Source organism: Schistocerca serialis, chromosome 2 (genome assembly GCF_023864345.2).
Source record: "Schistocerca serialis cubense isolate TAMUIC-IGC-003099 chromosome 2, iqSchSeri2.2, whole genome shotgun sequence".
Classification (NCBI taxonomy): Eukaryota; Metazoa; Arthropoda; class Insecta; order Orthoptera; family Acrididae; genus Schistocerca; species Schistocerca serialis.
The window spans coordinates 881,655,167-881,799,345 of NC_064639.1; the positions used below are offsets into that span (position 1 = coordinate 881,655,167).

The following is a 144,179-nucleotide window of genomic DNA, read 5'->3' on the forward strand; positions in this document are numbered from 1 at the left end:
AAGCCTAGGGAACGACCGTTTGGCAACCATGTGCATATTGGTGAAGTTTTTGCTTTATTATTTTATTAGTCCTTAATATCTATTTTCTGTGTACATGTCGGTGAATGTCGGCATTAAAAGATTCCTCTGACCCTTCCATAATTAATAACTAATGAGAAGTCATGCTGGGCTCTCCAAAGCGCAGTTGTCAATGCAATTTTGTAGCTCAGTGTTATGAAGAATAGCAACCATTTATTAATTGGTTAGCTAATTAGATTGTTCAGCTGTTCTTGAAAAAAGTGATACTCTTACTACAGCACATGCTTACGTATTCCCTTGCAAATTTCACTTTTACGTCCTACTGCTATTCGTTGTGCAACAGATAAATATTACTAAGCTAATTATTTAATATTTATTCAACTATCATGAATGTGGAGATCCAGCAACTCAGTTGATCTAAACGTCAAAGGTTTTTCTTTCATGTGCAACAAGCTATCGTCTTCGCACCCTCCATGTTGATAGATACCTGATTTTTATGAACACGTTCATCACGAGCACCGATCCCCCAACCAGATCTTTCACCATAGATACCTTTCAATACCATACCAGATCCTGCACTTTGCCTGTCACTGACATTTTTATAACTAATTACGCCAACCGTGCTCAAATCCAAAACCAGCCAAATCATTCAATGTCTGTACGCAACATCAAGAGGCTCTCCAACAAGATATGTTAGGTGGAGTGTGGACAACCGTGACCTACATGGCCTTATGATCAGTTCTGGCTGCCTGCTGGAATCGACTCACAGTGGTTAAGGAGGCGGCTCAGACTCAGCAGCAGATGCCAGCTCAAATCCCTCTCTCGCTCTCACACACACACACACACACACACACACACACACACACACTCTCTCTCTCTCTCTCTCTCACACACACACACACACACACACACACGCAAGCGCGCGTGCGCGCGCGCGCGCTTCCCCCTGTCAAGACTCAGCTGTGTCACAATACGGATAAATCGATTGGTCACCACAGCTCATGTAGCCTACCTAACGGCACACACCGTTGGGTGGCTTGCGGAGTATAAATGTAGATGTAGATGTAGATTCAATGGCAACGAAAGTTCTGTGTTCGGTATTTAATAAAAAGACTGACCGAGTTCAAAAATTTAAATTTCTGTCATAATCTGCTAATCAAGAGATGCTATCTTACCTGAAATGTTTGTCACAATAAGTCACAACGCGAAAATACCCACACGATATTTAATTAATGAAAAGGCTCCTCCAGTTCCTCTGTAGTTCTCTGTTCAGTCCATTACCGATTTTGTCTTTTATATTAAGTCATTGTCAGGCCGTTCTGAAACTTCCGTATATATGATAGGTAAGTACATTTATATAAATAATGATACAGAAACAAGACTTACACGTGTATATGCACACACGGATTATAAGATTTATGGCAGAGGAGTAATGTTCAAGAATATAGCTACCCACCTTCTGTAGATTTAAAATATTGTTTGTTTGATGATATCGTGAGAACATGGTCATCTCAAGACTGTATAATTCGTTACATTACAACTAGTCTCTGCTTATGAAGATTTATGTATTGACATGTTCGAAAATTCTGATTAGTATATCTTACAACTAACTGGTGATTTTTTTAACAAAAGCGTAACATAGTAACAGTGGCCTGGACATCCACGGCAAGAATAGAATTATTGTATTTTAATGTGCAAAAGTTAGAGCAGAAAAAACTGCAGAGGTTCTTAGAGGAGATTGGATGTTTTCATAGTTTTGATGCGTCTAGAACTGCTTATAGAGAATATTTGCAAACTTCTAGACACCACTTACACACATATACGATTTTGGAGAATAACTTTAAGGAAATTATCAATAACAGGGTGGAAAACATCCAAGAAACTGGTGCCTTTAGGCGATCATTTCGCATTAAGCGAGTTTTCTTTTTCTTTTTTTAGTTGGACATAATGCTCTATTTCTTTAAAAATATCCACAAAGTATCCTTTACTTATTGTATGAAGGATTATGAAGTAGTTTTGGATATTGTGCACTACGTGATTCCCTTGTATGAGGTAAACTGCGAAGGAGAATTTATTTTTTATCGTTTTGTTGCTATTTATTTAACTTTTTAGTATTTGCGAATGAGAACACTTAGCGATTACACCAAAATTTCCAGATAATTTCCAATCTTCTCGAACCTCTTTCTCGCTGTCCCACCTTAAAACATAGCGGAAGGAGAAAAATCTATCGCTAACTGCAGTAAAACTTCAGCCTAATGTACGACGTTCTCATTTACTACTTCTTTACGAACTCTATTCACAGCACATTTCGCAGACTTATATATATATATATATATATATATATATATATATATATATATATATATATATATATATATATATATCACAAGGGATAATTGTGTTACCAAGCACGACATATTCTACTATACAGTCGGAGTTTAAAATATGAGCCCTTTTCCATGTTCTATTTCTAAATGGCCTGTGGGAGAATGATTGTCGGTAAGCCTATGTATTAGCTACACTCTTTCGAATTTCGTCAGCGTGGTCGCTTCGCCAGACGTGCGTGGGAGGAAGTAATATGTAGTCCGACTCTTCGCGGAAAGTACTCCCTCGACATTTCAGTAGTAAACCTCTCCGTGATGCACAATGCCTCTCTTGTAGCGTATGCTAGTGGAGTTTGTTGATCATCTCTGCAAGAGTGTAACGCCGACTAAAAGATTCCGGACGAAACACGCGGCTCTTGGTAGGATCTTCTCTGTCTCTTCTATCACTGCTACCTAGTAATGGTCCTAGATTGAACAATACCGAAGAACCGGTCGAACAAGCGGCCAGTAAACGATTTCTTTCGCGGATGAATTTCATTTCCTTCAGAGTCTTCCTATAATCTCAGTCTAGCATCTGCAGCTGCAATAGAAAGTGTGAAGTCTTCCACATGAGTACCAAAAAGGTTACGTTAAATTTCTGATACACGATGAGTGACACAAATCTAAATGGAGACAGTTCAACTAAATACGTTGGGACTACAATTACAAATACCTTACATTGGAATGATGACTTAGTTAATGTTGTAGGGAAGGAAAACCAAAGGCTGCGTTTTTATTGGCAGGAGACTTAGAAGATCCAACAAATCTGCTACAGAGATTACCAACCCTATGCTTGTACAGGCTCCCTCTTCTGCAGTACTGCTGCACTATTTCGGAACCTTACGAGATAGGATAGTCGGAGAACATCTAAAGAATCACGAAAGGGAGCCAGTTTGTATGAACGCCATATTGGGTCGAGAGTGTCACGGATATTAAATGAAGGTTCGGGTAGCAGTCATTAAAGCATAGCGCCTCTTTGCACGAAATTTTAATCACCTACTTGCTGCTCAGCATGTGAAATGTTTTCGTTTACTGCCTTCTGCATGGGAGTAAATGAGCATCATAGTAAAATAAAAGAAATCAGAGCTCGAAAGGAAAGATTTGGTTTTTCACTTTCCAAGATGTGTTTGAGAGAGGACCGCTAGAAAATTGTCGAGTAATCACGCAAATTTAAATGAAATCCCTAGAACTGCAGCACTAAGGTCTTACCGCTGCACCACCTCACTTAGTAGCTACTAACGTAAGTAAAAGTGACCCAGAAATAATTAGCTACCTACACACAGACCTGAGGCTTTCTCCTCCACGTTATAAATGACGCTCACAGATAGCAAGAAGGTGTTTACACAACGACTGTGTTGGCCCTCTGCAGCCACGCTGATGGAACCGCTCGCCGCTCATGTTTACCCATTGCCATCAGCGACTTGATAAAGCACTGTCGTCTGCATCGACGTTGATCTATGTGTTTGCGAAATACGACATAGAAGACTTCCACATCTCTTTATTCTTCCCAGAAACCCTTAACTCGTCTCACAATTAATCAAACTTATCGACAAGTTTTAAAATTTTTCATTTTGCCCGCATGCCATTAATCAGTGTAGTCTTTGGTTCTCTCTCTTATAAGAATCCAACGGATATCAGTTTTTATGGATCTGGCATAGCCTGAATAACAATGTGAGATATTGGCTCTGAGCACTATGGGACTCAACTGCTGTGGTCATAAGTCCCCTAGAACTCAGAACGACTTAAACCTAACTAATCTAAGGACAGCACACAACACCCAGCCATCACGAGGCAGAGAAAATCCCTGACCCCGCCGGGAATCGAACCCGGGAACCCGGGCGTGGGAAGCGAGAACGCTACCGCACGACCACGAGATGCGGGCTGTGAGATATTCACATACGGGAGAGAAAGGGTATAAAATATTGAGACAGATGATAAATTTCTTGTCTCTTTACATTCTGAATGGGAGTAAAGTACTGCCGTAAACCAAGAAACACAGCTCGGTCTTACGAAGGTTTAAAGTATTTTGCTAATATTTCTTTAATTTTTATATCGAAGAAACTACGAAATAACAAAGTTTTGAAAAGAGAGTAAAACAAAAAAAGGAGCAAACAGAAGCTCCTGGGTGGCAGGCTAGTAAACAGGCTAGCAACGAACAGACAGCGGACCATTTCGACGGAATAGACAGTTAACATAGCACTGAATTTTCGTGACAGATAAACGAAGCAAATAAGATGGTTGTGAAGAGTAGCAGATAAGAGAGTAGCTACATATTACTTTAGAAAGATACAAGAGGAGAGGCGAGAGAATTACTCTGTGCTGGAATCACGAATACCGATGGCGAACAATATGAAAGCTGTAGCAGAAACACAACGACACAAATGAAGAAGAACGCTATTGGTTTGAGATACGTACATGAAACAATGAAAAGTGTTCTTCAGACTGTACATTTGGAGCACAACATTGTAGGCATGACATGCATTGAGAAAAGTAAGAGAAGAACTGCATTAGTTTAGTTTAGGATCGTGTGCCATTTCCCATTTATCCAATCTTTGCCGAGGTACCCACGCATAAGATTTTTATTGACATATGTTAACAACTTGTAGTTTGCTTAATCTCTGGATGCTTGGAATCGAACTGACCCTGTAATAATTTGTTGTTCATGTACATCGTCATAGAAAATTCCGGGATTAATGTGGACCACTGTTTCAGTCCACTGCTGTTACTTTGCTTGAGGTGCAGCATCCATGTCTCATGTTTGCTAGGGCCACCCCTGTCCTATTAGTTATCTGTCGCGTGACACCTCTTCTGTTTTTAAAGTTTTAGACCTGGCTGCGCAGTCAGCGACCGTTTACAAATTAAACTTAAAGCAGATACAGCCCTCGGTCAAAAAATGTAAGTCTTTTGACTTTTTTTGTGACGGAGGGCTGTACTTGCTTTAACTTTAACCTTTTTTGTTAACAGCATATGAATCTATGGCGAGCGATCCCATTTTCAGGGAGTCCAACCGATGTGGATGATTCTGACAAAGACAGGGGTATGTCTAAGGCTCCGTCTAAACATCACACAACATCTTACTATCGAATTGGAATCGTTTTTCATGTATGTATGTGAAAAAATGCTTCACGACTGCTGTGCCAGGAATTATAGAAACTACAATGGACGGCGAGAAAGAGTTAAATTAAAACTATTTTTACAACCGTAAGTGAAAATAATCTACTAACACTATTCCTCTCATCTTCGGACTAACTGAAGATGAAGGAAACTGAATCTAACTGAATCGCTGTAGGTATTTTTTTAAATAGATTGAGGGTGATGGTAGGTATAGGTGTCAGTGTAATTTGCTTATGTACCTCCACACTGCAATGGAGTGATACCTTGTATATGAGATGGAGGTAGAGGTATCAGTGTAATTTGCTTACGTACCTCCACACTGCAATGGAGTGATACCTTGTATGTGAGATGGAGAGTGTTTTAACATAAAACTGCTGCATACATGCCTGGAGGGGCCCAGCAAACTTTCTGCACAAACACTCCGTAATATATCAGTTGGGCTTTTGTAATTTGTCGCCACTTTTACATGCCCACTGAAATACAGTGTCCCTCTTCGTGGGCAACCATGTCTGATAATGACGACCTACTGAGTCATAAACTATACGAGGGGCGTTGAATAATTAATGCAACATATTTTTTTCTCGGTATCCGTTTAAAAAATGTGAACTTTGTTGTTAGACATCGTGGAATATTACCACTACAGTCCATGTAGATTCATGAAGTTAAGGTAGCTGGCGTTCCAAGCGGAGAGCTTTCATTGAGTTTCCTGAGGTAGGAAAACAGAGCGTCACAGATATCCACAGGCACTTGCAGAATGTTCACGGAGATCTGGCAGCCGACAAAAGCGCGGTGAGCCATTGGGCTAGGCATCTCTGATCATCTGTCTGGTATAGTGCGTGTCGCCCCTCCTCACAGCTGACTCCCGCAATGTTGATACCTGAGGACGCTCTCATTCGAGGTGATAGACGGATCTCCGTCAAACACCTCGTTGCTCAACTGGACGTCTCTGTTGGTAGTACTGAAATATTCGTCCACCTGCTGGGGTCCTCAAAGCTGTGTGCCCGCTCGTTAATCGCCGCCCAACATAAGACCCTAAAGAGTAACGAAGGATCATCTGTGCCTAATTGCTTGAGCGTTACGAGGCTAATCGTCACAACCTTTGGTAGATTATCGTCACAGGTTATGAAACAAGGATTCATCACTTCGAATCGAAAACAAAACGGCAATCAATGGAGTGGCGGGTTTTTGTGGCGGCAAGCACGCTGAAGTAGTTTTCGTAATTTTATGAGTGTAGTACAATGCACTTCAGAGTTGATCCGTATACCAAGATGGAGGACATCAAACAGAGTAACCCCTTCAGGGAGAGCGTCACCATGACTGCCGTTAAGGGTGCGGCTTTGAACTTTTTCTTGGGAGGAGAACTTCTCGTTCACCTTGAAAAAGCAAGGCCTGGCACAAATCTGCGCACACGAGAGGAGCTCAGAAATGATCACTGGACTGTTCTCTCTCATCCACCCAACAGCCAGGATCTCACCCCATCCGACTTCCATCTGTTTGGCTCAATCAATGATGTACTCTGCGGGAAGCACCACGCCGCTGATGGGGAAGTTATTGATGCAGCAAGACGTTGCCTCAGTTGTCGACCAGCAGAATGTTATGAAGGCGTATAGACTCTCCCAGCAAGGTGGCGTAAGGCCGTCGCATTGAGTGGAGATTGTGTGAAAAATTGGGTTTTGTAGAAAGAGACGGGGGTAATAATATCGTGGTTTGGAATCTCGAATAAAACCAAACCTCTTTCAGAGAAAAATTTATTTCACTAATTATTGTACAGTCCTCGTACTAATTGAAATGAGGATATTTTGAAACATGAAACCACAGCGATGTTTTATCATAACAATAAAGGTAAAGGTAACATAAATACAGAGTCGGCGATCATAAATTATAGCGCTAAGAATCCTAAATATGGATGGGAAATCTATTAACCATGCAGGCTCTGCCACAGTGCCTCAGGCTATAGGACTTCATGGAAGTTTTCCTACCCTTGTTACGTACCCTGATATTAAAAAATTATTATAATTCAGATGGTACGGTTGAAGAGGGCATTGAAATAAAGTATTTCTATTTTCAGGGTAAGTTTATTACAGACCCAACACGTGCATTCCCAGAACTAGTATATTGATCAAATAACAGAAAAACAAACATGAAACAAAACACACGATGAGAGATTATGTTGACGGCTGCCAAAGATATTGAAGGGGAAGAGGAAAAAAGCTAAAACGATACCTCCATCAGGATAACAGCAACAATGCTTTCTGATTATATGTGAGGTACTGACCGAAATGGTGAACCGCTAGCTGAACGTAAATACGACACAGATTTGTTGAAATATAAGGCTGCAGGTCATATGGACTCGCTGCAGTGAAGACTAAGTCCTCAGACAGGGGCTCCTGATTGGACGGGGCTGCCGACATGAACTGCACTTTACAACGGATGATTTGGGGACTGACCGTATATGTGCCGTACCCTGGCGCCCAGATGTGCAGAGAATCACGGCTGGCGCACGGAAAGAACGGAGACTGTCCTCTGTGGCAGCTCTCCGCCAGTTAGCCGAGCTTACAACGCACCTCGGCCGAAATGCCCAGACCGTGCTCTTACTCTCCTCTCTTACCTCCTCGATACCAAATCCTCATGGAGTCGCCAAAAATTGTCCCCTCCCAATGGTCAAGCTGCCCGCGCGAATAGCATCAAAGGCGTACTTATAGCACCGTGTCAGAGCTCCCGTTTACACCTGACAAAGCAGTATTCCTCCAGTGGGAAAGTTTGGAGCCGAAATCTATGTTCTTGCCCACTAAATGTAGCGCCAGACAAACGCACGGGCATTCCACAACTGCGGTGGATAACGCTCTCCTTCCCAGAGCGAATCACAAATCTGTGGAAGTCTTACGCCTGAGGTGGTCAGTACGCCTCCGAAATGCGGGCCGCTGGCCACCGGCCTGCTGAAGACGGGGCCGCCGTCGTGGGCTGACTTACTTTATTGCGAGATGCCACCGCCGGCGCTCACCCTTTTGTAGAAGCCCGGATGCTTTCCTGGAAGAGCCTACAGCTGCTTCTTTCACTTCTGCCGCCCTGGCCAAGTCTCCTGGCCATCCTTATCGACGGAGAAAATCTGTACCCATAGTTATTATTGCTAGCGGCAAACTAACTCTGTCATTCCCTGTCATACCTATAATGACTAGTCATGATGACTCGCTATATAGCTGCGATGACTGCAGTGGCTTTGCAGGGAGTACGTAGTTAAGAAGGGGTGAAAGATGGCGTGCCCAAACGATCACCATCTTTCAGACAACTTGTCTCCGATTTTTTAGTTTCCTGGCATTTATATGTAAGGCAGTTGGCATAAAAGGAAGGTGGATGAGCGAGGGGGTAGGTGGAGGGGAGAGGAGATTAGGTAACAGTCTAGGCTGTGCTCAAAACTGCTTGGCCTCAATACTCTCAGGACGACTTAAATATTATAATAAAGTAATATTTTTGCTGTTGTCAAAGATATGCATTTTTCCGAGAGTTTTGGTGGGTTTTCACATACATCTTCCGACGAGTTGCCTTTGTCATAAATCGAAATGATGAAGCAACGTTTCGGTCACTATTGAAGGACAGTGTACTACACAGTCTCTTGAATCCCAGTATCAGTATTCAACGAAATCTTGTTTCGTCATTTTATAATAAGTTACAAGCCACTACCCTCAAGTATTTTAAGGAAACTGATTCTGGCCACCAAATCCTATGAAGATTTACTCCTGCAGAATGTAGAATAGTCGTGATTTATCATAGCGCCCAAGCCTACAACAATTTTCCAGTCGAAGAACAAGCTGACAAAGCGTTTTCCTCATTCAAATTGCGATGGTGAAAGCTGAGTGTGACATTTACCTGTTTGAAATTCTGTTCCTGTACTGTACTTGCAGTTGCAGTTTCTGCAACCTGTGGAATTCTGCAGTCCGCGATATGATTTGCAGTGCTCAAGCACAACTGTCCCCAACCTATTCTTTCACCTGTGTGCCCTGTCATACAACAGATACACCCAATACTCTAAATACAGCATGTGCTACAACATCAGCAAGAATTCGTAAAATGTCAAGATCTCTACTGGGCCCCAAACCTGAAATAAACGAGGCTAACTTGGAATAAGACTGTATTTCATTACAATAGCCACTTTCTGCAATTACTTGTCTTGCTTTTAGGAAAGACTAACTGAATCGTATACCAGCTATTTATTTTGAAACAGTTAGTCCATGATCCATCCCTAGATAGGGAAAACCAACACCTAAGGAGAAAGGTAGTGGATGTACAACAACTAAGACTATATTCCGAATCACTGCAGTAAAGTCTACCCATCAGCTCATGAGTGTCGATGCAGAAATCTTGTGCATCTTCCTCTGAAGAAGGGCCATAAAGAAGTGTCGTTTTCACCATGTATAGCCTTCATAATGGCACACACAATAAACGTTTGTGCTAGCCAATCATGGGCTGGTACCTCTCTCCATACTACTACTTCAGTTTTTAATATGTTTTTAAAGGAACTGCAGTTTCTGCCCAGATGACTTGATGTGAGACAGAGATCCTTTGCCGATATGTCTTCAAAATTTCCATTATTGTTTATGATAGATAGGACATACACAGTTTAAATTAAGAGCTTTGAACTTTGCCTCCATTTCTGCGGTATTTTGGGTACCTTTGACACAGTAGGAGTCCTAGATGAGTATAGTTCGTGGAGTTTCGCTGTGTCACGTACCTCCCACCTGTATGGAAAAGGCTAGTGTGTTTCCCCAAGCCGTAATCAATTCTGGAGTGCCCCTTTGTAACGGCATCCATGCACACACCAGTTTTCAATGTTCCAATAACACTTGGTATTAAACTGTCTGCCTCCTTATTTATTTACACCATTCCATTACAAGATACGATGTGGAAAAGATATCCCCAACGCAAACCGGTCAAGGTGAATGTCACGATAGTTCTTAGGAAAAGAACAGTATAGCGTTTCATCACGATCCTTTTGTAGTCAAAGCTTGTCCTCAGTTTTCAGTTGCCGTGGACTGCGCGAGATACAGCGCTATGACACTGGACTCGTCTCTAAATCTTTACCTACAGCTATACTCTGTAAAACCACCGTGAAGTGTAAGGGAGAGGGTACGTCTCATGGAACCAGTACTGGTATTCTGAAGGAGGGAAATTCAAACCTCGTCCGGTTATCAGTATTTAGGTTTTCCGTGTTTCTGTAAATCGCTTCCGGCAAATGACAGGATGGTTTATTAGAAAAGACTCGCCACGTTCATTCCCCAAACTGAATTTGAGTTCCATGTCTAATAGTCTAGTCCGCGTTACGCTTATATCTTCTTTCCTTGCTAATGAACATGTAATCGACGAGACGTTAAACACTTATTTTCCTTTTTCTTGCTTTTCTAGTCTACAGAATGACAGAAGGTAAGCAGCCTCTTTTTGGTTTTCCGTCACAAGTCTTTCAACTCTTTTTATGCGGAGTGCCGCGAATTCCTTTACGTCAACGTATTCCTCCCAGGATAGCACTTCCACGCTACGTCGTCAGATATTTGCTGGAAGTTTTCCACACTCTGTCTTCTCCTACAGTTTTCACCCTTTACAGCTCACTATAGTACCGCGCAAGTTATTCCATGATATTATAAATCATACTGTTCCCTTCATCATTTCATCATTTTCGACGTGTTCCTTTCTTCCCAGATTCAGCGCAGAAGCTCCTCATTCCTTACCAGTCTACCTAATTTTCCACATACTCTTATAGAACAGCGTCTCAAGTGCTCCGATTCTCTTTTCTTTCGGTTTTTCCAGAGTACACGATTCAACGTTTCACTAAGACACAGTGCTGTGCTCCAGACATACATTCTCAGAAATTTCTTCCAAAAATTAAGGCATATGTTTTACCAGTAGACTTCTCTTGGCCAGAAATGCCCTTTTTGTCAGTGCTGGTCTGCTTTTTATGTCCTCCTTGCACCGTCCGTCGTGACTTATTTCAATGCACAGGTAGCAGAGTTCCTTAAGTTCATCTACCTCATGATAACAAATACTGATGGAAGTTGCTCGCTGCTCTGATTTATGCTACTTCTCTTCACTTCCGCCTTTCTTCGACTTCCTTTCAATCCATACTGTACACTCATTAGACTTCATTGTACTCAACACAGCTTATAATTCTTATTCACTATACCAGAATTTTTCTTTTACTTGCGCCGTTGCTTCCCCGATATATAAGTTGAGAGTGGAGCGAAAGACTGCATGCCTCTCATGCAATATTTTTAATTTGAGCACTTCGAACTTGGTCTTACAATCTTGTTTTTCAGTCTTTGTCCCTGTTACCTATGGTATGTTACCGTTCTATCTCTATACTTGCTCCTTTTATTTCTCAGAATGTCGGAGGTCCTGCTCCATTTGACACTGTTCGATATTTGATTACCCCAGGTCGACATATCCGGTTAGCAGGTCCTATTGTTCAGTCTTCCTTCCATTATCAAGCGCCAAGTAAAAACTGGGTCTCTAGTGTCTGTATCATCCTTAAAGCCAAATTGATCATCCTCTAAAAAATCGTCGATTTTCTTTTCTGTTTTTGCACATTGTTCTTATCACCAGTTTGGACGCATTAGTTGTTAAGCTGCGTGTGCGATAGTTCTCGCACTAAATCTCTTCTGAAATTGGAAAAGCCAATGTACCCAACACTAGTTGTCAAGAGGTCAGTCAGTAAATTTCATTTTCCTAGAGAAAGCCGGAGAGGGGCATGATTTAGATCTGAATATACAGGGTGGTCCATTGATAGTGACCGGGCCAAATATCTCACGAAATAAACGTCAAACGAAAAAACTACAAAGAGCGAAACTCGTCTAGCTTGAAGGGGGAAACCAGATAGCTCTATGGTTGGCCCGCTAGATGGCGCTGTCATAGGTCAAAAGGACATCAACTGCGTTTTTTTAAATAGGAAACCCCATTTTTATTATTCGCGTAGTACGTAAAGAAATATGAATGTTTTAGTTCGCCCACTTTTTTCGCTTTGCGATAGATGGCGCTGTAATAGTCACAAACGTGTAACTACGTGGTATCACGTAACATTCCGCCAGTGCGGACTGTATTTGCTTCGTGATACATTACCCGTATTAAAACGGACCGTTTACCAATTGCGGAAAAGGTCGATATCATGTTGATGTATGGCTATTGTGATCAAAATGCCCAACGGAAGTGTGCTATGTATGCTGCTCGGTATCCTGGATGACATCATCCAAGTGTCCGGACCGTTCGCCGGATAGTTACGTTATTTAAGGATACAGGAAGTGTTCAGCCACATGTGAAACGTCAACCACGACCTGCAACAAATGAAGATGCCCAGGTAGGTGTTTTAGCTGCTGTCGCGGCTAATATCAGTAGCAGACAAATTGCGGAGAATCGGGAATCTCAAAAACGTCGGTGTTGAGAATGCTACATCAACATCGACTGCACCCGTACCATATTAATATGCGCCAGGAATTGCATGGCGACGACTTTGAACGTCGTGTACAGTTCTGCCACTGGGCACAAGAGAAATTACGGGACGATGACAGATTTTTTGCACGCGTTCTATTTAGCGATGAAGCGTCATTCACCAACAGCGGTAACGTAAACCGGCTTAAGATGCACTATTGGGCAACGGAAAATCCACGATGACTGCGACAAGTGGAACATCACTGACCTTCGCGGGTTAATGTACGACGCGGCAATATGGGAGGAAGGATAATTGGCACCCATTTTATCGATGGCAATCTAAATAGTGCAATGTATGCTGATTTCCTGCGTAATGTTCTACCGATGTTACTACAAGAAGTTTCACTGCATGACAGAATGGCGATGTACTTCCAACATGATGGATGTCTGGCACATGGCTCGCGTGCGGTTGAAGCGATATTGAATAGCATATTTCACGACAGGTGGATTGGTCGTCGAAGCACCATACCATGGCCGCACGTTCACCGGATCTGACGTCCCCGGATTTCTTTCTGTGAGGAAAGTTGAAGCATATTTGCCATCGTGATCTAGCGACAACGCCTGACAACATGCGTCAGCGCATTGCCAATGCATGTGAGAACATTACGGAAGGCTAAATACTCGCTGTTGACAGTAATGTCGTTACACGTATTGCCAAATGCATTGAGGTTAACGGACATCATTTTGAGCATTTATTGCATTAATGTGGTATTTACAGGTAATCACGCTGTAACAGCATGCGTTCTCAGAAATAATAAGTTCACAAAGGTACATGTATCACATTGGAACAACTGAAATAAAATGTTCAAACGTACCTGCGTTCTGTATTTTAATTTAAAAAACCTTCCTGTTACCAACTGTTCGTCTAAAATTGAGAGCAATATGTTTGTGATTGTTACAGTGCCATCTATCAAAAAGCGAAAAAAGTGGTTCAACTACAACATTCATATTTCTTTACGTGCTACACGAATATGTAATAAAAATGGTGGTTCCTATTTTTAAAAAAACGCAGTTGATATCCGTTTGACCTATGGCAGCGCCATCTAGCGGGCCAAACATAGCTCCATCTGTTTTGCCCCTTCAGTCTAGACAAGTTAGTTCTTTGTAGTTTTTTCGTTTGACGCCTATTTCGTTAGATATTTGGCCCGGTCACGATCAATGGACCATCCTGTATAAGACAAGTGATCGCCGACTCTGGGTATAATTGTTCCTTTGAGGTGGAGGAGTTGGCGCAGGATGGTAAGTTGCAGCAGATCAAGTCAAACCAGTCTGAAGGCTGCCGACAGCAAACTCCCCCCACCCTCAGGGATGTTAAGAAAGGAAGATCCGATCAATCGCGAAATGGAAACCACTGTGAAAATCAAAAATATTTCATTTGCCAAGGTTAGCTATACCTTCCAGCTATTTTCCCACACCACTCCGAACATACCTTCCAGCTACTGCACTACACAGTCGCTGCTCCGACATAGACATTTGTTGTAGCATGTTCCGTTTTTAGAACAACCTCGTCACAGAAGGCAGCCGCCTGTGCTTTCCATCAATTCTCCACGCTAGTCTACAGTTCATTGTCTGTGCCAAAATGCTGTATTCATAGCCAGTGGTTCATGTGAGCAGATACGAAACTCAGATGGAGCCACTTACGGGCTGCATAGTGGGTTATCAAAAGCTTCTTATCGAAAACGCTGCTGTAGCATACTCATTGCCCTTACATAGTGTGGCTGAGAACAGTCATGAACAAGGAAACGTATGAAAGTTACGTTATGTGGGCTGGATGATGTCAGGCGAAATCTCTCACCAGACCCTCATACAGTACTTGTCAGGAGACACTATTGTCTAGGCATTTTTACCTAACCATTGAGCGTTCAGGGACGTGACGCGGTCGACGGGCATACTAGAGACACTATCCACCACATCTGTGCAAAGCTTCATTGGATCCTCACCACCATATGGGACCTTACTTCCCGAATAACCGTAACATCCATTCAGGTGAAAAGCACTGCTAAAAAGATGACGGGTTGAGGAGTCTGAATATCTGATATCCTAACGGAATGCAGCGCCTTTACCCAGAGGTCGAGTGCCATACATTCCATCGGAGCGAGGCGTGCTGTTTACTAACAGCGAAGAGAATGGGGACTAATTGTGTTAGAGGGTACAACGCAGGCGCTGGCGGGAACGCAACAGCAGCAGCCACGCACCCGGAGGCTCGCAAGGACGGAACAATTGGATCACAGCGCGAGCAGCACAAAAGCAGGGTGGGTGCACAGGTGGCCCGGCTGTTTACGAGCAGCACGGTGGTGACGAGGATTGGGGGGTTGGGGGGGGGGGGGGGTTGGGCGCTGCTGAACACCGCGGACAGAAGACAGCCGCCGGAAGCCGGGTAGAGCCGGGCATCGATCCGGAAACTCACCTGCCAAACCTACCGTCCTGCTCAAGCCACAGCTGAAGCTGCTGCCGTCTGTGGCAGTTTGTCTCGCGAGACTGAACTAGGAGGCACAGCCTAACGAATAATCGAAAATCTGTATCTACATCAACATCTGTTGCCGGCAGTGGCAAAAAATAGAAGAGCAAATTCAGTGTGACAGGAAATAGAGGGAATTGAAGTATTCGAGTGGTGGTGGTGTTGCAAAATGATGCTCAAAATTAACTAAACTGATACTATAGTTAGATTCACAACATGTAGGTAGGTAATAGAGTAGAAACCGTAGAGGAAGATACAGAATGTTGTATATTAAACAGATGATTGAAGGCTTTCAGTGTAAGTGCTGCCCTGTAACCTCCCTTCTGCTGATCGTCACTGATTCTGAGCTGAAATAGTTTTCTTTGAGACAATCTGACGTAGATAAGGGATGGTTAACAGAAAAAATACGCTTCTTACGAAAATTGGACGCGTTGCCTAAATCAAAAACTTGTGCCGTTTGTTTATGATTACTAAATTTCTGAAATTTTGAGTGAAAGAGTTTTCTTTGAAATGAAAACACGTCATGCAGTTTACTTCATTTATTGAGTTCATAAGTAACACACTTTCTGACAATTGCTAGGCCCAACTTTGCTGATATAGGCACTTAAATTTAGTTCCACTTTTGCACTGAAGTTTGCCATTGACATGTTGCTTTTCTAAATGAAAGTGTCACTCTAGCAGAGTTCACGGTAACCTTAAGAGAACTGATGGGAAATATTCTAAGTAGGAATAGAAATCGTTTTCCAGAAAGAGAAATATTTTTTGAGAATGAATAACAGGTAATATAGCTTTCCAAATGGATGTCCCTAAGGTTGACAATACTCACGTGTCTACTGTTTTCCTGGGTTATTATGTACACCCTGCGCAAACAAATTGATTAATCACTCACTGTTGCCCTATAATATTCATCAACCTCTGTAAATAGTTCACATAGTTTTTGCGCGACAGGACTGCATGCGACCATTCCACATGAAAGCTGAACAGCTACTGTCGTAGAGTTGAAAGAAGTGAAACGAATAAAGGACGCGTTGTTTAGTATTCATAGTTAATTTTTGTGGAACTCTATTGAGGAAGTTTACAGAAGCGACATTTGAAGCTGACTGCGGAACGATTCTTCTGCCGCCAACATACATGTGAGGACCATGAAGATAAGGTACGTGAAATTAGGTCTCATACGGAAGCACATAGACAGACGTTTTTCGATTGCTCTGTTTGAGAGCGGAACAAGAAACGAAATGACTAGTAATGGTACAACGTATCCTCCACCGTGCGCCATACTGTGGCTTCCAGATTATGTAGGAAGATGTAGAACCTGTTATTACTATCACGCGGTTATTTCAGTAACTGCCAATATCGTACGTCATCGGTTTCTCAATGCGCGTAAGTCGCTACTTTACTACTTCACCATCGGTCTTGCTCTGTCTTACCTCAAATAATGAATACAGTGAACATGTTATGTTCGTACTACCACGGAAATAACTGGTGAGTAACTGGTGATACTGTGTGCCATCTGTTTACCAGTGATTCTACTTACAGTTTGGTTTCGCTCTATGTGGCTGTGGATAAATCACAGTGATCATACGGTGATACTCGTACTGTCATGGGAATAACTGATGCAGTAACCGGTGATTTCCACCGATACAGAAAGACTGGAGGTTAACAATACCAGAAATACTGTAAACTGCAATCCATTCGTGTTTCGTTTTCGATGTTGCTCTTAGGTTACTTTTCGTTGCTTGGCTACCGACAGTAGTATTTTTACTGGATAGTTCTGTAGAGCAAATGCTTTTGTTTCGTTACTTGCATCGTCCAAGCACCACTTGGCATTATTAACTGAGAGTATGCAAAGCATGCAAGTAATTCTGTTTGTAGGTGAACACTATCAGATTTCTAATGCCTCAAGAAAACTGACGCTCTCGGCAACAGTAGGTCTCAGACAGAAATCTACTACGTCGTCAGCTGAGACAGTATAGCGAGCACTTTTTGAAATCTTGTTCAAACCGTTCTCACTATGCTCTTAGAGTTTCTCAGACGTAAGCCCTAAACAGGAAAAAGTAATCTTACTATTTCATCAAAATATTGCAGGGAGACTTGATGCCCTGTGCATAACTGCTAGCAGCGATGGTCGCTGTAAGGTGGCAGTATTTCGGCATCTTTCGAATATTCCGTCTCACTCCTGTACATGCGATTATATATTGATTAGACGTCTACTGATAGGCCTGGAACCTTTTATTAAAGGTAAAGAATATGACTTACGTAGTCATGTACATCTATGTACTAATATAATTTATTTATTGGTTGGGTGATGAGTTTTTACATAGAATGACTGGGTAAGTTTCTTGGAGCCATGGGCAAAGGACCCAGCGGGCTGACTCAGCGCAGCAGCAGCTGGTTCTTGGAGGGACGCTCGCCTTGGACGGTCGCTGGTACGGGGTACAGTGTATGAATGGGGTCAGCGACCTGGCTGAGGGCCGAGGCAACGAATTTTACGAGGAGTGCAAGCGTTGTGTGAACGGCGAAAGCTGTTCAACGATGGCCGGTGCGGGCTGACCAGCTCCGTGTAGTCGCGGACGCAAATTATTTCAAAGAATACTGTGGCGAATTGGAAGCGGCCAAGAGACAGACTGGCGCCTCGAGCCGTTAGATGGTTGGTTGGTTGGTTGGTTGGTTGGGGAAGGAGACCAGACAGCGTGGTCATCGGTCTCATCGGATTAGGGAAGGAAGTCGGCCGTGCCCTTTCAGAGGAACCATCCCGGCATTTGCCTGGAGTGATTTAGGAAAATCACGGAAAACCTAAATCAGGATGGGCGGACGCGGGATTGAACCGTCGTCCTCCCGAATGCGAGTCCAGTGTCTAACCACCGCGCCACCTCGCTCGGTAACCGTTAGATGTTTTGGCACGTACACCGGACTTGTCCCCACGAAATTTTCGTTCCGGATTGGCAAATTTCCTTAAAGCATTGCTTCTGCAAAATTCGGAAAACTTGAGTTTGATTGAGTGTGGCTCACCAGCGGCGAGAAGGAGAGAAGGCGTATGCACTGTGGTTTCCAAGCTACGATTCGGTCACCCGTATCTGGGGGGAGGTAAAGAGAAGCCAGCAGTTTTGGCTGGCGCTTTCCTGTTTGATCTCTGCAAGGAGCAGGAGCCCCTGTCTCAGCTCTCGGAAGAGAAGGAACATTTTCTTGTGTTTGCTCCCAAGCGCACAGAGGAATTGTGTTTTAGCGTCATTTCGACCTAGATATTCTGTCTTAGAAATCAGTTAGGCCACTGTATTTTGATGAACTTTTAAAGATGATACTGTTCGGCCCGTATGTTGGGAGTACTGGTCTTGTGTCTGGCATACAGTTCTTGGGAGCGCTTTGTTGTTACTCACTTGCGCCTAAGACGTTGCTGAATTCCGCCTTGTGCAGCACAGTGACAAGACTCAGCTTTGTTTCAGCAGTCATAGGCAGTAATATGTTGTCTATGGTCTTAGGTTTCAGCTCACACTACATCTACGGGTCTGCAGCTTTGTCGCTAGCGGCAGTTACATCGAGTGTCATCACTGCATTCAACCAGCACGCTTTTGCTACGGTGATATCGTCAACGGCACCGGCTTCTTAAGGGACACAGAGATTTAATTGCTGTGATTACGTATAAGGGTTACTATTCCACTGAGGTTACACGCCAATCGATCGATTCGAGCAGCTTCTTCAAGTTTTTGGTACGACAGATGAAGTCAGTCATATCGTTTAGTATTTCTCTGATTGCGTTATCCACTTTGGGTAGAAGCAGGCAAATGTTTCCCAATATTAGTTAAGTCCATTTATTTCACAATGGTCTGAGTCCACAAGACGTGTATTGTTTTTTTTCATTTGTGTCTCTAAATTCCTGGGTTTTTATTTTTTTAAAAATACACTAGTATTTGTTCTTCCAGTAACATTATAGTTTATCCTTGATCCTTCTTTTACTGACATGATTATTGTTTTAATTTGTGCTCCAAAATTAGCCACAGGGTGGGGGGTATTTATGGGTGATAGGCAAGATTTCCTGATAGCATCAGTTTTAAGTTTCCGAGTCGCACATTAACACTGATAGGTCTCCCTACCCACCTACCTCGAATTTCAACGGCTGAGAGGTAGAAAACGACTCGCAAATATCACGCTTGTACTCAAAACACACAACAAACGAGCAGGGGCGCGTTACAACGTGAAGGTACTGCTGCAAGAAGACTGGACTCCAGACAGTCACGTGGCTCTGCCGAGAGGGTGTTTGTCGTTTGGCTTTGACGCATCGTACAGCATCTGCAGAAGCAATCTGAGCAGCAGTTAGCATCACGGTGACTCGCTGACTTGTTACGATAGCCTCTTAAAGGATAGTTCTGAACCAGACGCCTGAAGCGTGCACCAAACTAACACAAAACCACCGCCATTTGGGACTTCGGCGACATCAAGTGAGAGCTCAGTGGAGGGTGGAGTGGGTGTCTGTTGTGTTTTATGATGCCAGTGTTTTATGGTGCCAGTGACAGTCGTGTGTTGGTTCGAAGGAGGTCACGTGACCACTTGCAACCAACTAGTCTGTTGCCTAGACACACTGGACCTAGACTTGGAGTTACGGTCTCGGGTCCGATTTCGTATGACAGCAGCAGCACTCTCTTGGTTATGCCACGTACGCTGACTGCAAATCTGTACGTCAGTTTGGTGATTCGCCCTGTTGTGCCGCCGTTCATGAACAGCATTATAACGGATGTTTTCCAACGTGATAATGCTCCCCCATACATCGCTTTTGTAACTCAACGTGCTCTGCAGTGTGTCGACACGTCAATTGGCCGGCACGACTAGAGATCTGTCTTCAGTCGAGCACATCATCGGTCGACAACTCCAGCTTCGTTCACAAACAGCATTAACAGCCCCTTTATTGACCAGCCACAGGCAACAGGCATGGAAACCCATCCTAAAAAGTAACATACAGCATTTGCACGACACACTGCATGCACGTTTGCGTATCTGTATTCAACATTCTGGAGGTAGCACAGCTTGTTAATATACCAGTATTTCACATTTCCAGTAGCTATTCTCGCGCTTACGTTAATCTGTGAACTTGGAACTTTAATCATAACTTACCTAGACATATGTATTCCTGATATTTCATTACTGTACATTTCCTAGTGTTGGGTTTCTTCCCGTCAGTCAATTCAGTATGAGAGTATGACACAATTCAACAGATACTGCTGCCAGTTACTAATGACCACAGCAATGCCTACGTGCTCTATGACAGCTTCAACGACGAATAACTGCATCAGCAACAGCTTGTACCAGATGTGATGGAATACTGTTGGTGAACAGGTTATTCTTGGAAATAAATTATGACACTTATGAACATCCGTTACCGAAAATTAACTTAACCGCTAACTGATATCGGAAATTAACTGTTAAGCCCATTCTCACTGCGCCCACCTCTCAGAAATGACAATCAGTGGTAGTGCTCGTGTGTTGTTGAGTGAAGCAGCAAGACATAGCCTCCGGAGAAGTAGTGCTCAGGTGCGAAAGTTCCAGACAACCAGCGACGAGTAAAATGCCCCTTGCACACACTTAGTACTGCTGCCACAGCAAAACTGTGTCAATATTCTGCGCAAGAGCAGTACAATAATACTGCGCGGTATTTCTGACTTCACAGCGAACATGTCAGTTCTCGGTGATCTGGAATTCACATGTACAATATTGCGGCTTATTTACTCACCTTGTAAAGTACATGCGGAATTTGTGCGGAATGGACGAGACAAGTCAGAAAAACTACCAGCATACGTACATTTGTGTGAACCCAGGACTCATTTACTGCAGCATATGATTCGTAAACGAATCAAGTAATTATAAATTGTACATACGCAGACTGAAGCGACGAATGAGAATTTGTGCCAAGGCTGGGATTGGAAACCAAGTCTGCTGCTCACTAGGCAGATGCGTTAACCTCTACGCCACCCTGGCACGGTGGCTTTGCACAACTGCACACACTACCGTAGCACACCTCCTACCTCAGTACAAATTCCCTTTCACGCCTGAGCGCAATTAATATTCCCCCTAAACTCGAATAATATGGCATAACTCTCCAACTGTATTGGAATAGCACCCCAGCATCGAAGAAACAGAGGACACTGCCTGAAACCCACGCAGAGATGCTGTAGTCAAGTGAAACTATATGGTTCCAGATGCCTTTCCGAGTCTCAAACATCTATTATGTATACATACGTGCAAAGTGAAGTGACGAATGAAAATTTGTACCAAGGCTACTATAGCCCGTGCATTTGTGCAAAGTCACTGTGCCAGAATAGCATAGTGGTTAATGCATCTAACAAATGGGCAGAAGACTTAGGTTCGAATCACAGCCTTGCTACCAATTTTTATTCTCATTTCAGTCTGTCCACAATCATCATAAAAGTCTGAGACTTGAAAAGATCTCTGGAACAATAGAGTCTCATATGTTTAGTCAAAAATTAAAAAAGTAGACTGTATAAGTTATCGTGCACTTGTGCTGTTTTCTATGGATTGCTCTACAGTTAGAACTGATGAAAAATAAATAAAACAATTATCTACTGATTACTGACTGAAATATTACAATATGTTATGTTCGAGCTGTGACAAATGTTGTATGAAAAATACACATTTATGCTAATCGAACAGCTGTCCTGAACAGATATGTGAATTCTGAGAACTGCTACAAATATCATAAATATTTGTGCTTACTGTCATGGCACCACAATATTTAGATTACCCTGCTATTGTGGACCAACGAGGTATCTGGCGTATTCTGATCAATGCGGAATTTCATTTCTCATATCACCGTTTGGCCCTTTCATATACATTTCCCGGTCCTCCTCCTGATCGTTTCTCATTTTCTTTTTTCAGTACATCTCGTGAAGTCGCTGTGGGTGAACTGAATTTCTTTCGTTCTCAGGGCAATCTTACGAGGTACAATATATGGCACGATATATTGAGTGAGCGTCAGTATTCTTAAAGCTCTGCCATTGTCTTCAGTATGTTGTCGAACACTCAATTCCGTCTCAGACCATCAATATTACTGCCCATTGCTTAGAACAACAAAAAATTTGAGCGAATGAGGCTTCTTAAGGCGTACGACAGAGTACATCATACCATTCTCGATAGTAGTATCTCTTAAAACTATGAGACGAACAGGTTGGGACTAGCTGAATAGTCACGGCGAGCCAACTCAAACCAAGAGGGCCGATGAAAAATATCCTAGCCGGAAATATAAATTCCTTTCCAGAAAGAGAAACACTTGCGAGACTGAAACAGAACACATATCCTTTTCCTAACACTTCTCCTACCATCCAGTCCCTTCAAGTCCGTGTTTTCCGTATGTTCTTTTCTTCCCTGATTCTGCGGAGAACCTCCTCATTACCTATCGGTCCATATAATTTTCCTGTTGTAGCACAACATCCCTAACGCTTCGATTCTCTCCTGTTCCGGCTTTCCCACAGCCCATAGTTCACTACCAGACAATGCAGTGTTCAAAACGTAGATTATCAGAAATTTCTACCTCAAGTTAAGGCCTATGTTTGATACGAGTAGATTTCTTTGGCCAGTTTTCTGTTAGTGCTAGGCGCTTTTGATGTCCTCCTTACTCCGTCCGTCATTGATTATTTTGCTGCCTAGGTAGCAGAATTCCTTAATCTCGTCTACTTCGTGACTATTAATCCTGACCTTAAGTTTGTCGCTGTTATCATGTCTGCTACTTCTCATTTATTTCGTCTTTCTTCCGTTTACTACCAGTCCACATTCTGTACTCATGAGACTGTTCATTCCATTCAGCAAAACCTCTAATTCTTCTTCACTGTCATTCAGGATAGCAATGTCATCAGCGAATTTTATCATTTATATCTTTTCACCTTCATTTTAATGCCACCCTTGAATCTTCCTCAAAAAAGCAGATAAAAATTCACTTGACGCCTTCCTGAGAGAAAATCTCCACTCATTCCAAATTAATGATGTAAGTGTAGACCAGATGTGGCTTAAATTCAAAGAAATAGTAGTATCGGCACAATTGAGAGGTTTATACCAAATAAACTAACAAACGACGGAGCTGATCCTCCTTGGTACACAAAACGGGTTAGAACATTGTTGCAGAAACAACGAAACCAACATGCCAAATTTAAACAGACGCGAAATCTCCAAGATTGGCGATCCTTTACAGAAGCTAGAAACTTAGCGCGGAGTTCAATGCGAGACGCCTATAACAGTTTCCACAACGAAACTTTGTCTCGTAACCTGGCAGAAAATCCAAAGAGATTCTGGCCGTATGTGAATTATGTTAGCGGCAAGAAACTTTCAATGCCTTCTCTGCGCGATAACAATGGAGACACTATCGACGACAGTGCAGCCAAAGCATATTTAGTAAACACAGCCTTCCAAAATGCCTTCACAAAAGGAGACGAAGTAAATATTCCAGAATTCGAATTGAGAACAGCTGCCAACATGAGTAACATAGAAGTAAATATCCTCGGAGTAGTGAAGCAACTCAAATCACATCATAAAAGCAAGTCTTCTGGTCCAGACTGTACACCAATTAGGTTCCTTTCGGATTATGCTGATGCATTAGCTCCATACTTAACAATCGTATGCAACCGTTCGCTCGAAGAAAGATCCGTACCAAAAGACTGGAAAGTTGCACAGGTCACACCAATATTCAAGAAAGGTAGTAGGAGTAATCCACTAAACTACAGGCTCATATCGTTAACGTCGATATGTAGCAGGATTTTAGAACGTATATTGTGTTCGAACATTATGAATTACCTCGAAGGACACACAGTCAACATGGGTTTGGAAAACATCGTTCCTGTGAAACACAACTAGCTCTTTATTCACATGAAGTATTGAGTGCTGTTGACAAGGGATTTCAGATCCATTCCGTATTCATGGATTTCCGGAAGGCTTTTGACACTGTACCACACAAGCGGGTCGTAGTAAAATTGCGTGCTTATGGAATATCGTCCCAGTTATGTGACTGGATTTGTGATTTCCTGTCAGAGAGGTCACAGTTCGTAGTAACTGACGGAAAGTCATCGAGTGAAACGGAAGTGATTTCAGGCGTTCCCCAAGGTAGTGTTATAGGCCCTTTGCTGTTCCTTATCTATATAAACGATTTGGGAGACAATCTGAGAAGTCGTCATCGGTTGTTTGCAGATGACGCTGTCGTTTATCGTCTAATAAAGTCATCAGAAGATCAAAACAAACTACAAAACGGTTTAGAAAAAATATCTGAATTGCGCGAAAAGTGGCAGTTGACCCTCAATAACGAAAAGTGTGAGGTCATCCACATGAGTGCTAAAACGATCTCGTATAACTTCGGTTACACGATAAATCAGTCTAATTAAAAGCCGTACATTCAACTAAATACCTAGGTATTACAATTACCAACAATTTAAATTGGAAAGAACACATAGAAAATGTTGTGGAGAAGGCTAACCAAAGGCTGCGTTTTGTTGGCAGGACACATAGAAAATGTAACAGACCTACTAAGGAGACTGCTTACACTACTCTTGTCCGTCCTCTTTTAGAATACTGTTGCGCGCGGTGTGGCATCCTTACCAGATAGAACTGCCGGAGTACGTCGAAAATGCTCAAAGAAAGGCAGCACGTTTTGTATTATCGCGAAATATGGAAGGGAGTGTCACAGAAATAATACAGGATTTGGACTGGACATCATTAAAAGAAAGGCGTTTTTCGTTGCGACGAAATCTTCTCACGAAATTCCAATTACCAACTTTCTCCTCCGAAAGCGAAAATATTTTGTTGACACCGACCTACATAGGGCGGAACGATCACCACGATAAAATAAGTCAAATCAGAGCTCGTACTGAAAGATATAGGTGTTCATTCTTTCCGCGCGGTATACGAGATTGGAATAATAGAGAATTATGGAGGTGGTTCGATGAACCCTTTGCCAGGCACTTAAATGTGATTTGCATAGTATCAATGTAGATGTAGATGCAAATGTAGTCTTGTCAATTTATCATATTATATACTGGTTATGGAATATGAGTCACGTTGTAAGAATATGCAGGGTGACCGAAAAGTCTTTCCCTGATTACATAAATTGATAACTCAGGCTAGAAGTAAGATACAAATATGAAACTAGTGTCTACATGTTTACAAACTATCAGTTTGCTAACACTCAGTAATCTTACACATGAGCACCCTTGGTAGCACGTAGCACGTTTAAGCGATATTCAATTTCCGTCCACATTAGCCGACATCACTGGAGGGATCGATTCAACGACTGTGGTTATCCGTTGCCGTAGTGTTTCAAGTTCTGGTATACGTGTTCGATAGACCTCGTCCTTGACATAACCCCATAAAAAGAAGTCTAATGGGATTATGTCAGGAGAGTGTGGAGGCCAAACTGTTGGCCCATCACGACCAATCCATCGCCCAGGAAAGGTCATGTCGAGAAAGGCAAGGACGTCCAAACCCCAATGAGGTGGTGAACCGTCTTGCTGAAACAAGACATCGGGGTGATACTGAAGCAGCTGAGGAACAGCGTACAGTTGCAACATCTCCAGATACACTGCAGATGTGATAGTAGCCTCAGCGAAGAAGAATGGCCCGATAATTCGATCGTGCAATATCGTGCACCAAGCATTCACCTTTGGACTGCCTCTGGTGCACTCCATGACCTCGTCAGGAGGTTGTGAACCCCAAATGCGCACATTATGGCGATTCACTACTCCACTGACAAAGAAGGTCGTTTCGTCGGAAAAGGCAATTCCTCTGAGAGAACCTTCATCGTCCTCAGTAAGTGACAGCATTTGGAGCGCAAAGTCATATTGACGTGTACTGTCATTGGGCAACAAGGCCTGAACAATTTGCACTTTGTATGTACGAAACAATAAACGTTTGTGTAAAATGTCATGGAGAGAGCTTTCTGGCATCTGTAATTCACGTGAGGCCGTGCGCACGGATTTCTTCGGACTTCGCAGAAAAGACAGCCTTACAGCTTCCACCCTGTCTGCTGAGGTTCTTCGTCGACCAGACCTCGGAAGGTCAGCAACCGATCCTGTGTTCCTGAACCTCTCATACCAGGCTTTACTGCTCTTGACATCAGGTGGATTCCTTCCAAATGTTGTCTGGAAGTGTCTCTGCACTGTGATAGGTGATCGTGTCTCATGGTACCACAGGACACACTGTCCCTTCTCCTGATTGGTTAACATGGCTTCTTGGGCACTGCACCTTATCCGCTACTTACGTACTGCGAACCTAAATCAGAAAAAAACTTGGATAGTTGTAAACAATTCGACACAAGTTTCATATTTGTATCTTACTTCTAGCCTGAGTTATCAATTTATGTAATCAGGGAAAGACTTTTAGAACACCCTGTGTTATTGTAGCAAGTAAATATCATGCATGGTGAGAGCAGGTGAGATCCCGCATAGACATCTCACAGAAATGAATAGAACAAATAAACAGGTGTGAACTATGTTACAACAAAGAAACTAAAGAGTCAAAACTTCCAAAACGGAACCAAGAGTCATAACATGTGGTACTTGTGTAGAACAAATAGGAGGTACGTACGTCTGGAGGTCCTTTCCGTACACCTTGCTCTTACAAACCGACTTTACACCACGCCAGAAACACAAATTTGAATATAGGAAACAGACGAGTCAGTGGCCGGACGGACAGTTCATTGTTTTGTGAAAATGACTACACGGGACAGAAGGGAGATTTGAACGCGGATCTCACGCTTCGGCGTCCTACACCGTAACCACAAAACCACGACGCCAGAGCTAGGCAAATATGCTGGCTGTACTCACAAAACTTCTTGAACTTAGACCGTTCACTGTTTCTATTTTGCTCCTTTTTTCACAGATCAGTAAACCTTCTTCCTGGTTTCATGCTTGATCTGTGTTCAGTTTTTGACGGGCTATCCTCTGGGCCAGTTTATCACTAAATCTGTGGTTGGTGCGATGGGGAGTTCCCCATGCAAGGAAAATCCCCATTAAGTGTAATGAAGTCTCATAAGGGTCGGAAGCGTTCTGCCATTTGTTCAGTTCTCGACGACAGAAATCTCCACCTTGACAGATGTGTAAGTCTGATGTGGCATTGTTGGTTGGTGTAACTGAGGTAGCCGTTTCAGCAACATATCGAGAAGCGTGTACTTCCTATGTGCACAGACGCCCCATTCTTTGCGGAAATGTAGGAGAGTTACGGTAAGTGTGGATGTGTATACAGTGCAATGTTTCAGTTGGATGGTAGAAAAGCGAGGTTGAAACCCGGCGCCGAAACATAGTGCACTCCCATCGAACAGCACCAACAGGTACGCCGAGATTAACGTCCCAGTCCGGTGGACGGATGACTGCTAACACTGTCACATATCCTCACTTCACAAGAGACTCCTTCATGAGACACTACCCCTTGCCGGCCAAACACTGACCGTGAAAATTCCATCAAAAATCAGGGTTCAAATCGGTTTATCTCCGAGTCAGGCATCACTGGAAAACCCACCGGCTACTTGGGCTACGTAGCCACTTAAGAACCATTTTATGAGAGTCCGCTTCTTCTGCGTTTTGCTTGTGCCCTTGTCACGTGTCGGCATGCCTATTTTACGGATTTGGTATGTTTAGTTTAAGGGGAGGCCTTATGCCTATCCTGTCGACACCGCGTTAACCCTCTGGTTGGAATATGCGAACTCCAACTGTCGGCGTCTAGTGTTACTCATATGGAAGTGAGCGAAAGTTTTCTGAACGTTGGTGAATCGTATAAATGAGCACGGACATGGGTAGCAGCCCGGTATTCACCTGGTGACGCAGCAGCGACTTTCGTCGTCCACCCGCTGGACGTATTTGAACCGAGGCTGCACAGTTCCCTATCCAGGAAACGGCGCTTTAACAAACATGGCTGTCTGGACGACTACTACGTGAACGCCCTCACCGTTAAAAAATATCTTGACACCCCCCCGCCCCCTCCAAAGATGCTCCTTCGGCTTCCCAGTATGGTGGAAATTGCACGGTGCGTCTGGATTCCCTGAGCAGTATCACCAAAATCTGTGTAGCCTTGATCAAGTAGTAGGCACCATTTCACTTCGGTTGGACGCTACGATGTATTTGGTCCCTATACCGCCAGCATTTCGCGGTTGATGTGTGCGTAATTTACAAATTTTTCCCACAGTAATAAATTTGAAGTACGTTTCCAGTCGGCACACCATTTCAATCGCACACTGGGAGACACCGGTTATCCTTACCGCAAGAGAACAGAGCATGTATAAACTAGGGACATGTACTTCCTTCTGACATAAAGCGTCACTCATGTTGCACAATGGTATTAGCGTGGGGTGACGCCCCAATCAGAGTGACACACTACCATAGAGAGGTAGCACCATTACCAGAGTGAAGCAAAGTGAACAACCATCCGCCATGTTTTGTGTGGTAAAAGAAAGAGGACGTTGTTAATAACAGTGTGTAAGGATTTAATGAAATAACTTTCAACTGTTAGCATTGGGCAGTTACAATAAGAAACAACATTACCTCCGATTTTGGAGCACTAACACTTTACGTACAAAGCCCGTATTCAGAAGAATGTCTTACTTGCTCACACCGGACATTGTGGCCAGTGAGTTCCTGCTTAGTACATGCCGGCACGATAGCTCACCGTGATCGGTCAGAGGGTTAGCTGCCCTCTGTAATTGAAAAAAAATAACTGAATGAATGGATCAACCACGTACTTGAACGGGGGGTCATGGGACGTCCGTCCCGAGCAAATTCTACAAAAAATAACGAACAAAATTAGATCGACACAAAAAAGTACATGGCCGGCGAGCGGGCAGGATAGTCGCGTTTTGTTATCAGTCTCCGCTGCGTGAACAATCCTATTGGGTCACTGAGGTGATAGCTGGGGCTATCAATACGGATTCAGATGAGAAAACACAAAGTTCTAGTGCAAACTGCGTGCAACAAGAATCCCAAGGGGAACTGCAGTGGCTTCTCTATGCACACTAGAGAAAGTGCTGCATGTTTACTAGGTCTACATTCTGTTATACCAAAAATAAATAAATAAAATTAAATATAACGTTGAGTGACACTACAAGTCCAAACATTGTGACGTGTGTAACAGTGTTCAGGAAGAAGAGCTTGTTTAATTAACTGCAAAGTTAAAGGAGTCATTCGGCAATGAGGTTAGCTCGCTTATTTCAGTTAATCTTACATAAAATATTAATATTATTCAAGTTATATTGTAACTGGATTTACCCGACGCTTTTATTTCAAGGAATCTGAAGCTAGAAATGAAGGTGCAGTGAGCTTTAGGATCGCCCATTTAATCGCTCGGAAACTTCGACCATTCTTCATTGGGCCGTTTGTGAAAGAAAGCCTGGACGTCGCTAGTGAATGCGCATGACCTCTAGGTCCAGCACAATTTCATGCAATTTTTCTATCTTGACACACAATTGGACGCCTTACAAAGGACCTTAGCGCAGATGTTGAACGACGTCTAAGGGTGAGGGGGCAACAATTCTGTGCAATATTATCTATACCTTGATGAAAGTACCGGCAGTACAATTGGCTATATTCGTCCGAGGAGTGGATATAGATTTAAATAGCATAGAAAGGTTTCTTGATTTAGTCCCTATGACAGATGCATGTACCGGCAAAGATATATTTATTTCTATAGGTTTGTTTATAAATAAATAAATCTTCTGCTACCAGTCACGATTTTCTTTATTTTACTATTTGCACGACGCGTTTCGAGAAATAATTCCCATTTTCAAGTGCGTTTTTATGATGTGTGTTAAGCCATTTCTTTTGATGTTGTCAGTGTGTGTGAGTCTGCTTCATTTTGTTGACTTTTACTGTAATACATAAGAAACGAGATTTTTAGTTGGGTATCAATATTTTCTGTGAGGTTAGTGGCTAAGGTTTGAGACATACATATGAAACAACATATGCCATAAAAAACAGCATGATTCTAGCCAAAGAACTAAGAGCCAGAAAGCTCCCCCAAGATGCACAGTTTATATCACTTGACATCACCAACCTTTATTCAAACATACCCATACAAGAAGCTCTAACAGTAATACAAAAGAACCTTATGCAACACAAGAAACTTTCATACACAGAGATTGTCGAATTTATGGAACTCCTTCAGCTAACCCTAAGTTACAACTACTTTACCTTTAATGACAACATTTATAAGCAACCAGATGGCCTAGCAATGGGATCATGTATATCCGGTACCATAGCTGACATATACATAAATCACTTAGAACAAAAATTATTTGACAGGCAGGAACCCTGCCTAAGGAAAATAGAATTTTATAGGAGATATGTAGATGACACACTACTGTTAGTGAAAGGAGATACCAAAGACATCACAGACATTCTTAATGATTTCAATAATCTAAATGAGAAAATCAAATTTACAGTGGAACATGAGCAAAATAAAAGTATCAACTTTCTGGACCTAAATATTACAAGACACAACAACACATGCACATTCAAAATTTATAGGAAAAACACAATGACTGACACCACAATCCCTGCAACCTCATGTCACCCAAATATTCATAAACAGGCAGCTTACAGGTCAATGCTGCATAGGGCAACAAAAATACCATTGAACCAAGAAAATATACAACAAGAAATAAACACAGTGAAGAAGATTGCAGTTGCCAATGGTTACAATGCTTCCATGGTTGACACAATCTTAGACAAAATGAAGAGAAACCCAGATACAAACTGCACCACAGAAGAAAAAGAGAAAAACAAATATATATCTAGCATTCCATACATAGGCAATGTATCACAGAAGATTGCAAATATTTTCAAAAATCACAGAGTAAAAATTGGGTTTTCTACATCCAATAAACTACACCAAAAACTAATACATAATATAAAGTGTAATCATGATCCATATTCAGACTCTGGAATATACAAGGTAACATGCCAGGAATGCTCCAAGTTCTACATAGGACAAACAGGCCGAAATATCAACACCAGGTACACAGAGCACATTAGAGCATACACCCACAACAAACACGCTACATCAGCAATAGCAACACACATACATAATACAGGACACCCATTTGGAAAAATAGAGCAAAATGTCAAAGTACTCCACCGACTAGATAAAGGACATAAAATGGATTTGCTTGAAGAACTGGAGATATATTCACATTACAGAAAATATGAAGATAAAATATTAAATGAAAAACTTGAAAGTGAATCAGTGAATTTCTTCAGATGTTTCGATAATATACTTAAATAAAAATAGTAAAACATAGAAATAAGCACAATTGTAAAATCAGTATAAGTAATTCATGAGCCAAATTGTAAAGATAAATTAACCTCTGTACAAAAGCATATCATAATCTGTGGAAGACCTATAATGTTATCTCTGTGAACTACCTATAAGAAGATCTTTGTAACTGTTTTGTTTATATAAGATATTTTCGATGTGTAAAATGTACAAGTTGTGTGTGATGTTAAGTGTGTGTGACTCTCTACACAAATGGACCATTAGAAAATTGTAAGTACAAATTGTTCTCAAACCTTAGCCACTAACCTCACAGAAAATATTGATACCCAACTAAAAATCGCGTTTCTTATGTATTACAGTAAAAGTCAACAAAATGAAGCAGACTCACACACACTGACAAAACGCACTTGAAAGTGGGAATTATTTCTCGAAACGCGTCGTGCAAATAGTAAAATAAAGAAAATCGTGACTAGTAGCAGAAGATTTATTTATTTATAAACAAACCTATTGTATCTACAGTCGCAGGCTTTCAAAAACCATTTATAATGGATCAAATCAGATATTTATTGCTGTTAATGAGCTGTTACAAAACTGAATCTGTCCTGGAATAAGCTCGGCTGCAAATATGGCTGGATGTAAACTAAGCTGGGTCCAGGACAGCAGTTTCACTCAATGAATTCTGTAATTCATAAAGAGGCAATTTCTGCGAAGCCTATGCAATTTGACAATGTTATGAATGTCCTTGTTAGAACTGTAAACCTCAAACGGTCTTCAGGATTGAAACACATACAGTTTCCAGAGTTAATGGATTCACTGGAATCTGAATTAAATGACATATCCTACTACTGTCATATAAGATGACTGAGTAGAGGTAACACACTTGAACGGTTCCTCTTTTTGCTTGGACAGGTAAATATTTTTATGGGCATGAAAGGAAGGTCGGTTTCTGAGCTTTCTTCCCCCAGATGGGTTTTTAACGTAGCATCTGTTACAGATATAACGAGTCATTTTAATCGTCTCAATACTTCGTTGCAGAAAAGACGTCAGTTAATTGTACCTCTGGTTTCTAAAATTTCAATGCAAATGAAGTTGGAGACAGGAGGATATCACGTCCAGAGCCACAATCTGCGAATTTTCCGAGTGTGACGCGATTCGCAACTACCGTTAATAATGACTTTGCTGCGTCATTTCTTCAGTCTCTAGACAATCTGGATGCAGTGTTTGCAAAACTATTCTAGGATTTCAGGTCACTTGGGGCACATTTTGATATCTTCATGTCACCATACACGGTGGACGACAGAACTGCGTCCGCAAAGGTGTAATTGGAGTTGATAGATCTGCAATGTGACCGCTTGATTAAGGAGAAGTTTAGAATGGTCAATGACATCATTCAGTGCTATTCCTGCCTTTCCTGAACTACGTGTAAAAGCAGCAGCTATAATGTGCATGTTTGCTTCCATTAATTTATGTAAACAAATTATTTTCAGCGTTAAGGCTTCGCGAATCGAAACATACACTGAAGAGCTGTACAGCTGCCTTATATCGTGTAAGGCCCCCGCGAGCACGCAGAAGTGTCGAAACACTACATGGCACGGACTCGACTAATGTCTGCAGTAGTGCTGGAGGGAACTGACACCATGAATCCTGCAGGGCTGTCCTTAAATCCTTAAGAGTACGAGGGGATGGATGTCTCTTTTGGTCAGCACGCTGCAAGCCGTCCCAGATATGTTCAATAATGTTCATGTCTGGGGAGTTTGGTAACCACCGGAGGTGTTAAGTTCAGAAGAACGTTCATCGAGCCACTCTGTAGCAATTCTGGGCATGTCGGGTGTCGCGTTGTCCTGTTGGAATTGCTCAAGTCCGTCGGAATGCACAATGGACATGAATTGATGCAGTTGTCAACTGTCAAAGTCGTATGTCGACGTATCAGGGGTCCGACATCACTCCAACTACACACCCCCTACAACATTACATAGCGTCCACCAACGTGAACAGTTCCCTGCTGACATGCAGGATCCAAGGGTTCATGAGGTTGCTTCCCTAGCCGGTACACGTCCATCAGCTCGATACAATTTGCAAAGAGTCTCGTCCGACCAGGCAACATGTTTCCAGTCATCAACAATCCAGTGTCGGTGTTGACGGGCCCAGACGAGGCGTAAAGCTTTGTATCGTGCAGTCCTCAAGGGTACAAGAGTAGGCCTTCGATTCCGAATGCCCATATCGATGTTGTTTCGTTGAATGGTACGCAAGCTGACACTTGTTGATGACCCAGCATTGATATCTGCAGCAATTTGCGGAAGGGTTGTACTTCTGTGACGTTAAACGGTTCTCTTCAGTCGTCGTTGGTCCTATTCTTGCAGGATTTTTTTCAGGCTGCAGCCATGTCGGAAATTTGATGTTTTACCGGATTCTTGATATTCATGGTACACTCGTGAAATGTTCGTATGGGAAAATACCCACTTCTTCCTTACCTCGGAGATTCTGTATTCCATCGCTCGTGCGCCAAATATAACACCACGTTGAAACTCACTTAAATCTTGACAAGCTGATATTGTAAAAGCAGTAACCGATCTAATAACTGCGCCAGACACTTGCTGTCTTATATAGGCATTGCTGACCGGAGTGCATTTTGCCTATTTACATGTCTCTGTATTTGAATACGCGTGGCTACACCAGTTTCTCTGGCGCTTCAGTGTAGATCACAAATAACAGATAGCCATCAGGGGGCCGTTCCCCCACTCCACATGGCAAGTAGTATTTCTCCGGACATGCCCTCGCTTCCAGCAAAACATGACAGATATGCAATATAACAATCTCTACATTTCTGTATGTGATGTGACCGTATATTGTAAGTAATTAACTAGTATTAGTGTATATTTAACCTACTGCCAATAAATCCTTATGACTGCCGGGTTGTATTTTATGTCCAGAATATACTTAACCTAATGAAATACTTAACCTAATGTAACGTAGGACGGCACACACTCGGAGTTATTTACCGCCCATGCGTGACACTGTGACGTCATCTTTTCTATTTGGGCGTCCATGTACAGTATCGACGCTTTAACTATTTTGTACGAACAACCCTCTCCCCCCCCCCCCCCCCCCCCCCCGCTAGCGTCCTTCTTGGTGAAGTAGCTGCAACACTTCTTTTAGCAAAGCTTTAGGGATCAACACACGTGACTGTCCACTGACATTTTGACCAAGAATTACTCCTTCTTTTACAGCGATACTATGCCGATGTCCAAAGCAACTGTGCACTATAGAGTTCTTTATGCAATGCAAGGAACGAGGCCAAGATGTGCGAATGTAGTTGAGCAAAATGTTCAAATATGGATCAGCGTCAGTGGCCTGTGTAATTTTATGAAAGTGCAACGGAAAAAACTAAAGCAATTCAGAATCCTGAGCATGAAAACGACCACAAAATGCAGCAGAAGCGTCAAAGTCTGCATCAAAGCAAATCGGAAGACGTGAAAGTGCGTCCGCTTACCATGTTTAGCTGTCGGACGATACACAATCTCGTAATTGTTTTGAGACAGCAACAAAGGCCATCTTTGCAATTTTTGAGCAATTCGTACAGGAACCGGTTTCGTCGGATGAAACAAGGACTGTAAAGGCTTGTGATCCGTTACTCTGCCAAACAAACAGTGGTTAAATTTGGTGAGACCATACACAATATCCAAAGCCTCTCTTTCAGTTTGTGAATTATTACAGTGAGCGTTGCACAACACTTCAGATGCGAAAGCAGTAGGTCTGTCTTTATCAGCAATGGAAGCACTGCACCGATTCCGTATGAAGGAAGCGTCAACTTGCAATAAAACTGGTTTTTCAGGATTAAAGTGAACTAAGCATCGATCACTCAGCAATGTACCTTTAGTTTCTGAAAAGCTGCATGGCACTCATCTGCCCAAAGAATGGGACATTCTTGCGATGCAAGCGATGCAATGGAGCCGTGATTTGTGCAGCACAATCATAGTTTGTGGGTTGACTGTAGACTTGAAGTCTACACAGAGCCGAATGCGACCTGAAGGTTTGGGGAGCAAAACAAGCGGTCTTGCCCTTTGTCTAGCTGATATAGGCGCAATAACTCCGTTATCTTGCAGTTCCTTAAGTTCAGCAGCGACTTTGTCCAGTAATGCAATGGGAGTTGTTCTAGCCCGCCAAAATTTCGGCTGATCGTTGTCTTTCAGTGTGATACGTGCAACAAAATTGTTAGCTTTGTCTGAACCTTCAGAAAAGAGTTTTGGGAATTCTTTTAGCAAGCTAGCTACACTGTCTTGGACATTAAATGCAGACACTGACAACACATTGTCCTGAATGTTAAAGCCAAACAAATCAGAAGAGTCAAGTCCAAATATGTTCTCACACTCGCATGACTGTAGCACTGGAAAATTCGCTGTTTGCGTATGCGAGCGATACATAGCAGGCAAAGTACATTCGTGATGTACTGTATCTTCTCAGTTCAGCCTGATCTAGTTCGTTGGTGATCTCACCAGTATAGTATATAGTTCAAATGGTTCAAAAATGGCTCTGAGCACTATGGGACTCAACTGCTGAGGTCATTAGTCCCCTAGAACTTAGAACTAGTTAAACCTAACTAACCTAAGGACATCACAAACATCCATGCCCGAGGCAGGATTCGAACCTGCGACCGTAGCGGCCTCGCTGTTCCAGACTGCAGCGCCTTTAACCGCAAGGCCACTTCGGCCGGCTGGTTCAAATGGCTCTGAGCACCATGGGACTTTACTTCTGAGGTCATCAGTCACCTAGAACTTAGAACTAATTAAACCTACCTAATCTAAGGACATCACACACATCCATGTCCGAGGCAGGATTCGAACCTGCGACCGTAGCGGTCACGCGGTTCCAGACTGAAGCGCCTAGAACCGCACGGCCACACCGGCCGGCTGTAGCCTTGGAATATACTGCATTAATGACGTGGGCATTTTGACTAAATCCTTGTGAGTGGGCCGAATGCTGATGTTTGTTCCGTTGCAAACATACGGATTGCACATGTCCTTTCCGACCACAAGCGTAACGCTGAGCTTGTCGGGACGGGTAGTCTTGGCGTTTGTGCCGTTTATAACAGTGAGGGCCAAGACTTAATTCTGGTCGCCTGTGTAGCTACCTGTGTAGTAAGCTGCTTACGCAGCGTGGAAGATTGTTTAATCAGCTTGGCTAGCACAAGCCGCCGGTGCGGAATCGTGCGATCCCAACTAAGGGACTCAACCCGACAAATAGCTGGCTGCTCGAATGTATGAGCCGACAAGGCTCCGGAATCGTACTGATCTAGTGTTTGCATTACCTTCTGAAATGATGGATTGGACTGTTTCAAAATTTTTTCTCTTAGTTTGACATCAGCTACATTGTACACGATTTAACACGCTGCTTAACATCTGAATATAAAGCACCGCAAGCACGTTTAAATTTGCATTTCCTTGTCATACCCAGCAAAATTGTCACCCACTGGCGATAAGTTCATTCTGACCGTTTTTTTGCAATTGAAGAATTGATACCTAGCTGCTACCACATTTAGTTGTTGTAACATAGTTCACAGCAGTTTGTTGTTGTTTTCATTTCTGTGAGGCGTCTATGTGGAATGTCACCTGCTCTCACCGTTCATCACGTTTACTTGGTCGGCAGTGTATTCTTATCACATGACTCTTATTCGTCTGCAGCTCGTGGTGTAGGGGCTAGCGTTGCTGCCTCTGGATCACGGGGTCCCGGGTTCGGTTCCTGGCCGGGTTGGAGATTTTCTATGCCCGGAGACTGGGTGTTTGTGTTGTTCTTATCATTTCATCATCATCACTATCATCATCATCATTTGTGAGAATGAGGGTTGGGTTGTTTGGGGGAGGAGACCAGACAGCGAGGTCATCTGTCTCATCGGATTAGGGAAGGACGGGGAAGGATGTCGGCCGTGCCCTTTCAGAGGAACCGCCTGGAGCGATTTAGGAAAATCACAGAAAACCTAAATCAGTATGTCCGGATGCGGGATTCAACCGTCGTCCTCCCAAATGTGAGTTCAGTGTGCTAACCACTGCGCCACCTCGCTCTGTGTGAGAGTGACTGGATTATGAAAAGAAAATGGACAGTGTAAAAATTGGGACTTTGTACGGGCGCTGATGAACGCGCAGTTGAGTGCCCCACAAACCAAACATCATCACCATCATCATGACTCAAATTCTATAACAAACGTATAGTATCACGACTGCCAAGACTACAGAAAGAGAACAAACTTTTCAATGGTTGAACGGACGGTTCATACAATGAAAAAAAGTAAGTGGTGCGAAGGACTTTTGAATACGGCTTGTGCGCTTTGCAGTCCAATACCGAGACCACTTAACAAGGACGCAGTGGCTCTTTCACTTCACTCGATGTTCCACTTGTTAAGGCTGGACCGTTCACTGTTTCTGGTTTGCTTTTCTTTCCACAGTTCAGTACACCTTCCTGTTTTCATATTTGATCTGTGTTTTTGATGGGCTGTCCACTTCGCCATCTTACCAATAAATCCGAGGGGCGTTGGATGGGGAGTTTCCCTTGTGGGTAATAAAACCTAAATTGTAACCATTCTAAAGCTGAAACTTCCTGGCAGATTAAAACTGTGCGCCGGACCGAGACTCGAACTCGGGAACTTTGCCTTTCGAGTGTTGGTCCGGTACACAGTTTTGATCTGCCAGGAAGTTTCATATCAGCACGCACACCACTACAGAGTGAAAATTTCATTCTGGCATTCCACCGCTGTGCAAGTCGACCGTTGGTCTTTAATTGTGATGTAGAATTCCGGAGGAACAACCACAGATACACCAAGGCCATTGACACATTACGTACTAACGGACAGGAACCGTCGATAATTTTGGAGGATGTCCGTAAAAGAATTGCATGAAATCAGTGAAAGGAATCATTATTGTGTTCCAAAGTGCGGTCATCATTACAGCTAGCACAGTGACTGTGCGTCGGGAGTTAGAAACAGTGGGGTACAATGGTCGAGCAGCTCCTTATAAGCCACACATTCCAGTAGTAAATGCTAAGTAAAGCTTGGGTTGTGTAAATAGCAATGCCATTGGACAGTAGATGACTGGAAGCGAGTGATCAGCAGTGAAGAATTATGGTGTAACCCGTGGCAATGCGATGGAAGTGTTTGGGTCTGGTGATTGGAGAATATTATCTGCCATAATGTCTACTGCCAAACGTGAAGTACACAGGAGGTGATGTTCGGCTTGAGGGTTTTGCATTAGGATGTCGTATCCTTATTCGGCTTAAGAAAATGGTAAATGAGCATTTAGTACATTTTTCAGCCTTTTGTAGTACCAGTAATGGAGGAGCGGTTCATAGACGATCATTGTTTCAGCATGACAATGCACCGTGTCACAAAGCAGCACCTGTGACACAATGGTTAGTGGATAGTATCACTCTCGAAGTGGACTGGCCTACTCATAGTCCTGACCTGAACCCAATGGAACAGCTCTGGGGTGAGTCAAAATATCGACTTCGCTACAGACCCCGGCGGCTCCTGCATCACTGCCTTCGCTGGTTTCGGCTGTTGAGGAAGAATGGTCTGCCATTCCTGCACTGACGCTCAGATACCTGATTTCACGCAGTCATAAAGGCGAATGGTGGCCGAAACCCATACACGGTGGGTCCAAGTAGCGTTAGGACTGCTTGTGTGAAATCCTGAACTGCATCGCTATCTCGTGGCGAGATGCGGCGATACGAGCCTTGAACTTTGAGCATCAGCCATGTAGAAAGTCAAAGTGCAGCGTTGCTGCAACAGGCGTCCTAGCCCCGAATGTAACAGTACGCGTCGGAAAGCGTCGGTGGAGTAAAGAGGCAATATCAAGTTTTTTACAGGGTGTCAAATTAAACACTTTTCAGCAGTCTAGTTTCTAAACTTACTTTATTTGGCTACCAGTTTCGGCGATTTACTACGCCATCCTTAGGCTCCTAACCGACATGTAGGAAGATACCACCTCGGTTCTGGTGAAAACAGGGGCCAGCGATACTGCTATCAGAAGATTTCTGTTTGCGATAGCGATCCCCTCAAACATCATCTGCCGACTCAGACAGCAACGGAGGTGGAATGTTCCTACATCCGGGTTAGGGGTTTGAAGATGGCGTAGTAAATATTAGAGACTGGTAGCCAAGTGAAGTAAGCTTGGAAACTAGACGGCTGAAGGGTGTTTGATTTGACATCCTGTCTCGAAAAGCCGAGTCTCGCAGCCATCTCTGAAATGATGGACATACAGAGGCAAAGTTTTTAGGTTATCCATCGTTTGTGTGCGAGAATTCGTCGATTTCGACCCGAATACCGGAAACTAGATTCCTGGTCTCTCCTCCACGACAGAGTGCATGCCCACAAAGCGAAGGTCGTGTGTGAGTTTTTGGACTTCAAACGGATGACGCTCGTTGATCGCGACCAGTATTCGCTGGGTTTGGCCTTAGCCTACTTCAGGCGGTTATCCAAACTGACGATGGCAATTAAATGCAGTTAAAGACATAAAAGGAAGTTCGATATTGCAGTGCCTGTCTTGTTCAGACGTACGATGCACCCTTCCTGTCAACAGGGCATCTCGCATTTCCGACTTACCTCAAGGCGTCTGCTTCCAATATTATACATAATGAATGTACGAGCGCAGGTAGTAGTCACATGGTTGGCGATATATGGAAGACTGGGCCTGGCCGTGAGTCGTGCTCGGATAGCCTAATGGTACGGCGACAACTCGTGATACGCGGTAAATCTGGGTTTGACTCACATTCCGGTACAGATTATCATTTTCGTCACTCCATTAAACAGCTGATGTTTGTCCGCATTCGCAGCTGCGAATACGTTTCAAGCATTCCAAGAAAACTGTACTGTAGTACTGGATGCAGTTCCAAAAAATGACTTCAGCGACTGTTTTGTAACACTTGTAAATGTATAAATTTGTGGTAAGTTTTTATGGGACCAAACTGCTGACGTCATCGGTCCCTAAGATTGCACACTAAGGACAACACACACACCCATGCCCGAGGGAGGATTCGAACCTCCGACTGGGGGTAGCCGCGAGAAACGTGACAAGACGCCCTAGACCACGCGGCTACACCGGGGGCATGTTGGAGCCCTTATAGCGATGTCAGCCGTGTATTAATTCATTGTGAAACTATTCTGAAAAAAATACAGAGATTCTGGGAACATAGTTTTTGTATATTTCATAGCCGCGATGCTAACGGGAACGGGACACACGTTGTATTAATGTCCACTAATAGGTGACTGTATAGCTTCGATGAGACAGTGTATGGTATACAGTTTTGACCACGGGGTATGAACATTTCTGGATGCACTGCACGGCAGTAATGCGCCCCGGCCGTAAATACGCCTGCCTGTGCGGCAGAAGCGCGCGCCCTTTGCTGCCGGTGGGTCGTTAGCGGACCGAGGGCACGCGACCCGGCGCGCCCATCTGCATACTGACTGCCGCGCCCGGGATGCCTCGCCTGCTGCCGCCCGCATGGCGTCCGCCCTGTACATACACAGTATACGGGCTGTTGGCCGAGCGATGCGCTCGGCACACAGGGGCGCTATTACACGGCCTCAGGGCGGCAGGCATTCCACCGCGCGCGCGTGTGTGTGTGTGTGTGTGTGTGTGTGTAAAGGCCCTGCAGGGGCAGGCCACGAAATTACAGGACCGCTGCGTCAGACGGTGACAGACTGCGAAGTCACTCGTGTAGGTGACCTCCCGTAGCAACGTTAATTGATGCGAGTTGTACAGCGAGTGGTAACAAACGTCAAGAGTAGGCAACAGGTTGAAATGGAACAGCGTAAGTGTCATGTTCTCGCGGTGTATTGTCGACATATGATATTACCAAATAACTGTGCGTACGGTCCGATTAAAATTGCTTGATAGTTGACGCATCACGCGTTGGAGCTGGTTTCCTCCATTCGGAACGCTGAACGTCAAGGCCGTCCGTTCACCGTTGGCAAAGTGCCGTAACAATTGGTCAGTTCCCTTCCAGTTCTTTGTCCGGCATTACGTGTTTGGATCGAGAATCGTGGGTCTGGAATTTCTATTTCGTATTTTATCACACATGATAACCACACACAACACACTCAATGATGTTAATGCAATGCATACGTTTCTTACACAGCACTAAACAAACACTATTGGATTCTTTCCCACAACGTGCGATTGAGCGTCCCATATACAGTTCTCATAACCGCAGAGATCGCCTTACATTATATAAGCTTCGCACTACATTGCATGAAGCGTAATTTTATGAAGGCTGTAATTCACAGCTGCCACTGGACCAACACATTAATAAACATAACTGTTCAACTCAGTGTTTCGGTTAGCGCAATGATTAACGTTTAAACCTGGCATGTAGAACGATGTAAGGAAGAATCTCGTCAAATGACGCAAAATTAATTTTTTTAATTACTAAATCTAATCAAAATAGTTTTATTGTTATTTTTATTCAAATAATTGGCCTAAATCTATCTTTTTTTTTAAATTTCTAAGCTTTCTCGTGTCATTGTCATCATTGTATTGACTTCATTTGATCTTTTTTTCATATCATTCCTTTTCTCTTTTGGAACCTAGCTGTGTCGCCTATAATCTGCAACCAACTGCCAAGGAGGTTGGTAATGCGGCAGTTCGTGTAGCTAGTGTTGGTATAGTCTGAGCTAACCAATGACATCGGGAAAATACCGTTTCTTTACACCAATGAAACTGAAATTTTTCTGTCCTGAGTTTGCTCGCAGATGTTAGATTTAATCGCCGTGAACAAAGCGATCGTGAATTTAGTTCTGCCGCAGATTCTACATAGCCATTTTCTCGGATACACTGTATGCCATGAGGCTGTGGTTAGCTTAGGACATGAGTATAAATTCGAGGCTACGAAACGCGTCTGCCACAGCTCAGTCACTGGTCACGTAAAATCAGCTGTTCTCCGCTGTGTGAATCTCCATACCCCGATTCCCATAACTCCTGAAGATAGACGTCGACTGTGGATATTGTATCACAGACACAGTCCCTTTGACTGTTCACAGATGTCACTAAACCCGTCCAAAGTTGTAAAAAACCATATATGTGCAGCACCTACTAGACGGAGAGGGTCCGACAGCCGGTCAGTTTCAGTCATTCCACCAGGAAGGAGGCACACAGCTCGTGTTGTCTGTAGTTCAAACATGCCTAGACGGTCAACACGGCGCTTCGATCGCGGCCGTATTATTACTTTGTGCCAGGGAGGGCTCTCAACAGGGGCAGTGTCCAGGCGTCTCGGACTAAACCAAAGAGATGTTGTTCGGACATGGGAGGAGATACAGAGGGACAGGAACTGTTGATGACATGCCTCGCTCAGGTCACCCAAGGGCTACTACTTCAGTGGATGGCCGCTACCTGCGGGCTCGGAGGAGCCCTGACAGCAACCAACCATGTTAAATAACGCTTTTCTTGCAGCCACAGGACGTCGTGTTACGACTCAAACTGTGCGCAATAGGATGCCACTAGAGTGGCCAGCATGTTTTCCAGACAGGACGAGGTTCATCTTTGCAACTACGACACCATGCAGCCCGGTACAGGTGGGCCCAACAACATGCCGACTGGGTCGCTCAGGATTGGCGTTCTCTTCACCAATGAGTGTCGCATATGCCTTCAACGGGACAGTCGTCGGATACGTGTCTGGAGGCAAATCGGTCTGGCTGAACGCCTTAGACGCACTGTCCAGCGAGTGCAGCAAGATGGAGGTTCGGCTGGTGGTCATGAAAGGCGCCGTAACGGCTGCACGAAACGCCTGCACGATAAGTGAATGCCATCCTCCGACCGATAGAGCAACCATATCGGCATCATATTGGCGAGGCATTCGTCTTCATTGACGACAATTCGTGCCCCAATCGTACACAGCTTGTGAATGACTTCCTTCAGGATAACGACATCGCTCGACTAGAGTGGCCAGCACGTTTCCCAGACATGAAACTTATCGCACATGCCTGGGATAGATTGAAAAGGTCTGTTTGTGGACCACGTGACCCACCAACCACTCTGAGGGATTTAGCCGAATCGCCGTTGGGGAGAGGGACAATCTGGAGCAACAGTGCCTTGATAAACTTGTGGATAGTGTGCCAAGACGAATCCAGGCACGCATCAATCCAAGAGGATGTGCTACTGGGTATTAGAGGTACCGGTGTGTACAGCATTCTGTACCACTACCTCTGAAGGTCTCGCTGTATGGTGGTACAACATGCAATGTATGGCTTTCATGAGCAATAAAAACGCTGGAAATGATGTTTATGTTGATCTCTATTCCAATTTTCTGCACACGTTCCAGAACTCTGGGAATCGAGGTGATGTAATATATGTATATAAACCGATGTGGCAGCATGACAATGGGAAGTGATAGACATAAACTATGAAGTAATTTTAATCGGACTATAGTAACGGCACTTTGATTTCACTATTATACACTTAACAATTTAATACAATCATTCTTCTAAAAATAAGCTCTTCCTATCGATGTTATATTTTGCTATTACAAAAAGAGTGGTAACCTGCTAAAGAAATATGTAGTCCATTAGGACTGCGGACGGCCAAGCTTTGCCCCTCGTCATTGCATTTTGTGAAAGCCTTTTCTACGACAGGACATTCACTCGGTGGATACCACTGAGACAGGTTTGACAACGTTAGTTTGTCTTTTCCGTTTTGTGAACGTCTCTTGTGGAACGAACAGTGCGAATCAGCTTTCCAGCAGTTTCCGAGTCAGCTCTCGTATTAGTGCACTCAGCAAGACATTAAATGTACATGCTAACATTGATACAATTTAAAGAAGAATATAATTAATACTTCTGCTTTAATAAGTGGTCTCACGTACACTGTAGCCGTGGATTTAAGACTTTTCGAGGGTAAAATATAGTTAAATAAAATTTATCTATAGTGGATGCTGTTGAACTTCGTGACTGTTCCTTTATAGTCTGTAGAAAAATATAGTATTGAAGAATTACACTATCTTACTTCCATAATATTTCTGAAATGTAGACATTATGGAATCTGTACTATCTACGAGGGGTTTCGGAAAGTAAGGTCCAATCGGTCGCGGAATAGAATCCACAGTGGAATTCGATGAAGCTTTGCGTACATGTGTTGGACTGTGCCCGTATATTGCGTCACGTCGCTATTATCAGTTCTGAACTCGCAATGAGCACATGAAGGGGCCTAAGAAATAGTGTCTCCGCCAAGTATGAGTGCCTGTGAGAGATTTTGCATGACTTCATGCTGTCCACACAACGTAACCGTCATGAATTTCATTCTTCATGACAATTCTCGGCGGCAAACTGCAAGAGTAATGAGGACGCCCCTGCAGCGTTTTCGATTGGAAGTGTTCGACCACTCACCACACCACCCACACCTGGCCCCCTCTCGTTTTCATCTCTGCTCACAGGAACCACTGTCTATTGAGACAATATTTTGGCACAGACAACAAGCCGCAGATCAGCGTAGAGAATTGGCGGAAAGCACAGGCGGCTGCCTTCTACGACGAGGGTATCGGAATGTTGATTCAGTAGTAAGCCAAATCTCTGAATCTGAGCTGAGAGAAGTAGTTGGAAGGTGTAGCTAACTGCTGCAAATACAAAAGTTTATATGTTCACTGTGGTTTCCATTTCACGACCGATCCGACCTTATTCGTTATTAATGAGACACGAGAGGATACTTTTACGGAAGCATTTAACGCTACATTCTGTGTGTCACTGCTTCTGACAAGGCAAGCTACAAACAGTTTCCTCATTGTTCATGTACAGGACATAAATTGTGTTGTAACGTGATTGTGGATCATTGTATTGACAGTAAATGATATACAGTGTCATCATTTTATTTCAAAGAACTAACATTACTTTGATTAAATCCTGTTTTGAATTACCGTTCACTGTGTGCAAAATTGTCAACAGTGAATGTTATGGTTGCATGGTTCATTAACGTAGGAAAGTGGAGACACACAACTTTGATGGGTCAACTTGTTACAGTGCTTGGTTAAACTTAATTTGTTCACATTTGTGTACTAAAAGTCCAGTGATCGAAGTAACTTCAGTCAAATGACAATTACTAGTTTCATTTCGTGTTGGAAAAGTTTAGTTCTGTAGCAGAAGGAAATATTTAAGCTCTTGTTAGCCTCGATAAGGAGAAAAAGGATAATTACATTTATGGAATTATATATTCATAATCTGAGTTGCATAAACACTAATTCCCTTCTGGACGTGGCGACAGTTATTAGCAAGTAGAATTATTCATCTCAAGCAGGAATACTCTCAAGATAGGTTAGCATTGGTTCCCGAACCAGTGGTGAATACTATCACGATTAGTTAGAGGGAAACATTATCAAAACGATAATTACAGTTGACAGTGAAGTGTATACATTGTTTCTGGATACAACCACCCGCTACTTCGTAATATTCATGTAATTAATATTCAGGCACTAACAAACGTGGGTATCATTAGTGAGAGAGTTCAGTTTACTGTAAAATACTGATCAAAGTTTAGTATTATAGTTTTTAATAGAGAGTTCCAAGACAGGCCAGGTTCCAGCAAGGTCAACCTGCAGAAAAGACGTGACCAAACACTTATACAGATACTCATAGTAAAAGACGAAATCTACAGCCACGTATAGAAAAGAAGGTGTAGAGTCGGCACGAGGTTTGTAGAGGATACCACCGAAGCTATTTAGCGACCCTTTAGTAATGCATTATGTTAGTGTCCACGATGTACATTCTAATTAACTTAGTGAGTGTATTAACTGATTATAAAGTAATTGCTTTGAATGCAGGTTTTACCAGCTGCAGAACTGTAAACAGTTTCCACCAAACTCCTTTTATTTGCATAAAACGTTCTGTTTCGAACACTTTTGAAAAGATGAAGCTGTGTTCCGAACAGAGTGGCATGGAAACCAGTAGCCGTTTTCCTGAGTGAGGCTCGGGCGTTGCAGAAAGCATCTAATTCATCTCGATCTTACACAGTTACAGAGGTGCGGGCGAGGCATAGTGATAGATAAGGAGGGATGCACAACACTGCTTAAATAAGAGTCGGCAAAGACTCACGGACTGAATTAAATATGTATATTTTCATAAAGACCTGCAAACATATAAGAGTGAAGCTCACATGACAAGGTAAACAGGCACTGAAATAGATGCAAACAGTGCCTGCATAGAAGAAAGTTTTTGTCGGACTGGGCGACAATACAGTATTAAGTAATAAGGGGGCTAGCGAGACATAGAGAGAGACAGTGTTTAATGATGGGACATGGCAGTAGAATGTGGCAGATCATCTCAGCGGCGGAATGCTGCCGTCGGTACACGATAAATGTCACCTTTGTTATGAAGTAGTTTAACTACGAATGGTCCAAAATCAAATAGTTCAGATGGCTCTAAGCACTATGGGACTTAACATATGAGGTCATCAGTCCCATAGACTTAAGGACTACTTAAACCTAACTAACCTAAGGACATCACACACATCCATGCCCGAGGCAGATTCGAACCTGCGACCGTAGCAGCAGCGCTGTTCCAGACTGAAGCGCCTAGAACCGCTCGGCCACAACGGTCGGCCTACGAATGGTCCAGATGCGATGGTATGTACGAGTTGCCATCGTAGATGAGGATGATGTAACTGTAGCATCTAGCGAGATACAAGATAATTAAGTGCTTCTCCCATTAACTAGCAGTCTTTTAAGTGCAGCTGTCTCAACATAGTGCCTAAATGGTAGGACGTTCTGGAATACTGACCATACTCGGGTGAGAAAAGTCGGGTCAGAGCCCACTCTTCCCAGTGTAGCGCTACAACTCGACGTGGCGTGGATTCAACAAGTCTTTGGATGTCCCCTACAGAAATATTGAGTCGCATTGCCTCAATTGCGAAAGTATTGCCGGTGCAGTATTTTGTGCACGAACTGCCTTCTCAATTCTGTCCCATAAACGATCGACGGGATTCTTATCAGGCAATCTGGTTGGGTAAATGATTTGTTCTAACTGCCCAGAATATTTTTCAAACCAATAGGGAACAGCTGTGGTTTGGTGACATAGCTCATTGTCATCTATAAAAATTCTATCGTTGTTTGGGAAAATAAAGTCCACGAATGGCTGCAAATGGTTTCCAAGTAGGCGAACATAACCAGGACTCAGCCCATTCCACGTAAACACTGCTCACACCATTATCGAGCCACCACCAGCTTTCGCAGTGCCTTGTTAACAACTTGGAATGGTGGCTTCGTGGGATCTGGGCCCCACTCGAACCCTACCATCAGCTGTTACCACTGAAATCCGGACTTACCTGACCATGTCGCTGTTTTCCATCCGTCTAGGTTCCAAATGGTGTGGTCACGAGCCCAGGAGAGGTGCTGCAGGCGATGTAGTGCTGTTAGCAAAGGCACTCGCGGCGGTCGTCTGTGACCATAGCCCATTAACCACATATTTGGCCGCACTGTCCTAAAGGGTACGTACGTTCGTCGTACGTCCCACACTGAGTTCCGCGGTTATTTTACGCAGTGTTGCTTGTCTGTCAGCACTGACACCACGCAAACACCGCTGCTCTCGGACGTTAAGTGAAGGCCGTTGGTCACAGCGTTGTCCATGGTGAGAGATAATACCTGAAATTTGATGTTATCAACCGCCTAACGATTTCCCAAATGGAATGTCCATGCGTCTAGTTCCTTATACTATTCCGTGTTCAAAGGCTGTTTATCGCCTTCATACGGCCGCAATCTTGTCGGAAACCGAATGAATCACAAATGAATGAGTACAAATGACTGCTCCGCCAGTGCACTGCGCTTTTGTACCCTGTGTACGTGATACTACCGCCTTCTTATGACTTTCGTCACCTCAGTATATGTAAGCCACGGAAACGTGTCTGGACCGCAGAAGAATTCGCGTCGCAGCGAGGCAGAGTCCTCGATGTGGGAGCTATTTGAAACTTTGGATTCTGAAGCATACATCCGAGTGGTCAGAGGGCTCTACTTTTCATAGCCAACCAAACTCTTTTGAGCTATGTGCCCTAGATACAGGGCAGTTTTAATTAAACTTTCGCCACTTGAGCCAGTGTACAGGGAAAACTATTTACCGCGTGGGTATCCATCTTTATCGGAAAGAGGTCCAGACTGTGCACTGAAGCATTTGCTTTGTTAGTAGCCTCAATGTCATTACTTGCTGCTCGGCATCGGTACTGCGACGCAGGGTTGAAAAACAAGCATCAGTGTGAATCACACTTTCAGACAGTCAACATGAGTCTGGACAATATGAGCAGGGCTGTACTCATAAAGTAGTTTTTATTAAAACAAAAAAATTACTGCTGCTTCTCGCGAGTTATGGACGCATTAAAGGAATACGTAGACGTCTTTTTGCCGCAACAGTGTTGAAAAGCGCAATTTTAAAGTTCAATCCTGGAAGACTCTGACGGCCAATTATGCCAAAAATTGTTGACTTAGTTATTGCTGTCATGGCTGAGAATGCAGGACGCTACGTGAGGTCTTCACTCAGTGCGGAGTTGTGTAGCGACAGCTGAACGTTCCATGGCCAACCGTCCGAAAAAGTGCTGCCAACACTTGCGAAAATGTCTCTCTGGTGGGTTCCAGGCTGTCGTGGATGCAGATGCTCGTAATATTGCTCAACGTTTGTAACATGAAATCGAAATATGGTACACAATTAACAAATGGTACCCTCTATTGTGGAAATTAAAATGTGTTTCTTTCAGTGGTTTATTTGTAATTTCAATAGTACATGCTCTTACAAACATTTAATCAAAGTTTCGTTATCCTTCTATCTCTCGATTAACCTAATTGTGGTATGGCGATAAAGGATTCCAGCCCCTGATTAATGTGGTATCGCACAAGAGTAATTAATTTCGGTTTTACAACACAAATACTACTACGGAAAAATTAACATCTACCACTACTAGAAATGAAATTAGAAAAAAATTATAGTATTGCGTTGTAGTCTTCAGTTCTAGGTGTGGTGTGACGGAGTTCTCGTTGCCAGTCTAGCCTTAGCAGGCGGTAAAATCGTATCTAGTAAATAGACAGGTAATCTACACTAACATTATAAATGCGGAAGTAACTGTCTCTGTTACGCTTTCACGACTAAATCGCAAAACCAATTTTGATGAAATCTGGTATGGAGATAGGTTGGACTCTGAGGAAGTACATGTGCTACTGAAAGAATTTTGTAGTACGCTTCGTTTTCTACTCGCTTCTGGATGTCTGCGTTGTCGTCTTCATAATTTTACAGTCATCGAAGTGCAATTCACCGAAGTGGTGTCAAATAAAAGGACTTGTACTGAGCTCCCGAACATCCCGACCTGTATCTCCTAGCTAGTGGAGCCATACGCAGCCTTGAGTAATATGTATAAAAAATTCTCAAAAAGTATTCAACGTATTTATTCCATACCGCTCCATATTTCCGTACCAATATCGTAAGTACGAAAGTAACTCTGTCTGTTACGTTTTCATGACTAAACCGCTATCGAGGAAATTTAGAGTGAGATAGTTTGAGCGCTGATGAAGAAGGTAGGCTTCTTCAAAAAGTGTGCGGTACAAGACATTTACCAATTGGAAGAAAGTTACGCAAATGAAGGAATAATATTATTTTACCGTTTGAAAAATCTGTGTAATTTTTCACTTTCGAATTGTGTCACATTTGTGAAAATGCTTTTATTTGTTGATATGTTCTAAATAATATGATTCAACGTAATCATTACAGTTCTTATTAGATTCTCAACGTGTTTAATTCATACCTCCATAATAACACCAGCATTATTAACTGCGGAACTAATTCTCTCTGTTACGTTTTCGCGAACGTATCACTGAACCAATTCCGATGGTATTTGCTGTGGACATAGTTTGAACCCTGAGGAAGACCATAGGCTACTTTAAAAAGCTGTACTTTTATCATTATTATTAACACTTTTACATATGGTGTACGTGAGTGGCAGGCAGGCGATACTGGCGGGATGGTTGGCGATTGTAGTGTCTACAGATTATTCCATGACATTTCAAATCGCATGTTATTGTGCGCTTACTTTATGATATTTAGTTCATACACCATTTGCCATAAATGGAGAGTTTTTGTGGTGATCAAAAAAAAAAAAAAAAAAAAAAAAAAAGAAAACACAAGTCGGACGGTAAGCCGGAGAGCCATATTTAAAACTATTACTATGTTGTTATTGTGGTCTTCAGTCCTGAGACTGGTTTGATGCAGCTCTATCTGTGCAAGCTTCTTCATCTCCCAATACCTACTGCAACCTACAGCCTTCTGAATCTGTTTAGTGTATTCATCTCTTGGTCTCCCTCTACGATATTTACTCTCCACGCTGCCCTCCAATACTAAATTGGTGATCCCTTGATGCCTCAGAACATATCCTACCAACCGATCCCTTCTTCTAGTTAAGTTGTGCCACAAACTTCTCTTCTCCCCAATCCTATTCAATACCTCCTCATTAGTTATATGATCTACCCATCTAATCATCAGCATTCTTCTGTAGCACCACATTTCGAAAGCTTCTATTCTCTTCTTGTCCAAACTAGTTATCGTCCATGTTTCACTTCCATACATGGCTACGCTCCATACAAATACTTTCAGAAACGACTTTCTGACACTTAAATCACTACTCGATGTTAACAAATTTCTCTTCTTCAGAAACGATTTCCTTGCCATTGCCAGTCTTCATTTTATATCCTCTCTACTTCGACCTTCATCAGTTATTTTGCTCCCCATAGTAAAACTCCTTTACTACTTTAAGTGTCTCTTTTCCTAATCTAATTCCATCAGCATCACCCGATTTAATTCGATTACATTCCATTATCCTCGTTTTGCTTTTGTTGGTGTTCATCTTATACCCTCCTTTCATGACACTGCCCATTCCGTTCAACTGCTCTTCCAAGTCCTTTGCTGTCTCTGACAGAATTACAATGTCATCGGCGAACCACAAAGTTTTTATTTCTTCTCCATGGATTTTAATACCTACTCCGAATTTTTCTTTTGTTACCTTCACTGCTTGCTCAATATACAGATTGAATGACATCGGGGATAGGCTACAACCCTGTCTCACTCCCTTCCTAACCACTGCTTCCCTTTCGTGCCCCTCGTGCCCCTCAACTATTACTATAAGCCTCGCAAATGTAAGTCTTATTTGGCGCGTAGTTCTAAGAGATCTCAAGCTGCGAAAGTTGTTCGAACCCAACAAACAACTCTCATGTCCGTTGGAACTTGGCTGCAGAACTGCAGCTGACATTAACAGCTCACGTCTGGGAATTTTGGTGGCCAGCTGAAGTGTCTAAAACCAGAAGAATGTTCCTGCAGCCACTCTGTAGCAACTTTGGACGTGTATGGTGTCGCATTGTCCTGTTGGAATTGCCCACGTCCGTCGGAATACAGAATTGACATGAATGGGTGCAGCTGATCCTTCCCGAAAGGAAGCTTACGTACGTGTCACCTGTCAGACTCGTATCTAGACGTTTCATGGGTGCCTTATCACGCCAACGGCATACGTCCCTCACCATTACAGATGCTCCATCTTCTTCAACAGTCCCCTGCTGACATGCAGGGTCCATGGGTTCGTGAGGGCTCTCCATACCCGTACACGCCCAACCACTCGATAAAATTTCAAACGAAACACGTCCGACCATGCTACATGGTTCCATTCATCAACAGTCCAATGTCGGTGTTGACGGGCCCAGGCGAGGCGTAAAGATCCGTATCGTGCAGTCATCAAGGTTGCACGAGTGGACCTTCGCCTGCGAAAGACCATATCAATGATGTTTCGTTGAATGGTTCGCATACTGATGGCCCAGCATTTAAATCTGCAGCAAATTACTGAATGGTTGCAGGTCTGTGACTTTGAATGACTCTCTTCAATCGCCGTTAGCACCGTTCTTTTTGTGGCCGCAGCTATGTAGGAGATTTAATGTTTTACCGGATTCCTGATATTCACTGCACACTCGTGAGATGGACGTACGGGAAAATCCTCATTTCATCGGTACCTTGGAGATGCTGTGTCCCATCGCTCGTGTGCCGAATATAACACCACGCTGAAAATCACTTAAATATTGATAAATTGCCATTATAGCAGCAGTAACCCATCTAACAACTGCACCAGACACTTGTTGTCTTATATAGACGTTGCCGACCGCATCGCCGTATTCTGCCTGGTTCACATATTTCTGTATTCGAGTACGCACTTGTATACCAGTTTACTAACTGCACAGATTTGGAAAGGACGGCGGGAACGAAGATAGGGTTTAACGTCTCGTCGACTTCAAAATCATTGCAGAATTGCAGACGAACCACAAGGTCGCCACGTTTCATCGCTGGGGAACGAAACAGACTGCAACTAAAGGAACCTTAGGGGCTTTGTGTGGAGCGGTTTATGGAAAACATGGAAGACCTAATTGTGGATGGACGGACGCGTATTTCAACTGCGAATACGACAGCGTATGCTGTATTAATATAGACAAGATTAACGATTTGTCTTTCAGGGTTGCATTCCATTCAGCTAGTACAAGAGAGGAGAAACATACCGGAAGTGAAACATAAATAAAAATGTGTCACCAGTGTTTCGTGAATTTTATTTACCGAAATATGAGGTTTTAGATCCCTGACTTCTCGGCGAAATTAACTGTTTGCAATAGTATACGTCACGAAGAGGAGAAAAAAGTACTCTCTCTCTCTATCTATCTAATTATCTCTCTCTCCCCCTCTCCACCCATCTGAATAAGCGAAAATATAGACAATCATAGAGAAATAGCAGACTCTTCAACGACTACCAAAACAAACTAAATACGAACCCATCTCGCAACAGCAAACGGCGAGAGGACTGCGATCCTCTCCGACAGAAATATAAATATAGTAAGTGCAGTGGAAGTGCATTAAATTATGATGCTTAGAGCGCTGTCTTTTGCTACATTTTGTGGCTATTTATTTTTCTGCTGCTATACGTTTTCCCCCTTCTCCGATAATATCCCGTTGCAATTTGACGTCATTCTGACCAGCTGTTTGAAAGTTTAATTATACTCATCCTTTAAGTCCACACCACAGTTATATTATAGAAGTGCGAGCGTTACAGTGAGTCCAATCTGTAACAGAACATTAGCGATCCTCACTGCAACATCTGAACTTGGCTACCACATATTCCCTTCCAGGCTAGTTGCTTCTTTCTTTTTTTTAAATACGAATCTAGATTGTGCACTGGAATGAAAACGTCCGCAACAGTTTCGCCATCACCACCACCGCGGTAGTCTAGAGAAACAAAGAGACGGGGTAGCCCTGAGGGCGTGAATACGGGAGCAGACAGCCTCCTTAGTGAGTGTGCGACAGGCTCAACTGAGGGCAGGGCGAATGGGTCCTGAGATGTAGGAGGCTCTGCGGCGGCGCTGGGGGCTGCCGGGATTCTTCAGCGTGGCAGAGGAGACGAGGGCAGCGAACACGGCACAAGTGTTGCGGCAGGCCCTCTAAAAGGTCACAGCCACCATAACCTGAGGCAGCGTCACGGGCACAGTTATGCCTGTGAAGACTTGAAGGGGCAGGAGGTACTGAAATGCCACCCACGGTTCACCCTGCAACAACTACACACACCTCACTGTGAGGTGAGTTGCAGTGGAAATTTTTTAGGGTACCTTGCATTAACGTTCCAGCCAGGTATAATAACGGTTGAGGCGTGGGGCCAACGACTGCTTGTACGGGTCCGTTGTAACATAGGCTACGTTATCTGTTTCACGGCTCTAATAAAAGTCTTATTTAGACCATGTGCGTTACGCTTTATTTCAAAGAATATTCAGTGACAACTGAAACACCATGGTTTTCCTCAGAAATCTGTTTGCGAAGATCTTACACAGTTCATTCATTATAAATTACTACTGTTATGCACTGTTGTTGTTGTTGTGGTCTTCAGTCCTGAGACTAGTCTTATGCAGCTCTCCATGCTACTCTATCCTGTGCAAGCTTCTTCATCTCCCAGTACCTACTGCAACCTACATGCTTCTGAATCTGTTCAGTGTATTCATCTCTTGGTCTCACTCTACGAATTTTACCCTTCACGCTTGCCTCCAATACTAAATTCGTGATCCCTTGATGCCTCAGAACAAGTCCAACTAACCGATCCCTTCTTCTAGTCAAGTTGTGCCACGAACTTCTCTTCTCCCCAATCCTATTCAATACCTTCTCATTAGTTATATGATCTACCCATCTAATCTTCAGCATTCTTCCGTAGCACCACATTTCGAAAGCTTCTATTCTCTTCTTGTCTAAACTAGTTATCGTCCATGTTTCACATGTTATACACTATTAACTTAAAATTATTATTCACAATTTTTTGTTGCCTACTTCAGTCCTGCTAATTATTGACGTCACATCGTGTTCAGCAAAGAATCGCGGATCTGCACTGTCACGGATGAGTATCGTCGGCCAGTGTGGCGGCGGCGACGTAGGGAAGGTCCCAATTTTCCAACGTGATGGTTACATTTCATGTAGCTCCAAAGTATTTCGTGCAAGTATTTGTATGAGATGATTAACTCAAATTGTGACTAACTATTATTGAAGTCGTAAGGGACTACTCTTTTTCGTTTTGTGAAGTGCAGAATTTTACTTTCAAGAACTTCTGAAGAAAGCTGCCAGTCTTTGAATCACTTCGAAATCTTATCAAGATCAGACTGAGTATTTGTGCAGCTTCCTTCAGACCGTACTTCTTGTTAATAGCTACATCATCTGCGAATAGATTGAGATATAAAACACCTGTAAATGATAAAATAGCAAAGGTGCGCATTTTTACCTACCTATAATGCAACGTATCTTAACCTTTTGCAGACAACAACAGTACCGATAAGAAGGCGGCCATATTGTCGCGCCAGCTTAAGACCGTATGGGCACGTTTTCCCTTTTCTGTCATCGTATTTGCCGCCGTTTGGGGACGACTGCTTCCTTTTGTGACTAAATGACGCTGAAATCAGCCGCGGAGGCTTTGATCTATGGCAACTTGATTCGATGCTTGCACTGTTTTTTTCAAAAGGTGATGATGATTGGGTTGTGTTGATTTGGTGTAAGAGACCAAACAGCGAGATCATAGGTCTCACTAGATCAGGGAATGATTGGGAAGGAAGTCGGCCGTGCTCTTTCAAAAGAACCATCCCGGCATTTGCCTGAAGCGATTGAGGGAAATACGGGAAACCTAAATCGGGACGGACGGACGCGGGTCTGAACCGTCGTCCTCCCGAATGCGAGTCGCCTCGCTCGGTGAGTAATGATGAAATTAGATAAATAGAGCTAAATGAAAACTCAGCTGCGGAATGTTGCAGTGATTTCGAAGACCAATAAGACTGAAAGATATTACCAAGAGAAAGAGAAGATTCATCGAGGGGCATTGAAGGCGAGAAAGAAGGGAATATTCGGAAACAGTGAGTACAGATGGCTGACAGATGGTGTGTTTACACCTCTGAGTCTACGCTTTTTCTAACGATGATTCTGTAGTGAATCCTGGTTGTGGACTGAGTGATGAACCTAGCGAAAGGGAATGTTTCGAGTTTATATTGGGCAGGCAATTGACGGGGGACATTGCCACTTTTACAGAGTAGTGAATGAACGATATCAAGGATCTTCAAGAGGAATACGGTGGAAAGGTACAAGTGCAGACGAAATGTGTCAGGTTTTTAGCAGTCTGCATGCTGAGGGCTCACGTAAAAGTTGTAGAATGAAGGGCTATTGTTCTACAGACCCACTGACTGAAACTTTTTCTTTTCAAAAGCAGTGCCTAGGTACAGATTTCTGACAATTCTTTGAATGTTACATTTTAATGATGCAGACGTTCTGGGAGACGCTGACAGGGTGAATAGGTTTTATAAAATAAAATATATTGTGAACTTTTTGACAGTGAAATTCAAGCCGGCCGCGGTGGCCGTGCGGTTCTGGCGCTGCAGTCCGGAGCCGCAAGGCTGCTACGGTCGCAGGTTCGAATCCTGCCTCGGGCATGGGTGTGTGTGATGTCCTTAGGTTAGTTAGGTTTAAGTAGTTCTAAGTTCTAGGGGACTTATGACCTAAGATGTTGAGTCCCATAGTGCTCAGAGCCATTTGAGCCAAGTGAAATTCAAGTCTATTCTAAATCCATTAAGAGATTTGTGCGTTGACGAGTCTCTAATTCTGGGGAAAGGTAAATTTTGTTTTCGAAGGGTATACAAGAAGCAAAAGACACAGATTTGGAACAAGGTTGTTTATGTTGTGAAATATTTTGTGTATTAGAGTGTACACAGGAAGAGGACCAGAAATTGCGATACTTGTCGCCTGTGTGTTTCTAGCGCTGTTGTAACCACTCTGTTGAAACGTTACCTAAACAAAAAATTTTACGCTTCCGTGTAATACTCACCAGGTAATTAAATACAATAAAATTAGCTGATGAGAAAGTAAATTCTTACACGTAAACAACATGTTTATATGCCTTTTTGTTCAGAATTTGGTTTTGGAGGTTACGATCCTCGCATACACAATGTTATATTGTTTGAAGAATTTGACTGGTTGCGTTGGCGTCCTTTTGCTTGTACTTTGAAGCGTAATGTTGAAGGACGTCCTGTCAGTGTTAATGTCAAAAACAAGCCGGGTATGGTTATTAAGCATAGAGGACTTGTAATATTTGTGTCCAATGACTTTAATATTGGTGATGAAGCTCTCATATCACGACTGAACGTTGTACACGCTGACTGCCATATAATACATTGTTTAAATGTAAAGGAGGAGATGGCGTCGGACACGTCGGACGTGGAGGCCGAAGCGGAGACTATTTGCATATCGTCGGATGAAGACGATGGGGCGGAATCGCCGTGCACGTCCGAGGCGTTGGATACGCCGTCGTGTTCTTCTGACTAGGCCGTACTTTGTCGGATGTGCAAGTGGCGCACGGAATATAGGCAAACCGATGGTGTTAGATTTGAATATGGAAAGATGGGAGCCACCTACAAATATGACGAAAATGCACATAATTTTACGACGCTTAAGCACTTTGATATTAAGGATGAATTTAATTTCTTTGCCAACAAATATGATGCTGTAATAATCAATAAAATTGTAACATATGTTTATAGAATTAATGTAAGGGTTGAGCGATTAACACTAGATGATAGAGCCAACAAACAAATATTCGAGGATCAGGGTGCTTTAGAAAAGGTTAGAATAGCATGTACTAATAAATTGGGGCCTTTTAGCCTTAAACCTGACAAGTCACCGGGTGTTCCTTGGAGGAAATATAGTAGGCGTAATGCATTTAAATTCGTTACATATTGTAAACCGGAATCCAGTGCTGAAATCAGTAAAGTAAAATCATGGGTAGATTTAGAAAATCAATGTAAATGTAAGAATAAGCTATTTCAAGGAGTGAATCCATTTTATATCGGTGTACAGATTGCAGGGGACGAACCTGCTAAAAATGATGTAGTACAAAGTGAAGTGAAGTATGTTACATTCATTGTAAGAAATAGAGTTTATATGACGTTTTGTAAAAGGAAGGGAAATGTCATGTTCTAAATAATGACTATTTTTACAGCTCATGTCTGCGTTGAAATTTTTTTATGCCAACTGGGAACACATAAGAAATTATCCTGATGATCTACGCCTCGCCTTCCTGGTTCCTACATCGCAGCAGCGTATCGACGATTTAGCATTAACATTCTATGGGAATAAGATAAACTATGCCGCTGCTGTTATTGTTCTAGAAGAGTTGTGGTTTTATAAGCCAAATTTGGAACAATTAATACAATAATTTGGAATAGCATACAGAGAGTTTGTATTTATGCCAAACGGTATACGATGTGCTCAGCGATATTTTGATTTTAGGCAGGGTAGATATAGACCACCCTGGTACAATTATTAGAGCCTCAATAGGTATCACACAGTCCTTCTCAGACACACAGCCGTAGGCCATCCTAGGAAATGGCCTCACGTCCAGTGAGGTCTCCCTGCCAGGGTAAAAAGAAGTATAGGCTTGTACACAAGTTGAAGAATGAAAAACCCAGGTGGCACTGTACATGTATGTACAAACTATGTTTACACTATCGTTGGCAGTGGCTATCTAGGCTCTTTTATGTTTTGGACATTGCAGGATGGCGTACCACCTGCGTTCCGCATTGGGATACACAAGAAGAGAGTATGAAGATGCTACCAGTCGTCATGAACAAGCCCAAACCGATGAACATCACTCAATAAGCAAACACAAGCTTAAACTGCTCTATTTTACCGAAGTTCTGTATTATTCAGCTTCAAAATACACACGTTCATAGCATGATTAATGATCAGAACTACCTAGTCACTAAGTTTCCGACAAAAACCTTCACCGACAGACCACTCCTCGGTCATACAGAGCTGCCTCTAATGCATATATACTGGAAAAATACACATGTCTTATAATTACAATGCATGTATCATCGATATTCTGTGAGGCAGGGGGCACCAATTGCGATGTCTGAGGAGCACAAGGGTCTGTAGGACGGCTTTTTATCGGATGGAAGGCCAATATTTCCCTGGAAAAAGAAAGAATGATGGTCGTCCTTAATCTTAAAAAGTGGATGATATTTATACTCATACTTCAGATTAATTTTTTTTTCTAAATAAGCTTATTTCGTGCAGTTGACACAAATACTGCGTTTCAAATAATGACATCACACAGTGAAGACACATATTCTCGTAGCTACGAGTGATTCACATCCATTTCCTTAAATATTAATTAATCTACTCACAGTGCTTTGGGGTGGTGTTCAAGCGGCACTCACCCATACGTTTTACCACAAACAGTGATTGCAGAAATGCCTCAATATTCTGAGTACACTCATCTACATTATGAGCATCAGCGATGTACACATGTGCTAACTGGACCCACATAGAATATTAAGACTTGTGTCACAAGACTGAAAGGTAAAAATGAGGATTACATACCACAACATGGTGTAGAAATCAGAACGATGTCTACAAAATGACCAGTATGGATTTCGAAGTAACTGTGGGACACGATATGCAATACTCACTTTATTATTAACTATGGAGAATTTCTTGAGGCTATGGAGAATTTCTTGAGGCTCAACACAACTATCTCGATCGCTTACGTAGACACAGAGAAACCTTTCGATAACGATAACTAGGACAAATTGTTAAGGGAGATGAAGAATACAGGAAAATTCACTGTGGAAGCTCTACCACAAGCTGAGATATTAAATGAGGAAATGTATCTATCTTTCCTGTATAATTACTTAATTTGAAGTAAAAAATGCTATGAAAAATTGGTAAGAAACCATAGGACAAAAATTAATGGAAAACGCTCCCTTCGATCATTTCCGCTCGTTATGTTTTCCTATTGGACAAAAATGGAGACGACCTTTGGAAGGTAGATGTGTAATATCCCAATACAGAAGTGTGAGATAAAGACTGCGAGAAGGAAAACATAAAAATCATGAAGTTAGCAGGAGAGGGAATACGAGATGCAGCAGTACAGTTATACGAGTAAGGTACCAGGTACCACGGAAGCTGCATCATAGCAGAAAGTGGAAGTTCAGGGGATGTGAAAGGTGGAATAAACCATGCAAAATAGTCACTTATTCAGAAGATAACACTACTGACGTCAGACAGTGTCTCCTTTACACTGTCTCGTTTACTATTAGGAAACGACTCTTAAAACGAGCTACATTTAGACCACAAACTTGGACTCTGATAAAGGCGGGAAAGGAGAGAATGCAACATTTCGAGATGTAATGCTGAAGAAGAGTGCTGAAGATACCATTGACTGACAGTCTTGAACTAGAATTTGGTCAGAGGAACCATAGCAGTGAGGACCCTAGTCGAAAGAATCATAGAGGAGGAACATAGTCAGTCATATAATCGTCCACTCACCCCAGTCACTGTTCAGTTCAGGTTGATGACGGAGGGAAGGACTGACTAGGAAGTTAATGAGTGACATTAAGACTGGTAGAAGAAATGGGTTTCAAGAAACTACATTCAGCAAAAGATGGAGTGTGAGTGAGCCCACCAATTTGATGAGTAATAGAAGAAAGTAACGAAGGAAAGATTTAAAACGAAATAATACCAAGCCCATTGATTTGATGCAGTAGAGGTAAATTTTTTAACAGAAGTTTACTAATGCAGACGAAATATATAGACTACATGACACTGTGAAATTTGAAATAAAGTCTTCAGTATCATTAAAATTACTGAACAAACTGACAGTTGTGCAGAAATTAGCGAAGTGTAAATTACTCTCAGAACAATAAGAATTTGAGAATCATAGCTTACGAAGTAATTTTGATATTTACAGAGTATATTGTGAGAAAGTAAATTACAAACAGGAAAGAAATTAGTACTTTGTACTCTAGGAATGAAATCAAAGGAATCTGCTTTGATCGATATTGTTCCTTTTTAGCTGTGTCCCCATTGCCTACGTTCGTTCCTCTGACCACCGATAAGACTGCCTAGTGCCCACACTATAGCCGCAAACTGTGTTCGGGTACCCTGGAATCGTAGAGAGTGCACAGCGTGACAGTGCCAATGAATTACCCAGCAAGCACTCCAAATACAGCAGAGACAATAACATCGGAACAACAAAAGGCCGCAGAAAAGCGAAAAAAATTGTGCTGCTAAATATATTGTCTAACATACAAGCTGGGTGACCTGGAAAAATGTAGTTTGGCTAGCAGAGGCACGCACTGCAGGGCCGCTGGAATGTGCGCCAGGTCATTCGTTCCCCAGCGGCTTGGCATCTGGCCCAGAGCACGGGCGAAGACCCCCAGGGCGTGATCTGGAACCGGGCGATTCAATTTATCTTGTCCGTGGTTCACTGCCGTTGGCGGGAGTCGAAAAATTCTTGGTCCGGGACCTAGCGGCTACAGAGCAATCTATGGCTCTCGTGTATTGAAGTCTAACTTCGCTTCTGTTTTATATAACAACGAGACGTTCAACCAAAGCTCATATTTATTTCGATATTGTATGACATTTCGTCATTAAATGTGCCACAACTTTATATATCAAACAAATATTTCTTTAAATACTCTCAGTAGCAAATTGTCACTTATTTATAGTAGTTTTGATCAATTCATGATCATGTTCCAGTGTATAAATAAAAGTAAGACATTGATATGTATGACTTAACGTTAAAAACATAGGTTTAATATCCAGAAGGTTAATCACTCTTTCTGAAAAGTCATAATAGTCCTGAAAAATAACTAACCAATAAACTGTGAGATATGAAGAATAGCCTTGAAGCAGACTTCTGACACCATTCAGTGGTGTCCCACATATTACCATTCTTACCCTCCACTGTGTAGATGAATATGTCACGTTTAATGTGGTGGATGGTTGTAGGGAGATGGAAAGTGGAGTGACCAGACAAGCAATAAATATTTTTAAATCTTCAATTTCTCTATTCTACTCAAACAGATTTGTGACAGTTTGGAACAGAGACTTTTAAAATAACTACTTCTGATGTTTATTTGCCTAGGTAGCACATTATCCTAAGTGTAGTTTCACTTTTATTAAATAATCTTAATTGACCATTTAGAATTATTCAACACAAGGTTAAATTATGATTTTGGGAAAAATTACAAAATATCAACAATTTGATATCATCTCTATGTTGGTAGTGGTGTGCCTATGTAGCATATTGATAGAGTTCTGTCTCCTAAACGAGAACCACATATTCGACACACTCATCATAATTATAAGAAAGGAGACAATTAAAAATAAACGAAGTTTTTCAAATAACATTACTGGTGAATCTGAGACAGATGGTAAATAGCTGAAAAGTCGCCTAAAGATTAAAAATAAAAATTATCAGAATAAATGATTTTTGTAGGTACAAATTTTTAAGAACTGTTAAATAATTCCAAAAGGTTACCAAAGTAAGACTTAACCCTTGGAACAACTTTGCAACATAACTGAAAAGTTCTGCAATTTGCATAGAATTATGAATGTAATAGTGACAGGTAACTACCAAAGCAAGACTTTATGCCTGTAACAACTTCGCAACATATGTAAAACCCCTTGCAGTTCTCATAAAATTATTAATGTAACAGTGACAGGAACAGAATAACTAACATAAATACCACATTTTTACCTGCAAAGAATGTATAATTTCAGTTACATGTTACAATAACTGTATGTTGTTCCCCCATAAAAGAGTTTTAAAGGTACAAAAAATACACTCTCAGTACACTATAAAATTTTAATTTTCTGTTTGGACTACAAGAGACATAAAGTAATCTTCAACCTGAAGTTTATTTTTAAGCCCACATCACAATTAGTGTGGACCTGTTACACATGGAATACCTTTCACTTCCTTGAAACTATGAGGTGGTTTACCTAGTCAGTTATAAAGGACCTTACAGAATCTGGTAAAACTGTAACCACTAGGTAATTCCCATTTTTCGCATTACAAAGAACTATCAGATATACCAGAAAAAGAAAAACAAACATAATCCTAAGACCGACTGCTTATCAAATCATGAACATTAAATTTGTTGTCCAACACTTACACATCGTTTTAAGAAATTTTGCATCCTTCTTCATGTCTTTGTAAAAAAAGAAATTGAGTGGAACGAAAACGAAATGTGAAACCCATAGTCTGAAAAAAATTAAGCTCTCAAACAATTTTTCTGTTCAATGTTCTGATGCTATGGCCCCTATAGGTGTTTTTTCATATAAGTGTTTCTGTTTCATATGTTACTTTAATTGGTTTCTAACTGTGAGGATCCGATTAGTTCTCATCAACCAATTCACATTCGTGAAAATTACTTCTTTATCATTGGCTTTTAAATTCTGTCATGTAATGTCATGTAATATCATCAACATGTTTACATAAAACCAATTATCTCATCGATCACAATGAGGAGAAAGCTCTAATTCAATGGTAGTATTTTGAACCTGATTTAATGAAAATTACCGATTTAAGTTATATTTTCCATTTAGTTTCCCAGTCGTAACTCTATCCACACTCAAAATCGTTGGTGACTAATTTCATACTCAGTTTTTATTTTCTAACCATTGGCTGTATTTAACATAACTTTGTTACAATCAAAAAATTAAAAAATGCATTAAACTACATCATTATTACTTATACAGAATTTTGAAATGTTTGGCACTAGAATTAACAAACAGACCAGTAACATAATTGTTAAATATTTGAGCTGTCTTGAAGCAATTTAACAGAATAATAAACAGGCCACATTTACAAAATTATGTATCTTACTTAGCTTTACAAACTGTTTTGCAGTCAGTGATTTGACAACTGACTATACCCAGAAGTGCTAAACAAATACAGCTTATTTTCTATTTATTCATACCCCCAATGTCACAAGAAAACCCTGGTGTGACTAAATTAATATTTTATTCAGGAATTCAACAAAATGACATCATTTTACTGTAATTCATCCTGTCAGTATGTTAGCTGCAGCTTCTCTTGTTTAGCTTGTTTTGTTTCTGCCATGAGTTCATTTTTAAACTAATATTTATGTTCAATTATTTAAAAATGGTTTCTATTTTTAATGGCAGGTGAAAAACAAATACCAGACCATGGTATGTATTTGTTGCACTCGATAGACTGTAGTGATGTAGCAATTGTATCATAAAACTGGAACTCCATCATAGTTTTTTAGAGCTTTTTGATAACATTAATTTGTTGTGTATGCGATATATTCAATGCTTCAGGTAGATTGAAAGTATTTTTTTCTTACAACAATTTAAGGTAACTATAATTTGCACACTCTTTGTATCATCGACCTGAAATATCTAATGCTGACCTTCAGATTGAAGAAGTTCAATAACATCTACTTTTGTTCATGTAGCACATTACATGTAAGTATCAAGTTAGTAACTGAACAACTTGCATGCATTACTAATTCTTCTTTTGTTCCTTGTAGAGACATTATGTTTTCATTTATATTTGTCTCCTGAAGATAGCCATCCTTTAACAAAATATTACATACTACCACAGAAATGTACATGATATATTAATGCTAATACAAGAAACTGTGACAATGTATGAATATATTATGACATAAATACATATTTTATTACAGTTAACAATTTATAGTGCTACATGTAAACTAATAATATAGTGAGTGACAGTAAAGCTTCAGTCCTAAAGTAATGAAGTAAAAATGTGTGTCTTGATACATCGGAGTACCACATACAAAAGTGGATTAACATACAGGAATAAAATTCTCATGAAAGTATCTTGCTTGGTTAAGCCTGTGTTACAGCATCAAAAATCAATATTCTTACGTTTTCAAGTCAGCAATGCTGTATACTTTTCAGGTTAAATAGCACATATGCCAAGTGAGGTTGTCACAATCGATATTTCCACATTGTTTCCTTTTTTTTACTAGCACTATGAGGATGGTCCATGATCTACATCAGCCGTGAATAAGCGTGTTGTAAGACAGCACAATGTGTATCATCCATTTCTCGAAGTACAATGTGTATAAAAAAATCATCTGATTTTTAAAAAAAGCTATTATACTATTTGAGACTGGTACATGAACAACCTATTGTTGGGAAAAGGATACGCTCGAGTCTTACATGGTTCCCACTAAGTAGCAGTAGTGTGCACCCGCTTCAGGTCGAGTAAGAAAGGTGTCGAGTCAACGGAAACCGTTTTATATTCCACATTTTGCGCAGTGCGGGTCAGTAATAACTGTTCAGTGTGACTTTTACTAGGTATGGTGTGATCCTCCCACAGCACAGAGCATTAGACGATGACACGAACGATTTCGAGAAACAGGTTGTTTGTGTAAAGTTAATTACCATGCCATCCGCAAGTGTCTGACACAAAAAGCAAACGCATCCGCAATAGTTTCACAAGTAGTCTGCAGAAATCCGTTTCCCGTGCAGATCGACAGCTCAACATGCCCCGATGGCCGTATGGTGTGCGTTGCGTCGACATTAACACATGAAAACATGTCAAATTCAGCTATTGCAAGCTCTTCACGAATGTGACAAACAACAACGTGTGGAGTCCTGCAATTTCGTTCTTGGCCAGATGGAGGAAGACAGTTTTCTTCCTCTCTTACTGTTTAGTACTGAGGCAATATTTGATTTAAATGGAATGCTGAACTATCATAATGTGAGAATATGGGGTACGGAACAACCACATGAAGTTGTACAACTCTCCAAAATTTAATGTATTTTGTGCTGTTTCACGGGAAAAAGTGAGTGGCCCTTTTTCCTTTGTCGAGAACACTGTTACAGGAAGTACATATCTCGATATTCTTGAGAGCTTTCTTTTCCCACAGTTGGAGACTGATTAGAACGACTTCGTTTACCAACAGGATGGGGCACTGCATCTAGAAGTGCGGGAATTTTTAAATCAAAGGATTACTGAACGATGGATCGGTTGCACTGGACCAACTGACAGAGTCCAACATTACTGGCCTCTGAGGTCACCGGACCTGACTGTATGTGATTATCTCTTGTGGGTGTTTATAAAAGACTCTGTTAGTGTGCCTCCGATACCAACAACAATGAATGAACCGAGACATCGCATAACAGCAGCTGTGGAAGCTGTGACTCAAGACACGAACGCTGCAGTGCAGGAACAGTTTAAATACCGCATTCTGATATGCCGTGCATCTCAAGGGGGGCATATTGAACACCTATGAAAGGGTATGAAGAAAAACTTTTGAGTTTCCTGTCCACCAAGAAACAAAATTCATTGTATATGTTTATTAGTTTCAGAAATATAGAAATGCCAAATCGGATGATTCTTTTTGATACAACCAGTATATCAATGCCGTTGACAGTTAATAGGTAATTTTTTTGGTACTTTTGATAGTTAATGTAACGAGTTTATGTACCTAAATATTGTTATTATTTCGGTTTACAGAATTACATGGAGGGTGAAAACTGAGCATTTCCTGAGTAAATTTCAGAGTTTGCTACAACAACTTAGTAAAGAAATAAAAGTGATTGGTGCTGCTTACAACATCAATAAGATAAGTGAAAACTGAGAGGCATCCAAATTCATTGACTAAATAAAATAAAATTTGATAAAAATATATTTTTGGGAATCCACCAGAAAGAGTGATCAGTCAGTTACATTTATTGACAACAGTTTAACGAATTATGTACTTGGAAAAGTATGTAAATTTTATTTGCATTTAGGAATTTCTGATCATTTAGCACTATTCCTTAAAACGACCAAAGCAAGTTGGGAAATCCTGTGCACAAATTCTACATGAAACGTAAGTTCTGTCAAGAAAACATTACTGGGATTCATGACTGGTATAATGGGATGGAATGTACTTGGACCGAAAATATATGGTTCTGCAAATTTCCAAACATTCTTGTCCAGTCTGCGAAGTATTTTCATTGAAAAGTTTTCAAGATTCAATGAGTTCTTCATTAATGTGGTGAAATCATGTGACAATGTACCAGGTTTCAAAAGAATGTGCTTCTCTTTCGACTTAATCAATAGTCTGAACTTGCTGAATACATCGAAGTTGAGCACCAGTTAGCATCTCCGAATGTCTGAAAGCCTCACAGACATTTCAGCAGTGGATGAATAATATATTACATGATCACTGAAAAACTAAAATTCTGCAAGTTGACATGGGATACCCAAAAATTTATTTACATTTTTGCATAAAATAATAGAAAAAACACTACATATAATATTTTATCAATTTATTTAACTAGATGCTCCCCAGAGAAACTAAGGTACACAGAAGAAAAATTGCTGTTCAAGAAAGGATCAAGTGAAGCCATAGTATATTAGCATACCATCTCTCTTCTTCTACCTGTAAGTATCAGAGGGAGCTGCTGGCATCAAAGTTCGAAATTTCATTGGAGAATGTGGGATAATTTTGGGTGTTTTGTTTGCCTTTCACTGTGCAAATAGCACTATACATGTAATTGTGAAGTTTTCTGAGAATTTCATAAAATCATCAGATAGTAAGAGTAAACCTGCATGAATCTTCTGAATTTTCATAAAAATATTAAACTCATTTAATCTCTCTCTGCATACCTATGAACTATATTGATTTCAGAGACAGTGTTCTATATTGGGTCACTTATTTTTTTTTTTTGATCCTGTCTTCTGGGTCTTCTGACTGGTTTGATGCTGCCCACCACGAATTCCTCTTCTGTACCAACCTCTTTATCTCAGAGTAGCACTTGCGACCTACATCCTCAATTATTTGCCAGGTGTATTCCAGTTATTCCAGTTTCTCTGTCATTCTTTACAGTTTTTGCCTCTACAGCTCCATCTGGTACCATTGAAATCGTTCCCTGGTATCTTAACAGATTTCCTATCATCTTGTCCCTTCTTCTTGTCAGTGGTTTCCACATATTCCTTCCCTCTCAGATTCTGCACAGAACCACCTCATTCCTTGTGTAGAGGAATGTTGGAGTTGGATGAGGATGGGCTGTCAGGATGCACCATATTAAAACTCCTCTGAGTTTCCCAAGTGATTTATTATTTCCAGCTACAGTGACCCTGTTCCTCTTGGTCGGCGCCACCGGGTCCTGCAATGCTGAGGACACCACTTTGCTGTCTGCAAAACGGCTTGGTGCAGAATGACTGCCTCAGCAACCCATGCAATGCACAGCTGTGTGTCAGCCTCCTACTGCCACGGAGTTGTGACAATTTCAGGATGTGCCGGCAGCTGACTCAGCGGTCTCCATCCCTGCCCACTCAGGAGCCCCCACTATGAGTTGCAACTTAGATCGTGGCGACAACAACCACCCGTGATCCTGCCTCCGAATCTGCAGCCCTCGCCTAAGGATGCTGCCAGTGTGTGTTGGGAGCCAATGAGACTGCCCGCAGCAGTGAACCATGGCGGGGCCAGCTGCTGGCTGGCGGCAGACCGTGCGTTGACTTCAGAGGGTCGAACCAGCGACCTGTCATGAACTGGAACGCTGGCGCCCCATCTGCAGCTGAATGTAGCCAGTGGTGTCACACGCCCCACTGTACAGGAGAGCTATTACACTTTAATGCCTTTTTAGTGAACCGGCTCCTATTTATGCAGGGCTGTGTGCCTCTGTTTTGCTAATGCACTGCTCCGAGGCATGTACTCATAACATCGACGTTGGGCAAGTGGGCCCCTTCTGCCTGTAACCTGCGCAATGCAAACTACTGTGTTTACACTTTTCAGTGGCCTCCATTCTACTTCGCAACCACTGATAGCGTAACTTACTGTCAACAGGCTTGAGCCTGGCTGTAACTTGTGCATTCAGAAATATTGCACTGAAGCTAATCTTTTCCCATCTTAAACAGTGGAGATACTACATTTACCTTATCAGTCCATCTAATTTTCAACATTAGTCTGTAGTACCACATCTCAAAGGCTTCTATTATCTTCTGTTCCGGTTTTCCAACAGTCCATATTTCACTACCACACAAGACTCTGCTCAAAACGTACATTCTCAGAAATTTCTTCCTCAAATTAAGGCCTATGTTTGATACTATTACACTTCTCTTGGCCAGGAATGTCCTTTTTTTCCAGAACTTTGATTCCTTGCTCTGTCTGTCGTTGCTTATTTTTCCGCTAAGGTAGCATCTACTTGTAGCATCTACTTCGTTACCATCAATCCCGATGTTAAGTTTCTGGCTGTTCTCATTTCTGCTAATTTTCATTATTTTCGTCTTTCTTCGATTTACTCTCAATCCATATTCTGTACTCATTAGACGTTCATTACATTCAGCAGGTTCTCTAATTCTCATTCATTTTCATTCAGGATAGCAATGTCATCAGCGAATTGTATGATTAATATCCTTTCCCCTTGAATTTTAATTCCACTCCTGAGCATTTCTTTTATTTCTATCATTGCTTTTTCGATATACAGGTTGAACAGTTGGAGTGAAAGGCTACATAACTGTACACACACTTTTTAATTCGACCACTTTGTTCTTGGTCGTCTACTCTTATTATTCTCTCTTGGCTCTTGTGCATACTGTGCATCTTCCGTCTCTCCCTGCAGCTTAACCCTATTTTCCTCGGAATTCCGAATATTTTGTTGCATTTCACATTGTCGGACGCTTTTCCCAGGTCGAAAAATCCTAGGAACGTGTCTTGATTTTTCTTTACTTGAAATGCTATATAAAATAATAATTGACTCTTTAAGTAAAGCAAATTATTCTCTCAAATGGGAAACAACAAAACAGGATGAGGCTGAAGGTTGTATTCTATGACCTGAGAAGCAAAAGAGCACCAAGAAGTGTGATGAGTGTCAGGACCCGAACCCGGCTATAAACAGTAGCGTGAGAGCAACGATAGATCACTCTCTGGTTGGAGTTTAGGCAGTGACAACACATAACAGCAAAACTCGAAGCAGCTGAAGAACATCACTGAGTGGGTCCTCGAAATAGCGTGCATAGAATGGAAACAACTCAGCAGAACACCCGGAAACACACTATTAATCATTCACACCAAGATAACCAGAGAGGTCATACTTTGTTCTAGTTCTTCATAAATATTTTACCTACCAATGTAGATATCCCAGAAATTGTATTCACCCATGATACATCTGTGTTGATTAAATATCATTGCCCATAATATACATCTGTTTGCAACAGCAGTAGAATAAATAATCTAGATACTTAGTTTGAGTTCAGTGGATTAAGCGTGAACATTCCTGAGAGCCATATGATGTTTTGGGTGGAGGGTGGAATGGTTTCCTGTGGCCCGCAACGAATTCTCCGCCGTGCCAACCGTTTCATCTCAGAGTAGAACCTGCAAGTCACGTCCTCAGTTATTTGCTGTATGTCTCAGACTCGAAAGAAGTGAAAAAGCTATGTGACTAACAAAAGCTGCACAAAGCGGAAATGAGCGTATGGAAGTCAATGAGAAAATCTCTCAATGACTGTGAAAGTACGACTTTGTTAACCGATGTAGGTAAAAGGCCTAAGAGGTTTTGGTCGAATGTAAAATCAAAAAATGTGTCAAAATCATCTATTCATTCACTCAGTAACCGCATTGGCACCGAAACGAAAGTTAACAGAGAGAAGGCCGAAATATTGAATTCAGTCTTCCGAAAGAGTTTCACCGGGGAAGATCGTAACACAGTCCCTCCTTTCAGTCCTCGTGCGAACGCAAGGAACAGAAAAACAACTACAATCGGTTATTAGTGGAAAGACGTCAGGACCAGAGATACGTACAAAATTATACAAAGATCTAACAGTAATCTATCGTAGATCGCCTGGACAATTAAGGGTATCTAGCGACTGGAAAAAAGCGCTGGTCCTTCCCCTATTCAAGAAGGGCCGTAGCGCGATGCACACAATTATAGACGTGTATCGTTGACGTCAATCTGTTGTTGAATTCTGGCACATGATCTATGCTCAAGATTTATTACGTTCTTGGAGAAGGAAAATCTCCTCTATGAAAATAAACATGGATTCCGCAAACAGAGATCCTGCGAATCTCAGCTCGCTGTGTTCCTCTATGAGATTCACAGCGGCGTAGAGAATGGAGCTGAGGCTGGTGCTTGATGCCGTGATCCTTGACTTCAGGAAGGCATTTGACACCGTCCCGGACTGCTGTTTAATGAAAAAAAAGGAAAACGAGCTTATCGGGTATCAGAGCATACTTGCGATTGGATTCAAGACTTTCTTGCAGACAGAGCTCAACACACAACTATTAACGGAACGATATCAGCAGATGTACTTGTTTGCTGTTAATTCTGATGAGAACAACCGTATCACTGAAATGTCCCACTTTATCTTGACTGAGTCTTAGCATTTCCCTTTTTATATTTTCTAGCTTTCCCACAAGTTCAGACTTCTGACATTCCACGCCCCGATTCATAGAACGTTGCCCTTTCGCCAATGTTTATTTCGTGTTCAACTCCCCCTTGGCAATCCCCTCCTGGAGATCCAAATGTGGGGGACTAGTCCGCAGTGCAGAGATCATTAGGACTTTTTTCTGTTACAGATCACATATCCTGTGTTACAGATTATGTTTCTCTAACAAGGTGGATTCCATTGCCTTCTGCATCCTCACGCTGTTAATGATTGCTGAATTTTCCGCCTTTCAGACGGAGTTTCCCCACCCTAAGGCAAGAGAGTGCCCTGAACTTCTGTCATCTCCTCCGACCTCTTTGACAAGGTCGTTGCCAGAATTAGGGTGACTTCTAAAGCAGGAAATTTACGGCCCCAATGCCGATGATTTTTATTCAAAATTTAAGCAGAAGCGAGGACCTTTTGATTACTAGTCAAAGACTGTAATCCTAGATCACTCTGCCCCTCCAAACGATTATGTTCACAAAACATTTTTTGTGAAGTGCATGATTTAGTTCAGTGGTCGTTAAATTGCGGCCCGCTGTTATGAGCTATATTTCATAATAATAAGCTTCTAGCAATCAACAAAAGAATCTGATAACGTCTGTTAACTTTAAGAGCTTCTTAAGAGAGTATTTTTCTTGCTTAGCACGAACAGAAATACTTATAAAGACAGTAATATTTTAGGATGACCTTGATTTTAATTGACATTGGTGAATTCGCCATGAAGTTAGTAAAGTTTGTCGCTTACGTAAAGGACTGAGTTGCATGTAGCACGGCCGCTGCAGGGTTCATAGAAGTGGTGGGGGGGGGGGCGGGGGGGATATTTTATTGTTTGTCTTCCAGGGCTGACAACTCACGAGCGTGTGCAACTTGCACCGAACAGCTCATATTGCATAAGCGTCAAATGGGAATAAGATGAATTGGTGAATCGCATAATAGAGACTGTCATCTTCAACAGTTGTACATGTTTGTAGCAAGTATTATGAAATCAAATTACGGCTATTGTAATACAGTGCCATGAGTGGAAGGAAAATCACATTCAAAACATTTAGCAAACATTTATTATATTGTCTCAAACGGCAATTACATATATTAACTAATATACCATACCGAATTATGTAGGTTACCAGTTAGTAGTCAGGTCGGTTGGGGAACATGTGGAAAGTGGTCAGGACGGGAAAAGTGCCAATTGCAAGTTTTTTGCCCTGGACAGCACTGGTGCCTACCGAGAAGTGGTCACGCTATTACCAATATACTGTAATCGCCATTGTTGTCAGTGCGATTCACAGAGGAAACCGGCTCCGTTATTTTATATCTGAAACTGTTTTGGTTTTGAATCGTTTGGTGGAAGAAAAGTCATTTATATTATTCTTGTTACCTCACTTGTATGGGGAGCAATAAATTTTTACAATACCAAATGTTTAAACAACGTCGTTTGGGCTACAAATATAATTCCTTGTTACTTATTTCGATTTTACAGTTTCTCCTGTGGATCAGTACTGCCGACATGTAGTCCAATTGGGAGACGTGGCCATACTACTCGTCAGTATAAAGTGGCCAAGCCGTTAACCAAAATAAGACTTGGGCATGTGAAAGCAAACACATTTCAGACTCTTTTTTTTTTTTGTTTTTTTTTTTTTTTGTCATGAGTCTACTGACTCGTTTGATGCGGCCCGCCACGCGAATTCCTTTCCTGTGCTAGCCTCTTCATCTCAGATTAGCCCTTGCAACCTCCGTCCTCAATTATTTGCTTGACGTATTCCAATCTCTGCCTTCCTCTACAGTTTTTGGCCTCTACAGCTCCCTCTAGTACCATGGAAGTCATTCCCTCATGTCTTAGCAGATATCCTATCATCCTGTCCCTTCTCCTCATCAGTGTTTTCCACGTATTCCTTTCCTCTCCGATCCTGCGTAGAACCTCCTCATTCCTTACCTTATCAGTCCACCTAATTTTCAATATTCGTCTATAGCACCACATCTCAAACGCTTCCATTCTCTTCTGTTCCGGTTTTCCCACAGTCCATGTTGCACTACCTTACAATGCTGTATTCGAGACGTACATCCTCAGAAATTTCTTCCTCAAATTAAGGCCGGTATTTGATATTAGTAGACTTCTCTTGGCCAGAAATGCCTTTTTTGCAATAGCGAGTCTGCTTTTGATGTCCTCCTTGCTCCGTCCGTCATTGGTTATTTTACTGCCTAGGTAGCAGAATTCCTTAACATCATTGACTTCGTGACCATTAATCCTGATGTTAAGTTTCTCGCTGTTCTCATTTCTACTACTTCTCATTACCTTCGTCTTTCTCCGATTTACTCTCAAACCATACTGTGTACTCATTAGACTGTTCATTCCGTTCAGCAGATCATTTAATTCTTCTTCAATTTCACTCAGGATAGCAATGTCATCAGCGAATCGTATCATTGATATCCTTTCACCTTGTAATTTAATTCCACTCCTGAATCTTTCTTTTATTTCCATCATTGCTTCCTCGATTTACAGATTTAAGAGTAGGGCGAAAGGCTACAGCCTTGTCTTACACCCTTCTTAATACGAGCACTTCGTTCTTGATCTTCCACTCTTATTATTCCCTCTTGGTTGTTGTACATATTGTATATGACCCGTCTCTCCCTATAGCTTACCCCTACTTTTTTCAGAATCTCGAGCAGCTTGCACCATTTTATACTGTCGAACGCTTTTCCGAGGCCGACAAATCCTATGAAAGTGTCTCGATTTTTCTTTAGCCTTGCTTCCATTATTACCCGTAACGTCAGAATTGCCTCTCTCGTCCCTTTACTTTTCCTAAAGCCAAACTGATCGTCACCTAGCGCATTCTCAATTTTCTTTTCCATTCCTCTGTATATTATTCTTGTAAGCAGCTTCGATGCATGAGCTGTTAAGCTGATTGTGCGATAATTCTCGCACTTGTCAGCTCTTGCCGTCTTCGGAATTGTGTGGATGATGCTTTTCCGAAAGTCAGGTGGTATATCGCCAGACTCATATATTCTACACACCAACGTGAATAGTCGTTTTGTTGCCACTTCCCCCAATGATTTTAGAAATTTGATGGAATGTTATCTATCCCTTCTGCCTTATTTGATCGTAAGTCCTCCAAAGCTCTTTTAAATTCCGATTCTAATACTGGATCCCCTATCCCTTCTAAATCGACTTCTGTTTCTTCTTCTATCACATCAGACAAATCTTCACCCTCATGGCGGCTTTCAATGTATTCTTTCCACCCATCCGCTGTCTCCTCTGCATTTAACAGTGGAATTCCCGTTGCAATCTTAATGTTACCACCGTTGCTTTTAATGTCACCAAAGGTTGTTTTGACTTTCCTGTATGCTGAGTCTGTCCTTCCGACAATCATATCTTTTTCGATGTCTTCACATTTTTCCTGTAGCCATTTCGTCTTAGCTTCCCTGCACTTTCTATTTATTTCATTCCTCAGCGACTTGTATTTCTGTGTTCCTGATTTTCCCGGAACATGTTTGTACTTCCTCCTTTCATCAAGCAACTGAAGTATTTCTTCTGTTACCCATGGTTTCTTCGCAGCTACCTTCTTTGTACCTATGTTTTCCTTCCCAACTTGGTCTTTTTTAGAGATGTCCATTCCTCTTCAACTGTACAGCCTACTGCGCTATTCCTTATTGCTGTATCTATAGCGTTAGAGAACTTCAAACGTATCTCGTCATTCCTTAGTACTTCCGTGTCCCACTTCTTTGCGTATTAATTCTTCCTGACTAATGTCTTGAACTTCAGCCTACTCTTCATCACTACTATATTGTGATCTGAGTCTATATCTGCTCCTGGGTACGCCTTACAATCCAGTATCTGATTTCAGACATATAAATTTCCAAAATGCTATTTTATTGAGCTAACAGTTTCGGTAACATATTCTGCAATCTTCAGGCTCCCTGACGGACATGTCGGAAGACTCTCACTTGTGGTTCAGTCGACATAAGATCCAGCATTCAAAGACAGGTTTCCGTAGATTTTTGAGACAGCGATCACTTCAGACATCACCTCCCAACTCTTGGACAAAAATTCAACCCCCAACGGCTGAAAAGTGTTCGATTTGACATTCTATAGTCAACATCCTAGGTCCCATACCCATGTGTGAAAAGATAGACACACAGAAAACACGAGTTAGTTACTTCCATGAAACACGCATAATACAGTGTGATCATAAATAAAGGTGAACTTTCAAACCGCTGTAGAAATTACACCACCGGTCAGAATGACGTCAAATTTCAACGGAATATTATCGGAAAATGGAGAAAATGTATCGAAGAAGAAAAAAAATTGTGTGAAAATTGATCAATAGATGGTTATGTATGCGTCAGAATACGTAAATGAAAGCACCTGTCATGCTCACGACACACTGAAGTTGTTATATACACGCCGGGTACACGACATTTTCTCCTTTCGCGGCTGCAACGTTCACCTTGTCTCAAAGCAGGATCGAGCTGTGCTTGAAAAGCTGTATTACAAGAATCATGACTGTGCACACGTCGCTCTGCTGAAATTCCGGACACTGAAGGGTCTGAAAAAAGGCGTTGGTCCGATGACTACCGTGGGTCCGGAGAAATTGATTCGGAAATTCGAAAAGGCAGGTTCTGTTGGTGTACACACTGGTAGAGGGAGGAAACAGCTTGATTCGACGTCAGTGGAAACAGAGGCCACAGTAACGCAGGAGGAGACGAGTGGTAGTGTGCAAGCATTTCCCGAACGTTGGACATACCCGTGAGCACATTGCGTAAAATCCTACGAAACATCCAACCATTTAGTGCACGGAGAATTACCCGATCATTGGACATGCCCGTTAGTACATTTCGTAAAATCCTACAAAACATCGTTCTTTGTAGTCAAAATTACCCAAGTGCACGAGTTGTTTCTTGATGACGTGCCAGTAAGAGAGACGCATACTTTACAATTCCTTGCTCACATGTGAGTGGACAACGATTGACCGTGGAAGATTTTGTGGACAGAGGAAGGCCTCGTCCATCTGACAGGATATGTCAATACACAGAATTGTCGAATATGGACAATGGAAAATCCACGAAAACAACCAATACCACTTCGCCCTGGAAAGGTCACTGTGTGGTGCGGCTTTACGGTATCATTTATCATAGGGCCATATTTTTTCGAAGAGACAGGTGCTGGCGGTCCTGTTACCTGTACCGTCACTGGTAAGTGCTATGAGCGTCTTTTGTGCAACCGCCTCATTCCAGCTCTCCAACAGCGTACACGTGTGAATGGTATCATTTTTATGCAAGATGACGCACCACCGCAAATTGCAAAACCAGTTAAGCAATTGCTGAAGCGCCATTTCGGAATTGCTAGAATTATCAGCCCGCCATTTTTCACAGCCTGGCCGTCCCGATCAACTGACCTTAATCCGGAGACTTCTGGCTGTGGGGCTATCTGAAAGATGTTGTGTTCATTGTTCCAACTGCAAACATACCTGCATTGAAGGCATGCATTGCACAACACATCCCGAACGTGACCTCAGATACACTTCAGTCAGTCATGGAACATGCTGTTTCTCGATTTCAACTTGTTGCAGAAAACGGTGGGCAAGATATTGAAAATGTTTTGTGCCAGTCACACGGAAATTAATAATCCAGTAGTAGTAGGGTAGTGGAGATTGGTGATATTTTGAATAATCCAGTAGTAGTAGGGTAGTGGAGATTGGTGATATTTTGATATCAAATTGATATAAAAATTAATTAAATTGCTCAATTAATCACCCCCAACCCCACCCACTTCCTCTTCTGATCACACTGTTGCGGGACTTTAAATTTCGCCGCGCTACACTCGTTCCCTCATATATAAATTATAAAGTCGCAGCGGTACGAGCGCTCGGCGGCGGAGAAAACACTAAAATTGTAACTCTTTTTTTGTTTTCTATCCGTCTATTGTCTCTCGAGAGCGGAAGCTTAACGCAGACGTAAAAATTTATTAACGTGTAGACATATTGTGGAAGTTGTTATGAAATACATAGGGTGGAAGTAGCAACGTAAAATAAATTGCATTCAGTGTCAAGATGATTTTGATTTGTATAAATTAGTGATTCCTGGACGATTGCAAGATTTCGGAGCAGCTACTACTTTTCATGCAGAAAGGAAGTAGGAGATTTTTCAAGAGCTGGACGCCGCACGAAAGAAGACATGTTAACGTGGTAAAGAATGAACTCTTATCTATGCCATTTCTCCCTGTAAGTCACATTTGTTATTCTCTGTTCTTTTCAAATAATTTTTATAGTGTACATTGGTTTGACTTTTGCTCAGAAAGGGCCACAAGGACCACCCCAACAACAGCTTTTCCGAATCACGAAGTCCGATAACTTTTCCGTAATACGAAGTCCGATTTGCATTTCATTCTTTCCCCTTTTCACGGTCATTAACGATTTTAAAACCCACTTTTTATTCATCATTTCTTCCCACATTTTCAACCTCTTCTTTTCTTCTCTTTTTCTTTTTTATTAACCACTACAACACCCACCCACCCTCAAATGAAATCACACGTTTTCTTCAGCTACACATGTGCCCCAGCCTCCTCATCCCCCTCTCCTCTCCTCCCCTCAACCCCTGCGTAAAACCTACCCTATTGATGGAAATCTCGAATTTTGGCTTGAACTTCGAATTTTGGTGGGAATTTCTTTGTCCCAGATCTCTGCTGATATGCGCACCCACAGCCCACCTGGGAATTGGCGGGAAATTAAAAACTGGCCGTACACTTTCTAGGACTCAGACAATGATCCTCCTGAGTGGAAAGGCCAACTGTACCCACCTTACGCAATTAAATCACTAGAAGCGCTTGGAATTGTTGGGAAATTAAAAATGGCGGTACTTTTTCCGCGACTCGAATACTGATTCCACTGCATGGGTAGCCCAAGTGCACGCACAACACATGGAAACTGTCCAGATACGGGAGGGGGAGGTTAGGGTAGGGTAGTTTATTTACTTTGGTCGGGAAACTGTCGCAAAGGTCGAGCCTAATTACGCAATAAATCACAATGATCGGTCCTAATTACACAACTATTCATAGCGCTGTACAAGACTGGCACAAAATCACAATACAACTCAAAAACTAACGATACCATACAACTGCTGTTATTCTGCTGGGAAAAAATTTCTCAATACCACTCGAATCTCGCATCAGACACACTCGAACTTTATGTGTCACCTACAAGCTGGCAGGATAAAGGCTGGGGTCGAAGATACTATCATTATTCTTTTTGGTGAGAAATACGTTGAACTGATGAGATGCTGGTGTTGGACCGAGAGGAGTTTTAAAAGTATATTACCCGTAAGCATACAGTATCTATCGCTGCTTGACGTCAGAGTTCGCTACAGATGCCTACTAAAAATCACCTTACAGCCCATCTAACCAAAGGCAATACACGCTATCACAGCTGATGGAAAAAATACGTCATAGCTCTAATTGCACTTCGAAATTGTCATGAAAAAACCTGCACATGTAATGAATGAATCATAATGCAACACATGTACTGGGGAAAATTGTCGTCCTAAAAGACAGCAAAGGGGGTGGTAGTTGAACGTGCGTTCTCCTCGATCTTCAACCACAAACTGCCGAAAATCCGAAAATCGAGGACCTCTCCCCTCACGCCCTCCATCCACCTACATGGTGGATGGACGGATGGAGGAAGGGGGCTACTGAACCAGCACGTCCTGGCTGCTGTCTACCTTGAGTCGATGGTCCTTCACTGACACAAAAGCAGATATAGTACACTAAACAATATGGGATAAATGAATGGCTTTCCCAAATGCAGCGTGCCTCTAAAATATAGTGACACAGCCACCCCTAATGGTTAGGGGCGCACCTGTGGCGACTCCCTGACACAGACTAGGCAGGTCCCCAACACCTGGAATAGGTCTCTCGTTTTGTGGTGGAACACAATTTTATTTTTCGTCAACAAGTCTTTCTTGCAATTTGTTACAAATATTTTTCGGAATGACCGGAGCTCTGTGGTATAACAACGAAATTCCGGAGAACGGTCCAGCTGGCTGCCCGCACTTGGCTTTCCACCATCTGTCCGCCACCTTAAGCCAGCGCCCCTACACTTGAACGAAAGCGTTTTAGCCAGCTAAACAATAGGAGATAAAAGGACGGCCGCCTCGAAAAGTGCAACTTGTTTGTCTTAAATATAGACAGCGGCTGTGTCTGACTACTGTTTTTCTGTCAACCCTCGTACAGCTGCAGGCCCTCCGCAGCACTAGCGATATGCGCCATGCCTTCAGGCGGCGATCCTTGACAATACAAAAAGGGAAATTAAGTAGCGTAACCGCGCCCACCCGTAGGACATTGCAGATGGGACCAAGGGAGAGCCGCAGCCTCATAGGGAAGTTCCCTGCCATTCTGTGCTGGACTATTTAACATCAACTCGACTCCTATAATAATGCAGCTGTTAGAAAAAGGAAAGAAACATTCGTGACGATAATAAATGTTCTCTTTCGACGAAAATAGACAATGTTCATTTTCTTTTAGTTTTACGAGCAAAATCGGCATAGTTTTTACAGTCGATTGCAGTCACATATCTTCTTTTTGTGACGTCCACCGAAGTGTACCGCTACCGATCACAAATAATCAGAGACATACCCACCCTGAGTAAAATTATGAAAAAAAAACTTCGACTATTTTGGCGCGAAAACTACCGAGCACTGCAGAAAGGCCTCGTTATTTCGAATTGATCATGAGAGTCACTTTGCATGGCGAGTAAATTTTTTTTTTTTTCTGTAGTCGGATTACACTCCCAGGTAGGTCAAATGGGAATCTGTGGATGGAACACGATGTTCTTTTCGAGGAGCAATATTCTAAATTGACATCTAAAGCTGACCACAGATGGATTCCACAGCCCATAACATACATTTCAGGTAAGGACCGTGCTATTAAAAACACGATCGTCGCGACTACATTACCGTCTCCCTGCATAAAAAGCGGTCTTGAGTCTACAGGTACACAAACGAGCCACGGATAGTGTTACGTTTTCTGGTAGAAATGCTGTCCGTTATCAAGTCTATCCATTCAACCACTTACTTGAGTTGGATCCTGTAGAGACACCTTTTAATGATTACAGCCACTGGTGAATCATATTCGTGGCACTCTCACATCTAGAAATGAGTCACCTTTTTCGAACCTATCTGCTAAGGATCCCATACAGCAGACCCTCCAGCGCTGTTTTTTGGACAGTCTCTCTGCATCCTGTAACTGCACCTGACTAGGGAACCTCCCCATCGCACCCCCTTCAGATTTAGTTATAAGTTGGCACAGTGGATAGGCCTTGAAAAACTGAACACAGAACAATCGAGAAAACAGGAAGAAGTTGTATGGAACTATGAAAGAAATAAGCAAAATATACACTGAGTAGTCCATGTGCAAGATACGCAACATCAAGGAGAGTGTGATCTCAGCAGCGCCGTGGTCCCGTGGTTAGCGTGAGCAGCTGCGGAACGAGAGGTCCTTGGTTCAAGTCTTCCCTAGAGTAATAAATTTACATTCATTATTTTCGCAAAGTTATGGTCTGTCCGTTCGTTTATTGACATCTCTGTTCACTGTAATAAGTTTAGTGTCTGTGTTTTGCGACCGTACCGCAAAACCGTGCGATTAGTAGACGAAAGGACGTGCCTCTCCAATGGGAACCGAAAACATTTGATCGCAAGGTCATAGGTCAAACTACTCCTCCACAGGAAAACATGTCTGATATATTCTATACCACACGGGTAACGGCTTGTGCGTCACATGACAGGAATATGTTGTCGACCCACCTACCTAACTTGTACACTTGGCGAATGGGTGAAAACATTCTTCTACCTTGCCCGATTTAGGTTTTCTTATGAATGCGATGATCACTCCCAAAAAAGTGATTAAAACAAGAGTTTGTCACATAAACTGCAAGAAATGGATGGAACAGTTTCACAGTCGCACAGTTTTCCCTGTGCTCTGTCAAAACATATGTTTTGTTTCGATGTTTGTTTAGGTGTAGCGTCTCCATACTACGGCGCAGATACCTCGCATCGGACGAACGGACGGACAGATAATAAATTGTCTGAAAATAAAAAATTTAACTTTGTACTCGAGGGAAGGTTTGAACCAAGGACCTCACATTCCGTAGCTGTTCACGCTAACCACGGTATCACAGCGCTCCCGAGCTCATATCATCCTTGATGTTGCTTATCTTGCACATGGACTACTCAGTTTTTATATCTTGCTTATTTTTTTCATGGATCCACACAACTTCTTCCTGTTTTCTAGATTGATCTGTCTTCAGTTTTTCAAGGCCTATCTACTGTGCCAACTTATAACTAAATCTGAGGTGGGTGCGATGGGGAGGTTCCCTTGTAAGTATATGCCCCCACCAACAATGCAGCCTAGTCTATGTGATCGCAAGAAAGAGTTGTGTTACATAAAAGTGTTTTCATTCACAGAACGAGAGACTTATTGGAGGTTTTGGGTACTTGCTTAGTCTGTGTCAGGGCGTCGCCACAGGTGCTCCCCTAACCATTAGGGACAGCTATGGTACTATACTTTAGATGAACAATTTGCATTTGAGACCGCCATTCTTTTACTACCTATTGTTTAGTTAAATGTACCTGCTTCTGTGTCGGTGAAGGACCATCGACTCAAGGCAAACAGTGGCCAGCATGAGCCGTGAGGCTGCTGGCGGAGAAGCTCACTCCCTCAGTCCATCCACACCGTAGATGGGTGGAGGGAGTGAGAGGAGAGGGCCTCGATTTTCGGCGGTTTGTGGTTCTAGATGGAGGAGAATGCAAGTTCAACTACCCCCCTCCCCCCTTTTGAAGACTTTTAGGACGACGATTTTCCCCAGTACATGTGTTGCATTATGACCCATTCATTACGAGTGCTGGTTTCTTCACGACAACTTCGAAGTGTAATTAGAACTGTGACACATTTTTTCCATCAGCTGTAATAGCGTGTCTTTGATAGCTGGGCTGTAGGGTAATTTTTAGTAGGCATCTGTTGCGAACTCTGACATCAAACAGCGAGAGATACTGTATGGTTACAGGTAACACACATTTTAAACTTCTCTCTGTCCGATTCCAGCATCTCTTCAGTTGAATGTATTTCCCATCAAAAAGAATAAAGGTAGTATCTTACACACCAGCCTTTTTCCCACCACCTTGTAGGTGAAGGGTAGAGTTTGGGAGTGTCTGTCGCTGGCTTCCAGTGGTTCAAAAATGGTTCAAATGGCTCTGAGCACTGTGGAGTTAACATCTGAGTTCATCAGTCCCCTAGAACTTAGAACTACTTAAACCTAACTAACCTAAGGACTTCACACACATCCATGCCCGAGACAGGATTCGAACCTGCGACCGTAGCGGTCACGTGATTCCAAACTTAAGCGCCTAGAACCGCTCGGCCACACCGGCCGGCGGTTTCGAGTGGTATTTTGAAATTTTTTTCGCAGCAGGATAACACCAGTTGCATATTATCGTTAGTTTTTGAGTTGTATTGTGATTTTGTGCCATCCTTGTACAGCGCTATGCATATAGATGTATAATTAGGACCGATCTTTTTGATTGATTATGTAATTAGGTTTGATCTTTGCGTCATCTTCTTGACCACAGTAAATAAAGTACGCTAACCTAACCTCCCTCTCCCGTATCTGGACAGTTTCCGTGTGTTGGGCGTGCACTTGGTCTTTCCCTCTATTAGAATCTGGGTTCGAGTCCTGCAAAGCCATTTCTAAATTTTCATCAATTCCAAGCGCCTCTGGTGCTTTAACGGCGTAAGTTGGGTGCATTTGGGCTTTACGCCCTGAAGGACCAGGGATCAAGTCCTGCAAATGGTACTATCTACTTTTAATTTATGGCGTGGGGGTTGGGTTGGGCACATCAGCACAGTCCTCGGACAAAGGAATCCCACTAAAATTCGAAATTCCCACAAAAATTCGAAATTACAGCCAAAATGCGAAATTCCCGCCAATAGGATGGGTTGGGGGCGAGGATGAAGTGGGGGAGGGGAGGATAAGGAGGCTGGGGCACACATGAAGCTGAGAGAAACACATGACGTCATCTGGGGGCAGGGGTGGGCATGGTCAGGTGCAGGGGTGGTTAATTGATCTGTTTAATTAATTGCAAATAAATTTGATATAAAAATTGCACCGAGGGCACCACTACCCTACGACTTCCGATTTTATTTTCATTGATGCTCTTTATGTGGTTTTTAGCCTCAGGACAATTAAATGCCGATGTAATTGATTCACTTTATGTGGTTTTTGGCTTCATGACAATTAAAAACCGATGTGAGTGATGCTTCTTAGGGGGTTTTTGGCCTCAGGACAACTGAAAACTGATGTTTCCCATCCGATATGATATGACCTTGCTGTGGTGGGTGGCCTTACGTAACTAACAGTATCACACCTGTACACCCATGCACACTAGGTAGTACAGTTTGTTTAATATCAAACGTACACATTAGGCATTGCGTATAATTCACTTGTCATTTGTAGTTGACCTCTATTAAATTACGATTCTCACGGCGCCATCTATTGCTACATTTTGTAACTATTTATGTTTCTTCTGCCATACGTTTTCCACCTCCTCCAATAACATTTCGTTGCAATTTGACGTCATTCTGACCAGCGGTGCTATTTCTACAGATGTCTGAAAGTTTAACTTTAATTATAATCACCCAGTACAACAGACAAAAACTGACTTTTAAACTCTTTTATCTGCAAAGCTTGTGAGTTAATGAGCATTGCGCTCTCATTTAAATACATGGCCAAAAGTGTCAGCCTACAGGATTTGTGAAACAAACCCTGTCATCCAGGACCTCATGCTTCAAAGGGCGCAGATTCACCATGAGATGGGGAAATTCACAGGCGTCTGTTGTCTACTGAGACCTAAGCGCTGTAGTGTGCGATTGAGACATACGAGAACCTACATCATAGGGAAACACAGTAGAAGCCGTTTATGGCCGAGAAGACGTAGCAGACTTAATTAAGGCTGACAAAAGATCGGCGATAATGGGAAACGTTTATGAAAACTACTTAATCCTGTAATAATGCAGAGAATCAAGCCATAGTAATTTTAATCTGCCATCCTCCATAAATTTTCATGGTGGTCCCAATAAAACTCGAATATTTATCGCTCTATAATAGTCTAGGATTTACTGTTAAAATAAAATTCACAAGTTTTGTAAAAAAAGGCCTGAATGCTAAAGTGTGAACGCTTTAGTCGATCTTAACGATCGACATTTCATATAGAAGCGCACAATTAAAATAACAAATGTTGTACATATCGCCTGGGGGATTAGCCTAGCGGTCTAGGGCACTGCAGTCATGGACTGTGCGGCTGCTCCCGGTGGAGGTTCGAATCCTCCATCGGGCATGGGTGTGTGTGTTTGTCCTTAGGATAATTTAGGTTAAGTAGTGTGTAAGCTTAGGGACTGATGATCTTAGCAGTTAAGTCCTATAAGATTTCACACACATTTGAACATTTTTGTTGTAGATATCAACTGCATAACCTCATTTGTTTAAGAGATACAGTAAATTTAAATTACCAATATTGTCAGTTGAGCATCAGATAATCATTTCCTCCACACAAAACACATTGAACAATGTCACCTTATTGAATCACTAGGTAATAGAATATTTGTTGTAAAGTTTAGTGCATAATATTTACTTTTGTTCTTTATTTATTTACCAGAAAGCAAATTGGTGCAAGGCTACAGGCCGTGACATCCGCAGTTAAGAATGAAATTGTACTGGTATTATGTCAAAGAACTTAACGTTTCTTATGTAGTGGATATAATTGTTACTTTACTTAGAACGTGAAAGTGGTCAAATTTAGATTATTTAAATATGTTAAAATATGAAATAATGGAGAATAAGCTGTAGTCAATGAGATGGACAGCTTCAGGAAAGGGGACTGCCCTAGTCAGTTGAGCGAGGGTATTCGGCGCGCGTGAAACGGGGCCGGAGACGGGCAGAATGAATGCCGGTGCAGGCGCGAAAGCGGACAGTTCAGTTCGGCTGGAGACGCCAAAGGGTACAGTTCGGATAGAGACGCGAAAGCGGACAGTCTGTCTTTAAAGTGGATATGCGCTCGAGTGTAACAGTAACTCTAAATACAACCACTCTCGCTATTAGTTTGCTTTCTGAATAAAGACTATTCTAACCAAATCGCGTGTGGGTCGTTAATGTAGTTCCCGATATTAATATTACTGTTATTATATGTTATGTTAACTTCGCATTTCGCAAGCTTGCCATCAGCCAGACAATTTAAACAAGGAGTCACAAATGTTTAATTTAGGGCGTGTAATGCTGTTCAACCCCTAGACGAGTTTGAGCCGAGACGTTTCGACGAAGAGGAACCGCATGTGAGCCTGAACATCTTTGGAATATTAGCTCGCAAGCTGTCATCCGCCATTCTATTGCTTGTGACGATTTTGAACGAGTTACGTTGTATTATTGAAAACTGTCTCTGTTCTATTATATTTGACTTAACAGAAAATTCCGGGTGAATATGCTCTGCTGCACCTGCTTGGAATTCTTTCATGTACCAGGGTGTGGAGGTTTATAAAATTTGACTGGAAATCAGGAAATCAAACATGGGATGCTGTATCTATGGCACTGGCGACAGTGTCACCTGAGATACAGGAAACTGGTCACTGTGTAAGTCTTGAGAAAAATGCTGTTCGACTATATTATTTTCTTATCGCTAAAATATATTTGGTGTGATACCTTATCATAAGTGGATTAAAAATGTGTAAGTGTAACCTTCTTTCAATATGCATCGTTTGGTAAAAATTTAATCTCTTTTTGATTGTCCACTTTAAACCCTCTTCCCCCGTTCCTATGTGGCCCAAGGTGTCGTCCTGCCATGTCATTGTTAGTAGTAGGGCAAAGTTCGTGCCAGGCCACGCTGCATTGTTGCCAAATTTATTCAAGATGGTGGCGACGTCATCAGAGATGGGGGCATGTAGACTTGGCAACAGTGCATGACGTCATCCAATATGGCGGCTTTTGGCGGGAAAATAGGCCAATTCTGCTACTTCCACTAACCTTATCTCAAGAAAAAATGGCAGGAATTTTGAATTTTGGCGGGAAAATAGCCCAATTGTGCTATGTCCACTAACCTAAGCCACCTGAAGAAAAAATGGCGGGAAGTTTGAATTCCAAAAGGATAATCCATGCAAAAACCGTACTTGTCTTTATTATTATTGATTATCATTTAATAACATTCATTATCATTTATTATTATTTATTGTCATTTATTATTATTTATTATTATAGGCCTACCTCCACTAGAAAATTGCGCCAAATTCAAATTCCAACACGATAATGTCTCGAAAACTATACTTCTATTTATTATCATCATTTATTATTTATTCAATATGTCCGATTTTCTCGGCGAGAACGCCATTTTCCTTACATCCATAACAAAAATCTATCACAAGTTCAAATCCCAACACCACACTTGATCACAAGTATGAGCTTTCTCCGTCACTTATCTTTTTTCACTGGTAGCCTATCATAATCACATCAAATAATAAACTGCACTTATAGTAACGTAAGCCACGTCCTTTGATTTTGCAGGGGGGAGGGACTGAAGACTTTATTTCAAGCAGTACGGTCATCACTTGTTCTCCAACACAGTCAGCACACACATCTTTGATATTGCAGTGCAGTCACCATGACGTCCACGCTCCAACTGAATTAGTTCAAATCCTCACCACCCCCTGGCCAGCGCGGAGACACTGCGACGCCTGTCACGTTAGGCGGCCGGCCACTCGCGCTGGGGGCGAGCCCAGCGGTCGCCCCCATGTCGTAAACATGTTTTCGCTGGACAAGCTGGAACTTGCTGAGTTTGACGTCACAGCGGCCTCTTGTCCGCTCACCACGTGTATTCGTCGCCTCCGCACGTTTCGCGCCAAAACTGTTTGCCTCGGAGCTTCACACAATGGTCGACCGTTCCCTGGGCAAGTCCGAACCTGCAGATACCGACCTCACACAGCCGTTCACCATCCACCAGGTGTATTTCTCGGACCAAGAACGCACTCGTGCACTTTTCCGCCAAACCCTGTTTCCTTAAGACTGGAAACATCGACAACAGCACGTGTGTTCTGCTTAAGTGATCACCCTATTCTCATTATCCCCACTCCTGTATACTTGATCGATCGTACGTCCCTAGTCCCGTATGCAATCAATTTAATTTAACACAAAGTACCCATCAATACTTAATTAAATTGACCAATTAATTAACGTCTCTCGTCCGAAAATGCAAAGTCCACCTGGTCTTCGAATGAAATAGTTAAACTCCCTACCGACCACTACGTCCCCTTACCGAACCATGTTCATTCGCTAACATGTACTACTGTGTACTCCACTTCTAGCAAAGAAAGCCACTAACCTAAATCACCTTTGCCTCTGTCTCTCGTGCCACGAGCGCGAGGCTGTCCACGTCACAGTCTCCTCCTTTATACTCTTGTCCGACTTACGCCTCTGTAAATATTCTAACTATGAACCGAATACTGTTGTTCAATCCACTCCATCTAGGATATGGACCGAGCACACCTTCCAGTACCTAAGCCGAGAACATCGCTCACCCCACATATAGTTAACCGCGAAATACTGCAATCCATCGCGCGGTTTTAGCTACTCCCCTCCGCAAGTCGAGGTAACGCGAACTACGAAACTCAAATGCACATTTACACAAAATAAGAACTGAGCCAAATTCTATATATCTGCTCACAAATACTTAACCATAATCATATCCATACTTTCTAAATAATGTCCTTCATCCTTATTAACGCCGTTCTTAATACAGACGCCGGCCGGTGTGGCCGAGCGGTTCTACGCACTGCAGTTTCGAACCACGCTGCTGCAACGGTCGCAGGTTCGAATCCTGCCTTGGGCATGGATGTGTGTGATGTCCTTAGGTTAGTTAAGTTTAAGTAGTTTCTAAGTCTAGCGGACTGATGACCTCAGAAGTTAAGTCCCATGGTGCTTAGAGCTATTTGAGCCATTTAATACATTCAGATACATAAAATACTTTTTAATAATAAATCATACATCCTAACACATCTAAGGATCTCAAATTCTCAATTCACTCTCCATTCTAAATACGATCAATTATTTTATAAAATGCTCAGCTCCCCCCCATGTCCTGGAAGCATCTACATAGCTCAGCTTTCAGCCACCAGAGTTGCTACTGAACTCATTCACGACCCCCACACAATCCTCAACACCCATTCGTTCATCCTAAGACCACGTGATACTACGTCAACACACTTATGTAATTAGTCACCCCCTGCTCATCTTTCTCACTCGTCCGTTGTCCCCAGCGCGAGTGACAGGCGTCGGCAGTGTCTCCGCGCGCTGGCCAGGGGGTGGTGAGGATTTGAACTAATTCAGTTGGAGCGTGGACGTCATGGTGACTGCACTGCAATATCAAAGATGTGTGTGCTGCAGTCAGCATGCCCTCATCAGCCAAGAGGCTTACCGAGTAAGTAAATAATTTCTATTTCTTCATTATCCATTTTCCTGTACACCTTATATATATTTCCGCTTATGCATTACATAATTTATCTGATTGTTGTAGTGGACCTAGCGGGGTTGATCCTTGAATGCGAGGAGCGGGCTCGAGTCCAACAGGCTCCTGTGCACAGTCACAGTCGGAATTGCCTGGTGAGTATAATTTTATTTTAATATTCTACTCATTTACATTCACAATTTAAAAAATTTCTTTGCTTATTTCATATGTTTTATTATTATTATTATTTCTTTCTTTTCTCAGACGTTATGTCTGGCCAAAAATGGAAAGTGACGCGGATCTTGATCAAGCGTGACTTCCTTTTAACTGTACGGTATATGTTATATTGCATTTAGGAACTTTCGGGTAATTGAACATGTATCAATAATTACAGATTTCTGTAGTTGTATATATAAGTTTGGATGTAGCTGTATTGCGCTGATGTACTGGTGGATATTGCGTGGTATGACTCCTGTAGTTGATAGTATAATTGGTATAATGTCAACTTTATCTTGATGCCACATGTCCTTGACTTCCTCAGCAAGTTGGATGTATTTTTCAGTTTTTTCTCCTGTTTTCTTTTGTATATTTGTTGTATTGGGTAGGGATATTTCGATTAGTTGTTTTAATTTCTTCTTTTTATTGGTGAGTAGGATGCCAGGTTTCTTATGTGGTGTTGTTTTATCTGTTATAATGGTTCTGTTCCAGTATAATTTGTATTCATTATTCTCCAGTACATTTTGTGGTGCATACTTGTATGTGGGAACGTGTTGTTTTATAAGTTTATGTTGTAAGGCAAGCTGTTGATGTATTATTTTCGCTACATTGTCATGTCTTCTGGAGTATTCTGTATTTGCTAGTATTGTACATCCGCTTGTGATGTGATCTACTGTTTCTATTTGTTGTTTGCAAAGTCTGCATTTATCTGTTGTGGTATTGGGATCTTTAATAATATGCTTGCTGTAATATCTGGTGTTTATTGTTTGATCCAGTATTGCAATCATGAATCCTTCCGTCTCACTGTATATATTGCCTTTTCTTAGCCATGTGTTGGATGCGTCTTGATCGATGTGTGATCTAAAGGGTTGTAGAAGTGGTTATGAAATTGCAGTGGTGTAGCCGATGTATTTATATGAGTGATTGCTTGTGTATTTTGCTAGTTTCTGCTCGTTCTAGAAAGAATTTTCTTAAATTGTCTACCTGTCCATTATTCAGGTTTTTTATGTCGATAAATCCCCTTCCTCCTTCCTTTCTGCTTAATGTGAATCTTTCTGTTGCTGAATGTATGTGATGTATTTTATATTTGTGGCACTGTGATCGTGTAAGTGTATTGAGTGCTTCTAGGTCTGTGTTACTCCATAATTTTATTATTATTATTATTATTATTACTATTATTATTTCGTTCTTTCTAGATCACTTAAGGCAAATGCAGCTGGAGTTGGAAGCAGAGCTGGGGGCTGCCCCACGTAGTCCAATACATAATTGGATTCAGCCCCCAGCTCCAGAACAACATCACTCACATGAGTATACCGAAAAATAAATCCTCTTTCACTCTAGCTATCGTTTTCAAAATAACAAAAAATTATCTTTCCTTTTGTTACAGGAAACGCCATCGACGACCTTCACTCTATTGATGAACAGATGCAGGCCGTCCACACTTGCTTACTTGTAAGTCAAAAATTATCTTTCTCTGATAATATTAATATACTTATGTCTTTTTCTCTAGCAATTCCATTTATAAAATATCTTGTTTTTTCTAGGCCATTATAAAGACTTATTGGATGATGGCCTTGATTATTTTTTCGACGGTGCGATAGACTGCCCAGATGAATTGTTCATGCCCTGGAGTCAGAGCCAAAAAGATAGTTAGTCACTCACTCACATTATAACTATCTTTGCCATCGTTAGAATTCACCACCGTAGATAGTGTACTTATATTACTTTATCTCTGCAGCAGTCGACCCCCAGCTGGCAGTCGCGTGTGTGCCTGTCGCGGCTAAACCCGGCAATCAACACTGTCCGCAGAGACATGCCTTGCCCACTAAAGCGCCCTTCGTCGCTGCGAGCGAAGCTGCATCTACCGCCGCCGCTACCAAGGTCACGCAGTCTGACTTCTCCCAGCTACCACGTGTGCGGGAAGCTGCAGCTGGCAAGATCGCCGAACCTCTGCCCGGCTGCTCGCACTGGCCACCTACAGCCGCCTCAAGGGGAGCGGTGGGCACCGCCGCTACCAAGGTCACGCACGCCCACGACACCACCAGCGCAAGTTTCGTGTACCGAGACGAATACCAGTCTCATTAAACGATGATGACGCGCCATCGCCAGCACCATCGTCCACCGGCTGGACCCCCAGTATTAGTAGTAGTAATAGTATTAGCGATCACCCTGTGGTTAGCGGCAGTTATCTCCCCCACCCTTTTAGTGAAGTAGGTCAGGTCAGTGACACCATACCTCAGTAATAGTACTCGGCGATTGCAGACGCCTTCGAGGAGCGAATCTCAGCCATCGAAAACCCTGCAGGGGGGTACCGCGATCCTGTTGGATTTTTAAACGTATGCCTCCCTGTCCTGCAAACCAAGCTCCACAGGGTAGTCGATAATCCGCGTTATCCCGCCGTTAAGTGCAGTGCAGTGCTCTGCATTGAGTTATAGCACCCCCCCCCCCCCCCAAAGTTCAGTCTGGTCAGGAAGAGACCAGCATTCTTTATCTTTGGGGGGATAATGGCGTGATAATGCGGAGCACATCAATCGCTGAGTGGTTTCCTAAATCCACCTTAAGTGTCATATTGGGCCGCTTTTCCGAGATGGAAGTCAACGGCTCAGCTAAGGCACTCAGCAGAATTCTACACCTGGACATCAATATACATGTCCACGATCCATTAAATGGAGGGTCTAGCTATATCAAGCTCCCTAAAGATATAGCTAATAAACAAGCATGCATTAATGTCCAAAATACAAAAGATCACACTTGTTTTGCATGGTCAATCCTGGCTTGCGAGAGAAACTACACTCCTGGAAATTGAAATAAGACCACCGTGAATTCATTGTCCCAGGAAGGGGAAACTTTATTGACACATTCCTGGGGTCAGATACATCACATGATCACACTGACAGAACCACAGGCACATAGACACAGGCAACAGAACATGCACAATGTCGGCACTAGTACAGTGTATATCCACCTTTCGCAGCAATGCAGGCTGCTATTCTCCCATGGAGACGATCGTAGAGATGCTGGATGTAGTCCTGTGGAACGGCTTGCCATGCCATTTCCACCTGGCGCCTCAGTTGGACCAGCGTTCGTGCTGGACGTGCAGACCGCGTGAGACGACGCTTCATCCAGTCCCAAACATGCTCAATGGGGGACAGATCCGGAGATCTTGCTGGCCAGGGTAGTTGACTTACACCTTCTAGAGCACGTTGGGTGGCACGGGATACACGCGGACGTGCATTGTCCTGTTGGAACAGCAAGTTCCCTTGCCGGTCTAGGAATGGTAGAACGATGGGTTCGATGACGGTCTGGATGTACCGTGCACTATTCAGTGTCCCCTCGACGATCACCAGTGGTGTACGGCCAGTGTAGGAGATCGCTCCCCACACCATGATGCCGGGTGTTGGCCCTGTGTGCCTCGGTAGTATGCAGTCCTGATTGTGGGGCTCACCTGCACGGCGCCAAACACGCATACGAGAATCATTGGCACCAAGGCAGAAGCGACTCTCATCGCTGAAGACGACACGTCTCCATTCGTCCCTCCATTCACGCCTGTCGCGACACCACAGGAGGCGGGCTGCACGATGTTGGGGCGTGAGCAGAAGACGGCCTAACGGTGTGCGGGACCGTAGCCCAGCTTTATGGAGACGGTTGCGAATGGTCCTCGCCGATACCCCAGGAGCAACAGTGTCCCTGATTTGCTGGGAAGTGGCGGTGCGGTCCCCTACGGCACTGCGTAGGATCCTACGGTCTTGGCGTGCATCCGTGCGTCGCTGCGGTCCGGTCCCAGGTCGACGGGCACGTGCACCTTCCGCCGACCACTGGCGACAACATCGATGTACTGTGGAGACCTCACGCCCCACGTGTTGAGCAATTCGGCGGTACGTCCACCCGGCCTCCCCCATACCCACTATACGCCCTCGCTCAAAGTCCGTCAACTGCACATACGGTTCACGTCCACGCTGTCGCGGCATGCTACCAGTGTTAAAGACTGCGATGGAGCTCCGTATGCCACGGCAAACTGGCTGACACTGACGGCGGCGATGCACAAATGCTGCGCAGCTAGCGCCATTCGACGGCCAACACCGCGGTTCCTAGTGTGTCCGCTGTGCCGTGCGTGTGATCATTGCTTGTACAGCCCTCTCGCAATGTCCGGAGCAAGTATGGAGGGTCTGACACACCGGTGTCAATGTGTTCTTTTTTCCATTTCCAGGAGTGTACAATTATAGAGATCGCCCTTGTCGTCCAAGCACATACAAAGCCAGTGATATTAACACACATTATAACTTTGATGGTATTGAGTCCCCGTCAAGATCCAGGACATACCTAAATTTGAGGAGCAGAATACCGGAATAACGGTATACGTTTATGGCCTGGAGAAGAAGAAAAGCAAGTCAGACGATCAAGACAAGCATTTCGTAGTCGGCCCCCTCCATTTCTCAAAATTTGCAGGTGAGCTGCATGTAAATATGCTTCTCTTTTCTTAAGGTGACAATTATCACTATGTCTGGATCAAGGACATGTCCCGACTCCTTTCGTCTCAAGTATCAGCCAAACATGATGTAAAACATATTTGTTTAGGGTGTCTCAATTATTTCTCCTCTGAACAGTTATTAGCTACGCATCTAGTAGACTGTACTTCAAAGGATACGGTACGTGTTATTATGCCCACAGAGGAAAACAAATTCATAACGTTTAGGAATGCTCACCACCAGGAGCGCTGCCCGTTTGTTGTGTACGCCGACTTTGAGTGCCTGCTCGCTCCTGTGATCCGCTGTGAAGGCGATCCTACGACCTCGCACACTACCTTTACAGAAAAACACGTACCTTATGCGGCAGCGTACCAAATTTTATCGTCATATGACACCAATCTTAACCGATACAAGTCTTATGTCGGCGATAATCCATCGATTTGGTTGCCCTCTGAGCTTGAAAAATTGTCACTGTAAGTTGACAAGCTGTACGGCGGCAACGTTCCCATGACCAAATCGAAGGACAATGAAGATTTGTATAACAAAGCCACCGAGTGTCATATTTGTGGGCTACGGTTGGACAGAAAAGCGTAAACTCCTCGTAGGGACCACTGTCATCTTACACCTAGGCACATACCAGTTTTCTTTCATAATTTAAGTGGGTATGATGCTCATTTTCTACTTGCGCACTTGACATCTTTCGGTTGGGAGAAAAATCAGGTCAGTGTCCTACCCGAGAGCGTCGAGAAGTATATATCATTCTCCAAACGAATGACGCCAAGAATTACGCTGCGCTTCCTGGATACATTACGATTTATGCAGGCACCACTACAGACATGTGTTGAGACTCTACCTCCGGCGGATATGCATATCACTGGAGCTGCATTTCCCGACGAGGAAAAGCTTCAGCTTGTGACTAGGAAAGGAGTTTTTCCATACCAGTATGTGAATACTGTGGCCAAACTCGACGAAAGCACGCTACCCCACATAACTGCATTCTCCAGCAACCTTACAGGTGACACAATAACGAATGAGCGTGCCGTGAATGTCTGGCGGGAATTCAATATTTCTAATTTAGGAGAGTACGCACGTCTTTACATAGACACATACGTGCGCTTGCTTGCGGACGTTTTCGAGAAGTTCCGGAGTCTATGTATGACCACATATTCTCTGGATTCTGCCATTTATTACACGGCTCCTGGATAGTCTTGGGACGCGATGCTCAAGAAAACAATGTGCAGTATAGAATTATTGACCGATCCTGACATGCTTCTTTTCTTTGAGTGAGGGATCCGTGGGGGGCTCTGCCAATGTATTCATAGACACGCGAAAGCAAATAACCCATGGATGGGTGACAGGTTTAACGCATCCCTTGATTCAAGTTATATATTGTATCTCGATGTGAATAACTTATAAGGACCCGCTATGAAGGAATGTCTGCCCATTCGCGAGTTTACGTGGCTATCCGAAAATGAATGCAAGGGATTAGGTGGAAAAATCAGGGAGGGGGGGGGGGGGGTGGCCGCCGATTCTGATGTAGGGTATGTTGTGGAGGCAGAACTCAAATACCCTATTAGTTTGCATGACGCGCATGCCGGTTTGCCACTGTATCCAGAACAACTTGTTCCACGAGGAGGTTCCACACTGAAACTGATGACAACGCTGGGGGACAAGCAGAGGCACGTCATTCACTATCTTAATCTCCAGCAATGTCTCAGCGTGGGTGTGGAGCTGGTTAAAATCACCCGGGCCATCTTCTTCATGCTGTCCCCCAGGTTGAAGGAGTATATTGATCTGAATACGAGACAGAGAACTTCCATATCGTGTGACTTTGAGAAAGATTTTTATCAATTAATGAATAATTCAATTTTCGGAAAAATTTTGAGGGAACGACGTGAAATTTTTATTAGAACGCAATGGAATGGGCGTTATGGCGTACGAAAATGCATTGCCAGACCACATTTTAAACGGGTCACTGTTTTCAATAAGAATTTTGTTGCTGTGGAGACGGCTAAAACTGCAAAATGGCTCTGAGCACTATGGGACTCAACTGCTGAGGTTATTAGTCCCCTAGAACTTAGAACTAGTTAAACCTAACTAACCTTAGGACATCACAAACATCCATGCCCGAGGCAGGATTCGAACCTGCGACCGTAGCGGTCTTGCGGTTCCAGACTGTAGCGCCTTTAACCGCACGGCCACTTCGGCCGGCGCTAAAACTGCAGTAGAGTTTACTAAACCTATCTATGTGGGGATGTGCATACTAGACCTATCCAAACTACACATGTACCGCTTTCATTATGAGTTTGCGGAAACTCATTTTGCAGATCCTAAATTACTTTATATGGATACAGATAGTTTCATCTATTGGGTGAAGAACTGCGATCCATATGAAGTAATTAGGTACCATGCCAATGAATTCGACACGTCTTCTTATGCGGCCGATAATCCTTCTGGTATTTTTCCGCAAAACAAGAAGTTTATTGGTCTCATGAAAGACGAGACGAATGGATTGCCGATTGTGGAGTTTGTAGGTCTTCGGTCCAAAATGTATGCATATCGCACATTGGAAGGTCCCACTCAGAGACAGGCTAAGGGGGTACGACGGATGGCATCACGAGCTCTGTCTATCGAAGACTATTTGCAGTGCCTACATGGTGGTGTTTGCGGTGCTGAGCTGCAGCGGCTGCATATTGTCCTGCAAACTAGTATTCGATCGATAGCGCACGAAGTGTACACTGTGCTGCAGTTTAAAATCGGTCTGTCGCCTCATGATGATAAAAGGGCCATCTGTGATAGCGGCATTGGAACTCGCCCGTACTCACACTACTCACTTGTAGTGAGAGAAGGGGTGGGGGACTCGGATTGAGAGAGAGAGAGAGAGAGAGAGAGAGAGAGAGAGAGAGACGGCGAGAGTGTCTGCAGAGTAGTAGTATAACCCTTTTATCATAGTGTAAATACTGAATGAGAGTGTTTTGTAGTGCGTATCAGCTTGCGTTCCTCCGTGTATGTCTGAGAGTGTGTGAATGTGTGCGAGCCTGTGTTAAGTGTGCATGTGTGTAAATATTATTTATTCTATCAAAGAAAAAACATAAAATCATGAAAACCGAAAAAAACTAAAATAATCCCTTTTATAAAAAAAGTCTTTATATGTATTTGTATATTTTTTCGCTACTATTACTAGTCAATGGCTATATGACTGAAAACAGATAAAAATTTTACACCTATTATAATCAAATAGAAGAAGACCAAAATACAATTTTGGCAGTTTGTATCTGCTTTGATCTTAGTAGTAGTTTTAAGTTTCACCTGCCGCTAGCCATCCAGTCAGAACTAGTTTTTTAAGAATGTGAGTTCCACCAATTAAATTCTTTATATATACTTGACTGTGGAAAAAAAATCTTTATACCGAGAAATGTGTTGACCTGCTTGTTGTAGTGGAAAATGCCTAGAGCCACTTACTTCAATGAAATATAATTTAAATTGCTAGTGGAAAATGTTTTAGAGCCACTATCTTGAACTAAAAATACGTTTTCCATCAGTTAAAAAAGTGTTTCCGGTGGAACTTCACTAGAGATATTATTTACCTTGTAAGATAATATAATTACGTTCTAGTACCTCTGATTTTACTTGAAGACAAATAATGTATCTGTAAACTCATATAATGTGAAAGAAAAAGTGAATCATTTTACTGTTAACTGATATGTCGCAAACAACGCTTGAAAAAAATCTTAATTGAATAATAAATTCAATTATTTTGTTGTAAAAAAAAATTGCCCAAGTTTGTTTTTATTTGACTCTCAGTCATGATCCATATACGTTGCGCTGGCACAGAGAGAGAGACCTATAAGGTTTTTACTGATTTAAAGACAGAGATGAAATCTGAATGATGCGTGCTGGACTTCGTCTGCCGGTCACAAACAGAGCCCACCGCTTTCTTTGTGGTGCTGTCACTTTAAACGGCGGGCATCTGGCGAAGCCGACCCTAGCACTCTCTCTTTCAGGTCCTGTCACTTTCAACTGGCTGACTCATCGCCGCGTCGGCGAGGTGGAAGCAGGTAAACTGGCTCAGACAGCTCGAGTGGAATGCGCTTCACGAACAGTATTACCAATAAACTTACTTCTATGGAAGTAAGTGTCACAGAAAGAAAACAACAAGAACTCTTATGGAGAAAAAAAATATTTATTCATTTGTGAGCCATTTGAAAAGAAATTTTACATTTTCAGATGCTGACACAAAACTATTTTTTTCTTCTTCACACGTTCGCTGTCTAAGTTGATGGATAGGTGGACAATCGTAGTATTCCAGGTTCTGGATAGCCGCATATTTGAAGATTCGACGCAGCCAGCTACTCTTCTCATCACCTTTAACGTAGATTATTGTCTCCTTGTGATCAAATACTCTCAGCAATTGCAGCAAATATTTTTAAGAGATGCCAGGGGCATCACACATAATACCATGATAAAATGTTGTTAGCCACATCGTGCTTCTGACTGTCTTATTGCACTTGACGTCTTTAAATGGTTTCGGCGATTCAGCTCTTAATACAAATGTTCCTATTACTCCATCACTTTGCGTGAATGCTATTAATGCACACTCTTTAATTATGAAATGCCTGCACTCATCATAGTAAAATCCTTGAACGTCAGCTACGATCCTCACACCTTCAGGTAACATCGTGATCTACGCTAGAGCTAGCAGAGTGCGTATTAATTTACACAACTCGTTGCACTACACCAGTGAGCAGACAGTAGTTAACAAGACGATCATGCAGAACGAGAGCATATGCCGAAGTCTGATCAGGGAAGTTTGCTGAAGATTCAAATTCAATCCGTACATCTACAGGTCCTGATTTAATTATCTCATTCTGTTTTGAACAGTCAATCACGATTATTGGCGCTAGCTTCTTGAAACTCTGTGGGCTGAGTAGGCATCCTTCATTTTCAACACCTTCATAGTAAGATGCTCGGAATCTTGCATACATGTCAAATGCCAGACTGTATACATTGCTGTCCCACTGTAGATGTAGATTCTCATATGGGTAGTATTCTGAATTCAAGTAGACTCTGGCGTTAGTTAACTTGCAGTGGGCAAACTCAGTTCAGCCCTATGATACATTAGCACGCCTTTGAGTTTGAAATGCGAGTATGATGAATCGAGGTGCTTCCAACTGCACTGATATTTTAATAGCCCAAGTATGTGTGGACGCTGTAGGTAGGACTGGGTATTCAAAAAGCTCCCATGGTAGGTAGGTGCCAGAATTCAAAACTTTTAAGAGCTTCAAGCGCTCCTCGTCGGCAACGGTGATGTGAGGCATTTTCCATGATATGCTATTAATCATGATTTGAACATTTTCTGCAGCTGTTTGAGAGAATGAATTCGCGTCACTTGCACTTCTCACCAAAATAAGTTCCTGTTTGGCGTGGACAATTATTCGCTGCATATCCTCAAAATAATCAATAAGCATTTTTAGTGGCATGCACGTGGTAAATCGGCTTTGTCCACCCTCCCCATCTGCTGCATCTATGAACCACCCAGCATTTTCCAAACTGTTTGAATCAGAGGGTGAGGCTGAAACGTACATCTTAAGGGCTGATGTAATACCAACAATTCGTGTTCGGTCTACTTCAATTCCGTTGAGTTCATAGCGTATCTCTCGAAACAGGAATGCTACAGCATTTCGAGTGAGCTTCGAGAGCGCCACGGCGGCCCCGTCAGCTTTCTTAAATGTGTAGTCCAGATAGAGGAAGCTCTTGCTAGGCAGTGTTGATGCGTCCTGATGCTGGATAACAATCCTAATTTCATCATTTTTGTTAAATGTGCTTGAAGCGTAGGGTTTGTGTGAGTGGTATTCATGACGAAAAATTCGGTCATCATATTCTACTGAGTTACATCGAGCGACGTCATTCTGCGGTTTTAAACCTGCTGAAACGGGAAATTCGTAATTAAGGTGTGTTATCACCTTGCCCTTCCGCGATGCACTAACGGGTTGTGACCCTGGTGTGCTAGCTTTATACCTTATTCCCATCTCGCCTTAGATGCAGGCGTACAATGATCTCTTCTCATCTAAAGTTAACAACCTGATTATTCTGATCCACAATAATCAGTTCAAGGTAGTCCAGTGTCTGAACAGTCACCGGGAGATATATAGGGTTTGTGGGGGCTTGAACTATTTTATACCCTGTGCCGACTGTAGGAAAGAACCCGTAAATTGAGTGAATCAATTTATCGTTCAGGTATGAGTTTGTGGCAATATTACACTCAACGTGGATTGTATTCACTGGGATTATATCTACAGCATGATCTGATGCGTAAAATTTACTTCCGTCCTTCACCAAAACACGATCCTTCGCAAAACCTAGCAGTGGAGCAATTGAATGTCCCTGTGTAAAGTCGATCGTAGCACTCTCTGTCCGTATTTCAGATTTAAGGGTATTAATGTTTGCCCATAGTTCAATACCTTTTTCTGACTGTTTTAAGAGTTCTTTTAAATCATCAATATCGTAGGCACCAGGTTGTATTTGTAGATTCTCCTTCCGGCCGATAGTTTCAAGATGTAGTTTATTGTTGCTCTGTGTAATTTTTGGAATGCCGTTATACGTCTCTAGACCAATCAGTGCAATACTCCAGTCCCCTGCACTTAAATCAATCGGCGGAAAGTAATTTGAACGGAATACTGATCCTAGCTCTTTTAAAGTCAGAGTGTACGACCAGAATGAGATTTTCACTCTGCAGCGGAGTGTGCGCTGATATGAAACTTCCTGGCAGATTAAAACTGTGTGCCCGACCGAGACTCGAACTCGGGACCTTTGCCTTTCGCGGGCAAGTGCTCTACCAACTGAGCTACCGAAGCACGACTCACGCCCGGTACTCACAGCTTTACTTCTGCCAGTACCTCGTCTCCTACCTTCCAAACTTTACAGAAGCTCTCCTGCGAACCTTGCAGAACTAGCACTCCTGAAAGAAAGGATATTGCGGAGACATGGCTTAGCCACAGCCTGGGGGATGTTTCCAGAATGAGATTTTCACTCTGCAGCGGAGTGTGCGCTGATATGAAACTTCCTGGCAGATTAAAACTGTGTGCCCAACCGAGACTCGAACTCGGGACCTTTGCCTTTCGCGGGCAAGTGCTCTACCAACTGAGCTACCGAAGCACGACTCACGCCCGGTACTCACAGCTTTACTTCTGCCAGTACCTCGTCTCCTACCTTCCAAACTTTACAGAAGCTCTCCTGCGAACCTTGCAGAACTAGCACTCCTGAAAGAAAGGATATTGCGGAGACATGGCTTAGCCACAGCCTGGGGGATGTTTCCAGAATGAGATTTTCACTCTGCAGCGGAGTGTGCGCTGATATGAAACTTCCTGGCAGATTAAAACTGTGTGCCCGACCGAGACTCGAACTCGGGACCTTTGCCTTTCGCGGGCAAGTGCTCTACCAACTGAGCTACCGAAGCACGACTCACGCCCGGTACTCACAGCTTTACTTCTGCCAGTACCTCGTCTCCTACCTTCCAAACTTTACAGAAGCTCTCCTGCGAACCTTGCAGAACTAGCACTCCTGAAAGAAAGGATATTGCGGAGACATGGCTTAGCCACAGCCTGGGGGATGTTTCCAGAATGAGATTTTCACTCTGCAGCGGAGTTGGTAGAGCACTTGCCCGCGAAAGGCAAAGGTCCCGAGTTCGAGAGTGTACGACATTGCATCTAAACATCAAATGATGGTCATGTGTTCAATGACAGCTCTTTTATATATCGTGCACATGATCTGACGATGACGCATTCTAGAGGGGGTTCGCCGTCTCTGTGACGAGGAACATAGCGCAGAGATGACCACAGAGATATGTGTTAAAGTCCTGATATCGCCCGACATCGTAGAAGACGCGTCTTTTGCTGGTGAAGTAGCGTTGTAATTCTTCAGGCGACTGTAAATCGCCGAATGAATCGAAATACTGAACTGTATTTGGACTTTTTTTAACATACGCAACCCAATGGGTTCCTGGACCCCCAGCAACATCTAAATTTACAATTCCGCACTTATTAGTCCTCCACATGGTCTTCGGTAATGTATTCCGCATAAAGACGCCGCGAAATCCATGGATGTGAAGTTTTTGTTTAATAATTTTAACTTTATCTTTAATCGTGAGCGCTCGGTCGGGTAGAATAGCTAACGTACTTCTTTTTTTTATTTATGAAGAGACCTAGTCCTTTCCTGTATGGTTTCAAGTAGAGACCTTTTCGATAGCTTCTGCCTCCATAGCGCGATTATGTCTTCTGGCTTCCTCTAGTTGGGCTTGTGCATTCTGTGCGTTTTTGATCGTTTTGGCTACAGCTGTGGCACCGCCTGTGAGTGAACCTACAGCGGACAGGGCTGCAAGGACTGGAACGAGGAACGGGATAATTCCGCCCGAAGTCTTTGGTAGGGGTAGGACCCTAGATGGTTAATTGAAGTCGTGTTTTTCTTCTTGTTCCCACCTATGAACACACGTTTAGCTGCAGACATCGAGGTGAGAATACAGTTTTTCAAATAACCGGGTTTGTTGTTCTTCTTCCTGTTCTTCTTCGCTCGCAAAGCTGCTCGCGCTGCTTTCATAATTCGTTTGAAATTCATCACACCCAAGCCCAACTTAATTTTTCCAGGCATGGTTTTATCAACCATGAATGTAGCAAAGCGTTGACCTATTCCGAGATCTTTTCTTCGCCTTTTTTGCATGGCTTTAACTGCTAATATCCGGTCGGCGACGTGGCGTGCTGGGAGATCCTTATTTGCTGCGTATCCGAGGTCGTGCTCAAGGCAGGCTTCGTCTAGTAGGTTAATACCTTTATCGCCTCGTGCCAGGCGCTTCTGAAGCTTTGTTCCAGGCCCACAGAAGTTATATCTGGGAATGTGCAATTCAACAGGCAACTTGTTGAGAACACCACCTCCACCTCTTATTATGATGTGCTTCCTATCGTGCATGGTACGCTACTGAGGAGATAGAGGTCTACTCTCCCCGTTATATACTAACATGTCAGCTTCGATCCAACTGTTTTCTGATGATGGAAATCCTAGCCATTTAAGCAGTGCTCTATCCCGCGACATCTTATCATGCGCTCGATGAGAAGTATATCTGGTTCAGAACTCTTCTGCAATTCCTCCGTGTAAAAGCATCCTGCAATTTCTTCGCCCTTGCCGCCCTTTAAGATATATGTCCTGGGGTTGGTTCGCTGCACTTTGGACACTGTGAATATCTCAGCCGACCAATTTGGTAAGTACGATTTCTCAAACGCTGTCTTGTGTTTTGAAATAAGTACTAAGTGGCCTATATTGAACCTCTGTTTGCGAGGGTCGAGCATTTATTCCGGAAGTATACTGTGTCCATGAGTGAATTATCGCGAACATCGATCGGTCTCGTTTTTATTGTACTATGTTTGGCTCTGAGCACTATGCGACTTAACTTCTGAGGTCATCAGTCGCCTAGAACTTAGAACTAATTAAACCTAACTAACCTAAGGACATCATACACATCCATGCCCGAAGCAGGATTCGAACCTGCGACCGTAGCGATCACGCGGTTCCAAACTGAAGCGCCTAGAACCGCATGGCCACACCGGCCGGCTGTACTATGTTTGGTTCGATTATACTTTGCAATTATCTGTGGGAGGATATTTACCCACTTGTACGAACCGCGAAGATTAAATTGCATCCACATTTGAGCTTTGATTGTTCTGTTCAACCGCTCGACGATACTAGCTTTAAGGTGGGTAAACGTGGAGTAGTGGTGTATGCCATACCACGCCATCACAGTCTTGAAATGGTCATTGTAAAACTCCCCACCGTGATCGGTTTGAAGACTGGTCAGACATCGATTCGTTCCTGTCTGCAGCAGACGCTCAAACACCACAGCAATATCTCTACCGGTTTTCGCTTTCTCAGGTAATGCCCAGGCATATTTAGAGTATGTATCAATAACCATTAAAATGTATTTCAATTCATTAATATCAGGTGAATATCGATTCATATCTACAACATCAGCTTGCCAGAGGTCATCCAGCCCTTTAGTCATGACATGTCTACGAGGGTATGTTTTGCGTGCTGCCTTGTGCAGTTCTCGAACCACGGTTTCCATACTTATTCGATGATACCTCTCTCTCTAAGCTCTGAGATTATGGATACAACCTCATTCGAATGAGCTGTATTGCCCGTAGCAGCCGAAGCCATCAACAGTCGAAGTCTGTCTATTAGTTCATCTGGGTCATCGTAATATATATACTGCGGGACTTGATTGCTCACTCCTTTATGATGAAGGTCTACACCCTCACCGACGCTTTTAGTTTGCTCATTAAGTAAAGTTTGTATAATGGTAGTGTATTTAGAGTTTTCAGGCTTTTTCAGTGTTCCGTCGGGAATTTTGTACAGATCAGTCAAGTTAAGTATTTCCCGATAGACTTTGCAATCATCGGATGAGTATTTTAAGTTTTTTGATGGCCTTAGGAAGATTAGGTTCATTAAACCAGGTGTATCCCCAATGCGTATTGTGCTATCCGATAGAGTTATACACTCCTGGAAATTGAAATAAGAACACCGTGAATTCATTGTCCCAGGAAGGGGAAACTTTATTGACACATTCCTGGGGTCAGATACATCACATGATCACACTGACAGAACCACAGGCACATAGACACAGGCAACAGAGCATGCACAATGTCGGCACTAGTACAGTGTATATCCACCTTTCGCAGCAATGCAGGCTGCTATTCTCCCATGGAGACGATCGTAGAGATGCTGGATGTAGTCCTGTGGAACGGCTTGCCATGCCATTTCCACCTGGCGCCTCAGTTGGACCAGCATTCGTGCTGGACGTGCAGACCGCGTGAGACGACGCTTCATCCAGTCCCAAACATGCTCAATGGGGGACAGATCCGGAGATCTTGCTGGCCAGGGTAGTTGACTTACACCTTCTAGAGCACGTTGGGTGGCACGGGATACATGCGGACGTGCATTGTCCTGTTGGAACAGCAAGTTCCCTTGCCGGTCTAGGAATGGTAGAACGATGGGTTCGATGACGGTTTGGATGTACCGTGCACTATTCAGTGTCCCCTCGACGATCACCAGTGGTGTACGGCCAGTGTAGGAGATCGCTCCCCACACCATGATGCCGGGTGTTGGCCCTGTGTGCCTCGGTCGTATGCAGTCCTGATTGTGGCGCTCACCTGCACGGCGCCAAACACGCATACGACCATCATTGGCACCAAGGCAGAAGCGACTCTCATCGCTGAAGACGACACGTCTCCATTCGTCCCTCCATTCACGCCTGTCGCGACACCACTGGAGGCGGGCTGCACGATGTTGGGGCGTGAGCGGAAGACGGCCTAACGGTGTGCGGGACAGTAGCCCAGCTTCATGGACATGGTTGCGAATGGTCCTCGCCGATACCCCAGGAGCAACAGTGTCCCTAATTTGCTGGGAAGTGGCGGTGCGGTCCCCTACGGCACTGCGTAGGATCCTACGGTCTTGGCGTGCATCCGTGCGTCGCTGCGGTCAGGTCCCAGGTCGACGGGCACGTGCACCTTCCGCCGACCACTGGCGACAACATCGATGTACTGTGGAGACCTCACGCCCCACGTGTTGAGCAATTCGGCGGTACATCCACCCGGCCTCCCGCATGCCCACTATACGCCCTCGCTCAAAGTCCGTCAACTGCACATACGGTTCACGTCCACGCTGTCGCGGCATGCTACCAGTGTTAAAGACTGCGATGGAGCTCCGTATGCCACGGCAAACTGGCTGACACTGACGGCGGCGGTGCACAAATGCTGCGCAGCTAGCGCCATTCGACGGCCAACACCGCGGTTCCTGGTGTGTCCGCTGTGCCGTGCGTGTGATCATTGCTTGTACAGCCCTCTCGCAGTGTCCGGAGCAAGTATGGTGGGTCTGACACACCGGTGTCAATGTGTTCTTTTTTCCATTTCCAGGAGTGTAGTTTGAGAGCCCAGCATGTACGGTCTCACCCTGCTGACACCAAAGGTTCTATCTATCTTAACGGTCGGACACTGGTTGATGAATTCTGCGACTGGGTCACTATTATGCAAAGCTATCTTGGTGATAGATTCGGTAACAGTTTTAAAAGTTTCATTCAGTGTTTGCTCGCGATCTATATGTCCCAACTTCAGCAAACGTAATTTCTCTCGAACTGCTTCGCACGCCTGAATGACTTTATGCTTTTCGACATCTCGAAGGATTCTAATCAAGGCTCTGAATATCACGTGGTTTTATATATGCTTTGTTGTACTTCTTCTTCTCCTTTTTTCCTACGCCACCTTCTTCAATAACAACGTCCTCGGCTTCTATCATGCCCTCAATTGCGCTAATTCTGTTCTCTATCCGGTTTTGGGTAATGGCAAGAAGTTTCTGGGTGTCCTTTAATTCCCTTGCAACTTTAACTAGTCTGGACTCAAGATTTTTAAATTTGATATCGGTGTAGATTCGGGCACTCTGTCTTTGCACACCTAATCTCTCAGACTGAGCGTCCGCCATGCATGCGAATTTGTCCGTGGTGAAATGTTAACTGATGGGATAAGGTATTTTCGTACGTTTATATATGGATAAAGTCTTGGAAGTTCCGGCTATACCTACCGTCATTTAGTTTACGGGTTTTATCAATAACGAGAAAGCCGTATTGTGAGTGGTTCCAGCAATCAGCACATACCTTTACAAATTCATTTTACGACATGTCGCTCCCTACGTGAGCATGGTAAATGTGCTTTAAATTGAGGTTGTCTTGTTTGAATGCTATAATGAGGTTTGCGTTGTCCCTCACCAGCTGTTTTGAGATCCTGGAATACGTTTGATTCAGATAAAATACATCAACACCCATATGATGGCCAAAGCAGAAATATTTACAGATTTGATCTTGCTTTTCAACAGCGACATCGTCAAATATGAAGGCAGTGTTAGGCTTTACCTCTTCAGGTGGGGGGGGGGGGCATCGTAGCTTTCACTGAAGGCTCTGGACGTTACACCGTCTACTCCATCTAATATTTTCTTAATTAACTGGTACTTGGGCGGAAAGAGTGTTTTGGAGAAGACGAAAAGGTGCTCGAAGCGGACTCCGTCTATATGCGTTAACAGAGCCGTGAGGAGATTTGTCTTACCACAGCTGGATGGACCTACAATTATAGCTCGTATGCTGTCAGGAAGGAGTGGTCCATTCTTGTTGGTCTTCTGGTCCTGGTCATCATCACAGAACCAGTCACCTACAACAAAGCCCTTGAGGCGAAGGTGTTTCACCCAGTCCGCCATGATACCTACTGTGGTAGGTCAAGGTGTGGAATACGCTTTCATATGATTAAAAATATGAGTTTGTGTGTAGTCACTATAGCGCAGTCACCTTACCAACTGAGCTACAGCGGCTACACAATAGAATGAACTCGTGGTGGTATATTTAAAGGGAAGGCAGTCATATAGATTAACGTAGGTGACAAATGGTTCAAATGGCTCTGAGCACTATGGGACTCAACTGCTGTGGTCATAAGTCCCCTAGAACTTAGAACTACTTAAACCTAACTAACCTAAGGACATCACACACATCCATGCCCGAGGCAGGATTTGAACCTGCGACCGTAGCGGTCGTGCGGTTCCAGACTGAAGCGCCTTTAACCGCGTGGCCACTCCAGACGACCGTAGGTGACATTTTGTCTTGACAAATAAAAACATGCAATTACAAATTTAATGTTATAAAATAATATATTTATTTATTAAAATATTTACAAATATGATCAGCATGAGAAAAAATCAGTCCACTCTTTTTTAAGCGGTGCAGCAGAAGTACAGTAGCCGGCCGCGGTGGTCTAGCGGTTCTAGGCGCTCAGTCCGGAACCGCGCGACTGCTACGGTCGCAGGTTCGAATCCTGCCTCAGGCATGGATGTGTGAGATGTCCTTAGGTTAGTTAGGTTTCAGTAGTTCTAAGTTCTAGGGGACTGATGACCACAGATGTTAAGTCCCGTAGTGCTCAGAGCCATTTGAACCATTTTTTAGAAGTACAGTATTTGGAAAATAGCTGCTTCTTGTATGCTTGAAATTCAGCGCGTATATCTCGTAATATTATGGGTGAATTACAATAGTGCGGTATTCCATCAGTAAATTTGAGTTCGACATTTTCAACACTTATTCGAGGAATAGCAGAAGACTTGGGCACTGGTGTTATACACATACTAAAACAACGTTCTATTTCATCTATGTGGATGCTACATGTGTGAAGCCAGTTAATGATGTTGGTGCACACTGCCTGAATATATGGGCACCATCTATTTAGTCTCTCTATCGTACTAGTTAGAGCCATGTCTAAATTGAACAAGTTATCAACAGTGGGGTGGTGCATGAAAATACAATAACCATCAGCACTTTTAATTTTCAGTGTAGCATCATCATACATTGGTAGAATACTCACAGTTAGACTGCCACAGTACATGTCCTGGTAGGAGTGGGATGGATAATATTCGGTAGCCACATGATTCTTGATTTGTGTTTTTAAACGACACACTTCATCCCACTCGTAGTCAGAAAATTTCACTTTAATATTTTTGAGCACATTTTCCAGTACTAACACAGTTGAGAGGCTACCGTATTGTGAAATTTCAAGTCCTACATGGATACGTTTTGAACCACTAACTGTTAACACGTAGCTTGAGGCGAATAGTAAAGGATGATGTGCAGTGGGGGTCGGTATCTTCTCATCCACGACATCCACACCAGCGCTGTTAGCCTGTTGTTCTTGCACTGATGGTGGAATGTCCCTTGTGAGATTATGATCAGTGGATGATGCGTATGAAGGAGCACAGCCTCTGGCACTGACATTAACACGTGGCTATCCTGCTCCAGCACACTGAGAAGCTGAGCTACAGGATCCTGCGTGGAAGAGTCCGAGGCCTTCACTTGCGTGGACCGGGACATGCTGGGACCTGCTGATGCTTGTGTCATGGGTGGAGCTGCTGGAGGACCAAGACGAATATCGATAAGAAATGATGTGATGTTGGTAGAGAAATAATAATAATAGCAATAATAATAATCTGAGGACTTACTTTTCTGGTGCTGCTTGCTCCTCCTCCTATTCTGCTGTGGTGGTGACTGATGCTTCATCTTCACAGACTGGAACAGAGATGGACGAGCTGCTGAGTGCTCCTTATATAGAAGCCAACTACGTCATCATGATGCTGTGCTGCTATTGGTTGAATAAGGTGAACACGTGACCTATCGAAGTGCCCTCTAGCGGAGAACTTGTGAACTAGATCAGTTCGTCGCTCTGCTGGATCGGAGGCAGTCGTCTCTTGTGGGCTGGGAGCTTATATGTGGGCTTTCAACAGTATCAGATGTTTCCATGAGATGGGTAATGCATTTTTAAAGCATTTCGTTGGAGGGACTTTATTTGGAGGACTGTGTTCTTGTTCTTATTCATATGTTCCACGATTAATGCACGTTTCCATTCATTCCATGTAGGAAGTTATGGGGGCAGTCCTCGGATGTATGCTTGCAAACTACACTGCTGTTAAACTCATCGCGGTCGAACACCAATAACTCATCAATTGAACACATTCTGCAGGATAGGCTTCAATGGTATATACGTTGTATACAAATATGCTTACGCTGAAGCGAATTGGCGTCAACTGAACGTCGCTTGCGTTTTGGAAGAGTGAATGTTTGATGGTAAATAAGCCTGCAGTTTGCGCATGCACATGAGCATATGCTGGTTACGGGATGCATCCTGGCTCCATCCCTCTGCATTGCCGAAATCTGCTGAACAGAATTCTTGTACTTATTGCTCCGACAGTCCTCCATTATCATACGCTTCCACACCTCATGTAGTGAACTGTGGCTACAGTCCTCCCTCGAATGTCTGCATGAAATGCAGTTATTGACGGCTGCTCCATCACCCACATCCATGTCTATGATCGAACACATGACAACAACAACCCAGCAAAGACTGAATGTGCAGGAGAACGGTAATGGTAGTTCAGTGGAGGTAGCACAATTGGCTTTCTTCCCGCCAAAATCAACCATCTTTAATGATGTCACGGTGGCCCTCTCTGGTGGCAAGGGTATGAACTAACACAGTTGGATTGCATACACACGTGCATGATATAAATAATAATGAATAATAATAAATGATAATGAATGCTAATAAATGATAATCAATAATAATAAAGACAAGTACGGTTTTTGCATGCATTATCCTGTTGTAATTCAAACTTCTCGCCATTTTTTTTCTAGTGGCTTAGGTTAGTGAACATAGCACGATTGGGTTATTTTCCCGCCAAAATTGAAAATTCCCGCCATTTTTTCGTGAGGTCAGGATAGTGGACGTAGCACAATTGGCCTATTTTCCCGCCAAGTCTACATGCCACCATCTTGGATGACGTCATCGCCGCCATCTGGAATAAATTTGGCAACAATGCAGCATGGCCTGGCACGAACCTTGCCCTACTACTAATGTTGGCTCTTAAATATGTAAGTTTGGTGACCATTGATCTAGACCATTAGAAATCAGCTGGCCTTTGTGGCCTAGCGGTTCTTGGCGCTCCAGTCGGGAACCGCGCTGCTGCTACGGTCACATGTTCGAATCCTGCCTTGGGCATGGATGTGTATGCTGTCGTTAGGTTAGTTAGGTTTAACACTCTAAGCGCCAAGCCCGTAAAATTTACGGGCCTGGGATCGCGCGAAAATCACCAAGCCCGTAAAATTTACGGGCCGCTACATTTAATTTCATTCAAAACACTGCAACGTTATTTCTACGGGTTTGGCCAGCGCTATACGTTTTTCAGATGTTTATTAACAAAATGCGTCCATAGATGTCACGGCAGCGCTGTAATTCATGTTAAAACTTATCTTTGCGTTCTCAGTCTGTATATCATTCAGTTGTTTGTCATCATGTTTCGGCGCGGTTTATCAGACGCAGAAATTGCGGATTTGATCAATCATAGCGACACTCTGGATAATGTAGAGAGTGATTCAGACGATTCTGAATGCAATGGTGTGTTTGAAGGTACGTATTTCCGAATTTTCCACGTAATTGTGCAGTACGCACATATCTGTTGAACATGTGTAAACGATGTATGTAGTTACACATAATGTGATATTCTTTTTAGAAGACGAGATTGATGACAGTTTGTCTTCAGATGAAGACGAGAATGATGTTGAAGGTGTTGCTTCAAATCCAGCAGCTGTGCCGTATCCGAAAGACAGTGAGTGGACTGCAGTTGACACCTACCGACCTCTGCCTGTCAACACGACACCCAGGCAGATACTAGTGGATATTGATGAGTCGAGTTCTGTACTGGATTGCAGTAAAGTGTTCCTTACTGACAGTGACGTAAATGAACTCAAGAGACAGACAAATTTGTATGCATCACAGACAATACAGAAGAAAAGAAGAGGAAATAATCTGAAGCCCCATTCAGTTTTGAGTTCGTGGAAGCCAGTGACTATAAGTGAGATGAGGCGTTTCTTGGGTATTATTTTCCACATGTGTGTTTCGAAAAAGCCAAAAATTGCGGACCATTGGAGCACTAATCCTGTTCTTAGTTGTAACTTTTGTCCCCATGTCATGAGCCGTTTGCGTTTCACTCAGATACTGTCATGCTTGCATCTTGTTGACAATTCAAATCAGAAAAAACCAGGCGAAGATGGATTTCATCCACTTTACAAAGTTTTGCCATATTATAATAATTTGAAGGAGCGATGTATCCAGGCATATCGTCCCTCAGAAAAAGTGACAATTGATGAAGGAATTTGCCCATTTCGAGGTCGTGTGAGTTTCCGTGTTTACATGCAAAATAAGCCTCATAAGTATGGACTGAAAGTATATGCTGTTGCTGAAGCCAGTAGTGGCTATGTTGTAAATTTTGAAGTTTATGCTGGTAAGCATATTGTTGACAATTCTTCGTCTGCGGTTATTTTGCGATTGTTGTCTGACAGCAGCTTGCTGAACAAAGGCCACACTGTGTATTTAGATCGATTTTATTCCAGTCCAGAGCTATTTCAGCAACTGGCAGAGAAAGGCACTGGAGCTGTTGGTACTGTGAACAAATCCAGGAAAGGATTGCCTAAAGATTTAGTATCTGCTAAGCTGAAAAAGGGCGAAATGTCTTTTCGGCGTAAAGATAATGTATTGGCAATGAAGTGGAAAGATAAGAGAGATGTGTATACATTGTCTACAAGGCATCAAGCAACATTTGGTACGCATACTAAGAGAAATGGGTCTGTAGTATTGAAACCACTTCAGGTACTTGATTACAACCTCAATAAAATTGGAGTGGATATTGGAGACCAACGCCTGCAGTACAATCCGTTCCAGCACAGAACTGTGAAATGGTGGCGAAAATTATATTTCCATTTGCTGCTTATGGGAGTATCAAATGCATTTTGGCTGTACAATGCAGTGCACAGGAAGAAAATTACAATAACAGACTTTATAACAGTGCTTGCAGTTCAGCTTGTTGAAGACGACACACTTGAATTCATTCCAAGAAATGAAGGAACTGTAGGTCGGCTAACAAAGAGACATTTTTTGCAGCACATACCTGCAACTACTAAGAAGTATGCTGCTCGTGTGTGTCACGTGTGCAGTTCCAGGAGCAAGAAACAGAGTGGCAAGGCTTCTCGCAAAGAGACACGATACGAATGTGAACAGTGTGGCGTTGCACTCTGCCTGGAACCTTGCTTTAAAATTTTCCACACTAAAAAACAATATGATTCTGTGTGAAATTTATATGTAATACTGTATACTATCAGAAACATGTAATGTAGTGCCACAATTTTGGTTAAAAATAAATCACAATTGTATTCCCTTATTCGTATGACTTTTTCTAAATTCTTAAAACATCTAAGTGATTTCTATAACTGTACCTTAAAGCTGTGCATTGTAAAGTAGTTTCTTTCACTCAGAATTAAAGTAGAAATGTGCAGCTTCAAGATGGTACCAAATTTGCCACAATCCAAACAGTAGATTTGATGCAGTAATTTTTTTAATATTGGTAAAATTGCCCGGTTTCTAGGGACGGGTGCATAAAATAGGCCTGGTACAGAGAGTGTTAAGTAGTTCTAAGTCTAGGGGACTGATGACCTCAGATGTTGAGACCCATAGTGCTCAGATTCATTTCAACCATTAGAAATCAGTCAAAATCCCAGGGTATTAAAATGACACATACAAATGACGATCTAGAGTAAGTGTACTCTATGAAATTCTTACGATTAATCGTAAATATGAAGTATTTGAAGTGGAATGAATATGTTGATCACTCAGCAAAGTAATTCTGCAGCTTTACATTTGCCCTGCAAATACTTGCTAGTACCACTGGCGTGGACACAAGGAAAACCGCAAGGCATTGTTACATCCAATCTGTCATAAGGTACAATATTGCTTTCCGGGGTTCAAGCAACATGTAACACATACCGAAGGAGCAGAAAAGAATCATAAGAAGGTTGTGTGCTGTACATCACATAATCAGCTGTTTAACAATATTCAATTACTAAAAGTGTGGTGTCACCGCCACACACAACACTTGCTAGGTGGTAGCTTTAAATCGGCCGCGGTCCATTAGTACATGTCGGACCCGCGTGTCGCCACTGTGTGATCGCAGACCGAGCGCCACCACAAGGCAGGTCTCGAGATACGGACTAGCACTCGCCCCAGTTGTACGGACGGCGTAGCTAGCGACTATACTGACGAAGCCTCGCTCCTTTGCGGAGCCGATAGAATAGCCTTCAGCTAAGTCAATGGCTACGACCTAGCAAGGCGCCATCAGTAACATTGCATGTATCTAAAGAGTCTCACTTGTATCGCCACGATCTCCAGATGTACCAAAAGAATGGATTAAAGTTAAGTATTCCAGAAGCTACGTACTTTTCCTTATAGCAATCATTACGTATCCTGTTTCAGACCTCACGCCATCCTGCTTTGGCTTAGCGCGTGCCTTTCGGCTTCCTCTCATTGTGTCTAGGCTGTCTTGTCTAGACACAACAAAAAGGTCTTTACGTAGATATTTAGAGCTGTTGAAGGAAAAGAATAAGGGTAATTGTAAGCTCAGTTTAAACTGAAACACTCAAACTCTTTAGTTGTGAGAACAACAAACTAAATGGCAAGAACCTCATAAGCTTAAAATGGCTCTGAGCACTATGGGACTTAACATCTATGGTCATCAGTCCCCTAGAACTTAGAACTACTTAAACCTAACTAACCTAAGGACAGCACACAACACCCAGCCATCACGAGGCAGAGAAAATCCCTGACCCCGCCGGGAATCGAACCCGGGAACCCGGGCGTTGGAAGCGAGAACGCTACCGCATGACCACGAGATGCGGGCGCATCATACGCATAAAGCCAGACTCACCGAAAACTCATGCTTCATGATACTCTACTACTTTTCTAGAATTCAATAGAAAATTTCACAAGTGGTGAATTAATTATTTACGCCAGATGTAGCTTATCAGTAGTCTATTTTGTGTAAATGTAGCTGAGTTTCTCCAGAAATATTATATTAATGTTAAAATAGTGCTGTCTCTCATTAACTATAGTTCTATATGAGTGAAGTTATGTTACCCGTTCTTTTATGTGTCTTCTGTGTTAAGATGAAATGATTAGCGTCAATACACTACCATATAAATCAATGACATTCCTCATTCAAATTTCGTGGTTTGGGAGTAAGAGGAGAGTTGGTGTTGCACAAAATTCTTAATACATTGGCTACTGCATGACACGCAGTGGAGGGGTAGAATGTATCTGACAGCTTTCCAGACGAGTGGTTGGATCTCTCAGAAGCTGTGAGCTGCTAGCAGGCAACGTGTGCCTGCTGCGTGTGTCAATAGGGACAGTGTGGCTAGCGGCCGTCTACCTGCCTCCTCCCACCGCTCACTCGCTAATGGGGCCGGGATTTGCACGCTCGCCCTGCCGCCACCCGCAGGTCATTACGGGGTCCCCGGACGGTGGGCGGTGGCAGAGATGGTGGAGGGGGGGGGGGAGGAGGAAGGGGGGAGAGTGAGCTGCCAGATGAGCAGCAGCAGCAGCAGCAGCACAAACAGTGTTGCGTCCTGCCAGGTACTAACGAGGTAGTTCCATGCTTCTGCCATGATGTGCCATACGCATCTAAAAACATTACCACGCTGCTGAGTGGGTTCATTTGTCAGTTTGAGGCTCTTGGTATTCGCTAAGGAATGTTATGTTCACCGAGATCCCAACAGGTTGAAATTTTCGCTAGGCTAAAATTACCATCCAAGTTGTGCCCCATCATTCTGCAGAGTTTGGTATCAAAATGTTCATAAAAAGGTTTACGGCAAATATTTTTTTTCTTTGCTTTGATGCCAGTAAAAACCAGGTTACTTAGACATAGCTTGAAGTTTAATTACTCCAAAGTTACAAAAAAAAAGCGTCGTGAAACATTTATCCTCTCACTTACCATTGCCATATCGTTAATAAACTTAATCAGTAATACATCCTTGTGGTGCCAGGAAAGATAAACATCTCGTCTACTTCTATCCTCACACTGTTCAAATAAATCTGCATTGTAGAACTAACATATTTTCAGTACCTCATTTTGCTAGGACCATTTAACAGAAATCATAAGAGTATGCAGGAGACAAACTGTTGTGATCATTCAGGTATACCAGATATGACTGATTAACTGTGTCCTTTAGAGTGTTCAGCTGAGTTGTTGATTCTGTTTTATTCAAAATGCCAGATGTCTATTCAACAAACTTTTTAAAAAAGATATCGCATCTCTGAAACAACAAGAGTTAGAGCACAGTGGGTTAGCCGTGCTGAGTAGCTGCGCGGTGTGAGGCGCCTTTCTAAGGTTTTCGCGACTCTAATCAGAGATTCGAGTCCTGCCTCGGGCACGGGTGTGTATGTTGTCCTTAGCGTAAGTTAGTTTAACTTAGATTAAGTAGTGTGTAAGCCTAAGGACCGATGACCTCAGCAGTTTGGTCCCATAGGAACCTACCATCACCACCACTAATGTGGGTTGCTGTAGAACCATTAGCACGTCTCAAAAGTTTTCTTTCTGTTATGCCAGAATTTCAGTATATGTACTACTAAGCGTTCTGCCAATGTTTGGGTCAGTTTAGTGTCATCAAAAGTTCCGACTGGCTTATTGATTCATGCACGAACGGTAGCGATGGCCTTGACTGGTGTGTACGTATGATCCTTGAAGTAACATCACAAACAGAAGTCTAACGACGTGACACAAGGAGAGCGTGAGGCCCATATGATTTGATCATTACAAACCATCCACCTCTCTGCACATGTGTCCCTGAGCAACATTTCCAGGTGGTACACGACTCACTGATTTCTGTAGCCTGCGCTGCAAATACAGCTTGCACTCTGTCAGCATGTGCTTGAGGCGCAAGGAGATGACTACGTCGGAAAAGGTCTTTGACACTTCCGGTTGCTTCAAAGGTTTTGAATCACCCCATTACGTTTACTTCTGCTGGAGGTGACATCCCATACTGGTGTCGGTAATTCCGCAGTGTCATTGACACAGAGTTTGACTCTCCATACAAGGTGACATATTGATCTTTCTCCTGGTCTGCGGCCATTTTCTACATCTACATCTACATGGCTACTCAGCAATTCACACTTAAGTGCCTGACAGAGGGTTCATCAAACCATTTTCATACTACTTCTCTACCATTCTACTCTCGAATGGCGCATGGGGAAGAGGAACACCTAATTATTTCCGTTCGAGCTCTGATTTATCTTATTTTATTATGATGATCATTTCTCCCTACGTAGGTGGGTGTCAACAAAATATTTTCGTATTTGGGAGAGAAAGTTGGTGATTGAAATTTCGTAAATAGATCTCACCGCAAAGAAAACCACCTTTGTTTCAGTGACTGCCACCCCTACTCGAGTATCATGTCAGTGACACTCTCACCCCTATTGTGCGATAACACGAAACGAGCTGCCGTTCTTTGCACTTTTTTGATGTCCTCCGCCAATCCTGCCTAGTAAGGATCCCACACCACGCAGCAATATTCCAGCAGAGGACGGACAAGTGTAATGTAGGCTGTCTCTTTAGTGGGTTTGTCGCATCTTCTATGTGTTGTGCAAACAAAGCGCAGTCTTTGTTTCGCCTTCCCCACAATATTATCTATGTGGTCTTTCCAATTTAAGTTGCTCGTAATTGTAATTCCTAGGTATTTAGTCGAATTGACATCCCTTAGATTTGTGCCATTTATCGTATACCCAAAATTTATCGGATTTCTTTTAGTACCCATATGGATGATTTCGCACTTGTCTTTGTTCAGTGCCTATTGCACTTTTCGCACCATTCAGAAATTCTCTCTAGATCATTTTGTAATTGGAATTGATCGTCTGATGATTTTACTAGACGGTGAATTACAGCGTCATCCGCAATTAGTCTAAGGGGGCTGCTCAGATTATCACCTAAATCATTTATGTAAGTCAGGAACAGCACAGGGCCTATGGCACTATTACCTTGCGGAACGCCAGATATCACTTCTGTTCTACTCGATGATTTACCGTCTATCACTACGAACTGGACCTCTCTGACAGGAAATCACGAACCCAGTCATACAACTGAGACGATACTCCATATGCACGCAATTTGATTTATAGTCACTTGTGAGGAACGGTATGAAAAGCCTTCTGGAAATCTAGGAATTTGCAATCGATCTGAGTTCCCTTGTCGACAGCACTCATTACTTCATGGGAATAAAGAGCTAGCTGTGTTGCACACGAACGATATTTTCTGAATCCATGTTGGTTATGTATCAATAAGTCATTTTCTTCAACGTGATTCATAATGTTCGAGTACAGTATATGCTCCAAAATCCTACTGAAAATTGAGATCATTGATATTGGTATTTAATTCAATGGGTTACTCCTATTTCCTTTCTTGAATATTGGTGTGACCTGTGCAATTTTCCAGCCTTTAGGAACAGACCTTTCGTGAAGTGAGCGGTAGTATATGATTGCTAAGAAAGGCGCTATTGCGTCTGCATACTCTCAAAGGAAACTGATTGGTATACCATCTGGACCGGAACACTTGCCTTTCTTAAGTGCTTTGAGTGTTTCGCAACACTTAAGATATCTACTTTTATGTCACTCATGCTAACAGCTGTTTTGGTTTAGAATTCTGGAATATTTACTTCGTCTTCTTTCGTGAAGGAATTTCGGGAAACTGTATGTTGTAACTACGCTTTAGTGGCACCACCATCGGTAATATTTCCATCGGTACCGGGCAGTGACGGTAATGGCTGATTTTTGTCACCGGTCTACTTTACATACGACCAGAATCTCTTTGGTTCAGAATGGCTCTGAGCACTATGGGACTTAACTTCTGAGGTCATCAGTCCCCTAGAATTTAGAACTACTTAAACCTAACTAATATAAGTACATCGCACACTTCCATGCCCGAAGCAGGATTCGAACCTGCGACCACAGTCACTTTGGATTTTCTACCATAGCTTGAGACAGTGTTTCACTGTGGAAACTATTAAAAGCATCTCGCATAGACTTCCGGACTAAATGAACTCAAAATCATATCTGCAAGAAAGTACAAAGGTAAAAGCTCTGAGATCTGCTAAACGTTTTACGACGAAACACATTTCTCTGCGTCTAATACTTTCCACCCTATAATTTTTGGAAATGGTAACAGTAATTTATAGAATTTCTGCATTTCAGCAACCGACCCAGTAGTCTTCTTTAGGCGCTGCAAGCCGTTTTGTTATCAACACACTATGCTATCACACTGTGAACTGCTGGCGCTGCCGCACTGAGCTCTGAGAAACAGACGATTATCAGCAGGTGTAACAGGCGCCAGGTGATGAACTCTCGGCTGTAAACAGCGGTTTGAGACAGACAACTTCATAGTCCGGTTTGAGTCCAGGCAGTAAGGGCTTAGAATAGTACAGCTCGCAACATCTGAATAAGACGCCTTGCTCTGTAACCGAATCGCTGTACACACAATGGAATCAACAACTCGTTTTAACATCTGATAGCATACCATTAAGTAAGTTCTTATTAAGTAACGTGGGTAGAGCGGTTTATTAGAACCCTGATGTAGAGAGTGAATCGTAGTGGCGAAATACTAAATCCCTGCCTTATATCCTTATTAATTCAAATATTTCATTCTTGGTCTCCCACTCTTATTTCTTGTGTGTATTGTACATTATCTGCCTCTCACTCTAGCTTGCCCCTATTTTTCTCATAATCTCGAATATCTTGCGCCATTTTACACTGTCGAGCGGATTCTCCAGATCGTGTCTAGATTTTTCCTTAGTCTTACTTCCATTATCAACTGCAACGTCAGAATGCCTCTCTGGTGCCTTTACCCTTTCATAAAGCCAAACTGATCGTCATTTAACACATCCTTAATTTTCTTTTAAATTCTTCTGTATTTTATTCTAATCAAAAACTTGGATGCTTGTACATCCAGTCTCGTATATGCTACACAGCAACGTAAACCGCCGTTTTGTTGCCTCTTCCCTAGATGATTTTATGAATTCCGATGTAATTCTATCCATACCTTCTGCATTGTTAGGTATTAAGTCATCCAAAGCGGTTTTCAATTCTCCTTTTAGTACTAGATATGTCTTCCCAATCGACTCCTGCCTCTACTTTTGTCTCCTTATCAGACAAGTCCTGCCCCTCACAGCCGGCCGGAGTGACCGAGTGGTTCTAGGCACTACAGTCTGGAACTGCGCGACCGCTACGGTAACAGGTTTGTATCCTGCCTCGGGCATGGATGTGTGTGATGTCCTTAGGTTAGTTAGGTTTAAGTAGTTCTAAGTTCTAGGGGACTGATGACCACAGCAGATAAGTCCCATAGTGCTCAGAGCCATTTGCACCATTTTTTTCCCCTCACAGAGGCCACCATTGTGCTCTTTCCACCCATCCGCTATCTCTTCTGCGGTTAACAGTGGAATTATCGTTGCACTCTTAATGTTACCTCCATTACTTTTAAATTCACCGAAGGTTGAGTTGACTTTTGTATATGCTGAGTCAGTCTTTCCGACTATCATTTCTTCACAGTTTTCTTGCAGCCAATACTTTGTCTTCTCTGCATTTCCTACTAATTCCCGTCCTAAGTGGCTTGCACCTCTGCATTCCTGAATATTCCTGAATATTTTTGTGCTTCCTACTTTCGTCGATCAAGTGAAGTACTTCTTCTGTTACCCATGGCTTATTCGTAGCTACCTTCCATGTTTTCCCTTCCAACTTCTGTACTGATCTTTTAAGAGATGTCCATCCCTCTTCACCTGAACTTCCTACTGTGCTATCATTATCGCACTACCTATAGCCTCAGAAAACTTCAGGCGTATCTCTTCATTCCTTAGTACTTCCGTGTCACACCTCTTTGCACACTGATTTTTCGTGACTAATCTCGTAAACTTCCGCTTACTCTTCATCATTACCAAACTGCAGTCTGGGTTTAAATATGCTCCTGGGCATTCCTTAAAATCTGAACCCCTTTCTGACCATGATCTAATTTAACCGAAGTCACCCCGTATCCCCTGGCCTTTTCCATGTAGGGGAGAGTCTGGGGAATCATGGACATGGGTAATGATGGATGCATATATCTAGCTAAGTCGAGCCTGATCGTAGTGCCGAATAAACAGTTGTGAACTGACGCTGCACTCGCTGTACAAGATATGTCTACTTCCTTTTTTTTTGTATAATTTCACACAACGTATCAGTAAACTTGAATTGTTGTATAACATTTTATGTGTGACATAGAAACGCAGTATCGTTTTCGAGGATTAATGTCTAATTAAACAACGTTTTCACGGACTGGCCGCGTGCATCATGCTCTTATGACTTCAAACAAAAACATGGTTTTGTGTTACGGTATGCGCTGGGTAATTTCGGACGTTTTAAGTGGGGTTATCCTGAACGTCCGCAGCTACCCCTACACAATTAATCACATCTGTTAGAGATGGCACAAAATTACCAAGTAAAAAAGGAAACGAAATAGAAGTAAGACGACTCAGCCATTAAGGATATCAACAACAAAACACGGTCACTAGGAGAAGCGGCTGCTACTTACTCTGTTCTAAGAAGAACCATACACGAACTTTCAAGGAAGAAATTATAGAGCAGCCAAAACCTGGACGTGAGGCTATATTCTCCAAAGAACAAGATAGGGAATTACAAGAACATATCTTAATATGCAGTAAACTATTTTACGGGTTAACCATAGAGATGGTGCGGAAAATAGCTTTCAAATTTGCTGTTTAAATAATTTAAAGCATAATTTTGACACGACATCCCAAATGCAGAACAAAAATGGTTCTGCAGATTTAAAAAAAAGGCATCCTAATGTTCCGCTACCGAAACCTGACTCGACTTAATCAACAGAAATATACCCTTTAATGAAAAGTAAATGAATCTGTACTTCAAAAATCGTTGTAATTAAAATACCACTTTGATGCTAATCGTATTTACAATTTTGACGACACAAGCATTTCAAATGACCATAGAAATTAAAGGACTTTAGCACCAAAGGGCCAGAAACAAGTGGGCATGACAACATGTGGTCAAAGAGGCACTACAGCAACAATTGGTGGCCCATTTCGTGCTTCAGGAAAGTGTGTTCTCAGTTTTTCTTAAGAGGAAGCAAATGAATGCTCACTTTTTGTCAGGAGGTGGTGCTGATGTGACATCAGAAGGTAACCGATTCGAACTGGATCAACGAGAAGCTATTCGTAGATTGGCTGCTCCACTTCTCCTATGGTAAACCAACTGTTGCAGAAACAATTCTGACATCAGCACTGACATCAAATGTGCAAAGAACAGCTACACTTGATAGCCACACATGTTTATTATCAACATCAAACGTACAGCAGAGGCCAGCAACAGCTTAGCTGTTTTGGGCAAAACAATTCCACGTCAAGTTATTGTTAGTCCTAACGTTGCCAACGTTGACATCCGAAACTCAAGGAAAATCTCAGAAAACGACATTCATGTACAATAACCAGTTCACCTATGGACGATATTTTAAAAGGAAAGGAAAAACTACAAGGAACAGGTGAGAGAAAGTGAAAGGCGTATGTTCCACTAAAGTTAGGAAAGGTACGAAGAACCTTCCAGTATTTGCAGATGATGACATTAATCTGGACGTTCACAAAAAGGAAGTACCACGTAAATAGAAAAACTTCAGTGAAAGAGCTGAAATGGATAAGACAAATGTGAAGATCCACCCACTGAAGACTCGATGAAATGCTACAAACGCAATTTTTGGCCCACGAAAACTGTACGATTGGTGGAAGTACATTAATAGCATTTATTTGTAGCTATGTCTGTGTTTACTCTACACACCATCCGTAAGCACCCCACGATCTGTGGGATAATTCCAGACACCAGAGTTTTGTTTTTTATTAATATTTGGTTTTGCACTGAAAATTCATCTGCTTTATTATGTGAACTTAAGACTGACTCATTCAAATAAAGTTTCAGTAGTAAATAGTATCCGTAGTCTTCTCTGGTTTTGTTTTATTTCAGTTCTCCTTTAAGTATTCGCAATGACTCCATTCTCCCCTATAGACCTCCTCTTGTGACTTCTGAACAGAGTATTCGCTATTACTATCTTAAATTCATTGCCTAACTCAATTAGAATTTCTCCTCTCTCGTTGCTACTACCATGCCAAAATTCTCCCGTAACCTTTTCTTCATCGCCTTAACCTATAACCGCAATCCAATACCCCATGACACTACATTTTCATCTTCCTTTACATACTGAATTACCCATTCAATATCCTCATATAATTTCTGTCCATCACCATTTTCTGCTTTTGATGCCAACATGCATGCCTGGAGTATTGTTGTTGGAGTTAGTCTGCTGCCATTCTGGTGGGAACAATCCTATCATTCACAATAACTCACTATCTGCCCTCTCTTCCTATTCAGAAGAATCCTTATTCCTATATGCCATTTTCTGTTGCTATGGATATTACCCTATACTCATCTGACCAGAAATCCTTGTGTTCTTTCCATTTCACTCCATTGACCCCACATTACCTAGACTGAGCCTTAGCATTTCCCTCTTCAGATTTTCTTGCTTCCCTACCATATTAAAACTTCTGATGTATCAACAGCCACCCAAGGTGGAAACACCAGTTCCCATCAAAGCACCAAAGTTAAGTTCCATCAGTCATGGTCAGTACCAACTAGGTACAGCGTGCAGTGTTGACATTTTCCCCTTTGCCTTTATGGTAGAGGGGACAGGACAGATGGTGATATGGAGTCCATGATCACCAGTCTTCGCGCCAAATGTCCTGTATTCAGTTCCAAGCCTCTCCACAGTGTCTCATGAAGTGTGGGCACGCTAGACTGCAGATACTGACCCGCCCTTGGGAGAGCGACGTTATGCTCAGCAGCCACATTGGTGCACTTCAAGAGGAGTAGGCTGTGGACCAGCACTGCGTTTCAGCGTCTCCCTTCTCTCATCAATATGAATTTATAGTACCCCCAAATTTACAAAGTTCCCATACTTCATGAAGAAAAGAGACATACAGGTATGAGTGGTAGGGGAAATCTCTTCAATTAGGCTGCTGAACCTGCGTTTCAAGATCTCCCAGCCAGTCATACCATACGACTTAATTATACTTTTACTTCTGACATTCCACACCCTGACTCTTAGAACGTTATCCATTAGTTTTTCTCATGGTCTCTCCCCCATGGCAGTCCGCTCCCAGAAATCCGAGTGGAGGACTGGTCAGAAATATTTTGCCAGTAGGGAGGGTTCATGGTGTGGATTCCTGTAATCATGTCCTAGTTCATGAACCACGGGCAACGAATGAGTCGCCAAGTAAGTAGTTCCAACAGTCGGGATACCAGTTACTTTGGAATAAGGCTGGGCACCATGGACATATTCTGAGTCGTGGTCACCTTTGTGCTCATACGGCAAAGACTACCAAATCCACTGGATAGTCCCTCAGCCATTAGGGGTAAAACCCAATGGGACTCGGGGCAAGTAAGGCTAGCAACCTGCTTCCCTGGTACTTTAAAAATGATGCTGGCAACAATCAGAGCAAAATGCCTCGGACCTTTGGAGGTGACGGAGTCCCACCTCTAACTGACAAACCAGGGACTCCTAAGATACGACTTGGCAAACAAATGGTAATGAGATGGGGAGCTATTAATATCAATGGGGGCTACTCTGGGAAGAAGGTAGAGCTGGCAGAGGCTGCAAGTAAGATGGGACTGGACGTTTTAGCTGTTAGTGACATTCGGGTAAGGGGTGAGAAAGAAGATGAAGTGGGAGAATACAATGTCTACCTGTCAGGAGTCAAAGCAGGAATAGCACAATGGGGTGTAGGGCTTTACATCAGGAAAGAAATGGAACCCAGCGTAGTTGCAATAAGGTATGTAAACGAACGACTGATGTGGATAGATTTGACAGTGTCTAGCAAGAAAATTAGGATTGTGTCAGTATATTCGCATTGTGAAGGGACAGATCAAGATAAGATGGATAGTTGTTATGAGGCACTCAGTGATGTAGTTGTTAGAGTAAAGGACAAGGACAGTGTTCTGCTCATGGGTGATTTTAACACCAGGATTGGAAATCGAACAGAAGGGTATGAAAAGGTTATGGGTAAATTTGGAGAGGATATGGAGGCCAACAGGAACGGGAAACAACTCTTGGATTGCCAGTATGGGCTTAGTAATCACAAACTCCTTTTTTAAACATAAGAACATTCAAAGGTATACTTGGGAATCAGGGCAACGAGATCTGTTGGTTGGTTGTGTTGGGGAAGGAGACCAGACAGCGAGGTCATCGGTCTCATCGGATTAGGGAAGGACAGGGAAGGAAGTCGGCCGTGCCCTTTGAAAGGAACCATCCCGGCATTTGCCTGGAGCGATTTAGGGAAATCACGGAAAACCTAAATCAGGATAGCCGGACGCGGGATTGAACCGTCGTCCTCCCGAATGCGAGTCCAGTGTAACGAGATCTGTCATTGACTATATAATAACAGATTAGGAATTCAGGAAGGCTGTGAGGGACACACGTGTATTCAGGGGATTCTTTGATGACACTGATAATTATTTAATCTGCAGTGAAATTGGGATTGTGAGGCCGAAAGTGCAGGAGGTCAGGTCCATATGTAGGAGGATAAGAGTGGAGAAGTTTCAGGATAAGGAAATCAGGCACAAGTACATAACAGCGATCTCAGAAAGGTACCAGTTAGTTGAATGTAGTCAATAACTCAGGTAGACAGAGAAAGTTATGTTGAAGAAAGAAACAAAGCCAAACAGATAATTGCAGTGTCCAAGAAGAAATCTTGGGAAGACTTTGGAAACAGGTTGGAAACTATGGGTCAAGCTGCTGGAAAACCATTCTGGAGTGTAATTAGCAGCCTTCGAAAGGGAGGTAAGAAGGAAATGACAAGTACACTCCTGGAAATTGAAATAAGAACACCGTGAATTCATTGTCCCAGAAAGGGGAAACTTTATTGACACATTCCTGGGGTCAGATACATCACATGATCACACTGACAGAACCACAGGCACATAGACACAGGCAACAGAGCATGCACAATGTCGGCACTAGTACAGTGTATATCCACCTTTCGCAGCAATGCAGGCTGCTATTCTCCCATGGAGACGATCGTAGAGATGCTGGATGTAGTCCTGTGGAACGGCTTGCCATGCCATTTCCACCTGGCGCCTCAGTTGGACCAGCGTTCGTGCTGGATGTGCAGACTGCGTGAGACGACGCTTCATCCAGTCCCAAACATGCTCAATGGGGGACAGATCCGGAGATCTTGCTGGCCAGGGTAGTTGACTTACACCTTCTAGAGCACGTTGGGTGGCACGGGATACATGCGGACGTGCATTGTCCTGTTGGAACAGCAAGTTCCCTTGCCGGTCTAGGAATGGTAGAACGATGGGTTCGATGACGGTTTGGATGTACCGTGCACTATTCAGTGTCCCCTCGACGATCACCAGTGGTGTACGGCCAGTGTAGGAGATCGCTCCCCACACCATGATGCCGGGTGTTGGCCCTGTGTGCTTCGGTCGTATGCAGTCCTGATTGTGGCGCTCACCTGCATGGCGCCAAACACGCATACGACCATCATTGGCACCAAGGCAGAAGCGACTCTCATCGCTGAAGACGACACGTCTCCATTCGTCCCTCCATTCACGCCTGTCGCGACACCACTGGAGGCGGGCTGCACGATGTTGGGGCGTGAGCGGAAGACGGCCTAACGGTGTGCGGAACCGCAGCCCAGCTTCATGGAGACGGTTGCGAATGGTCCTCGCCGATACCCCAGGAGCAACAGTGTCCCTAATTTGCTGGGAAGTGGCGGTGCGGTCCCCTACGGCACTGCGTAGGATCCTACGGTCTTGGCGTGCATCCGTGCGTCGCTGCGGTCCGGTCCCAGGTCGACGGCCACGTGCACCTTCCGCCGACCACTGGCGACAACATCGATGTACTGTGGAGACCTCACGCCCCACGTGTTGAGCAATTCGGCGGTACGTCCACCCGGCCTCCCGCATGCCCACTATACGCCCTCGCTCAAAGTCCGTCAACTGCACATACGGTTCACGTCCACGCTGTCGCGGCATGCTACCAGTGTTAAAGACTGCGATGGAGCTCCGTATGCCACGGCAAACTGGCTGACACTGACGGCGGCGGTGCACAAATGCTGCGCAGCTAGCGCCATTCGACGGCCAACACCGCGGTTCCTGGTGTGTCCGCTGTGCCGTGCGTGTGATCATTGCTTGTACAGCCCTCTCGCAGTGTCCGGAGCAAGTATGGTGGGTCTGACACACCGGTGTCAATGTGTTCTTTTTTCCATTTCAAGGAGTGTATTTTGGGCAGGTCAGGAAAACTGCTAATGAATCCTGTGGATGCCTTGGGCAGATGGAGGGAATATTTTGAAGAGTTGCTCAATGTAGGTGAGAATGCAATCAGTAATGTTTCAGATTTCGAGGTAGAATGGGATAGGAATGATGATGGAAATAGGATCACATTTGAGGAAGTGGAGAAAATGGTCAATAGATTGCAGTCCAATAAAGCAGCTGGGGTGGATTAAATTAAGTCGGAACTCATCAAATACAGTGGAATGTCAGGTCTTAAATGGCTACACAGGATAATTGAAATGGCCTGGGACTCGGGACAGGTTCCATCTGACTGGAAAAAAGCAGTAATCACACCAGTCTTTAAACATGTAAACAGAAAAGATTGTTAGAACTACAGAGGTATCTCTTTAATCAGCGTTGTGGGTAAGATCTTCTCAGGTATTGTTGAAAGGAAAGTGCGAGTATTAGTTGAGAACCAATTGGATGAAAATCAGTGTGGGTTTAGGCCTCTTAGAGGTTGTCAGGACCAGATCTTTAGCTTTTTTTATTTATTTTTTTTATTTATTTATTTATTTTTTTTTTTTTTTTTTTTGTTATCAGTCTACTGACTGGTTTGATGCGACCCGCAACGAATTGCTAACCTCCTCATCTCAGAGTAGCACTTGCAACCTACGTCCTCAATTATTTGCTTGACGTATTACAATCTCTGTCTTCCTCTACAGCTTTTGCCCTCTACAGCTCCCTCTAGTACCATGGAAGTCATTCCCTCATGTCTTAGCAGATGTCCTATCATCCTGTCCCTTCTCCTTATCAGTGTTTTCCACATATTCCTTTCCTCTCCGATTCTGCGTCGAACATCCTCATTCCTTACCTTATCAGTCCACCTAATTTTCAACATTCGACTATACCACCACATCTGAAATGCTTCGATTCTCTTCTGTTCCGGTTTTCTCACAGTCCATGTTTCACTACCGTACAATGCTGTACTCCAGACGTAAATCGTCAGAAATTTCTTCTTCAAATTAAGGCCGGTATTTGATATTAGTAGACTTCACTAGGCCAGAAATGACTTTTTTGCATGAGGATGTGTCATGAGTCATGCTTTGGTAGCTCATTGATGGAATGCAAAGGTCTCGAGTCCGAGTCTTGGTCCGACATACAGTTTTAAACTGCCAGGAAGTTTCAGTAAACACAACGATATCATAAAGTTATCAATGTACTCTGGAAACGTGTTGGAGGTTGGACTCTTCAGGAGCAGAAGACGTAACAACAGCCCCAGATAAAATTAAGACAAATGGTACTTCAAGTTGCAAATCACCCATCAGTAGTAATGATATGAGCCCCTGTAGTGGGGACATAATGTAATGTTACATTCTAGTTCATGATTGTGTCTCATGGCAGTGAAATAACCTCTTGTGCAATTAAGCTAATTTGAGGAGAAGACGTATTTTCATTGAAAATAATTTTTTCTTCGTATTCAGTTTACTGTTGCTATGGAAACAATCAGCAGTTCTATGATTTTGCTGTCCAGAAGATGTTACACTACTCATTTGTTGCAATCGATTGTTACTATTGATTTATGACTTATACAAATTTTATTGTAGATTGTATATTCTGCTTATATCTCCACAAAACGGAATAGATGAGAGTTTATAACTCGGTCAGTTGACTTCCTAGAGTTGGTTAGAATGGCATTTAGTCATTGCAAACTTATTTCACAATTCATCGTAGTACATATAAACTGAATTCTTCAGAGATTTACATTAATATGGCTCCAATTTTGTTTCGAAAACAATTTAAGAAATATCTGTTGTCTGACACTAGTAATGTGTGAATCTAATGCATTATCTACTCCTCAAGGAATCAAACAAAATACGCAAGAAAACTTCCTGCTGTCATCAAATTCAGTACCATCAAAGCTATGAACATCTGGGCAAGTAAAACTTTACGGTTCAAAAGATAGACATGGTTTTATAGTCACTAAAAATCTCAAAGTATTTGAATCATTTAGCATAAGACATTTCTTTTTCCTCTATCAATGTACAATAACTAAATATCAGCGATGCAGACATGTCCAGAGGCATCTTGTGTTGAGAAAGTTTTCCGCGACTACAGCTAATCTTAGTGAGATGGAAAAGTCCAAATGAACACAATTATGTGGTTTAATTTACCACTTCGAACCAAACACATTATAGGCTTTAGTTAAGAATACCACAGCCTTAACTACAGTCAGTCACCTTCTCAGGAATGTAGAGTGCCGAAAAATTAGGCCAATTACAGTGGCTGAGAATTGTAATGGCCAACATACTACCACTATGACTTTACGAGGGTATTTCTTATTTCTTTAGTAAATGTTGAACAGAGGTGATGTCACAGGTATTTGAGTCACTGAATTAACTTCGAATGATGGAATATGTGAGAGGCAATGTTGTTAGACAGAACTCCTGAGATACTTGTTATTCACATACCAAGCACTGAATGACATTTGCTTGAGAAGCCTACCATCTCAATGACCTCAAAATTATTATCTCTGTCGCTATGCCATATACATTATCAACCATTATCTGATAAGAAATCTCAGTCAAGTGATATATCAACACGATATACAAGCATTTTTATTGTGAACTCTCGTGGAAATGGCCGCCAATATCTTTGTAGCTTTGCTGCAAACTATTTTGTTTCACCTTTTTTCTGTTGCATTATTCTTGTCGTTATGTATTTCCAGAAAATATACAGTGCTAATTAGCAGTGACAGCTACAACCAACAACACATTTACTTTGATTAAAAGTTTGCATAAGAACCACAGTTTACAAAATGTTCTCCAGTTTTATAGGAAATTGCTGGCTGTAACATTCACATTCCTAGTTCTTACTACGCTTTTGCCTCCTGAGCGGTATGTAGCACAGGTCAGATGTCTGTAGCCAGAGTACAATTCCCGAGGTAGTGGCATAGCTCAGAGGCTGTACGTGTTTGCCCGTCTGACGTGACTACACACAGTGGGTGCCTAGAGACGCACAACGACGGTGGCTGGCGCCTCGCCAGGACAGCAGAGCCGAGCAGGATCCCCACTGGACGTGCACAGTGGTAGCGGAGGGCGACAGCCGGCGCCCAGCCGGCGGGCGCCGGGGAAGTCCCTGGAGTGAGCTTTGGGGGTGGAGGGTGGGCAGGCGCCAGTGTGGAAGGAAGCCTCTCTGGCCTACGGAGGGCGGAGAAAGGGGGGGGGGGACACTGGGGAGTCCCTCTGGTCAGCCGAAGGGTGGGGGTGGGGGTGTAGGGTGGGGGAGTCCCCGCAGTGCCGCTCGGGGACTCCCCCTGCTGTGTGTGTCAAGTGGCACTCGCGGGTGCTCGGCGCTGTCGGCCCTGCTAATGGCGCCAGGCAGTAAACTGGTGACGACTGGAGGGCGCAAACATTGCCCCAGCTTGGTGACGCCGCAGGCAGCTATGCGGCCATGAGCTGCTAGCGTCACTCAGGCTTGAATCCTCCTTTCGGAATGCGCTCTTCCTTACGGGACGATTGCTTCAGAAACTATCCTTCATTGGTTACTGTTTTAGGAAACTAACTTTTGACTAATGTTTAATATGAATTTTGAAATGTTTCTCTTTTCTCGGTCAATGGAAATTTAGCCATCGTATCAACACTCCATTATGATGAATAAAGTAACTGCACCATTGTTACAAAAGAAAAAAATCGAAGACCTGCACTGGATCACAGTATTTTGCTTTGAATTACCTCTATTTGGTATAATTTGGATTTCCATTCTCTCTGGCACACTGAATTGTAAGCAACTGCGTATGTCTTCTGAGTGACACAAACAAAGTTTCAGCTGTTTCATAGGAAAGGCTTTTGTCTTCGCTCTTTTCTTTGCAAACTATTACTTCTTTACATGTACTTTTTCTGTATAAAATCCTACAAACGGGGTGTCAAAGTAGTCATACTTTTGGGAACCAGCAGAGATCCACTACTCTGATACTGGTCAGTCCCAAGGAGTCTGCTGAATCAGATTCGTTAACCTTAGCAATTTTCCATAACACTCATTACCAAAGGGGATTGGGTGTACTTTATGGCCACTAAGGGAATCTTTTATTTTCCGTCTTCAATATTTTTCAGCGCTCACCCTGCAGTATTGCTGAGATGACTATAAAATATCTGTGTACAAAATTGTGTTGCGTTCGGAGCACTATAACACTTGTCGATATGTGCGCGTATATTCGCAGATCTCGCGCTGACACCACCTCAGTGTTCCTGTACGTGCACGTGTAGAGAATTCAGTTGTTTATTTATTACCGATCGTTTTGCAAACATTTCCCAGTCGTTAGAAAGATGTTGCATCAATAATGCAGTGCCAAACAATATGTGTTTTTAGTAGGAGGCACGAATACCAAATAAATGCACACAGTTTACCATCAAATAGCGAAGTACTGAGAAGCTTTATTTTATAACATTCAGTGAAAGTGCTGTTATTTTTGTTCGCGAGTGCTCACCTACATGCTACAGCTACGAACATGCACTGGGAGGGGATAAAATTAAAAAATAGTCAAGATGTGTTAAAATGTCATGAAGAGAAGTTTATAAATAATTTGGATAATTTATTTGATATCGCACAAGCCAGTGTTCTCGAAACATTCAAGTTGAAAGAAGACAGGATGCTTTTACTTCGACAGAAAGCTACCTTACAGGAGTAGGCCAAATACTTACGAATAAAAAAGAAAGGGCGAGTTAGAGCAAACTGGAATAAGAGAGAGACCAAGAGAAAGAAAAGGGCATGACATCTACTTCTGCATCTTTTGCTGCACTTCCTCCTACATCATCAGAAGAACCAGATAATGTATTTTCAAGTTCTGATGTAACTAACGTTAATGACACAGAATCTTTAGAACGTACCTCTGACAGTAGTTCACTGGAGAATATTGTAAGGCGAGGTTCCAAAGATTATTACTGAAAACCTGCCTTGGATATATGCTAGCAGAGTGCAAGAGATTCTGCATACATATTCGTCAGGTGACAGCAGAGATACTTGGTCACAATACTGAAGAGCTCTGTATTAAATCATTTCGTCATCGAATGAAGCAGAAAAACAGTAGAAAACTGTCTGAAAGAATGAAATCAACCTTCAAAAATTATATCCCTGAAGTTCTTACTGTTAACTGGGATGGTAAACCATTGTCAGAAATGAAGGCCAGGGACCTAAAAGCAGAAAAACTTTCAATCATTGTTACATTTGGGAACAGTGAACAGCTCATTGGCAGTCTAAAATTACGAAATAATTCCGGTAAAGAGCAATCGGAAGCTATTTGGCATGTACTAACTTATTTGGGTACTGACTACAACGTACAAAATCTCTGCAGTGGCGTAACTGCCTCTAACACTGGCTGTCTTCAGTAGGGCCTGCATCTTATACGAACACAAAGGTAACAAAAGGTTGTTGTACTTTCCATGCCGTCATCGCATATATAAACTAATTTTAAAAAATTGAATGCAAAGTTCCTTGGTGTAATAAGTGGTCCTGACCTACCAGTTACCAACATCTGAGAGAAAACTGGAGAAGTATCACAATAATAAATTTTCACATGTGGTAGATTTGTTTTTAATGAGTTATAAATAAAGGAGATGTTAGACTTTTTAAAATTAGATTACAGTGAACTAATTCAACTCTGTGTAAAGTGTTTGGGAGGAGACTTTTGAAAAAACTGAAATTATACTCGTGTCGTCGTAACTGCCGTCTGCTTCACGTCTGCTGTGCTGCGAGCTACCTTAATTTAAGTATTAACTGTATTTTTTTTTACTTGTCACTTCTTCTTCCGTGTATTTTTGCCTTTAGGAAGCTTTAATTGTCGAGTGCTATTAATAGTGTTCCATAGATTTCGTGTTTGTTTTGAATACAGTCAGAGAGAGTCCTTTTAGTCAACCATAGTGCCAGTAGTGCTAGTGTTTGTTTTCAATACAGTCCAGAGACAGGTAGTGCTATTTTCAGGTTCTAGGCGCTCAGTCCGGAACCGCGCGACTGCCACGGTCGCAGGTTCGAATCCTGCCTTGGGCATGGATGTGTGTGAAGTCCTTAGGTTAGGTAGGTTTAAGTAGTTCTAAGTTCTAGGGGACTGATGACCACAGATGTTAAGTCCCATAGTGCTCAGAGCCATTTGAACCATTTGCTATTTTCGTTGTTTTCTACAAGAAGTGGCTAGCAATCACAGTTTAGTCAATAATCAGCAGCCTTTAGTGAATTAGCAGTCTAGTTAAAAGTTCATTAACTCTCTTCAGTAAATTGATTCCTTAGGATGGATAGGATGTGTGACTGCTGTGTACGGACGCAGCAGGAGCTGGCCACTGATCGCGAACAGCGGAACGTGTTGATGGCTGCAGTCAGCCGTCTTGAGGCTGCTGCCTCGGAGTGTAGCTGCAGTGGGGAGTCTGGTGCGTCGCATGGTACACCCCAGGTGTTACATGCTTCACCCACTGTCCCTGCTGTCGAGACATCTTCGCGGGTACCGGGCGCGTTTAGGCCACCCTCTCCCCAAGGGGAGTGGCGGGTTCAGCGGCGTTCGCGGCGCACGAGGCGGAGGGTAAATGTGGAGGCTGGCCGTGTGGCATCGCTCGCTCTGCCTGTGAGTGGACATGTGGCTGCTCCTTCAGCAAGGTCCGAGCAGGCACACGGGGGGAGGGGTTTATTAGTTATTGGGAGCTCCAACGTTAGGCGGGTGATGGAGCCCCTTAGGGAAATAGCGGAAAGGTCGGGGAAGAAGGCCAGTGTTCACTCTGTCTGCTTGCGGGGGGTCTCATCCGAGATGTGGAGGAGGCCCTACCGGCGGCGATAGAGAGCACTGGGTGCACCCGACTGCAAATTGTTGCTCATGTCGGCACCAATGACTCTTGCCGTCTGGGTTCAGAGGTCATCCTCAGTTAGTACAGGCGGTTGGCGGAATTGGTGAAGGCGGAAAGCCTCGCTCGCGGGGTGGAATCAGAGTTAACTATTTGTAGTATCGTTCCCAGAACCGATCGCGGTCCTCTGGCTTGGAACCGAGTGGAAGGCTTAAACCAGGGGCTCAGACGATTCTGCGGAGATCTGGGGTGTAAATTTCTCGACCTCCGCTATCGGTTGGAGAAATGTAGGGTCCCCCTGAATAGGTCAGGCGTGCACTACACAACGGAAGCGGCCACAAGGGTAGCGGAATACGTGTGGAGTGCACATGGGGGTTTTTTAGGTTAGAAAATTCCCTCCATAGGCCCGACAAGAGGAATAACAATATTAATGTGCTAATAATAAACTGCAGGAGCGTCTATAGAAAGGTCCCAGAACTGCTCTCAATAAACGGTCACAAACCCATATAGTACTAGGGACAGAAAGATGGCTGAAACCAGACGTAAACAGTAATGAAATCCTAACCTCGGATTGGAATGTATACCGCACAGACAGGCTGGACAGTGAAGGGGGAGGCGTGTTTATAGTGATAAGAAGTGCAATAGTATCGAAGGAAATTGACGGAGATCCGAAATGTGAAATGATTTGGGTGAAGGTCACGGTTAAAGCAGACTCAGACATGGTAATTCGATGTCTCTATAGGGCCCCTGGCTCATCAGCTGTTGTGGCTGAGCACCTGATGGATAATTTGGAAAATATTTCGAGTAGATTTCCCCACCATGTTATAGTTCTGGGTGGAGATTTTAATTTGCCGGATATAGACTGGGAGACTCAAATGTTCATAACGGGTGGCAGGGACAAAGAATCCAGTGAAATATTTTTAAGTGCTCTATCTGAAAACTACCTTGAGCAGTTAAACAGGGAACCGACTCGTGGAGATAACATATTAGACCTTCTGGTGACAAACAGACCCGATCTATTTGAAACAGTTAACGCAGAACAGGGAATCACCGATCATAAAGCGATTAAGGCATCGATGATTTCACCCGTAAATAGAAATATTAAAAAAGGTAGGAAGATTTTTCTGTTTAGCAAAAGTGACAAAAAGCAGATTACAGAGTACATGACGGCTCAACACAAAAGTTTTGTCTCGAGTACAGATAGTGTTGAGGATCAGTGGACAAAGTTCAAAACTGTCGTACAATACGCGTTAGATGAGTATGTGCCAAGCAAGATCGTAAGAGATGGAAAACAACCACCGTGGTACAACAACCGAGTTAGAAAACTGCTTCGGAAGCAAAGGAAACTTCACAGGAAACATAAACATAGCCAAAGCCTTGCAGACAAACAAATATTACGCGAAGCGAAATGTAGTGTGAGGAGGGCTATGCGAGAGGCGTTCAATGAATTCGAAAGTAAAGTTCTATGTACTGACTTTGCAGAAAATCCTAAGAAATTTTGGTCTTATGTCAAAGCGGTAGGTGGATCAAAACAAAATGTCCAGACACTCTGTGACCAAAATGGTACTGAAACAGAGGATGACAGACTAAAGGCCGAAATACTAAATGTCTTTTTCCAAAGCTGTTTCACAGAGGAAGACTGCACTGTAGTTCCTTCTCTAGATTGTCGTACAGATGACAAAATGGTAGACATCGAAATAGACGACAGAGGGATAGAGAAACAATTAAAATCGCTCAAAAGAGGAAAGGCCGCTGGACCTGATGGTATACCAGTTCGATTTTACACAGAGTACGGGAAGGAACTTGCCCCCCTTCTTGCAGCGGTGTACCGTAGGTCTCTAGAAGAGCGCAGCGTTCCAAAGGATTGGAAAAAGGCACAGGTCATCCCTGTTTTCAAGAAGGGACGTCGAACAGATGTACAGAACTATAGACCTATATCTCTAACGTCGATGATTTGTAGAATTTTGGAACACGTATTATGATCGAGTATAATGACTTTTCTGGAGACTAGAAATCTACTCTGTAGGAATCAGCATGGGTTTCGAAAAAGACGGTCGTGTGAAACCTTCTCGCGCTATTCGTCCACGAGACTCAGAGGGCCATAGACACGGGTCCACAGGTGGATGCCGTGTTTCTTGACTTCCGCAAGGCGTTCGATACAGTTCCCCACAGTCGTTTAATGAACAAAGTAAGAGCATGTGGACTATCAGACCAATTGTGTGATTGGATTGAGGAGTTCCTAGATAACAGAATGCAGCATGTCATTCTCAATGGAGAGAAGTCTTCCGAAGTAAGAGTGATTTCAGGTGTGCCGCAGGGGAGTGTCATAGGACCGTTGCTATTCACAATATACATAAATGACCTGGTGGATGACATCGGAAGTTCACTGAGGCTTTTTGCAGATGATGCTGTGGTGTATCGAGAGGTTGTAACAATGGAAAATTGTACTGAAATGCAGGAGGATCTGCAGCGAATTGACGCATGGTGCAGGGAATGGCAATTGAATCTCAATGTAGACAAGTGTAATGTGCTGCGAATACATAGAAAGATAGATCCCTTATCATTTAGCTACAAAATAGCAGGTCAGCAGCTGGAAGCAGTTAATTCCATAAATTATCTGGGAGTACGCATTAGGAGTGATTTAAAATGGAATGATCATATAAAGTTGATCGTCAGCAAAGCAGATGCCAGACTGAGATTCATTCGAAGAATCCTAAGGAAATGCAATCCGAAAACAAAGGAAGTAGGTTACAGTACGCTTGTTCGCCCACTGCTTGAATACTGCTCAGCAGTGTGGGATCCGTACCAGATAGGGTTGATAGAAGAGAGAGAGAAGATCCAACGGAGAGCAGCGCGCTTCGTTACAGGATCATCTAGTAATCGCGAAAGCGTTACGGAGATGATAGATAAACTCCAGTGGAAGACTCTGCAGGAAAGACGCTCAGTGTTTATGTCAAACGATGGGTTCAGTGGAGCTGTAAAAGCTACCTATCTTAAAAGACCTTAAATCGCATGAAAAGACAGATTCCACTGTGTCAGAAGTAAGTATAAGGAAATTTAATTATCATGTATAATATTTATCTGTACAGTCCTCTCTCGTACCGCTCTTTGACGATGTAGTAGATGTACAAACCAAAGCCAAAGCAGTAGCTAATTTGCACAGGGAGATTAAAAAAATTTAAAACACATTATTCATTTTTTGGAGAACTGTATGGGCCATTGTTTGTTAATCTTATACTATTCTAATCATCTTCTATTATTAATTTTTATTTGTTAATTTACATCTCCTAATTCAATCTCATCTTCATTTCAAAGAGAAATTTAACCAACTCCTTGTCAAGGAAGAGAAGTGATCTGTTCTCTTGCCTGAAGATTATGTACTCCATTTTTATTCAAGAATGCCTTTCGTCATGGACAGCAAGGACTACATACTTGGACGCTAAAGGATAGTTAACGAATTAAAAGCTGTTAGTGACTTTGTTGAAAGGTGTGTTTAATGCAAGATTTTCATGGACTACTGACTGTCAATGAGGAACAAAAGGAATTTATATTTTCTAGTCAGGAACATAGTAGACTGTAAGTAGACTGCATTAAAGAGAAAAAAATACTAAACGCATCCTAAAAAGTAAATGGTATTTAATTTAGTATTTGCAATCCTCAATAACTTTCACACTGACTAAAAACTGCAAAACCTAACATTCCCAAAATTGAAATTTGTCACTCCAGTTGGCATGGGTTACCGTCCCCCTATTGAGTTGAAACTTTTTTCCAGAGTGAGTTTAACCAAAGAGAAAACATTTAATGGGTGAAAGTAAGAGCTTTCTAAAAGAAATTTTTAAGGCAAATTAAGGGACCCCAAAAAGATTAATAAAGAGGAAAACATTTGTGAACTGATTTTGAACCATACTAACAACATACTTTTTTAAAAAAGGTACTGATGCGTAGGTAGTGTCTAAAAAGGTACTGACGCGTAAGTAGTGTCTAGGGCCTGAAAATACCATTCAGCATGTACTATCGATTTTATGACTACCACAAATAAAATTTAAAAAATCCAAATTCCGTTTTTTGTTTCTGTCTTTTACTCTCAACTTACTTGTTAAAGACATATTTAGGCGTAAGTAACAGCCTGAACATGGAAATATTCAATACGTCATTCATTCAGGAAAGTGACACCTACTGCCAGGACCTAAATTTATAGTTTAACTGAAAAATTGTAAATGTACGTGGAACCTGGTAGAAGAATTCATTGAAACAATAAATACCTTTTTCAAATTTTTAAACTATAAGGCAACTGACTAGATGCAATATTTTGGAGGGGTGGGTATGAAGTACACCCCATTCCACTTGGTATTGTGAGGGTTAATGTGATAGTTTGTATCATAATCACAGTGGAAACAGTGGTTAGCAATTATTTCCGAGACGGTATCTTGGAAACTGGTAGCAAGTGATAGATTGGAAATTGTGAACAAAATTTTTTCTTTGAATCTAATATTCAGTGCCCTCCATGGACATACAAAAGAGGAACATGCATCGCACACGCAGAATCAATGGTTCAGAATTACAGGAGGTAGTCCTATAAGAAATTCGAATGTAAATTACTATAGATTACAGAATCATAACTGGGCTCTCAAGTGTACAGTCAACGTGGATTTTCGTTACACAAAGACAATATCCCGAAATTAATCAATACATCCCGAAATTAATCAATTAAACCTGACTTTTATACAAAAATGATAAGCGAAATACATTCTACAGCGATTAGACGAAAAAATAGGAGCCACTGTGAAGGCACTTATTCGATATGGAGGGAATCTCACTGAGAATCTCACCACATGAATCGTCTTCCATATAAAAGTTCCAGAATTAATAGATTAAACCAGCAGAAAGGCAGTCCATCCTGCATCGTATGAAAGGAAAACTCCATATAAGCTTTATTTGATCTGGAAAAATGGAAATGAGCGTTTGGCGTCATTGTCAGGAGGCCCCTTACGGGGCAGATCCGGCCGCATTGGTGCAGATCTTATTATATTCGACGTCACATTGAGCGACCTGCGCACCGGACGGGGATGAAATGATGAAGACAACACAACACCCAGTCCCTGAGCAGGGAACATCCCCTACCCTGCCGGGAGTCGATGTTTGATTTGGAGAACGTCTAACTATCGCTCCAACGTGTGGCTCATTACGCAAAGAAAATAGCCACTGTATTCTACTTAAACCTACAAATGATTAACGTAAAATTCACCCACCTTTCAGCGGACGCTTCTAGTACAACGTATATCATACACTGCAACTGCAAGCGATCACTGTTGGCAGACATGTCCTCGTGGTCAGTGAAACAAAATCATGTACCATGGTAAACTTCATACAATACTTAACCAACATCGACACAGTAGAAGCGAGGTAAACAATCCTACAATTTAAGCAGTAATAACGGTCTTACTCAGTCAACACCTTCCTTAATCGACTCGTTTTACGATCCATGAGCAAAAGCATTCGAGGTTAGTGGCAGAATCCTTTATAAATAGTTATAAATAGCAGTTCTACAAGATCCTCCTATTAGACAATTCTTTGAGACACCTGCAGAAGACGCTACTTGCGTCTGTAGGATTATCATACAATCCGTGTACCTTCCCTCAAAGGACGTGTCCAATTGTCCTTCCTTACCAGCTTCACTTGCCACACAGGCACGCTTACAGCTCACTGTCTTGTCAATGCGAATGGTTCTCGCTTTGACCGAGGGGAGGCAAACTGTTAATAGTTACCGACAGGTTGTGCTTGGGGATCCGTCGCAACTTCCCTCTCCAGTGATTGTCTGAGCAAACGCAAGACCACTGACACACTGTTCAGTCACTTTGAAAGTACTCATTTGCTTATAAAAGATAGCTGAAAAGAAGAGACTAGCTACCATTAATGTGTGTTTGAAACGGAAAGGAATCAGGAAAAATATGGATTCGGATATGGAAAATAGCAGATATTCTCGGATCGATTTGTCGTATGTGAGGGCTATAACATCCACGATATATATATTTTTTATTACGAGTGGAATATGAACGTGTGGCAAATTACGTAACTCAATACTATTATGTAATTATTTCTTAAAAAGATGATAAGTATGTAAAACAGAGACAACATTTGTTCCACATTCTTTGTTAATCTATGTAAATCTTTTGTTTTGTTTTGTACGCTTTTGTCGTCTTCTTCTGATGTACGTCGCCGAAGCAAGACGCGAATCGAGTTGAGGTCTGTTGAATGAAATACATTTATCGTAAAATTATTGTACTTTTATGTTTATTTGCTGGTAAAAGCAAATAGAGCCAAATGTATTAATTGTTTTATCATAGCTGCAAGAAGCGCAGCCATTGTTAGTTGCGATTACACAGCAACTTCGTCTATACTTCTAGTTGAAAATAGCATGGGTTTGTGTTAAATTAATTTGTAAAACTATTTAAGAATTATTTATTGGTAGCATCAATTTAATTGATTAATTATTTTTTGAGCTAAGGAAAATCTTAATTAAAAAATAAATCCTCTATCTTTTGTTGGCCGACATCTTAACTTTTATCACAGCGGCAAATTTAAATTACTTGAAACTGCAAACAATAATACGATGTGTAAGAAATAAATGTGCAGCGGTGGTACTGAACTCTATTTATAAAAGAAAAAATTTATCGAATCAGACTACATTTTCTAAGAATAGTGCTGATGGTATTTATTGTTGAACAAGGTTTCATTGCTGATGTATGAGGCCAAAATTAAAAACTACGCACAAATCACGGAGAAAAATATTTCTGGTAGAATACGTCATTGTTGTGTGCGGGTGGTATTCTGTGGTTCTTTTTCATGATCAATTTACTAAGAATAATTAAATCCATCGAAGACAAAAATTATAAAAGCTCTGATGTACGATCTGTAATTTTAGTGATATGAACACAGCCTACAGTCACCATTATTACACTACGTCAGGTGGAATTCTTGTGCAATTTGAACAAAATAATTATCCGGGAGAAGTTGTAGTATGAATAATGCGTTATACGAGTACATGTGTATAATATTGTCAGTATCATTTACAAAATCAAATCAATGCAACTGCTAAAAAAAACAGTGTGAATTCAAACCGCAGAATACCATAGAGTATCGTCTCATCCATATTCATTGCATTTGTCCATGTTGATGTTACGCAAGAACCGCCACACTTGCGCCCGAACAGGGACCACCAAAGCACATTTGTTTATTTAAAAGAAATAATAACACAAAAAATTTGTAATTTATTACAGGTATGAATTGCCACAACAACTTATTAATTATTTGTATGTGTTGTTTTTCACGAACATTGACATCTGTCCACGGAGTTGCTGTACTACTAATACTAGAGCTGGTGCGACGGACGAGTCACATTGGACACTAGAGCTGGTGCGACGGACGAATCACATAGGAATATTAGGACAGGAACACAGGTTCACGTTTGCTTTCAGAAATTTTGTTACAAATAGATTTAACACCAGCAGTAATAAATAGTAGAGATTCAATAAACCGGCTGCGATAGAGTTACTTTGCAAAAGATTTTCTGCACAGATCTAAAGAGTTTTCAGTGTTAATATACATATGTATATGTGTGTTAATTATAAGATTATTTTGTGTTGATGTATATGTGTCAGTGATATATATAGACTTGTTGTGTTAGGCCAAGGAAACTGGTTAACCTAGTTAGGTTACGGAGGCAGAAATGGTATCAGATCTTCCAGTAGAACAATCTGTTCACACTCCTACTCAGTCATTAGAGAATTTAACTACCGATGACAATTTTGTAGATGATCTTCCGACAGGTAGTGAGACTGAAGAGCTGCCGAAGCAAACTGGCACTCCACCAGCCAATCAGTTAGAAAATAGGGATACTATTTGTACCAGCCCAGGGACACAAGTGCACAACGCATAAGCTATGCCGTTACAGGATATGTTAACAGCATTATTCGTAAAATTTACTACCCAGCAGAGGGAAGAAATGGCTAGAGAGAGACAGGAACAAGGAATTAAAGACCAAGAAAGGGAAAGGAAATTAGCTGAACATATCAACAACATATTTCTTAAAAGAGATGAGGAAATTGTCCGCCAGATCAATCAAACTTTAAACGAACGGGATAGTGCAATTACTAACCATGTGAAACAAGAGATCGATGGAGTGAAATCTACGATCGTACCATTAGTGAAAATTCTAGTCCAGGTTAGCAGCCTTCAAACTGATGTGGATAAACGTGAAAATAGATGCAAAGTTCTAGCCACAGCTGTCGAAACATTGCAGGAAGATATTCCTTCCGAAATTCATAGGTAAGTCAAAACCGAAATAGCCAGAACGATGTATCCTGAAAACCGTAACCCACAAAATCTGTCAGTATGCAGCAATAACAACACTGATGCTGACAGGCAAACGTACACAGAACATTGCACACCGAATCTTGTTGTACCGCAAAGAAAATCAGACTTTGGTAATGAAATGATTTTGCCACAGCAGTGCGTGACAACAAGAAACAATTATCATAAGGAAGCAGAGTGTACGTGTAAAAAGGTAAATGCGACACCTGCAGATGATAGCAGTTCAATGCAACTAACAACTCTGATGCATGAAGAGAGTCTCATCAAGTATCGGCAGTTTTAGATCTTCAATGAAGAAAGTAAAAGAAACGTACACCCTGTTGTATTTATCCGTAATTTCAAAAGCCTTCTCCCAAAATCATGGTCAGAAGAACAAATGATACAATTTGTGGTATCACATATCTCTGGTGATGCGTCATTATGGGCATTAAATGCGGCAGAAACTTGTAAAACCTTTCATGACTTTGAAAAGGAGTTTTTAGTTCAATTTTGGTCAGCGTCGATTCAAGAGCGACTTCGTAAAACAGTATACTATGCTGAAGTCTATAATCCGAAATCAGGTTCATTAAGCAAATATTTTGAAAAATATGTTAACATGACCGGATACTGGGATGAGCCAGTTACCACTAGAGATTTGTTACGAGTACTAAAAGCCAGACTACCAATCCACATTAGGGAGAAACTGTTCAATGTTACATACACCGACTTAAAAGAATTTCTGTCTGTAATCGATTCCTTAGATGTTGTGCAGGAGGACGCCAGGAAAACCTCTGATGTCACCAGCAATACAAACAGTCCGAACGGAAAGAATTCATGGAATTCAAACAAAGGAAATAGGGGCTAAGCTAGTCCTAAACGAAATAAAAATAAATCTTATGGAAACAGCAATTACAACAATAACAATAATAGAAACCAATACAACCAAGACTGTGGTTACAACGATACAAGGATGATAGGAAAGCCGAAGAATACCAACAGCCGAATGGTATTCCGAGGCAGCATCACAATCGGAATTCAAATTGTCATAGTGACATTAATAACCGAAAAAGACGGAATGACCACAGACCAGGCAGTCTGTACAAAGATAAGCCAAAGAATATTCGTGGAGATAACGAATATTGGCGGCAACCAGGACCAAGCCATTGACAACCGTCGCAAGGTTCTTTTAATACAGGCCAGCCGGTAAACTATATCCAAGCTATTCTGATGTCAAATAGCCAATATCCACCGTAGTGGGATACAAGCAGGCCACCTCCAACTACAACAGAAAATTTACAAAATGGGAAAATAACAGAGGTAACTTCCGATACCAAACAAAATTCACAGAAGCCGACAAACTAATTGCGGTCCCTGTAGGCCTTCGCCAGGCGACCAAGGGCAACAAGGAAGGCAATAGGTCGAAGAAGCACAATGTAAACATGATTCGATATCAGGATGGAAATAAATTAGAAGATGAGCTATATCAAGAACCTGTGATTTCTGATAAGATAGAAAAGGAAATAATTCAAGCAAGTGTCAACGGGAGTGTAAATGGGATACCAACCACAATTCTGCTCGATACAGGTGCAAATGTATCCGTAATTAATATGCAATTTTTCAAGGAGGTTTCGCAACTAGGAAAATTACCGATTTTACCCGTCGCAAATTGCAAGGTTATTGGAGCATTGGTAAATAAGACACAAACCATAAAATTCCAGACACAGGCGGAAGTTACCTCAGAAAATGATCGCTTGACATGCACGTTCCTAATGATAGATAACTTATCCGTACCAGTGGTACTTGGACTTGAGTTCCTTCAGGAAAAGGAAGGTATAATTTATCTTGCCCAGAGGACGTGTGATCTTAATCACCAACAGCGACCGATAACTTTGATGTTGAATCGGGAGTTCGGTGCAAACCTTCCATTAATGCAAAAGGTGCACCTTTCTGTCAGTAAACAGAAGATGTTAATGTTGAACCAAGAGCACCCGCAGATTTGTAGTCAAAACCGAAATAACGATGTACCCAGCAATGTGAATGACATCGCGGCAACAATACAAGAAAAAATAAAGGAGACGACTTGCATTAATACTTCTGAGGCTAAGCAATTGACCGAATTACTGTCTGAATATCATGAAGTATTCGTTGAACAACCTGGTATCATAAAAGATTATCAGTATAAACTGAATGTATTTCCGCACAAGACCTATTGTAGAGCAGCTTACTCGGTTCCCTGGACTAAGAAGAACGAATTTATGAAAGAAATACGCAAAATGCTGGATTGGGGAGAAATTTAAACATCTGATTCGCCATATAGCAGTCCTCTATTAGCAATTACAAAAGCAGACAAGAGTGTACGCCTCGTCCTCGACGCGCGAGACATCAATAAAATTATAGTGCCCGTGCGGACGAGACCAGTGCATTTGGACGAACAAATCCAGAAGAAAGAAATATTTAACCTCATTAGATTTGCGTTCTTCGTTCTGGCAAATTTTGCTATCAGAAGAATCTAGGAAATACACAGCTTTCGTATTTGGAGGGCGGAGCTATCAATTTCGCGTCCTTCCGTTTGGATTAACATCAATGCTGGAGTTTTTATAACAGCCTTAGATGACGTGCTGGGAC

The 144,179-nt window shown here is 42.6% G+C and overlaps 1 protein-coding gene across 1 annotated transcript; it reads left to right on the forward strand.

Moving 5' to 3' along the window:
• The first annotated feature begins 17,767 nt into the window (after positions 1-17,767).
• On the forward strand, positions 17,768-112,326 carry LOC126456490 (piggyBac transposable element-derived protein 4-like). The gene is made up of 5 exons (XM_050092241.1): positions 17,768-17,846; positions 90,511-90,575; positions 90,933-91,169; positions 110,481-110,607; positions 110,711-112,326. Exons 1-5 carry the CDS (start codon positions 17,768-17,770, stop codon positions 112,324-112,326), a joined length of 2,124 nt encoding a protein of 707 aa, XP_049948198.1.
• Positions 112,327-144,179: the final 31,853 nt, after the last annotated feature.

Coding starts and splice junctions, on each gene's coding strand:
- LOC126456490 (XM_050092241.1), top strand. CDS start 17,768: ATGGGCAAAGGACCCAGCGGGCTGACTCAGCGCAGCAGCAGCTGGTTC. Junction 17,847..90,510: donor CTCGCCTTGGACGGTCGCTG/GTACGGGGTACA, acceptor CTTTTGTTACAG/GAAACGCCATCGACGACCTT. Junction 90,576..90,932: donor CCGTCCACACTTGCTTACTT/GTAAGTCAAAAA, acceptor CACTGTCCGCAG/AGACATGCCTTGCCCACTAA.